Raw genomic sequence first — 113907 nt, 5'->3', positions numbered from 1 at the left:
CTAGACCATGAACCGTTGATTAGGGACAGTGGTTACAACAACCGTAGGATTGACCGTTATACGAAAAAACAATATTCTTATGTTTACGAAAGGCGTCAAGTTGACTTGATGGAGCACTTATGGGTGCTAAGAGACAATCACAGTCAATGAAGTCAAGTTTAATGCTTAGTTTTGAATTATGCTTTGTTTGTGTTTTGTAATGAATTATGCTTTATTTTGATGTATGCAATGTTTTAAAAAATAGTTATATTATTGAATGCTTTCTTTATTCAATAACAAAAATAATCAATACAACTAATTAAGAAATGGCAACTCTATTAATACAACCTATTAATACAACCTAATAGTTTTCATCATTTAACCAATCCGTGTTGCTAGGTCCATCGTACGGAAAAGCCTTATTCTCATAACATCCCTTCGTTCTTGCTTCCAAAATGACTTTGTTTCAGGGGACATATGGATCGTATCCATGGCCATGGTTTCTCGATTTTTCTTGTTCATGTCTTGTTTGTATGCATACTCCATTTCTCTTGCAAATGCTTCATATCTTGCCGTGTCAGCCTCATCTCTTTTCATGTCTCTCTCAATTCTTGTGTTGTTAATAGCAATTTGCTCCAAAAATTTTGCACAATCATTATTCGAAGTGCTCCCTCTCTTGGCCTTTGTCGCTTTCTCTCAATAGGCCTTGGCTCCCTTTGGATTGGTGAGTCTTGATTCATCGGGGAGTCTAACGGCGAATCCGATGCCGGTAAATCATGGAGCAACATCTCATTTAACACAATGGTCAGACATGTGAGAATAATTTTGAATCTCGAAAAATTATTCACAACCTCCTAACATTGGCGATTGTTGAAAGATTTTTTGCCTTGGCCAATGGCACCGAACCACATTTGTGCTTGCATAATCTATTAGGTAAACTACCAAATTGCCCCATGAACTTGTACATAAATATCAATTTACCCCATGATCTTTTTTTATAGTAAATTAAGGGCTCAAATTAAATTTTATTCTCAATGTTACACCTGCCGTCTAAATTATCAACATTTCATCTAATTTGCCGTTAAATATGAGGGCAAATTGGTCATTTCATATGTTAAAAATAATTAAATACTTTTAAATAAAATAAAATGACATAAAAAATGAAAAAAAATATTTTATTAACAAAAGGGTGGGACCCACCCACCTTACTCCTTTCACCTTTGCCTCTCCCCTTCTGCGTTCTCTCTTTCTGTACGACCCAAGACCCAAAATCCCTAACTGGGTTTCATAAGTTAAGAGTATTAGTGCACACCCAATTCTTAATAATTGTTACTTCTTTGCCGATTTGATTGGAGGACCCAGAAGCCTTTCTTTGTTTGGAGGGTATCAATGTGGATCTATGTTGGGCAAAATCTATTGGCTTAACATGGAGCACATGCCCAGATGACAGAGGCACCAGTATTTAACCAAACCCATCTCTTTTTACCTTCCAAAACTCCACTAGGATGCCCAGAAATGAGTTCAAGGTCGAAGGAGTAAGAAAGCTTGTCATTGTTGAAGAGATGCCGGGTGTGAGTTTTCGCTAAAGTTTTCTCTTTTCTTGGATAGAGTCTAACAGTATGTGAAAGGGTTTGGAAGTCATAGCAGAACTTGGTTGCTCTTCGAAGATCTCGGAGCCGCCATAGAAGTCTGATCCTACTCTTCAATTTGTTGGTGGGGCTGTGGTGATGGGTTCGTCTCTTTTTCTTTGATTACATTGTGAAGCTTTCGACTTTTTGACATGAGAGGAACCTGAGGGCAATTAAGCACCGAAAATCAAAGGCAATCGAACTGATTCTTCAGAGATTTGCAATAATGGTGGGGACGGGGATGATCTTGGGTCTGGGGGTGGGTTTTGAATGGGGAGGCTGCGACGGATGTGTGGAGTGGAAGGGCTCTCTTTTCTTAAAAAAAAGAAATATATTTTTAATGAGTTAACAAAAAATTTAATGAAATGTTGAGAAATTAGACGGCATGGGGGAAATTGAGAATAAATAAAATTTAATTCGAGTCCTTAATTTATTTTTTTAAAAGGTCAAGGAATAAATTGATAATTATGTACAAGTTTACGAGGCAATTCGGCAGTTTACCCTAATCTATAATAAAAAAAACAAATTGGAAATGCAAGAAAATATTTTTTAAAAAAATATGACATTAAATTTAATAAAACAGCGCTTACAAAAAATTGATCTTGTTGCCAAGATTTTCGCGGCTTTGAACATTGTCCCTTGCTTTACCAACGCATCTCTCCATTTTCCTAACTCTTCATTCAAAATTTTCCACCTACTAACCAAGGCCATTTCAGTACGAGGCGAACCCGATCTTTCACAAAATTCTCCACGAATTTTTCTCCACATATGAGAGAACTTCATCTCATTGCCCGTAATCGGAAAATGACTAACTTGGACCGGACCCAACACTCATACAACAAAACATTTTCCATGGTTGTCCACGAGCCTCCAACTTCGATGGAAGAAGTTATCTGTATTTTTACACAAATGAAATTTAGTAATAGAAAATTTAGTATGGAAAGTGAATAATATTGAAAGGAGAAGAATTTGTATAAAGATTTGGTGCGGAAAGTGAATAATATTGATAGGTATTTTATTTTGGGCCTTGCTCGGGTTGGTAGAGCCCAGCTCTTACCTGGGCAACATTTGGGCACTGGAAACGGGATCAACGGCCTAGGGGCCTCTTGGCCGGACTGGGAGAGAACGGTGGAAATGCTCTAAACAAGGGATAAATTAGCTCATGTTTCCATAACCGCCCCCCTCCTCCCCCCACCCAGCCACAAAATGTAACGACGACCTGTAACTAAAGTGGCAGTGACGTAATTAGGTGGGAAATGACTGGTCCTTATCTAAAGGAGGCCAACTTTACCAATGACCTTCCCGTTTCTCTCTCCAGACATTTCATCGTTTGGTTGCGTGCGGCTGTCCTTCTCTCTTCTCTTCTCTTCTCTTCGTGTTGCTTTCTCCCTCTCTCCCACCAAGAGGTTGAATATAAAACTGAAACCAACTGAATAGCAACCAACTGAGTAGCAATTTAGCAAAGCTCTTTGGATTCTAGAGATAAATAAACAAGGCAACAAGTGAGAAAGAAAGAAAAGACAGCAGAATGGCTCTGAGTTTCAATTCCATGATGACTTTCCCATCTCACAACCTCCTTTCTAAGTCCCACAATCTCCGATCTCCAAAAATCTTCATGGCTTCTACTCTTCACTCTTCCGCTAAGTGAGTTTCTTTCACATTTTTTTTCCATTCATTTGTATCTTCTGTTTCGTTTTTGCATGACTGCCTATGTTGTATTACGCCCCTTCGCAAAATGCAAATGGGTCTCATCAAGAATGAATTTTTAGCCATTCTGTTGATCTGGAGTTTTTGGTTTTGTGCCAATGCAGTTGAATTTGGGGTTAACTTTATAAACATTATGCGTTTATTTTTATACTCTTCTATTTCTTTTTTCTTTTTTTTCTCATGGTGTTTTTTGAAGTTTGGGCTTTGCCACTCATTCATTTTGTTTTCAATTCGAGAAATGTCATGTAGTTACTGAGGTCGGTGACTATTCAAATTATGTTACTCTTATGTTTTCTTCTCTCTTCATTTAGCTCTGCATGTTGCGTTATGCTCTATGTAGTCCACGGGTTTTTATTTTATTTTTAATTTTAGTAGTTTTAGTTGTAAGTTTTTTTTGTTTGATTTTTTATGCTTAGTGTTCAATTTTTGCTTGTGAAGCACATACAGTTTACTTATGTCGATGATTAAATCTTCTTCCCTTATATTTTTCTTTTAAAAAATTCCTTTATTTTATAATTGATATTGAATTAAATTTTGTTTTGATCTCGCTGGGGTTGTCCTAAAAGAGAAAAGAAAATTGCTAGTTAGGTTTTCTGTTTGTCCTTTTCAATATGAAGGTATGCGTTTCTTATTTAACTATGTCTCACATCTGTTGAGAGTTAGGTCTGAATTTTTTGTGTTTAATTCTTTCTTTTGGAACTAGGTCCCGTGGTTATTGTAAAACTCGGTTCCCCTGTGTCTTCATTTTTTTGCAGTTTGATGTTTTATATTTTCAAACATTTATTTATTTGTTTATGTGTTTGAGTAATTATATAGCCCTTTTCTTCATATTCTTTCATAGTGATTACACTTGTTTGACTAACATGAATCTAGTTGGACACTTGGTATTCTTTTCCAACTAAATTCAGCTTCTTTTGTTTGTTTAATGTTTAAGTCGATGCATTATTCTTGTTTGTCAATTGTTTACTACAATGTAGTCTCCTGATTGTATGGATTTCTGTGTACCTCTCTATCTCTCTCTATTCATTTTCCTGTCTAGGACTTGTGTTTGACAATTATCACATGCGCTTGAATAATGCGATATTGTTCAAGTTTGTTGCCCCCACTTTTCCACTTGTCAAATGTGGTAGTGCCGTATTTGCGGACATGTTTAATAGTATTTTGATTGACAGTTGTTTTACATCCGCGAAATCTACATTTGTCTGTCCTCATGTTTTCAATTATAGCTGTGGCACTGTCAGCAACAATTAAAGTTTCTTTTGTTCAGTTTTAGTTTTGAATTTGGTAGCTGCCTGTATCTTTGACTTCTCTGTTCTTTATTCAATTGTGGATCATGATTTGTCTTTTGTTTCTTCATGAGCAGACTTTGTGGTTTTTGTACTCCAATACAATTTTTTTTTCTCTCTCCCTCTCTCTCCCTAAACCATGAATAGTATAATATGTATATATTTGATGTATGTGGTTTCCTAGGTATGTTTATCGAATTATGATGTAATTGATAGAATACCCTTATAAGTTAGTTATTTGGGGAATTAGAAAGCTTACTTAATGTTTGTTAGATTTGTCATTTGAAGTATATCATTTTAAGATCTTTTTCTGCTTGTTATAGAGAGAGGGAAAATTTGAAGAAGTCTTTTTTGCCTCCACGTGAGGTACATGTTCAAGTGAAACATTCACTGCCTCCTCAACAGATTGAGATCTTCAAATCATTAGAAGATTGGGCTGATAAGAACATCTTGGTACACCTAAAGCCTGTTGAGAAATGCTGGCAACCACAAGATTTTCTTCCAATGCCTGAATCAGATGGATTCTTTGATCAAGTTAAGGAGTTGAGGGAAAGAGCAAAGGAAATTCCTGATGATTATTTTGTTGTGCTGGTTGGAGATATGATCACTGAAGAAGCCCTACCAACTTATCAGACAATGCTTAATACCTTGGATGGAGTTCGGGATGAGACTGGTGCAAGCCTTACTTCCTGGGCAATATGGACCAGGGCCTGGACTGCTGAAGAGAACAGGCATGGTGACCTTCTAAACAAGTATCTTTATCTCTCGGGACGAGTAGATATGAAACAAATTGAAAAGACAATTCAATATCTTATTGGATCAGGAATGGTGAGATATTTGTTTGTTTGTTTTTCGGTTTTAATTATTTCCTTGATGATGATATTTTTTTGAGTCAATGCTTAGGAATTTGATATAATAGGAAAGCTCAAGGATTTATATCAATCTTTGAGGAATCTAAGTGCCGGAGTAAGGTGCAATTTCCTTTTTATCTTCTGTAGTTGGTCCTAAGTATAACACAATAGGAAAATGAGTGAAATTTTTTTAACAGTAAATGTTCTTAAATTTGTTTTGTTGCAGTCTAGTCTTTGGTGGTTCCCCCAAATTATGAATTCCTTCATGTCAAAATATGGCATGCTTTAATTTGTGGTGATGATTATGATCAGTAACTTGGACAAACTATTGTACAAACTACTGTCTGATATTATCTTGTTTTTATTTCAGCCTTATTATATCCTGCTTTTCAATTTTGTGTACTTTGTAGGATCCTAAAACAGAAAACAATCCCTACCTTGGTTTCATATATACTTCATTTCAAGAGAGGGCAACATTCATCTCCCATGGGAACACAGCCAGGCAAGCCAAAGAGCACGGGGACCTGAAATTGGCTCAGATATGTGGTACCATTGCCTCAGATGAAAAACGCCATGAAACTGCCTATACAAAGATTGTGGAAAAGCTCTTTGAGATTGATCCAGATGGCACTGTCTTGGCTTTAGCTGACATGATGAAGAAAAAAATATCAATGCCAGCCCACTTGATGTACGATGGTCAAGATGATAATCTTTTCAAACATTTCTCAGCTGTTGCCCAGCGGCTTGAAGTGTATACTGCTAGGGATTATGCTGATATTTTGGAGTTTTTGGTTGGAAGATGGAACATAGAGAAGTTGACGGGTCTTTCGGGTGAGGGATGTAAAGCGCAGGATTTTGTGTGTAGATTGCCGCCCAGAATTAGAAGGTTGGAGGAGAGGGCTCAGGGAAAGGCCAAACAATCATCCACTGTTCCAATCAGCTGGCTTTTTGGTAGAGAAGTAAAGGTTTAAGTAACTAGAAGAGTATTTTCGTTTTTCCTTTGGAATGTGTTTCTTCTGTATGCCCTTTCTATGGAATGGTGTGCTTAAATACTCTCTTTCACAAGTAATTTGTTGTTACATTTGTCAATTAATTTTTTCCCAATTCCGTAATTACGAATGAAATTATTGTGGATGAGTTAATAGAAAGAAATAAATTAATTGAAGGTAAAAAGAAAATAGAACAAAACTTACATATAACAGATGAAGAAAGTACATTTTTCCCGATCCTCACAACAAACAACTGAATTGAATCATCGAGTCAACGAATTACACACCAAACAAAATGTATATAATTTGATTTAATCAATAGAATAGAATGAAACGAAAGCAGCAGATAGAGATGGATATAATAATTGATTGAATGAATATTTAGACTTGGAATGGCCATGGCCAGTCCTTCAAGTCCTCCTCTTGTTGCACCTTGGAACTCCTCATAGCAGGAGAAGCAGTAGTAGTGCCTTGGACAGAGGCATAGTACTTGAGGAAAAAGGCGAGGGTCAAGACCACCCACTCCAAGCAAAAGATGACGACACTGAGGCCTCCAGCCAATTTGAGTATCACAGCGCCGTCCTCATCCCTCACGTACGACCTCAGCTCCCCAAGAAAGTCACCCGTTCTCGTGAAGATGAGCACTGACACTGACCCCTGAAATATTGCTGTCAGCACTGTGGCCACCATATGGGCTCCATACCACTTGCCCGACGTCGTCCCCGCGGAGGCTGCCGCGCATCCAGATATGGCCCCCCCAATTGTGAATATGTGGAGGAGGATGAGGAAGAAGCCGCACACTGAGGGGAGCAGCCGCAGAGATAGCGTGAGGAAGATGCAGCTGGAGGCCGCGCCTAGCAAAATGTAGTTGCACAACAGGAACACCTTATGGGTGTGGTACTGGGAACCAGACCTTGCTCCTCCTGCGCCGTTGGAAATATTCATCGACAGACCACCCATTTTTATACTCTACTTGAGATCCTTACTTTCCTCTGCTTCAACTACTAAATTTACCTTTACTACTCTGCTGGGATTTGGAAGCTCTGATCAGAAATTAAAATGGTGGCTTTTGGAATTTGCAGGTATGTGTGAACCTGATTTTGAGAGAGAGAGAGAGAGAGAGAGAGAGAGAGAGAGAGAGAGAGAGAGAGAGAGAGGAATGTGATTCAGATTGTGGGTGAAGATACATGTATATATAGATATATAAATATGAAGGAGTGCAGTACTCAAAAGGGCAGCGAGGCCTTAGGCCTAACGGTCATTTTTCCTTTTGCTGTGAAGTGTGTGCTGTGTGAGGGTCAGAATATGACCGTTAGAGTTGGGACCCAACCCCAACCCCACATTAGCATATAAATAGCAAGCTGTTGTAACGGCTAGTTAATTAATTTTGCTTTTAGTAATTAATTAGGACAAGTCACCCACTCACAGTCCCAGTAGGAGGAGGAGGAGCGAGTGCTTTCCGTTTTCTTATTTCTTTTTCTTTTGGTTGGTGGCATACATTTGATTTTAAAAAAATTTGAATTTTGTTGGTGGCATACATTTGATTTAAGTTGAGGCCAATGCCCCAACCAAACGAACAAACTGAACAGGGCCTATTCACTAAATTAAAGCCCAAATCAAGTGAAAGACAAAAACAGCTTCACGCACGCTCCTCCCTATTACTATTAGATCTGATCTGGCCCAAACCAAGGTCTAAAATATCGAGAGTTTCGGAAATATTGGTGGTCCAAAAACACGGATATATCAATAGAAATATTGAGAAAATATCGATATCGATAAAAATTGAATAAAAATCACGGAAATTGTGAGAAAAACTTTGAAATTTTTATTGAAACTTTAGAGGATGTTTATTTAGTCAATTGTCTATTATTTTATCACAAAAAATGAAATAAAATGCATGTCATGGTGGGTTTGAATGATTTAAATTGATTATGTAGCGACCTAACAAGCACTGTATCTTTAGAAAATATGTAGTAATTGGTGAAAAAAAAATTAAACACACCATAATTTCTTAGTTATAATAATTTAATATATGCTTAACAAAAAAAACATAAAAATAAAATATATGAGTAACTTAGTACCACATAGAAAGAATTCATATTAAAGTTAAAACTTAGTATCACATAAAATGAACAATATTAAAACTCAATAGTGAATAATAATACAACTCCATAATATATAACCAAAAAAAAAAAAAACAACTCCATAATAAAATAATAAATAACATTAAACATATGCCTAAATTTATCCTTAGGGAATTTTTTTTATATGAAAATTTATCCTATATAATATTAGCTTGTAGAAATTTTAAAGACCATATAAATATTACACGTCGTAGCTTTATTAACAAACTCATCCACAACATGTTAAATAAGGCTCAGTAGGTGGATGGGAAAGAGAGGGGTTTGAATCCCCTTGTGTGCAAGAGCGCGATTTCTCAACAATTTTCATTTATTTTTCAATTTCATATCGCATATGTTGCCTAAATATTGCATGAGCGAGTAGGAAATTATCGCCTCTGACATTATCGCAATAATATTGACGATATTTAAGTGGATATGTGCTAAAATAGATCCCATTAAAAAAAAAATGATATATTTAAGACTGGCCAAACTCACACTCAAAAACAACCAACAACCTCCAAAGTGATGGAGTCGTTCTATGGTGAGGGTACAATATATGGGTCATAGATGTGGACCTTCATATTAGCCACATGATTCATCCAAATAGTAACTTCACTTAAATTTAATGAAATAATCATATGATTAATATGAAGGTCCACATGAGAAGTCCATATGTGACATCCTCATTATAGAATTTCGCCAAGGGGATGATAATTGTTGCTTTGCATAATGATAATTGATAATACATTTGCGTGCCATCGATCTAACAAGCTAATCAAACTAATCCATTATATATACTCTCTTTTTGTTCAATCTAATCAAAATAATCCAAGTTTATTTTTCTTGATGATGCAATAATGTTATATGTTTATTAATTAATAATATATATTTATATACAGTCCCCTTCTATTTAGGGATCTGTTAAATAATTTTATTTGAGGGACATCCTTTAAGGTACCCTACGAATTTTTTTTTTCAACGATCCAAACCATCCATTTTTTAAGTCTACATTCATAGATCATCCTTGCAAAAAATTAGACAAATCGGAAATCGTTTCGACATCCAATTGTATCATACAAAATCAATGAACACGGTGCTTCAATAAAGTACTAAAATTTCAATAACACAATGGCTTATTTATGTACATGCCCCCTGTGCTTTCAAACTTGTCTCATATTACCACCTAGGCTTTGAAACGTCTCAAAATACCCCCCACACTTTTAAAAACCGTCTCACGTTACCCATTCCATCAGTATTATAGACGTTCTGTTATGTGCTTTGGACCCCACTTCGTTTTAATCCTTAACATTGGAGAATAAGGGTTTTTTCAGCTTCAGAAAATGGGAAAGGGGGTATTTGGGTGAGAAGGGGAAATTTGGATGGAAAACCAAAAGAAGATGAGAGCAAAGAGAAAGATGATGACTCTGTAGAAGTTGAATATAAGATGTGGGAGAGCTGCAAGATTGAAAAGAAGGAATTCTCGTCGGAGAGGGAACAAGAGTAGGAATCCTTTGAAGAGGAAGTGGACTCAAAGGTTGGGGGTGGTGAGGATTAATGGAGTTACTTCAACCCAAAGCATTGATGATGGCAGAATCTTTCCATCAAAGCAGCAGCAGCAACAGAAGAAGAAGAAGCCTTTACTCTGCAAGTTTGGAAGTCTACTCAAGAAGAAGAGCACAAGCAACCATAAGTAGAGAGACCAGTTTTGCCCAACTTGTGCCCAACTATTTGTTCTTTGTAGTTTGTATCTTCAAGGCGAAGGATTAGGAATTGGGTATAGATTACAAGCTGCAGTAGCAGCAACCCAGCCCAAACAGTGATTTCTTCTCATGATTCTCCCGAAATTCGAACCCCACCTCAGATTTTGATAAGCCCTAGCCTTTTTCTCCAAATTTCCCCTTCTCACCCAAATACCCTCTTTCGCCTTTTCTGAAGCTGAAAAAACCCTTATTCTCCAATGTTAAGGATTAAGAAGAAGTGGGGCCCAAAACACGTAATGGAACGTCTATAATACTGACGGAATGGGTAATGTGAGACGGTTTTTAAAAGTGTGGGGGGAATTTTGAGATGTTTCCAAGCACATGTGGTAATCTGAGACAAGTTTGAAAGCACAGGGGGCATGTACATAAATAAGCCTAACACAATTAAGTGGTCAAACGATATTGGATTCAAGTGATTTTTTGTAAAGATGATCTTTGAATGATTATCTAAAATATAAACAGTTTGAATTAGTTAAATCAATGCAAAGTGGGTCCTACAATGGTGTCTCTCAAATAAACTAATTTGAGGGATCCCTCAATAGAAGGTCTCTGTGTATATATAATTTGGTTTCGGGTGCAAATTACAAATTACAATACAAGGGTTTGGATTGGACCTCAATTTGGTGGGTTTGGCGTGGAAATGTTTGGACCCAAACCGAAATCAACCAATGGCCTGGAAATGGAACCCAAGTCAGCTCATGCTGCCTGCCTCCGAACGCGGTCAAGTGTAGAACGAGCCCAGAGTTTTCCAATCAATCAGAGAGAGCAGAGCAGACAGAGGGTATTATTACACAATTACCACCACACGCACGCTCTCGGCTTGGTCCGTTAGTCAGAATCGCAGAGGCAGGCAGAACGATGTCGTTGCAGAACGGCTCGGAGAATCATCACCCTCACCCAGAAGAAGAAAAAGAAAAGGAGAAAGAACAGCAACGGCAGCAGCAATCGGGTGCGTGCAATCAAATTTTGGCAAAATTATTATGTCTTTGATTTGATTTGATGATGATTAGACCAAAAGCCCTGTTGTAACCTGTATAAATAAATAAATAAATAAATATATATATATATATATATATATATATATATTTATATATGTGTGTGTGTATGTAAAATGCAAGAAAGAAAAGGTTCTGGAAATTTGATTTTTGATATTTGATTCTTGCTTGCTTGCTTACAGGCTCGGAACAGAAAAGTTTGGGGATGGAAGGGCAGCCTGAAACGTTGAGTGAAGTAGGATGGTTCATTCTTGGTGAAAATCAACAACATGTTGGTCCATACGCATTTTCAGAGTTGCGTGGTGAGTTTGCTTGCCCTCCCTTTATATTAGAATGTAGATAGGATGAATGAATATCAATTTGGTTCCATCTATTGTCTGGAATTCACTTGATTACTATGTTATGTTGAATAAAGAAATTAAATTTCAGTTAATCTTATGCACGCTCTTTGCTCTTCCTTCCTAAAATTAAATTTACTGGCGCATTGTTTTGTTCTTCTGAATTTCAGCTCTACTGGTAATCTGATAGAGTACTCTTTCAGTTTCAGAACTATTGTTCCATCATCTCTATCATGTTCGATTTCACTTCTACTTTGCTTATTTACTTCGCCTGGACAGAGCATTTCTTAAATGGGTACCTCACCCACACTACACTTGTCTGGGCCCAAGGAAGAAGCGCATGGCAGTCACTGTCCTCAATTCCCGGTTTGATCACAGGAATATTGCGCCATGACGAAGAACCTCAGTTTTCAAACGCAGGTCAATTGAATGCTTCTCTCTTTTTCTTTTTTCTTTTTTCCTTTTGGGAATTGTGACTACCAGTCCCATGAATTATACAAGGTCTAACAATTTTGTTTCTCTTCTTCTCCAGTGCCCCCTTCTGATGATGACGACGACTTTGAGAAATGGCGGAAGCAGCTTGGTGAAGCAGAAGCAGATAGTGACAGACCTTTGACGCCACCAGAGGGTGAGGAAGAATTCACCGATGACGATGGGACTAAATACAAGTGGGATCGCGGTCTTAGGGCTTGGGTTCCTCAGGTTGGTTCATGGAGATATAATATGCCTTTGCTTTCATTTGTTCATGGTTTCTGCCAAGTTTTAGAGGTTTAGTTAATTTTTTTCAGTGGTTTTGTTAAAGGTTAATTGGAATTGATATACTTAGACACGTTAATTTATTTAAGTCACTTTTAATTCTTATTATGCCTCCAGATTCACAATCCCCTGTGAATATAAATGATTTCCTTTATCGAATCTTGAATCTTAACTCAACTTTAAGACATTCATTGCCATCTACATGTTACATGGGGAATGAATCATTAAATCAGATGGGGGTTATCATGACTGCACCTGCTCTCATGAGCTCTTCCATTAGATGGAATGTGTCAGATACGCATATGACCCAGTGCCCTGGTCAGAGAGTCGGCACAGTTCCTTGGTCAGAATAACTCCTAGCAAAGAGAGGCAAACTCTGACTTTCATACGAGCTTCATTTGACTGAATCTCTTATATCATAATTTGGTGATTTCATTCTTATAATATCTATCAGATGTTTGGATTGTGCAATAGATTTCATGTTACATTCACCAAAACATATGGGTATTTGTAGTTCTAGGCTCAAAGGTAGACAAGTACCCGAAATCCTGGTAAAATGTTCTCTCTTCTTCCAAATTTTATTGGTGTTGGGTTTTGTTTTCTTCCTATTCAAAATACGTTTGTGCACTCTTAGGCTGTACGAAACACAGCTTATTTCTTCTCCGAAAACAAATCTCTCACTTGGAGGGCCATAAGGATGCTTGTGACTCATAAAAATAACAGTATATCTATGGGTTTTTTCCCCGAGTCTCAAGTCAGATACATTGATAATTGGTAGGCTTTGACTACCATTCAGTTTTTCTTGCCAAAGTTGGTGCTCCACTTTATCTTCCTGGAGGAAGATAGGTGGTGAGATAGTGAAAATAGGCTGAATTGAAATTAACACGAGCAAGAGTAATAAGGATATCCACATTTTGCATCTAAAAGTGACATGCTTCTGTTTTATCTCTTTTCTTTGCTAGTATTTGCTATGTGGTTGAAGTCCTATCTTTATGTAAGTTTGGATATTTACATAATATTTTATGGAGAATAATTTGTTCATTAACCTAGTAAAGGAACACCATAATATGTTAACCTCGCAAGTAAATCAAATTGCTCATGTTTTGGCCCTCAGCCATCATAAGTTGTCTCACTTGTTTTTATTGAATGTATATTTGACTGATTTAATGCCTAATAGGATAGCACGTTTGGGGTAGAAGAGATGACTTTCTTGCAAGAAGAGGAAGTTTTTCCGGCTGTCAATTTTTCTGAGGTCTCTGCAGGGGAAGAGGTTAATGCACCTGGAAACGCTTCTGGTCCCTCTAAAGAGGAAGACGCTAACGGTAGCAGTGAGGTAGAAGAAGGAGATCAAAGTTCTAAGAGAAAATTGTCAGATAAGGAAGCTAACAAGAAGGTTTGCTCCTTTTATATTGTTCTTCTGCTTTTGTTGATGGTGTACCATTTATTGATTAAAGTCTATTATATCAAAGGCTATTGTTCTGATGGACTCTGATTGGATCCTATTAATAGATTAGTTATGCTAGTCTGGGCTTGAAATTTCTGTGTATAGAATTTATGAAGCAGTACTGGTTTACTCCCCTTCTGTCTTGTTTCGTTATATTTTGCAGGAAGCTAATAAACCTCCTGATAGTTGGTTTGAGTTAAAGGTTAATACACATGTTTATGTGACTGGATTGCCGGATGATGTAACGGTTGACGAAGTAAGTCACTGTCATTATTTCATCCTCACTATTTTTGTGGCACAATACTAATTTAGGGATATTTGGCAGGTGGTGGAGGTGTTTACCAAGTGTGGAATTATAAAGGAGGTAGGAATTTGTTACATGTTATAGACAATTTACTTTGCATGCCATGATTTCCCAATATTTGAGTATGGTTATGCTGTGCTATACATTGACAATATAGGTCATTAATTATTATCAATTTTTCCTTCCCGAGATGAGGGATAATAAAATAAACATTTGACTTTTTCTAGAATGGTGAGAACAAATAACTCATCTCATCATGTAGTTCTACTAAGCTTCCTTTTTTGTGTGTGGATACAGTTCATGTTGTTAATTTGTTGAGTACTACTGTTTTCGAAGATGGTTCAATGATGCTTAGAAGTGAGCTCATGATTGAGGAACTTTTTTTATAATGAAAACTTTGAAGATGCATAGTACTTATCAGAGACTGAACTGAAGAAGCTAATACTCCTTTTGTTTCCATAAATTTATCAAATTCTCAGAGTCTTGCTTAGAGTTATTGTTTGATTAATAGGGCTTTAACTAATACAACTGAGTACTGTTTGCCATGGTATACTGCAAAGTGACCTTGTTTTCCCATCATGAGACTGTGTGAAACATTATACTTTGTAATCCTTGTTGCACGTCTCCCACACTCTGTACTATGATATAATAATTATCTTCTCATACTGCGTATCTTATAAACATTCAGGATCCTGAAACAAAAAAGCCACGTGTGAAGCTGTATGTTGACAAAGAGACCGGAAAGAAAAAGGGAGATGCACTTGTTACATATCTGAAGGTAAGAATGTTTTTAATTGCTTTTGCTGTCTCCGTGATTGTAATATGTCATATATGGGTACTTAATTGTGTGTGTGTGTGTGTGTACTGTAGGAACCGTCGGTTGTTTTGGCTACCCAAATTTTGGATGGAACACCTCTACGTCCTGGTGGCAAGATTCTTATGTCGGTCACCCAAGCTAAGTTTCAGCAGAAAGGTAACTGTTGGGATCCAGACACTTCATACAAATGAGGGAACTACTTTAGAAACCTTATCTAAACAGTTTTATAAAAATTATAGCATGCCTTAGATTAGAGGCCAGTCGCCCCATCAAATTTAATAAATCAAATTTGCTGATAAACTAATTGTAGATATGGGTGAGATGTTAATGGTCATACACATGTATGTTTTTTCTCTATCAAATAAGGGGCCACGTAATTTACTATTTAAACTTTGGGCCTGGGAGAGGGGTCGTAAGCCCCTTAGCCTACTGAGGGTGCCTGTTAAGGTCTGTGTTTTTTAATTTATGAGCTGCCGTTATGTATGCAGGGGATAAATTTGTTGCCAAACAAGCAGACAACAAGAGGAAAAAGAAACTGAAGAAGGTGGAAGAGAAGATGCTTGGCTGGGGTAGGTTCTTATCTTATACGAGGCTTCTTGAAACAAATATATTTATTTCAGGAATGCAATATCTTATATAATATGCAGTCATGTTGAAATTATCTAATCTTGTTTCCATATGTAGTATGTATAGCTTCTACAGCTAGTTGTCTACAATATAGAGATTTGTCTACATCAATCGTTTTAGATTTCAAATTACCTTTTCTTCTGCTCGAGTTGTGTTCATTGTTTTAATCATAAGGAAATGTATTTGGATCATATGCGCATGCCTACACTTCACAAGTAGTTTCTGGTCGTTTTGGAGTTTTACAGTGAAGAATAGTGTGAATCTATGAATTGTATGTCTGTGGATCATATGCATATGCCATATTCATCACAAGCGGCTGGACATTTTCTATATTTGTTCATATGCAGTGTTTTCTATTTCAATTTTTATTATGGATGACCTTATTTGTTCTGAATAGTGAGATCACATTTTCTCCGTATGGAACAGGTGGCCGTGATGATGCAAAGGTGTCAATTGCCACTACTGTTATTCTTCGTTACATGTTCACTCCTGCTGAAATGAGGGTAGGTTCATATAACTAATTAACGAATTATACATCATTGGAAAACTTGTCTTTTCTCTGCGTAACAAGTCTTAATGGATCAATGTTTTGGTGCTGCTTACTTGCATGCACAACCTTTTCAGTATATGCCTTTTTACTACTTCATGTAGAGCTATTATGGACCTTATTGTCATTATAAATTTTCATGTACTCATATTTTCACAAATGAAATGGATGGTTCCTGTCTGAGCTTCTTATAGAAGGAGAAGGCTGTTTTGCCATTTACTGATCCTTGTCTGGTTGCTGAGTACCTTTCTCTTAATGTTTACAGGCAGATGAAAATTTATGTTCAGAATTAAAGGCAGATGTTGAGGAGGAATGTCTGAAGCTTGGTCCGGTGGACTCGGTGAAGGTAAGATAGCTTCTATGGAAATGTTGGGCATCTCTCTCTCTCTCTCTCTCTCTCTGTGAGCCTTTTAATTTAATGTCACAATTCCTATGGAGTTTTGTCTGGGGAGTTTGCAAGGATGTTTGATTTGAAGAATTGTATCCAGAATTTCTTCATGATATATGGGTGTGCATGCATATCTATGTATGTTCTTTGTTCTTTTCCTTTCCTAATTTCCTCAGGTTTCTGTTTTGTTTGTTTGTAGGTTTGCGAGAATCATCCCCAGGGAGTTGTTTTGGTCAGATTTAAGGATAGGAATGATGCTCAAAAGTGCATAGAGTTGATGAATGGAAGATGGTAATTGATATGCTGTGTTTAGTAATTTAAAATTGCTGCTATTGTAAGGTTGGGTCGAAATCACTAACCTACTACCTCACTGAATGGAGCTGCTCAGAACTTATTGCCTTTTTGTTCTGCATTTGATTATTACTATTCTGTCAATTTAGGTTTGGCGGCAGGCAGATACATGCAAGCGAGGATGATGGTTTAATTAACCATGCTTTGGTCCGTAATCTGGATGATGATACTGCACGGCTAGAGCAGTTTGGCACCGAACTCGAAGCTGAATGAGTTTATATGCTATAATATGTTATTCATACATCTTGATTAGTGCTCCTTGTAAAAAAATTCAGCAGCCGATGATCTTTTTAATTATTACTGTTGGTAGCGACTGTTACGTGGTTTTAAGAATTTGAGCAGGCCATATATGAAGAACCTTTAGTCGGATCTTGTAGGTTGAAATGTTCCTTTAGTGCTTAGAAAAAAGAAGCATTTTTGTAATCGTAAGTAATGTATATCCTGTCTGAGTACTTTGTTAGTAACCTGGATACCCTGTTGGTTGCCAATTTTCGTTGAAATTCTTGTTTCATTGTTCGGGTTCTATCTACCTCCCTCATGCACCGAAGCCCTAGATCGCCAGCCTTCAGAACGGGACCTAAGAGCAATTCCAGCAGCAAGGCTGGGGCGCGGGGTGGGGGGTGGTTTGGGCCAAAAAAGTGATTCCAGCAACAGAGGCTAGCCTGGGCAAAATGTGGACCCCAGCAAACTGGGCTGGCCCTCGGGGGAGGTTGGCTTGACTTGGAGCCCGAGGTTTGGATGACATCAGTGTGCTACAGTGCTGCTCATAGCCAGCAGCCACGTGGTGTCGTCTGGGCTCTCCGATTGGATTTTTTCCTCCAATTCAACGGCAGCGAATTTTTGTGCAATAAAATAATGAAAAAAATTTGAATTTTTTTATTTATAAAAAAACCCAAAAATTAATGAATTTTTTTTTCTATAAATACCAACCAATACTCTTCACTTTTAACACCAAATCCTCATATATTTTCGTCTCCTTCAACTATTATTCACTTTCGTTGACAAAAAAAAAAATATTATTCACTTTCTATTTAATATTTTTTTCACTTTCAAGTTTTATTTTTCCGAAATCTTATTCGAAATTTTTTTCCGATTATGAGATATGAATTTAATAATAAAGATTGACACGTACGAACCCAAAAATTTAATCCGAAAATATTATCCAAATTAATTATTTAAGTAAAAAAATATGTGAAAAAAACAAAAAAAATGAATACTATTTGCCCTTTGCTATGGCAATTGGTGGAAACACACATTGCTTTTTTTAAGGGCAGTCACTATTCATGTAAATAGTGGTTGCCCTAGCTCCCCCCTTTGCCATGCTCCCCCCTTGCCATGGCAAAGGGCAAACTGCTGGAAGTACTCTAAAACTTTCCTTTTAAAGCCTTGGGTGCGGTACGGGAACATCAAATTAAATGGTATTAATGTTTGTTGTTTTTTCTCTTTATACAAAGCGATATGGGAGAGAGGGACAATCAAATCTAGGATGCAAGGGTAAATGTTTTTAACTAATTGAGTTACAACTTGATTGTTTGTCTACATTGCAACTTTCAATTAAAGAAAAAAAACATTTAAGTCTAGGCTGGGTTGGCTGTATTCTACAGGCCCCTCCACATAAATACTTGTCCCAAACTTATAGGATTTAATTGTTCGGGCTTTGTGCCTTTATGTGGGCATTGTGCCTTTGGTGAGTTTTATGAATGTAGTCTTTTTTATTAGTATTTTTGTGTGACAAAGTTAGGAACAGGGACTCGGGGAGTGAAGAAACTTATACACACAGATATTGTGGGGGCTTGAACTCATGAGATCACTTGGGAGCACCCCAAAAATATGGGACAATCCAACTGACACACTCATTGGTTTTATGAATGTAGTTGGCTCTATTCCTTTTTGTGTTGCATTTAATTGAACTCATATTTTGAGTTCACTTTTGTGTAATTGGCTTTGGCCTTTTAATTAAAGAAACTTGATCCTGACAAAATAAAATAAAATTGAGTAATGATTTAATTGTTCTCTTGGGCATTTACTCGGGCAATGATGAAAATAGAAAGAGGACAAATGAATGCATTTTAAATTTTATTTTCTCCGTTTGAAATAAACTATTTTGGAAATTTAGTGTTTTTTAGTTTTATTTGTAATTTTCAAAATACATTTATTTTTTTTCAATTCAACTTGTTATAGTTTTAGTATTTTAAAATGATATAGTTTTTTTTTTTTGGTTCATGTGATTGATAACTTAGTCTATAATTGATTGCAGATGGAGTAACTTAACACCGTGTTTGGTGACTAGGACTGGATTGGACTATTTTAATTAAAATTGACAAGAATCCTAGTTGTTGTTTGGTGCGTTGGGATTGAACTTGTTAAAATGAATAAGAGTCCAACATATTGTGTTTTACAAGTCCCACATAGAGGGATGAAACTCATAAGGACTCGCTTGAACTCAACTCCAGTCCAATCCAAACCGGACCACAAAAGGTACTACCATACTAGGGATGAAAGACATTTCACCTATAAACAAATTGTATTGATACATCAAAAAATTTCCATTAATGAAAGATGTAAATCCATTGGAAAATCAAAAATACGCATGTATGATAAATTGATAAGTCGAGCATTCCCAACCCACCAAGTGAAACCAATGGTTTCGATGGGGCCCACTAAGAAACGCCATCCCATTTAACTCCTACAATTAAATTACTTGGCCAACAACCCACGAAAAGAGATGATTTTTCCTCAACGACGAGGAACATGTATTAAGGTGTACATGCGACTCGACGAGAAGGAAGAGCTCTTCTTAAAGTGGGTTTTTATGATCGGATAAAGAATATAAAATAAATAAATCAATCAAATCTGGAAGATTTGAGTGGGGTTGCTAGACCTAGAAATTTGATTACGTAGTTTTTTTTTTTTGCTTCTGAGCTTCGGCTCCCTTAGGCCATCTCCAATAGTGGAAAGGGCCAAATGTCAAATTTTGGCAATATAGTCTGGATGGAGCCCCCAGCGCATGTACAGGGCCATGCAAAATATCAATCCAGTCAATATCTTGGGTGGAATAGCAGTACACGTTTTTCCTGGACTGAAATTTGGTGGAGCCCACTCACACAACCCACTTCCCTATGTGCAAAGTTAATTTTGTGGACCCATTAGAGTTAAACTATTTTAAAACTATTTAATAAAGTTACAAACTCAAATTTTGAGTTCGGAGGGTTGGGGAAAAAAAACAGTTTGAATCTGGGCAAAACATGAATAGTTGTATTTTGAAGGGTGAAAATTTGGGTTTAGCCCCTTTAGCGTTGGATGGATATGGCCTTAAGCCATCTCCAACCAATGAGGCCAAACCTAAAATATCCCAAATTTTAGCCCATTTCCTCTCCCAACTCAAGAAAATCAATGGGCCAAACTTTAATCCAAATACCAATCAAGCTATTGCTTGGACTGGATTTTTTTTTTGGTGGAGCCCACGTAGGATGACGTAGCCCATGTGCAGTTGCAGACTTTGTCACGCACTTATGATGTCCAACGGCAACAATTCAAACATCCCTTATATATATATATATATTCCAATAGTAACCCAAATCAATGATTTAGATTAAATCCATACTATTTTAACGATAAAAAAAAAATCCAACGGTTGAAATTTAAATCCAACAGTCAAAATAATATTTTAAATTAATATAAATCAAATCCAACCCCAAAACTCACTCCAAACTCTATAAATACCCACTCATTTCTCAAATAATCCATCAAAATTTATATTTTTGGAATTTCAATTTTTTAAGGTTAAATTGTTCAAAAAAAATTAATTATGAAGTTATTTAAAAAGATTAAATGAAGAAAAGTTATTCATTTAAAAAAAATTAGACTTAAATAATTCTTAAACAATTTAATAAAGTTGCGGACTTAAAATTTGAGTTTGAAGGGTTGGGGGAAAAAACGGTTTGAGTCTAGGCAAATCCCAAATAGTTACTTTTTGGAGGGGGAAAATTTGGGTTCAGCCCCAAATGGGTTGGAGAAGGCCTTAGAACAAAACAAAAAAGTAAAAAGAATCAAATCTGTGAGTCGCCTAAAAATGAGGGGAGGAAAGTGAAACTTGAGTGAAAATATAGGGAGAAAAATAATTAAGCCTTTTTTTTAATGTAAAATAATAATAATAAGGGTTTTTAAATGTAGAGGTCCCTGAACTTTACCTTGAGTTGTGATTGGGTCCCTGAACTTTTTTTTGAGACAATTAGGTTATCCAACTTTCTCATCCGTTTCAATTGAGTCCTTCCGTCAATTTGGTTGTTAATTTGAGGGCTAAAACCGTCCATTTTAATTAAAATATTTAAAAATTTAAAAATTAAAGGAAAAAAACTGAAAAAGTGAAAGAAAAAAAATATTAAATTAAAATAATAAATAAATAAATAAACTTAAAAATAAAAAATCCAAATCCAAATCCCTCTCTCTCTCTTTCGCTCTGTCTCTCTTTCTCTCCCGCAAACCATTCCCCCTCCTCCTTATCCCACCACCTCAAAACCCAGATCCCAACCCAACCTGCAACCCACCCCCCATCTCCCAACTCGCAAAACCCACCCACAACCCCACCCCACCCCAAGATGCAAAGTGTTCGAATTTTTTTTTTCTTTTTCAATTTTTGAATTTGCAGAGAGAGAGAGAGAGAGAGAGAGAGATAGAGAGAGGATTTGGAAGGGTCTCAGGTGAGGCTGGGGTGGATCTCGAGTGGGGACGAGGGTGGTAGTACAGTGGCGTTAGGTTGGGGGTTTCTGAGTTTTGGGGTCACTGAAGGCTTTCTCTCTCGAAGTAGGGGTAGTGGCGGGTGTGGCTGCCTTTTTGGAAGAGAGATTCTTAAGGGAGCTTATCCTTCTATCTATTACTCTTACTCCACAACAGTAGAAGAGAAAAGAATCTTAAATTTGTTCTAGTCCTTTTAATTACTTACTCTTAAGTAAACCTTCTCTTTTTCCATTTCGCCTTTTCTTTATGGATTTGTATTGTAAACTTGTGAAGATGGAGGTGGGGTTGTTGAGGTTGATGATGGATGAAGAAGGTGGAGTTGGGGTCACGATGTATGAAGAACCCAAAAGGACCTTTTTACCCCCTCATTTTGACGGATAAATTGACAGAGTTAGACTGGAGGACTCAATTGGAACAATTTGTCGAGTTAACGAATGTAATTGTCTCAAAAAAAAAGTTCGGAGATCCAATTGCAACTCGAGACAAAGTTCAGGGACGTCTACAATTAAAAACCCTAAGTCCTAATAATTAAGCCTTTCTTTTATCAAAAACCTGTCAAATACCTGTCAAATTTAAATTAGGTTTTTTGATCTCTCACTCTCACTCTTTGAGTTACACATAAACCACACTGAGAGCTCCCCATAGCCGAGAGAAAGATGTGGAGGTCTGTTGTGACAGCAAGAGCTTCTCTTTCAACACAGGCGGCACAGAAGTTGTGTGCAACTCGAAACCATAAGGTGCTTTCCTCTAAAACCCTAACACTAATTGATCAATCTCCTCATTTTTCGACCAGATCGTCTTTCTGCCAAACCCTTAGGTTCCTTTCTCAGCTCTCAGAAAACCCTAGTGATTCTGATTCAGCTGAAGGACAACAGCTATCAGTGGACTTTGGTGAAAATGGTGATACACAGAGGGAAAATCTTACCCCTGGGAATGGGCCTGTTGGAGAGGAAAATGGTGATACTCAGATGAACATTTTTTCCCCTTCTGATGTAGAGTTGGGGGAAGTGGAAGAGGTTTATGAGATTGATTTGGAGCAGTTGGAGAGTTTATTGTCTCTTCTTCAGAGCAGCGCTGATGGGTGTCTTGAGTCTAGTTTTGATGGTTTAAATTTGAGTTTACATCCAGAGTTTGTGATTAAAGTAGTTGAAACCCCACTTGTTTTGGGTGAGAATTTGATTAGGTTTTTCAAGTGGGCGTTGAAGGAGAAACCCGAGTTTGGTGTCACTACGCACATACTGGATGCACTTGTTCGAGCGACATGTAGTGGCCTCGTTAGGAAGAGAGATGTGTATTCTTTGTGGGATTTAGTTATGGAGGTTGGTGAGAAGGAGAACAGTGTGATGCGTGTGCAAATTCTCAATGAATTGATATCTTCATTCTCAAAATTGGGTAAAGGGAAAGCTGCTTTGGAGGTGTTCAACAAGTTTGGTGATTTTGGATGTGTCCCAAATGCAGATACATATTACTTTACAATTGAAGCACTGTGTAGGCGTTCAATTTTTGGTTGGGCTCAGTCTGTTTGTGAGAAGATGCTTGATGCGGGAATCTTGCCTGATGGTGAGAAAGTTGGTAGGATCATATCCTGGTATTGCAAGGGTAAAAAAGCTAAAGATGCCCATGTGGTTTATTCCTCGGCAGCGAATGTGAAGAAGCAGTACCTGCCTCCCGCTTCGGTTTATTTTTTGATCAGTTCACTCTGTAGGGAGGCTGAAACCGTTAAATTAGCTCTAGATATGTTAGATGATTTTGCTGTTGAAGCACGGAAATATGCGATTAAGCCCTTTTCAGCTGTTGTTCGAGGTTTGTGTAGGATAAAAGATGTTGATGGGGCCAAAAAATTGCTTCTTGAGATGACAATAAAGGGCCCACCTCCAGGAAATGCAGTTTTCAATATGGTAATCAATGGCTATTGTAAGGCTGGGGATATGGGAGAAGCAATTGAGATGATGAATCTAATGAAGAGTAGGGGTTTGAAACCAGATGTGTATACTTACACTGTTATCACGAGTGGTTATACAAATGGAGGTCAGATGGAGGAGGCTTGTAAAATATTATCCGAAGCCAAAAACAAGCACCCCAAATTGAGTCCTGTGACTTACCATACACTCATCCGTGGGTATTGCAAACTGGAAGAGTTTGATAAGGGTTTAAAGTTGTTGCGCGAGATGAAAGATTCTGGGGTCCAACTGTTGTGTAGATACAGCTGCACCAAAATGGATTCAGTTGCATCCTCAACTTGTGATACTCGCAAGTGCACGAGCCGTTTGGTAGTATAGCGTATGTAAGTGCGAGGTTGATCCCACGAGGATTGGTGATTGAATGATTCAATTCATTTTCCCTACACAAAACAGAAATGAAAAAGAAGGGAAATAAATAAAACAAGGAAGAAAGAAAATAACAGTCGCAAGTTTGGGTCATCGCCTACTTGCGAAGTCCCATGAGGTAGAGGTGCTTAAAGCTCAGTTGGCGGCGGAGCGAAGTATGGTTGATGAGTGTCAGACTGCTATAAAAAGCTTGAAAAGGGAGAGGTCAAGGATAGTGGAGGTGAATCGACACCAGCTAGAAGTATTGCGGGACGAGAATAGAAACCTATCAAAGATGGTAGAGTTGTACTCTCGCGACATGCGAAAACAGCTGGAAGACCTAGACCGACCGGGTAAACGCAAGCAAGCAGATCGTGAGAGTAGTTACGCTCAAGCTAAGATTGCGATCTTTGGGAGCTCAAGTGGTGAGCCCCAAGAGGCTGTGCATGAAGCCCAGGAAGAGGACAGCCAGAGGGCCAAACTCAAAGCTCCAATGGTCGGGACACTGAGCACTGTGAAGAAATGACTTCTACTGCATTATTGATGTTTTTATTTTAATTTATTTTATTTTTTTGGTTGTTTTTGTCTTTATTTTGTTTTGGAAATAAAAGAGTAAATTTGCAGAAGGAAAAAGAAAACGGAAAAGAAAGCACACTTTCCAAACTTAAATCAAACGAAGACGACAAACGGAAATGGAAGCACAGTTCCCTAACTAAAATAAAATAAAGATGATAGCCGAAAGGGAAAGGCAAAAACACAAAGCTCTAGAAAATGAAAGTAACGGGCAAAACAATAAAACACCAGAAAATACGGAGGAAAAAAAAGAAAAGTAAAGTAAAGGTGCTCCCCCTTGAAGCGATTAGGTCGAGCATGCCCGGGAAATCCGAAATGGTGTTGGCTCTCTCTCATCAGCATATGTCTATTTAAACCACACCTCTGCAAGCAGATGATACCCAGCATTTCTTCCTGCAACTCAAGGAAAAACATCAAAAAATCCAGAAACAGAAAAAAAAATAGCATCCTCATACACTCACCTTGATGATCTCAACCTTGAGCTCTCACTTGCACCACCGAATGCCCAGACAAGGGCTCCTCCAAACCATGTCTTCCCAAACTCAACATATCATCACGGTACGGCCTCAAACTTTGCTGAGATAATACCAAACTTTTCTGAGGCAATGCCGAACAGAGCAGCGCTGCTGGGAGGCATGATTGGCAGCAAGCTCACACCGACAGATCATCTGCATGTGGCACAGAGGTCTGATAAGGCAGCGGTAGAGGAGTCCCACAATTTAACTGTGCTCCACGCGGTCTCCGCTACCAATTTGGGCATGCGATTACTTGCGAGGACAAGGGAGTGTGCCGCGATGAGCGAGGAAATAGCTTCCTTGAAGGCTATGGTGGCGGACTTGCAGAAGCGGCTCTACTGTGCCAATCAGCACGTGGAAGCACTGCAGAGAAAAAATGAGGACCATGTGGAGCTGCTGCAGATTCTACAAGTGCGAGAAAATAGAGGCAAGCCATGATGATGAAGAAGATGAAGAAGATGAAGAAGATGATGAAGATGTTGTTTTTTTTGTTTTTTTTTTTTTTTTGTTTGTTTGTTTGTTTTTTTTTTTTTTATGCAATGTTTGAAATAAAATGAAAAAAAGTTTTAACACTCAGAAATAAACTAACTAACCATACCACATAAATAAATAAATAAACTAACATAACAAAAAAAAAACAGAAACAAAACAAAAACAAAGACTCAACAGAAAAGAAAACAAAGAAAATAAAGAAAACTTAATTTAAAAACACACGAATATACAAGCAACTCACGGATGACCAGTTAAGGGCCTCAGAAAACACAGCCAGGGGATCCGGGAAGGTTGGAGGGGTCACAATGGTCCCGCTTAAAACCCAAACTTCTTAGACACCGAAGGTGTCGCCTAAAGAACTCCTAGACACTGTATTAACGGAAGTGCTCACTGGGGTTACCATAAGTCGGCTCATATGAAAAATCTTTTTTTTTTTTTTTAATTTTAAAATTTTTAAGATAAGAAATAAAAACAAATTAAGATAAAATGAAACAACAAACCATAAACGAAAATGAACTAAGTACTCTAAACAAACTCAAACAAACGATATAAATTATTGTACTAAAAGAAACAAACCAAGAAACCAAAGAAAAAAACAAACAGCACTTTCTATCACCCGTTTATCACCATTTGGACAGATTCGTTTCTATGTTTTTCAGCTTCGACCTCTGTTCAGTTTTTAGGCTATAACTTTCCAACCGTAAGTCTAAATTTTACGTTCTTTATATGGTTGGATTCAGCATAGAAAAACAAAGAACTCAAAGCGGACCAAAAGGCAAAAACAACTACGAAAATAAACAGAATTCAAAGAAGAGAAAGGATTGAAATGCTCCCCCTTGAAGCGATTAGGTCGAGCGTGATGCACTTGGAGGTCGCGACTTCTCCCATTGCTCCACACTTCCCATTCTTATGATTGAGGTTGCCATCTCTCTCCATTTTTATTAAGCTATCATAAATTGCTAAAACAAACACACAAACTTGAAATGGAATTAAAAGGATTAGGAAATAAAAACTAAAATGAAAAGAAAAATCAACACACATCCAATTCCATGCTTCAAAGCAACAAGCACCAATGGGTTGTGTAAGCTGGGACTTAAACCCAGTTCTCTTGCTTGTTGGGCAATTGTCCTTTTCTGTTGGACTACAAACACAACTTGTCCATTAACGTCATTAACTTTAAAACTTAAAATTGTCTAGAAAAATATGAAAATGAAAAATAAAAATAAAACAAGTAGGGAAAAGAAATAGAACCAAACTAAGTTGCCAATCCCCGGCAACGGCGCCAAAAACTTGTTGTGTAGATACAGCTGCACCAAAATGGATTCAGTTGCATCCTCAACTTGTGATACTCGCAAGTGCACGAGCCGTTTGGTAGTATAGCGTATGTAAGTGCGAGGTCGATCCCACGAGGATTGGTGATTGAATGATTCAATTCATTTTCCCTACACAAAACAGAAATGAAAAAGAAGGGAAATAAATAAAACAAGGAAGAAAGAAAATAACTAACTCAAGCAGATAAGTTCCCAAGTTCAATTAGATTAACGGATTGATTCTAGCTAATGTATGATTAAGCCATGGTGTGTGGTCATAACCTTGTGTTCCTAATTCCCTAATTTGATCATTTGTTGTCTAACCTAAAATTAAGCATTAGGAACCCATTAAGCATAGAAGAACAATTTAAACAACCAAGCATGTATCTAATCCCTGTTGTCGAATGTCCATACATACTCTTCCTATTCATAGTTCAATTCGAATTAAAGTATGGTGTCTACTCTTAATTCAAACCAAGATAGCTAACATGCAAGCCTAAATGGTGATCAATCATTCAAACTAGCATATTAACTTATAAGCATAATGAATAAGAACAAAAATCATAATTGAAACTTGGAAACTAATCAAACTTGAAACTAAAGAAAAGAATTTACATAACAATGAAAATTAAAGTAGAACTTGGAAAGACTTAAAGGAAAATTTCAGCACAAAGATCTCATTATAACAATTGAAAACTAGAAAGAGAAACTAAGAGAATTTGAGGGAGAGAAGGGAAGGGAGCTCTAGAGAAGTGTTTGAGAGCTCCCCCCCTTTGGGGTGTGTTTACAAGCTTGGGAAACCTCACTATATATAGGCCTAAGGAAGCTGAAAATCTGAATTAAGTATGGCTAATGCATACAACACTTGTTTTATAAAATCTGAAATGGTTGATGCACTTCACTAATGCATACAACACTTCCATTATAAAATCTGAAATTGTTGATGCACTTCACTAATAAATCCCACCAGCAGCCCTAGCTCATCTTCATGTCACCATGACCAAGCTTCCAACCAGAAATAATAGCTCATCCTGAGGTCAGCATGACCAGCAACTTCAAGGGCTTACGAATTGGGCTTCCCTTAAGCAAATTAAGACTTTAAGCACTCAAACTTGAAGTTCAGAATGTCTTCTTTTCAGCCATATATCATTTGGGCCAATCCAAGGTCGGAGGAGGAAGTTAAGGCCAAAACAAATTGCTAACTCATTTTGCGCGCTGATAAAATCCATCCTGAGCATGGCTCTGTGTTTGCTAGGTAACAGACTCCATATTTATCCAATGGGGCTGAATTTTGGATATGTTATATTACACACCCATTGGAACAACTTTCATGAAGAATGTGGCCTCATCCGAGCTATGTAGGTTGCTGAAACAAAGCTTGCAATATGACCTACGAAACTGGGCTGGCAGGGGACTGTAGCCAAAATTGAGTTTGTCTTTAAGCTCTTCATCCATTCATCCAAATTAGGCCCTAACATGCATGGATTGCATCATTTACTATCCAAAGCCCTCATTATTACCTAAAGCTCAATGAACTGAAAGATAAACACAAAAAGGATTAAAAGCACAAGTTTAACTCAAAAACATAACCAAATCATAAGCTAGAAGGGTACAAAATGATATGTAAATATGCACCGATCAAATACCCCCAAACCTAGATTTTGCTAGTCCTCGAGCAAAACAAAAGGAAAACAAAGATAAAAACAAACAAGAAGTTAACTAGACCACTTTCGTAGGTAACTCGATTGCATTGAGCATATGCAACAAGCCTTTACACCTCTAGGCATCCCTAGTAGGAGGAGTTGTGTCTCCTGAGGGTTTAACAGATACGATACCCACAAACGTTTTACTGACTCTGTAAAACAAGGTAATTAGAAAACTTAAAAGATTGTTAGTCCTTAAGCAAAATAAAAAACAAAAACAAAAAAATAATTACATTAACAAAAACAAAACAAAAAAACAAAACAAAACAAAACAAAACAAAACAAAATTACAAAAATAAAAAGAACTCAAAACAATCTTTCCGAACATTTTCTGAAGAGAAATGACTCATGCACATGACTCAAAAGTTTTAACAATAAAAGCTCAATTTTAAACATTATTCACAAAGCGGCAAAGTTCAAAACATAATATGCTCAAAGTGTGGTAGTGTGATAGCCAAATGCAACAAATTCCCCAATCTTAGTTTTCACACAATTTCAAAAATCATACAAAGCACAAGTCCAACTTCAAATCTCACCAAAGTTGTCCTCTCACAAATGAATCACTCGGAAGAGGGCTATAATGCAACACTCAGTTATAAACATGAGATTAGAGTTAAACCATAAAGACTTAACTCGAAATAGAAAGATGAAGAACTTGCATTAATATGATCTCAAGAAGGATGCCAAACACTTAAAAGTAGAAAAATGAATGCAATTCAACCACATGACATTTAAGATCAATTTAGGTCTTTAACATAGGTTGTAATGGGGCCAAGGGTGTAAGGTGAGTAAGAAATGAAAGGTATGGATAAAACAAAGTCCAAGGAACTCAAAATATAAGAGCATAAAACAATTGTTTACAAGACTTCGAATCATCACAATGAGAATTTATTTTTCTTTTACATGATCAAAACTCCTTATACCTTCATTTACATTGATTCACTCCTTTCCTGAACAACCACCAATTTATTTTGAAGGCCCAAAAATGAAACCCAAAAATGAAATTTCATTCAACCACCACTTAATCACAACTTTTCTCTTTTCTTTCACCAAATGTGTGATATATATATATTTTTTTTTTCTTTCGAAATGTAACACCCATTCCCTATGAGTTCCTTAGAAAGGTAAATATTTGTTTTTCGGGCTAAGGCGAGGAAATATAATTGGTAAATGAAAGAAAAGGTTTACATGTAGGCTCAAAATGGTTAACAATGGAAAATCATGCTTAAGCATGCATAAGGTTAGCTTGAAAGGCACAAACGATCCAAAGAGGGCCTTAATATCACTTCTTAAATGTCGTGAAGTCAAATTGCATAAGAATAAATGACTTTTAAGTGTTCAACCAAATCAATGAATAATGAGATCAAACAACAACTTAGATGACAAGAAATTAAGAGTATGTGTATATAACACTCATGAAATGAAGTACAAGGCTCAAAAGCTCACTTTATATGGTTGGTTATATAACTCTAAATTATGCTTTATACAATTCTTTACATCATGCAAATCCTTTAATTGGAGAATTATGAAACAAATGGCAAGTGCAAAGAAGGTTTTGAACATATCATGCTAGAACGATGCCAAATAATTTTTTTTTTTTTAAAATTAAAAAAAAAAAATAATAATAATAAAATGAAATCCAATTTTTATTTAAGTCATGCAAACATTTATCACAATCTCATCATAAGTGTTCCGAAAGTGACTCAAAACAAAATAAGACTCAAAATATAGAAAAAAGAAAGAAAAAAAACAAGCAAGAAATTAATTATTATTATTATTATTATTTTTTAAGAAAAACCAAATTTACTTGCTAAACTCCAATACCCCCAAACCTAGAAATGAACATTGTCCTCAATGTTTAAAAATTAGGAACAAGCAATGTCATAACAAGAAATGAAAGGTACTAAAGTAAATATAAACCACAAAAAAAAAAAAAAACACAAATAAAATAAAATAATTACAAAAGTAAAAATTACAAAACAAACAAACAAACAAACAAACAATCAAACAGAAAACCCTAAACAAACAAAACAGTAAGCCCTAAACAGACAGTCTTACGCAAACCAAAACCCAAACAATTGAAAGCCCAACCCACAAGAAAGTTAAGCCACCTTGAAACCTAACAACGGTGAAAACCCAACCCACAATAAAATCTGAAGCCCACACGTTTGTTATTATTTTTATTTTTATTTTTTTAATTTTTTTAAAAAATGTGCATTGGGAGCGCAAAGAGTGTGATTTCTGAAAGGGAAGAGCGTGGTCCCTGATGCCTTGGTTCCTGGGGAGTCACGGGTGAAAGGGGTGAGGGACGTGACAGCGTGCAGAGGCAGCAGTCACATCCCCCAAGCCAGAATTATTGGCTTCTTGGGTGAAGCGAGATGACTTTTTCACTAGAAGGTGGTGAAAGGTGAAAATGCAATTAAGGGGGTTGGGAAACGGGTGCGGCGACATATAGAGATAAGCGGTAAGGGCCGCACAGAACTCAGAACCGCAGCGGCTAGGGTTTAGCAGACTAAGTCTATAAAAAGTAAAAAGAAAGGGTAAAAAAACACAAACTCAGAAACACACAAAAGAGAAAAGAAAGAAAGAAGAAAAGAGAGTGAGAAATCAAATGGCCTCTAACTACCCATTTTCGTTGGATCTCAACCTAGCTCCACCGACTCAGACACGAGGCCAAGCAGCGGCACCAGTATGGATGCCCTACTTTGCTTCCGCACGGGGGCCTGTGACAGTAACTGACTCAATACTCCTGGACAACGATGTTGCCATTGGAGTGGGCAGAAATCTGGTGACTCCTAAAGGTATACGTGTTCTGGGGACAAGGGATGACAACCGGGTCGTGAGCGATGCCCTGGCACTGAGCGTGCAGAGTACGGCAACAGTCGCAAGTTTGGGTCATCGCCTACTTGCGAAGTCCCATGAGGTAGAGGTGCTTAAAGCTCAGTTGGCGGCGGAGCGAAGTATGGTTGATGAGTGTCAGACTGCTATAAAAAGCTTGAAAAGGGAGAGGTCAAGGATAGTGGAGGTGAATCGACACCAGCTAGAAGTATTGCGGGACGAGAATAGAAACCTATCAAAGATGGTAGAGTTGTACTCTCGCGACATGCGAAAACAGCTGGAAGACCTAGACCGACCGGGTAAACGCAAGCAAGCAGATCGTGAGAGTAGTTACGCTCAAGCTAAGATTGCGATCTTTGGGAGCTCAAGTGGTGAGCCCCAAGAGGCTGTGCATGAAGCCCAGGAAGAGGACAGCCAGAGGGCCAAACTCAAAGCTCCAATGGTCGGGACACTGAGCACTGTGAAGAAATGACTTCTACTGCATTATTGATGTTTTTATTTTAATTTATTTTATTTTTTTGGTTGTTTTTGTCTTTATTTTGTTTTGGAAATAAAAGAGTAAATTTGCAGAAGGAAAAAGAAAACGGAAAAGAAAGCACACTTTCCAAACTTAAATCAAACGAAGACGACAAACGGAAATGGAAGCACAGTTCCCTAACTAAAATAAAATAAAGATGATAGCCGAAAGGGAAAGGCAAAAACACAAAGCTCTAGAAAATGAAAGTAACGGGCAAAACAATAAAACACCAGAAAACACGGAGGAAAAAAAAGAAAAGTAAAGTAAAGGTGCTCCCCCTTGAAGCGATTAGGTCGAGCATGCCCGGGAAATCCGAAATGGTGTTGGCTCTCTCTCATCAGCATATGTCTATTTAAACCACACCTCTGCAAGCAGATGATACCCAGCATTTCTTCCTGCAACTCAAGGAAAAACATCAAAAAATCCAGAAACAGAAAAAAAAATGGCATCCTCATGCACTCACCTTGATGATCTCAACCTTGAGCTCTCACTTGCACCACCGAATGCCCAGACAAGGGCTCCTCCAAACCATGTCTTCCCAAACTCAACATATCATCACGGTACGGCCTCAAACTTTGCTGAGATAATACCAAACTTTTCTGAGGCAATGCCGAACAGAGCAGCGCTGCTGGGAGGCATGATTGGCAGCAAGCTCACACCGACAGATCATCTGCATGTGGCACAGAGGTCTGATAAGGCAGCGGTAGAGGAGTCCCACAATTTAACTGTGCTCCACGCGGTCTCCGCTACCAATTTGGGCATGCGATTACTTGCGAGGACAAGGGAGTGTGCCGCGATGAGCGAGGAAATAGCTTCCTTGAAGGCTATGGTGGCGGACTTGCAGAAGCGGCTCTACTGTGCCAATCAGCACGTGGAAGCACTGCAGAGAAAAAATGAGGACCATGTGGAGCTGCTGCAGATTCTACAAGTGCGAGAAAATAGAGGCAAGCCATGATGATGAAGAAGATGAAGAAGATGAAGAAGATGATGAAGATGTTGTTTTTTTTGTTTTTTTTTTTTTTTTGTTTGTTTGTTTGTTTTTTTTTTTTTTATGCAATGTTTGAAATAAAATGAAAAAAAGTTTTAACACTCAGAAATAAACTAACTAACCATACCACATAAATAAATAAATAAACTAACATAACAAAAAAAAAACAGAAACAAAACAAAAACAAAGACTCAACAGAAAAGAAAACAAAGAAAATAAAGAAAACTTAATTTAAAAACACACGAATATACAAGCAACTCACGGATGACCAGTTAAGGGCCTCAGAAAACACAGCCAGGGGATCCGGGAAGGTTGGAGGGGTCACAATGGTCCCGCTTAAAACCCAAACTTCTTAGACACCGAAGGTGTCGCCTAAAGAACTCCTAGACACTGTATTAACGGAAGTGCTCACTGGGGTTACCATAAGTCGGCTCATATGAAAAATCTTTTCTTTTTTTTTTAATTTTAAAATTTTTAAGATAAGAAATAAAAACAAATTAAGATAAAATGAAACAACAAACCATAAACGAAAATGAACTAAGTACTCTAAACAAACTCAAACAAACGATATAAATTATTGTACTAAAAGAAACAAACCAAGAAACCAAAGAAAAAAACAAACAGCACTTTCTATCACCCGTTTATCACCATTTGGACAGATTCGTTTCTATGTTTTTCAGCTTCGACCTCTGTTCAGTTTTTAGGCTATAACTTTCCAACCGTAAGTCTAAATTTTACGTTCTTTATATGGTTGGATTCAGCATAGAAAAACAAAGAACTCAAAGCGGACCAAAAGGCAAAAACAACTACGAAAATAAACAGAATTCAAAGAAGAGAAAGGATTGAAATGCTCCCCCTTGAAGCGATTAGGTCGAGCGTGATGCACTTGGAGGTCGCGACTTCTCCCATTGCTCCACACTTCCCATTCTTATGATTGAGGTTGCCATCTCTCTCCATTTTTATTAAGCTATCATAAATTGCTAAAACAAACACACAAACTTGAAATGGAATTAAAAGGATTAGGAAATAAAAACTAAAATGAAAAGAAAAATCAACACACATCCAATTCCATGCTTCAAAGCAACAAGCACCAATGGGTTGTGTAAGCTGGGACTTAAACCCAGTTCTCTTGCTTGTTGGGCAATTGTCCTTTTCTGTTGGACTACAAACACAACTTGTCCATTAACGTCATTAACTTTAAAACTTAAAATTGTCTAGAAAAATATGAAAATGAAAAATAAAAATAAAACAAGTAGGGAAAAGAAATAGAACCAAACTAAGTTGCCAATCCCCGGCAACGGCGCCAAAAACTTGTTGTGTAGATACAGCTGCACCAAAATGGATTCAGTTGCATCCTCAACTTGTGATACTCGCAAGTGCACGAGCCGTTTGGTAGTATAGCGTATGTAAGTGCGAGGTCGATCCCACGAGGATTGGTGATTGAATGATTCAATTCATTTTCCCTACACAAAACAGAAATGAAAAAGAAGGGAAATAAATAAAACAAGGAAGAAAGAAAATAACTAACTCAAGCAGATAAGTTCCCAAGTTCAATTAGATTAACGGATTGATTCTAGCTAATGTATGATTAAGCCATGGTGTGTGGTCATAACCTTGTGTTCCTAATTCCCTAATTTGATCATTTGTTGTCTAACCTAAAATTAAGCATTAGGAACCCATTAAGCATAGAAGAACAATTTAAACAACCAAGCATGTATCTAATCCCTGTTGTCGAATGTCCATACATACTCTTCCTATTCATAGTTCAATTCGAATTAAAGTATGGTGTCTACTCTTAATTCAAACCAAGATAGCTAACATGCAAGCCTAAATGGTGATCAATCATTCAAACTAGCATATTAACTTATAAGCATAATGAATAAGAACAAAAATCATAATTGAAACTTGGAAACTAATCAAACTTGAAACTAAAGAAAAGAATTTACATAACAATGAAAATTAAAGTAGAACTTGGAAAGACTTAAAGGAAAATTTCAGCACAAAGATCTCATTATAACAATTGAAAACTAGAAAGAGAAACTAAGAGAATTTGAGGGAGAGAAGGGAAGGGAGCTCTAGAGAAGTGTTTGAGAGCTCCCCCCCTTTGGGGTGTGTTTACAAGCTTGGGAAACCTCACTATATATAGGCCTAAGGAAGCTGAAAATCTGAATTAAGTATGGCTAATGCATACAACACTTGTTTTATAAAATCTGAAATGGTTGATGCACTTCACTAATGCATACAACACTTCCATTATAAAATCTGAAATTGTTGATGCACTTCACTAATAAATCCCACCAGCAGCCCTAGCTCATCTTCATGTCACCATGACCAAGCTTCCAACCAGAAATAATAGCTCATCCTGAGGTCAGCATGACCAGCAACTTCAAGGGCTTACGAATTGGGCTTCCCTTAATCAAATTAAGACTTTAAGCACTCAAACTTGAAGTTCAGAATGTCTTCTTTTCAGCCATATATCATTTGGGCCAATCCAAGGTCGGAGGAGGAAGTTAAGGCCAAAACAAATTGCTAACTCATTTTGCGCGCTGATAAAATCCATCCTGAGCATGGCTCTGTGTTTGCTAGGTAACAGACTCCATATTTATCCAATGGGGCTGAATTTTGGATATGTTATATTACACACCCATTGGAACAACTTTCATGAAGAATGTGGCCTCATCCGAGCTATGTAGGTTGCTGAAACAAAGCTTGCAATATGACCTACGAAACTGGGCTGGCAGGGGACTGTAGCCAAAATTGAGTTTGTCTTTAAGCTCTTCATCCATTCATCCAAATTAGGCCCTAACATGCATGGATTGCATCATTTACTATCCAAAGCCCTCATTATTACCTAAAGCTCAATGAACTGAAAGATAAACACAAAAAGGATTAAAAGCACAAGTTTAACTCAAAAACATAACCAAATCATAAGCTAGAAGGGTACAAAATGATATGTAAATATGCACCGATCACCAACCTAATGTTGATGAGTACAATAAGTTGATCCAATCTCTTTGCATCAAGGCCTTGGATTGGGAAACAACAGAAAAACTACTTGAAGAAATGAAGGATAATGGCTTGCATCTTAATGGGATTACACGGGGTCTTATAAAAGCTGTTAAGGAACTGAAGGAGGAGAAAATAGAGACTGAGAATGTAGTTGCAGAAGCCTAAAATGGTCATCTAGTTTTTGGTATGTGGATGTTATGATGAAGACGGGGAAATAAAGTGAAGCTTTGCTGTTTATTTAGTTCATGGTGATAGTTATGCATCTTGTCAATCATATACAAAAGGAAGATTGGTTTTTTTCAATCTTTTCTTGCCTTTTTCCCTTGGACTTGTATGCTACAACCTTCAGAGCTAAGCCAGAGGTATGCGCCTTAAAAGTCAGGACTGGGTCCTCTGCTTGCAACATGCAATTTTTGAAGCCTTAAATTTTCTTTTGGGGTGTGTCCATTTGCTACATCTTGATATCAGTGGGTTTTTAATATTTTAGCGTTTATCTTCCTTTTTTTTAATTTTTATACCTGTTAGTTTTTTGTTCCCTTTTTTAAAGAATATGATGTGATTTTTGTTCTTAAACACTATTTGAAGGTTAATATTACTTTCTAGGATGCGGTTAAAGCTCAGAGGCATTATTGGAGCTTTGGTATTTGTCCTGAATGAGGAAATTTTGTGAGTCAATAAGGTAAGAAATGATTTGAATTTTTTTAATAAACTCCGTGTTTCTTATAAAAAAAATGCAAAAGCGAAAAGCATTAGGGCCACGATTGCGTCGTTGATATTGATATTGCTTTGTAATTTTGAGACCGAGTTACATGAAAAAGAATTATGGGTATCCATTGAACAGATTATGTCTGGTTAGCTAGGAAATCTTATGGTATAAAAGAAGATCATTGTGTGAAGAAGGCGAATCAGTTCTTTGTCTTCTGATTAGTATATATATAATATACACACAGTGAGATTCTCTCTACAAGATGTTCAAGGACGGATTAGCAATAACGTGTCAATAACATAATTCATTGGGATGTATTTGTTGTTGGCATGCCATTGACTTGTTATTGGCGTGTTGTTGCCAATCTAAAGAAGGAGGGATGACATACATAGAGAGAAACCATATATACATTTAGTTTCCTAAATGGCGGATTAGATCTTTTGACTTCTGATTCAAGTTAGAAGAGTTGTACCAATATTTAAACCATTAGATGTGGCATTTATTTTGGTCTGATAAGTTTCAATTTTGGAATCTTGAATGTTAGGAAACTATATAGTACATAGAACAAACCACCCAACTACCTTTCTAAGAGTTTCTCAAGTAGCCTAGACTCGTGGTGACCTAGAAAACTTTTTCTGTGTTCTATTTTGACCTTATAAGTATTTGTACTTGCTTGCTGCACGCCCATTTCACCACTCATCCGGCGATAAGAATTTGTTTTGGATTGTTGAGATTTCTATATTAGTCCGTGTTGGTAAACTTGTTCTGTTGTGGATTTATTGTGTTTGGGATCCTAGCTAAATTTTGTTCCTAATTGAAGATTATAAAAGAGCAAAACCGTGTTCTTCTTCTTCAAAAGTTAAACTAGGGCCTCCAATCCTATCTCCCTTTCCAAAGTAGCTTAAGTTGAAAATTGTCCTACTCATGACATTACAGCGATTGGCTCTGAGTGCTTCTTGAAGGAATAGAATAGACCTCAAAACATTTGCAATGTCCCCTTCCCCTGCTGCTTTCCCACCTACACACAACCAGAGGATAAGAATTAAAATGTTGTATGGTCTCTTTCCTTTTTTAACCGTTTCAATACGAAGCAAACTCGGTTATTATGTAGAAATCTACTAGGAGTAGCTATCAAAGTTAAAGAGTTATGTTGGCACTAAAAACTGAATAGATGGAGATGAGTGCAACTTACAAGAGATGGACGATCGAGAGATCGATTGAATGTTGAATGCCGATTCTTCCTGTCCTTGGATGCTGATCCTGAAAAGAAAGAAGTCGAGACTCGTAAGGTCTATGGACCCGGTGTGGAACCAGCCTAAGACCCTCCGATGCCGAAGTAAGTTTGTTGTTTTAAGAGCTCTTGCTGTTGACCATATAGAAGTATAAAAGTCAAGCTGAAAAGTCTTACCCCTGTATTGTAGTGGAGGGGCCTATTTATAGAGGGCATTTAGTATGCTCTTAGTGCTCATTTTCGATGTGGGACTCGTGGGAGGGCCTTCTGAGGTCGACACGAGTCTTTAGATATTTTGGGCGGGTACTTCGAGGTTGATTCTCTACAATCGGTAAGGGATGCCGATTGTAGACGAGTTGGGCTCGTAATGGCTGCTCGCAGCTTTGAGACAATGCCATCGGTGGCCGATGCCGATTGTCCGAGGCCTTGGGTACTTGGGCGAGTTTATAAGATCCACGTGTCGTTATACGAGTGGAGGGTCAGATATGGTACAAACAAGTTAAGAGGATGTGTCCGTATATTGTAAGCATAGAAGGTGGACTCTGTTAAAAGATGGGCAGAGTTGCTTGCTCCTCTGAGTGCAGAAGCAGAGAGCTAGCTACTATCTGTGAACCATCTTATCAGTTTCAACTTTCACCTTCATTTAGTTGCTATGTTTCTTTACTGGATACTTTTTCACTCCCTCATGCAGCGTGTATAAAGATTGCTTAAGTTGGATTCCAACTACCTTAACAAATCCGAAGGAGAAAGTTTCTTTAGCCTACAGAGATCTAAGCTCGATTGAGTCATGTAATTGCATTTTATGAGTTTCTTCTTTCTTTGAACTTTTAAAAAATGATAAATTCCAATAAATTCCAAAATTGAAAAGAAAATGATTAGCCAAAAGCCCATGTAAGGTCAAGAAGACGACAAAGAATATGAAGACCTTGATTCAGTCCCAGTGATTCGTATCATTTGTAGGTGTATTTTTTGAACATTCTCCCATATGTCTGTCACGCTTTGAAGTTACATGGAATTTGGAATGAAACCAAAAATGAAACAAAATGCTTAATTTGAACTTGTACCATGTGACATGATGATACTTGTCTCATCAATTACTGATATATGTATATGTATCATAATAAATAAATACAGTGTAGGAGCTTGTAATTGAAGTCAAAAGACGGGGTAATTTCTATAAATTGGGATGAAATCACGCGTGTATTTCATAATTTGAAATAAAGGGATTTAGACATAATTGGGTGACGATACCATTTCAGACGATGAAATCTATTGCAGAAAGGCAGAATGGCATATGTATATCAAGAAGAAGAAGAAGCAGCATAAACAAATACCTTAAGGGCCCGTTTGCTAACTATTTCAATTTTAGTTTTTCATTTTCAATTTTTATGCTAGAGTACATAAGAAAAATAGGGAGAATGGAAGTGATAATGAAAGTGGAGATGAGATTGAGAGGGGAGGATGTGAGGGAGGAGTAACAAAAGTGAAAACAAAAACTAAAAAGTGAAATCTATTTGAAATTGTTTTCACTTTCAAGTTTTTGTTTTCACCTTTGTTACCTCTCCCTTCCCAAAAGTCACTTTTGGTCCTTGTAGTTTGGCACTTCAACCACTTTTAAGCCTATAGTTTCAATTCCATCAATTTTGTCATTGTAGTTTCATATTTGTAGCAATTCAAGGACATGTTAGTATTCCTGTCAATTTTTTTAACGATGCAAAGGGCAATTTCGTCAACCCAAAACCCTTGAGCGTAAAAGCATGTTTGAAATTCTCCCCATGTCATATTAGGGCTCGAAATTCAACCATTAATCCCAATTTTTTAAGAACCATAAACCCAAATGACCAATTTCAAGCCCTAATATGAAATTAGGGGAGTTTTAGACGAGCTTTTATGTTCAAGAATTTTGGGTTGATGAAATTACCCATTGCATCGTCAAAGAATTGACTGGAATACTAATTTGTCCTTGAATTACTACAAATATGAAACTACATGGTCAAAATTGACGGAATTGAAACTACAGGGTCAAAAGTGGTTGAAGTGCCAAACTAAAGGAACCAAAAGTGACTTTTAGCCTCCTCTTTCTCAATCTCATCCTCATTCTCATTCTCATTCTCACTCTCATTTTCCTCTATATTCTAGTTTTAAAAAAAACTAAAAATTAAAATTGAAATAATTATTAAATCGGCCCTAATGTTTTCTTTTCTTTGATTAGAAGGACGAGTGCGAAGATCGAGTGGGTGAGGTTCTGAGTTTTTGGAGCGTGTGTGGAATATATGAAGTTTGGAGGGGACAAAAGGTAGGTATTTAAGGAAAAGGGGAAGAAAAAGAGGATGTAACAGGTGTTGCTGCGTACGTACTGAAACGTTGTTATCTTTTCTTTCTCTATCATCTATCCTTTTTGTAATGGAACCATCTAATATAATTATTGGAAACCGTGTGGAGGGCAGATTCCAACAGGGGAAAGGGAAGCTGTAAATTGCAAAAATTGCAAGTCATAAAAAAATGATGCAGTAAAATTGTAAGAGGAATGTTAGCTGCTTTCCTTTGTTGTCTTTCCCTTCTTGCTTTCACCATTCAGTTCGTGTGTTTGTGTGTTTTTTATTTATTTATTAAAAAAGAGTATTAGTATTTTATTGATAAGAGGAACAAAACAAGTACAAAGCTATTATGGTGTCAAGTATGAATAAATCTTCTCCATGAACTAAACGTAACAACAAGTTTAATTGATTTAGGGAGAATCACGAACAACCCACAAAGTAATTAAAATATACGATCAAACAACCAAAAGCATGCCTACTTAAACCTACTATACAAATATGTCTCGCAATGGCAGAATCGACAAATCCATATAGAAAGCCGAAAGCTTAAAAGAAACAAAAAAGTATCATAAAGAAAAAATAAAAAACAGTAAACACCTAACGATCGCTACTCCACATCCTCCCGTACAACCCGAAAAGAGTCATAACGCCATAAAAGCTAAACTCATAGTGTAGTATCGGCTAAACCCAAACCCGACGCAACCCAATATCTTCCCAGCATTGTAGCTCCAAACCCATGTTGAAGGCTGATAACTGGAGCCAAATTCTTGTGTAGTGAAAAGACGACAACTATCAAGGCAATGACAACATTTCACGGTGGCTATTTCCACTCCACAAAACAAAATAACAAAGCAAAAAAAGGGGGGAAAGGGACCCAAGAAGAGGAGAGATGGTATAAGGAGAGGAGAGGGGAGGGGGAATGGAGGAAGGCTGCCAATCCCCAAAAGCAGTGGTGGATCCAGGATTCTTAAAATATGGAGTCATAGTGTAAATGTTTCGAATTTTCTTTTAAAACAAAAATAACATTGAAAAATTAAACAATAGCATTTTCATTCCTAATCAACTAATCAAAACACAAAACATGTATAAAAAAAACCTAAGCACAAGACCCTAATCAAATATAAAAAAAGCCCATAATAAAGTAATGAAAACACAAAGCCCTAATCAATTAATCAAAACACAAGCATTAATCAATTAATGAAAACTCAATTAATGAAAACACTATCAATAATAAATATTCATTTTGGGGGTTAATGAGGGGGGGTGAGTCTGGCTGGGCAAGTGAAAGGGGTGTTTGTACTAGTAGGGGTCGTTTGGTACGGCAGACTGTCATAGATTAGACTAAATCTTGGGACTGTCTTGGATTAGTTCGGATTGGCTTAAGCTGGATTAAGTACTGACCTACGTTTGGTGCAGTGTCGAACTAAAAAATAATTATTTTAATTAGAAATTTTAACCTAAAAATAAATAAATAAAAATAAATAAATAAAAATAAATATATATATTAATAAATATATATAACTTTTAAAAAAATGAAAATTATAAATATTGTTCAGTTTCTTTCAGCTCCCCCCTCTCTTTCATCTTATTCTTCTCCATTGTCTCTCTTATCCTCTTCTTATGTTTAATTTTCTCTTTATTTATTAATTCTATTTTTGAAATCATTTATGTTCCTATTCTGTTTTGCAATTGTCTTTTTGGATTTGCAGAGAGAAGTAGAGAAAAGAACTTGAGGAAGAGGGGCACATCAATGATGCAATGGGTTTGTGTGATGTTTTTTTCTTTGAATTTCAACTGGGTTATGGCTAATTGGGAATAATGATGTAGTGGCTATGAAGGATCTGGCGAATATCTGGGTTGTGGCTGGAGGAGAGAGAAAGCATCTATGGTGGGTGGGTCTGTTGGCTCTTGGTGGTTGCTGCGGGTTCGACGGGTCTGTTGGCTCTTGGCTACTTGGGTGCTCGGTGGTTGTGGCTGGTGTCTTGCGCTTGGGTGGAGAGGTGCGATAAGGAAAAGAATGCTAGCGAAGGGCTCGGGACTGTCTTGTCCTCCCTTTCCACGCAGGTCTCAATAGGAACACCTAAGGAGGTGTTTTTGGTGGGGCTAGTATTAACAGTCCCACTTAATACTAGAACCAAGTGAAAACAAACAAGGGATAAAAATTTGTCCAGTCCAATCCAAGCTAAGAAGGTGTAACAAACGGGCTTGTACAGTTGTAATATATGAACAAATTGATATAAAGATCAGCATATTTAAGACCTGCGTGAATGTGAAAAAAATGGGTGGGTTCTGTTCTTTGTTTTTTTAATTTTATTTTAAAGCTGGCTCAAAACAACGTTGTTTTGAAGCTAGGTCATTAAAAAAAAAAAATTGAATGCACCTAGACCAAAATGACGTCGTTTTGGCCAGGCGATTTAAAAATAAAAGACCTCGCGTGTGCTGTACGCAGCAGCAGAGTCGCAAGGTCTTTCAAACCTTTCATCAAACATCTGGTGGGCACCTTTGGGGTCGCACACCAGCCAGCCATAGGGTCATCTGAGATCTCCATAGCTACCTTTCCAGCTGACATGGGGTCACCTGCCCCTTATTGTCCCTCTGTGCGTTCGCCCCTGCCCAAAGGAGGTGGCAACTAGGGTTTCTTTCCTTAGAGTTTTCTCAAATAGGCTTTTTTTTAATTACTTTTTTTTTTCCATTTAGTTTGTGTCATGTATATTTTATTCATACATAAATTCATATATTTAATGTGTTACTTTATATTCAAATACATTATGTAAAATGAAATTGGGCATGTTTCCCATCTTTTCTTGAGAAACAAGTGTGCAATGCAAAATTGTGCTCAATTTCATATTTGGCAATTCCTCCAAGATCTCTTCTTTAGTTGGGGGAAGAATCCGCACGAATCGGATTTTTTGAGGAACATATCGAGAGAGAATTGGTTAGATAATGTGTGGTTGTTAAATAAGGATCGATTTTTTTAGCAAAATACGGATAAAATTTTGACAATGTGTGGTTGTTGAACAAATACACATTTTTTTGTTGTGAATTAGATATACGTGACACCCCAAAGAAAAGATATCTAACATTCCTCAAACACAATGGAGAGAGAGAATAGTCAAGGGCCAGCCAGACTCTGGAATAATACTGATCTGAGTAGTGATGATGCTTTGCTGTGCTGAGGATTAGTCATATCTCATATTCATGCTCTCTGCTTGCATGCCTGACTACGGTGAGAGAGAGAGAGAGAGAGAGTATAGCAAAGCTAAGCTAAGCTATATGCTAGTGTCGTGCTGGCACTATCCAATAAATGCAATGCAAAAGGGCGGGCCTTATTGAGTAGTAAATGGGGGATTTGTATGTGATCCCCTTGTGCCTGCCTTGTGGGGTAGTCCACTGCGCAGAGGGACAACACGAAAATAAATGCTAATATTACCCCCCAAAAAACACACACACACACCCACCCACGAGGAGACACTTTTATGGTTTCTTTGTTTCCATTTTATTCACTGATTATTTGCTTTGCCTCCACAACAACCACAAGACGTGCTTTGGTTGTGTCGGAACATCTCCTTTCAAACCTTATTGATATAAGAAAGAACTCAAGTTTTAAAAAGAAATACACAGACAATCAAACAATCAAACAAGAAAAGCAATCAAAATCCAAAATTAAAAAAGAGATATATGAACTCTTAATTGAAAGAGGAATGAATATATCATATATGATACGCGAATATGCAAGTATATATGTCCACATATACATATGTGTGTGGACATATATACTTGCATATTCGCGCATCTCTTCTTCAATGACAATGTTGCCCACTTGCTTAATACATGTACTCTGTACAGGGGCTTATATGCTTATGCATGATGAATGAATGAATGCATGTATGTATTAATTCGACATGCCATGCCATGCCATGCAATGAGAACATAGCATGCGTCAGCATTTGTAGTACCCTGCCTGATGGCTGATGGGTACGCGAGAGACACTGGCGAATGCATTTAAAAGCAAAGCGATCATTACACTAACGTCATCATTGTCATGCAAATAAATTTTTTTTTTTCATTTTGATTTGACTTTTGTTAGAGATTTGAATTGACCTTGTTTTGATTTTGAATTGAACGACCAACCAACCTAAGGAAGAAATTGGGATCCTCTTTCATTTTACACATACTGAGTAGTCTTACACTGACCACCTATCAAATTAAAGATAGACCAGCTAGCTGGTATGAGTGAATGTAAGTATCTCATCTCATCTGCTATTAACTTCGATTAAATTCATGTCTATCTCCCTCTCTGTCTCCTCCTCCTCCTACTTGCTCTCTCTCTCTCTCTCTCTCTCTCTCTCTCTCTCTCTCTCTCTCTTGTGCATCGGATTTTGAGTTTTTTTTTCATTAAAGTGACAGTAGTAAATGGTCATGACATCTTTTCTGGAATGGCCTTTCATGTTTCTGGCAGAGAGAGAGAAAAAAGGGTAACTCTTGAGGGTTGCCTTAATTTCTCATCCACCTATCAGCCAGTATTTTTGTCTTATTCCGTTGTCTTGTCCCTTTGTTCGGAAAATGCTTTATTTATACTTGACAGTGTCCACGACATTCAAACTAATTTAACCCATGCATTTACTATCTCTATATATTTCGAAAGGCAGTATGCTGGTTGCTGGTTGCTGGTTGCTGCTTAAATTATTCTTTTTGCTGCGTCTGTCCAAAGTTCCAAACAATCAGATTATAAATATATAAATTTTTTGAAAAAAGGAAGTCGCTAGCTGTTGCAAAATTTGTTGGAATGCAAGTGGTCATATCAATTATACTTGGAGCCTACAAATACCTTTGAGCAGTAGACCCAATTTCTGACAGAATTTTTCTTATAAGCTAATTGTAGAAATTCAAATGGTACGATCACCAAAGCTTCATGTACTGCACTCTGGCTCATTATATGTCAATTAATTCAACAACAAAAAAACAGTAAATGTGAATTGATTTATCAAATGTTGATGCATATCCATATTTTGTGTAATTAGGGGAAGGAAATCAACTAACTTTTTGTTATTTCTCTCCACTTTGTTAGAAGAAGAAGAGACCTTAATTAAGTTTTTTATTTTCTAACCCTGTATAAATATCTAATAAACAGTTAGGGTCATGTGGGTTAGCCCTCCCCCTTCCCGCCTTGCTTGGCACCCAAGATCGAAACCCCAAAGTTGTCTTTCCTCCCAATGTACCAAAAAAAAACCCTAACCAGGGAAGCAAATTTAATTAGAGTCCCGTCCTTCCTTGTGCATGTAAAATAACTATCTATAAAGAAAAATCACAACGATATATATAAAATATATGGGATGCTTTCGACTGCAAACATACTTTTTATTGTTGAGACAAGAGTGCAAAAGGGTAGAAACAAATCTAGACCCACCGTGCCAGCTGCCTAAGAGGACAAATCCGACCAACTGGTGGTGTTACTGTGAGAGTACTGCAAGATCAAGCACAGTTTTGTGGAAAAATTCTTTTCTCTTTTTTATTTTTATTTTTCGGTTTTTCTTGTTCTCCTTAGAAGAGTTAGGGTCGCAATATTGTGCATGAAAAGATATATAGTTGAGATATGTGTGAAACTAATTCAAAGAGGCATAAATGAACTAGATATAACTAATCAGAATAAACTGTAAACCCTCTCTCTCTCTCTCTCTCTCTCTCTCACACACACACACACACACACATACACATCACTGTTTCTTTTGGCTCTTGAAATCTCTCCAATTGTTCCTTGAGATTTGATACCTGCATTGCATATCAAACCAAATTGATAGGAAACGGTTACTAAATCATGAATTTGTGGAATTATGATTTACAAAGCAAAAAATAATTATACAATTCGCTAATTAGGATCAATCCCCCAGACCCAGAGAGAGAAATTTTTAATGAAAAAATGTTGTCATATTTTTACAATTGCATGAATTGAGATGGTCATACAACCGTGCGCAGTGTAAGGCATAATGCTTATTCCATAGAAAAATCTGAGAGTCAGGCAGGACACTGAGTGCTATATTACAATCCCAACCTCCAACTGTTGCGTTTATTCGTTTTCAGTAACAAGTTTATTTTTTCATGTTTATTATTTGTTAAAAAAGAAGAAGAAAGAATTGATACGAGTACTTTTTTTAGGCAGTCATTTTGGTCAACACTCAACAGTGGGATTTGTGTCTTGTTCCTTTTCTTTATAATTAAGTTGGAGTTTTTTCGGATGCGCTTACTATAATGCTATTAACTTGGATTATTTTATTGATAATTTTCATGTGAGAAACTTGAACTTGAGTATTTAAATTTTGCATACAAACCCTATACAATTAATATCATTGAAAACCTTATAACTAATTATGATCAGCAATTGGCCTGATTGGCAGATTTCAATGAAACCCTAATTGTACAAAATTGATCATACAGAACAGAACCAATTAACGCCACTTAATAGATATCTATTTTGTGGCCTCAAGTCAAGAGCGGAAATAACAACAAAAACAACGAAAAGAAGAAGGAGAAAAATGATCCATCGATGGATATGAAAATGAAAATGACAGACAACGCACATATAATTTGTAAATGTAATAGGGCATACCTTAATTAATTCGATGGAAGTTGTTGAAAGTAAGGAAATGATGGAGAAAATCCTAATTAAGAGGGATCAATGGTTCGGCGATCGTCGCCAGCAGCAGCCCTAGGTTGCTGGAACTGATGAGTGAGTTGGCCATGAATGCCACCCGCGGCGGCGGAGACGTTCATGGCCAAAAGGCTTGCATCGTAGCTGTTTCCGGCATCAAAACTCCTGATCATCATCTGTTGCTGATGTTGATGGTCTCGATCTCTAGGGAAAAACTGGTGGGGGTAGTGGTCTCGGCCTCCGCCGCCGCCTGAAATGAGATTGATTCCCATCCCCAAGTTGTTGTTGTTATTGTTGTGTAAGGCGGAGGAGGAGGACTGTAAATGAAGGGGGTGGTGGGTGTGGGCAGCGGCAGCAGCGGCGGCGGCGGCTATGAGACCGTGGCTGGCAGTGAGGCCGTGCTGCAGGTTCTGATATTTGGAGAGTTCGGATTTGGCACAGGTAAGATCCATCTGAAGCTGGCGGAGTTGGTGTTGGAGGAGAGAGATGACTCCAACGCAGCCGTAGACGGGATCGCGGAGGCGCATGTCAGCCTCGTAGGCAAGAGAGTTGACGGCGTCCTCACGCTGGTGGGGGTGCAACTCGTTAAGCAATTTGGTGACGTTGCTCGCCCCGAACACTTTGTGAACGTTTGCAAACTTCTGCGGCTGGTCCGGTGGGAAGTAGGGTGCAAATACACACTCTGGTTGGCACTTGCGTCGCAGGAATTTGCACGCCGCGCATGGCGAATTCGAAGACGACGACGACGATGATGCCATCATTCCACCTCTTCCTCCTCTGCAACGATTAATTAATTAATTAACTAATGAATGTCCCGGGCCTTATTAATATTGATTTTGAATTCTTGCACTCAAGAACAAATGAGTCTACTTTTGACAATAAAAAAGGAAGAAACGTACTTGTAGGAAAATAATTAAAGATTCTTGAATAGAACCAAGTAGAGAACAAGTATACACAAAGAAACAAATTTGGGTTAGGAGGACGAAATCCGAAATCTATGGCAGCCGCTTGGCCATAATGGCATAATTTGGATCAGGATACTAAAGGCAGCAACGATCAATCAAAGTTGGAATTTCTCTATGAATTACATTAATCAATTCTAAAAATAAAAAATAATAAAATCAAAGTTGGAAATAATCGAAATTTGCGCGAGTTCATCCGAAATTGGTATGGCGGAAGGAGAAAGTGAAAACAGAGTAAGAAAACATTGACATATGCCCTGCTGCAGGATCTGGTGCCAGCTATTCTTTCCTAATACTTTTTTTCTGAAAGAAAAAATCAAAACAAAATCTTTTTCGTTTTGACTCAAGTATAAGAGATCTGGCTTACTGCTGTAAAAGGCAAGTTAGATATAAAGAATTAATATACAGTGAGTAATGAGCATATATATACATGAATATCATACATATAACTAGTATTTTCTAGTGTAGTTCTAGTTACCCAGAAACCCTAAGCGGCAGCGGTGCAAGTATCTGTTGACTTGATGATGATAGCTATTAGCTAGAGAGAGGAGAGGGATGGAGGAGAGAAAAATAGATAATTTGCGGGCTGGGTCGTGGGTGGGTAGGGTTTTGATTTTGAACCTTGATGATGAGGAAGGAGAGGGAGGAAGCATAAAGTAGTTTGTATAATAATATTTAAATTAAAAAGAAAGGTGATTTACCCGTGGGTTTGAGCTTGAGAGATTGGATCTCGTGAAGGAAGGAGTTCAAGGAAAAAAGGGCTCTCTATCTATCTCACTGTTTTCGATGAAAGCTTTGGAAGCAGATCTTGCTTGACTTTCATACTAAAGATATAGATAGATAGATGTATTACTTCATTTTTCTGTCTCTGCAAAGATTTATTATATCAAACGGGACTACTTAGTTTTAATTAATTCAAGACTTTCTTGGGATGATAGTAATAATAATAAGCTTATCAAATAAATAAATAAATAATGTCTAAAAAAGCAAAAAGTAGTATTAAAAATGAAAAGGAAAAAACAAAGGCTGGCCATGGGATGGGTCCTCCTGGGAGCAAGAATGAAAAAAGAATAAGAATTAAGAGGAGTCTGACTCAATGACTCTCTCTCTGACTATGTGGGGGGAGGGGAGGAACTTTGATGAGAGAGAGCCACTTCTCTTGTATTCTTCTTCCTTTATATATATTGTCCTCAAAGTTTAGCAAAAAGAATAATCATACTATTTATGCTAGCTGAAATTTTAAAAGATGACAAATGGGAGGAGAGAGAGAGAGAGAGTACCTGTGGTGGCCTCAATTTCTTCGGTCAAACCTTTTTATTTTCTTGATGAAAGTTTTACTAGCTAGTAGACTTATGAATATGGAACATCAACACGAAGCCTTCGAAGTTACTATAACATATATATATAATTCTCATCTCTTGAATCTCCTCCACTGATGACTGATGGATGTTTATTTCTTCTTCTGTCTTCTTCTCTGTTTCAACTATCTGGTTTTTTCTTTTTCTGTTTTTCTTCTGAGCTGAGCTACTTTTGAGGAGAAGGAAGCGGTGGAGGATACCTATTTTATATATCTAAGAGGCTTCATGCAAATGTCGTCTTCTTTTTAATTTGGCACTCTTTCTCTTAGGGATGGCTTCTAATTGTTCGCCGGAAAAACAAATGGCACGGAATAAGCATATAAAGATGATGATCACACAAGGCAGTCCTAAGGCTAAGGAAATGACTCGTACATGACTTCACTACGTGCGTACCGTACGTTGAGGGAGAGAGAGAGATATAGTGGTGGGTGCGAGTGGGCGGTCGAATAGTGATAGAAAAAAGGCAATTTGGTTGAGGGCCTTGACCTTGACATTGAGGTTGAGGAGGGTATATTATCTCTATTAGAGATGTGGTACATAATGTGGTATGCTTATAACTAGCATTATTCATTTAATATATATAACATTAACTAATTAACTAATTAATTAAAGGGAAGGGAAGGATATTTATGATTTATCTCTCCCTCCCGATTCTGAAAAAAATCTTCTTATAACGGGGATGGTACTATTTTGTTATCCCCTATCAATAACACAATTACCTGTGGAAACATTATCTCATGTATCATTATATTATTAATTGGGAATAACAAAAACTGTTACCCTCATTGCATGAAAGTCTCTTCCCGACCTCCCATCCCATCTCATTTTAATTTCAGAAATTGGAGTCTGTGATGTGGGTAGTGACATGACCCATCTTCTCATCCCCAGTATGTACGGTAGCTACAAGTTGGAGTCTGGGACTACCCTTCCTTCCTATATGTCTAACATTCTAGTTTAATTGCAGATATTCAAATTAATAATTATTTCTTTTTTAAGTTGCAGTATTCAAATTACCCACTTTATCACCCTAATTGATACACAGATTTTAATGTTCAAAACATGTATATTGGTCAACGAAAGTATTCAATGCGGCTAAATCACTCACCCAATCAATTGCATCCTAGATTTTGTGTCTGTTTTGTTAAACGTTACGAAACAACAATAATGATGAAGAAAAACAAAACAAATAAATGAAAATGGATTTTTTCACTACAAAAGTTATATGTGTAAGACAATTTAGAATTTAGAAAGTTGATGATGAGCTTGGAATAGCCATGGCTTGGTCCAATTTGAATTTAAAGTGCAATTTTGTAAATATGCAGGATGCATGTTTAAATCATTTTGAGCTTTCCGCAAATAAAATAAACAAGATTTGAGTTTCAAATTTCCATTACCACTTGTACTTTTTTACTTGGAATAATATCATATCGCTTCTTCTGGCTAAAAAAACAAAGAAAACAAAATACATCCTCGCTTTGAAGTGGTGCTCTGGGATTCTCTGCTTCTTTCAGTCGCAATGTTACTTAAATTCCATCTTTTAATTAAAAGATTGAATAAAGCAAAAATACAAATAGGATTATAACTCAATTGCCAAAAGAAAAATGAAAGAAAGAAGCATATATATGTTCGTATACACGTACGTACCTTATGTTTGAGAGCTATATATATATATATATAAATATAATTAATGTAGTCTCTTAAATTAATTAGGCAGTGCCATGCCATGCAAAATTCTTCCAAAACCAGAGCTTTCACGAATGGGAAACCGTGAGTTGGGTTTTTTATGATCTTTTTCTTCATGATGACATTCACGAGTAACTGATTTTCTAGCATTCATCACTCTCTGCACCATTCTACTTCCCAAAACTTGGGTTCCGTTTCCTGTTTGAAATTGAATTCTTCCTTTTAGACTAGTAGTAGTAGCCTCCTCCTGCACCTCCACTACTTTCCGACCCCTAGAGACGCTTGGTGAGCATGATTGTCTCCTTGGTAATGGTTTTGCGGCAGGTTGATGATCATCAGCTGCTTTCTGTATCTGGTGCGTCGACGCGCTGGCTCGACCCCGTCCCCGTGTGGTGCTAGCAGATGTCGAGCGTTGTTCTGTCCTCAGATTAGGAGGAGGTTTTTCGTTACAAAAGCCAGCCGCAATTTGAGTCGACGATGACACAATGGAGACTCCACCTCTTCTAGTGCTTGTGCTACTACCTGTTGTTGGCTTTGCTTTTAAATATACCATTTTCACTCCTTCCTCCATGGCCCTGCTCGACGAAACCAAATCTGCAGCAGCTGCACCACTAGTACTACTACGGCTTCCATCTTTTTGGTCGATATTATTGGCCTTATTACTTTCATTGACCATATTATTATTATTATTATTTGCTGACCTTTTAAATCTTGTGAGGTCACCGTCAGACTCAACGGCTGCTTTCTGGTTGAGATGATGATTAACTACTGCTGGTACCGCTCTTGCTCTTGCTTTGCTACTGTTTTTTGTTTGGGCGTTAACGTTCGATGATACTGTGCTGCAACTTCGTCTTTGGCTTGGGATCATGACGGGGATTTTCTGTTTTGGCCTCCCATGGCCATTTCTTCGCTCAACTGCCTCTGAGTTGCAATTGCCACCTGCAAACTGGTTTAATGCTCTCGTTCAATTCCTTTCATTAGTTAATGCAAATAATGAATATATGACTCAGGATACGGGACCATATATACTAAGTATACGGTATACCAATCAATGAAAAGTATAATACACCCAAGATCGACCAAAAAGTATTAACATTATTTGTATAAGAGCCATCGGTCGGATGTTAATGGTAACCGCTAGGATTCTGTTGATAGTCAAGATTTCAAGGTTCTGTACTACATGACTGATACAGTCTAAAGGGAGAAGAAACTGTACATTCTGACTGGTTGGTGAAAAACCGGTGACCAGTCGACAGACCCATGATAGAGTGTTAGTACGAAATTTGTGTTGGCATTTCTTAGACACTAGCATAAACTCTAGCATAGGTTGTAAATGTGCTTTGATAGAGTCTAAGGACATAATTGACATTGGCAAGATTGATGCAACTTAGCAATCCTCAAAACACACACTTGTGGCTTGACACATGAAAGACATTTATTGATTCAAGGATAAGTGATGTCATTATCATGCACGTATATTAGGGGATTATTTTAAAGGATGATTCAATCACGTTGTATTAATTTACTATTTTAAAAAGTGAATTGAAGTTTATTTAGGAGTGTTTTCTTTTTAGGCAATTTTGGCCCAAATCAAATCAATTTGATTCTCCTACTTCTTGTTTTAACATCCCTTTGATTTTCTATTACTTTTTGGTTGCTTGGAAATCATGTTTCAATCTTATTTCAATATCAAGGAGTCAATATACCCTTAATAGTTGACTAGGCAAATAAAGATTCATTTGATATTGCGATTGATTAAAATCTTCCTTTCTTAAATATCTCCTTCCCTATTGGTTGGACTACATGTGACCAATCTTTAGAATAGAAAAGATACTTTCGTGATTTTCTGTCAAGCCCTAGAAATTGGATATTTGATTTTCAACGTGTTTTCTTTCTTGTAAAGAAAAAGTCTATAAAATAAGACCTTTGTCTTCTTTATGTTTTAAGAGCTTTCATGATCATATTTTCAATCCATAAACTTTGGAAAGCTGAGTTTTATTTGAGATAAATCATTAAGTGTTCCATGTTTACTTGCTGATTTATCACACTTTTATCATTCATATTGCATTCATTTGGATGTTCGGTGACTCATACAGCTGATAGCACCAAGACTGTTGTGGTGTTTTTCTAAGGTGAGTTTGAATCGATCGTGACCAGTATCAAATTCAACATAAGGAGAGTTGGAAGAACTCCGGCGAGCTTGAAGTAATCGTGACCAGTATTACGTTCAACATAGGGAGTGTCGAAAGATCACATAGTGACAAAAGTTGAGTTACAAAGAAGTCGGTAAACATTATCTAGAATGTGTCTAGGATAAGTGTGTGAGTTCTTCTTGTAATCATTGTTCTATAGTGGATTTGTTTTAGACTGAGGAGTCTCGTGGATTTTCCCAAGATGTGGGATTTTACCACGTAAAATAATTATCTGCGTGTTCCTTTATTTTATACTCTGCACTTTTTAGGATTGATAAGCCATATCAATTTTGCTACTAAAGTTTATTTTTATTTATTGATTATAATTTTAAATTGACCTATTCACCCTCCCGCTAGGCATTCTTAGTCATCCTATAGGTAATTACATAGAGTTCAAATTATGTATAATATTTGAATCGTGTGGGTTTGTCTTTTGATTTATTTGTTTTTGAAATTTGTTTGTCATGTTATAATGTAATTTCATAAACAAGATTAAAATTCTAGGTTAAGAGAACTAATATCTATCTCTCCATTGCTTTCTACAAAACAAAGCCACTATAAACCAATTTATGCAATATTGAGCGTTTTTGTTTATATATATATTGTGGTTAAGGTGGGCTACTTTGACTTTTTGAGGATAATATAGGATATAATTCCAAAGAACATTGCAGATATATATATATATATATATTTAGTATACATACCCGTGAAAGAGGCTGGAGGATTGGTATTTCCCTTTGAATGACGAGTTCGTGGCCATTTGTGTCCATTTCTAGAGATGGAAAAAGAGGAGTGGCGGGCGGTGTTTTCAACCTTGATGCATATACAAATGATTATTAGCTACTATTAGATAGCTCAGTAAACTTGCTAGTTTATAATTAGCATTTGTTTGGTAAATAAAACTTAAAAACTTTGGATTGTCTCCTTTCTCTCTTTAATTAATCAATTTGATAAGATCTCTTTATTTAAGAAACTAGAATAAAAAACAAAGTACCTAACTGTGAACACTAAAAAAATATGTATATAAACCCTTATTACCCTCCAAAAAATATGAACTATGAATTAAAATTATATGTTGACAACAATTAGGTGATGAGACAAGGGTAAGCGGGTAGGCAGTTTACCAATCATAATCGTTCTTGTCGTTTTCAGCAAGAAATTCAAATCCAGATCCTTTCTGGGCAGCTGCAGTTCTGTAGAGCTGATAATTTCCTGCGGTTGGATAGATATATATGATCAAGAAGCAGCAGCTATAGTGAATAAATCAAACACAAAATTGAAGATATATATTGCGTCAGTATGAGGTGAAGAAATAAATTTAGGGCATTTAGAAAATTAAGGTGCAGCAAGCAATTAATAATAATATTATTAGAGTATGATGATAAAAGAGGTAAATAAATAATAAGAGTATATATACCAGTGGGCTCAAACTCATCAGAAACAGGTTGGAGGAGGCTGAGAATATTTCGTTCTTTTTGGCGTTTGTGCAACTCCTGGAATAGAATAAGATCTTCATGATCTCTGTCCTTGTTCCGTCCGCTGATCAATGGCATCCCGGGGACTCTCTTGCTACCAGTACCCCTTGCATTTGTAGCAGCAGCAGCAGCACCATCACCATCACCATTAATATTGTTCATCATAGACATATACGTATGGCCGGCGGGTATTTTGCTCTTTGCTAATTAGGCTGATCAGTCAGGCTCTATATATAATATATTTATATATCTCAGAGCGATCCAGGAGGAGGCAAAACATATATAGAGTGGACTAGGACATAGGCAAAAGGAAGGATGAATTGCCACGTGGAAACTTAGCCGGCAGTTTCAAAGTCCAAGTCCACACAACGCGACGCAACCAAATTTGCTTATTATTATTATTTAGAAATAGAAAAATGAGTAATGCTATTTGGACACACAATATTAACATACTTAGTTGACACATGCTGAACAGAAAACAAGGAGAAAATAAGAACAAATGATATATTGACACATCAGCGGGTGTCACTAAGTATGTCAATGTTGTGTGTCCAAATAGCATTACTCTAGAAAAATTATGATCTACCCACAGGACGGGACCAACACCTTTGAGTTGGGTTGGGTTGGGTTGAATTGGGCTGAGCCTAGTAAGCCTTTTACTATTCTGTTCGGCAGAAACACAATTGAAATTGATAATTGGTTTGGTTTCTACAATAACAATTAATTTGCTCGCAAAAAAGAAGCCAAGAAGAAAACTTAGACACATACATTTACTTACATACATGTTCAGTGCAGTTACTAGATAGATGGATGGGCAGGACAGGACAGGACAGCCAATAATTGAGATTATATTAGAGAAAAAATAAAAGCCAATTAAAAAAGTCAACGATTTAATTTGAGTTCCATATCCAATTATCCAACTAATTTTTAATATTATACGGCCTTCAATAAAATGTCTATGATTTGTATATTTAATAAGCTTTAAAAAAAAAAAAAAAAAAAACTACGCTCTTTTCTTTTCATAAAAGTTCTAGCTGATGGTCAAAGTGATGGAGGAGATGTGTAACTATTTTCCAACTTTGGTTTGACATTATAGATTCAGATTGGGGATACCAAAACTGAAATTTAACGACTGGTTAATTGACTCTATCCTCTTCTTTCTCTTTTTTTATCTCTCACGGCGGAGACGGACACTCTTCTTGTTAGTTGATTTTTTTTTTTTTTTGCAATCCTCTTGTTAGTTGATTGATGTTACTTGTTATTTGGCGTAGTAGTACTACTAGACATAGATATTCTCCAAGCTCCAATATCGGAGGTTGGCTTCAGGCTTCAGCCACCAACATCCACCAACATCCAACAGTCCACCAAACCAAAACAATCTGAATCAGAATTTCCTGATGGACGAAAACGACGACCTGTTATCGTCTCTGAGCCTCGGCAACCCACTGCCAAGACCAATCCAAGTAAACGAAAACCATGACCTCTTCACTCTGACTCCCAATGAATTGTTCCCGGACTCCTCATCCTCCTCATCGGGAGATGAGAACGACGCCGTTTCCCTCCACTCCACCTCCAAACGCCTCGACTACATGCTACAATTCCTCGACCGCAAGCTCTCCGACGGCAACAACAATAACACCAACAATAGTAATAATAATAATAAGAGCAGCAACGCCTCCCAGGGTCAGGGGCAGGGCCACCGCTCTTCGCTCCCGGAGTTCGTGGCCAAGGGCGGAGGGACTGGAATCTTCGAAGTCCCGGTTCGAGGGGCGGTCCACCCGAGCCGCCCGCCGAGGCTGGAAGTGAGGCCCCACCCACTGAGGGAGACTCAGATAGGGTGCTTCTTGCGGACGATGGCGACCACCGAGTCCCAATTGTGGGCGGGGACGGAGTGCGCCGTTAGGGTTTGGAATTTCAAGGATCTGTACTCGGCGGCAGGCCAAGGCGATTCAGGGGATGAGGAAACGGTGCCGTTTAGGGAGTCGGTGTGCACATCGGCCGTGATATGCTTGGTTAAAGATGAGGGGAATAGGGTGGTGTGGAGCGGGCATAGGGATGGTAGGATCAGGTGTTGGAAGATGGAATCGGCTACTATTACTCCTGCCAATCCGTTTAAGGAGGGCTTGTCTTGGCAGGCTCACAGAGGCCCCGTTCTTTCACTTGTCATCTCTTGTTATGGTATGGTAAATCTATCTACCACCAGTTTCACCTTCTTCAATATCAATACTATATACTTACATTGTTTGACTTTGACTTTGATCCAGGGGATCTGTGGTCGGGTTCAGAGGGTGGTGTCATCAAGATATGGCCATGGGAAGCTATTGAAAAAGCTCTCTCCCTAAGCACCGAAGAAAGGCACATGTCTTCTTTGTTGGTGGAGAGGTCTTACATTGAACCTTGGACCCAAGTTGCCGTTAATGGTTTCACTAACATATTAACTTCAGATGTTCGCTACTTATTATCTGATCATTCTGGAGCAAAGGTGTGGAGTGCTGGTTTTCTCTCATTCGCATTGTGGTACGTCTGCCCTTTCAATATCTAAGTTTCGAGGATAACAGGCTAGCTACCATTGCCGCAGCTGCCGCTACATGTATTTTTGTGTTTTTTTTTCCCTCATAAAACTAACTGATTTGAATTCAGCCATCTTTATGGGTTTTGCATAATGTGAGGGAGTTTTATATTAGCATATGGTTTTTAAAGATTTTGTTTATGAAATGATGGTATGTAACAATAACGTTTTGGATTGCCTATGCCATTGAATTTACAACCCCCCTGTCCCCTCTAAAGCCAGTGTGGTTCGTACTTCATGGTCTTGCCATATGTGTATGAGTACTTTTAGTCCTGATTAACAATGTGGTTTATACCGTTCTCATCGACTCATCTATGAGTATTTTCATTTTTATAGAGTAAGATGTAGACCTGTGCAGATTTAAGTGAAGGTAGACTGATGTCATGGATTTAAGTTATGCTAGTAGTTTTCATATGACAGGGATGCTCGTACAAGGGAGTTGCTGAAAGTGTTCAGCACAGATGGTCAGATTGAAAATCGAGTCGACATTCCATCAGCACAGGACCTCTCAGTGGAATATGTTTCTGGATCAAAAAAAGACAAAACACAAAGTTCTTTTGGTTTCTTTCAGCGATCACGTAATGCTATAATGGGAGCAGCAGATGCTGTTCGTCGAGTTGCAGTGAAGGGTGCCTTTGGAGATGATAATCGAAGAACTGAAGCAATGGTAATTGCAGTGGATGGAATGATTTGGACTGGGTGTACAAGTGGCCTACTTGTACAGTGGGATAGAAATGGCAATCGTATACAAGATTACCACTATCATTCTTCTGCTGTTCATTGCTTTTGTACATTTGGGCTACGTATATGGGTGGGTTATGCGAGTGGGACTGTCAATGTTTTGGACCTTGAGGGTAATCTGGTCGGAGGATGGGTAGCTCACAGCAGTCCTGTTATAAAAATGGCTGCAGGAGCTGGCTTTATATTTACCTTGGCTAATCATGGCGGTATATGTGGATGGAATATTACATCCCCAGGACCTCTTGACAGTATATTGCGCTCAGAATTAGCTGGCAAAGAATTTCTATATACAAGGATAGAAAGCTTGAAAATATTGACTGGTACATGGAATGTTGGACAAGGAAGAGCATCCCATGACTCACTTATATCCTGGCTGGGCTCTGTGGCTTCTACTGTTGGGGTTATTGTTGTCGGATTGCAAGAAGTTGAAATGGGCGCTGGTTTTCTTGCTATGTCTGCAGCCAAAGAAACTGTGAGTTTTTTGTTTTTGTTTTTTAAAATTAATTTTTTAATGTATTTCTTGCTGGTAAGTTGATATAATTGCTGCCTGGTACTTAAGGAGAAAAGTTTGATACAAGAAAATTTTGAACTACGTAAAAAAGAAAAAGGAATGTCCCTCACTTCAGCAGTTACTGTGGTCCACAATGATGCCCGGAACCTCATTCTATAAAGGTGGCATCTCCCTAGTCTTATCTTTTAAAATTCTGTCATTCCTTTCTAACCACCCAAAACACAGCCAACACAACATTTCCATAGAACTTTTTCCCTAAAACTTCATCTAGAAGTGTAATGATTCTCAATCAACAATGATACAAAAGAGAATGGAAAATCCAACTCACTCTTGGTATTCCAAAGAGTGTATGTTATGTTATAACCTAAAGCGTGGAAACACTTATTTTAAACACTTACACTTTTTTTTGGGAGCCTGTGAAACTTGTAGCCTTTGGCTTCCAAAAAAGATATATCTTTTTTCCCTCCAAACTGTTTTTTGTTTTTGTTTTTGAAGAGACAAGCTATTATAATTCAAGAAACTATATAAAAAGAGTGGATAAGCGCATCACCCCAAATGCCATGTTTTGTTTAGAGACATGGGCCACTGTTGAAGTGCCTGTGGGACAGCATTCTGTATCTTCTACCAAGCAACAGGTCACATATAAGGTTTTGGCTTTTTAATAAGGTGTGTGAGTCTACCTTGCCCGAATAGGATATCTTTACTTAACCGCAATCTTTTTTTGAATGAAAGCAATGAACGATAGTAACTTGATATTTGCTCACATGTTAGTCCCATCATATGTAGAATTAACTGGATCACCTCTTCATCCTGGTTATCTTTCATCTGTAGGTAGGTCTTGAGGGGAGCTCTGTTGGGCAGTGGTGGCTGGAAATGATTGGAAAAACGTTGGATGAAGGATCGACATTTGAACGTGTTGGTTCCAGGCAGTTGGCAGGATTGCTCATTGCTGTGTGGTGAGTGTCTTTATTGGGAATCTCCTGAATGTGTTGGTTGCTTACTTTCTTTATTAATAATAGTGTTTGTATTATCCTTTTTTGTATGGGTTTTACCTTTTTGAGTCTCTCATTATGGCTTTTCAATTTTTGTCTTTCAGGGTGAGAAACAATATTAGGACTCATGTTGGGGATATCGATGCTGCAGCAGTGCCATGTGGTTTTGGGCGTGCCATTGGTAACAAGGCAAGGCTGCTTGTGTTATGTAGATTTTGTACTGTATGATAGTTAGAAATTGAGTTTGTGTAGCAATCATTCAGGTAAAAGTTACTGAAAAAACGAAGGGGAAAAAGAAAAAGAAAGATGAAATATATTAAGATAAGGATCATGTTTAGTGTTTTGTGTGTGGGCGAATTGTAATAACTGTTGGCCCAGTAGCTATTTTGAGGTCAAAGTTCTTTTTGGTCGAATTAGATCAAAGCTACAATATCTGGTGGAAAATTAGCATTAATATTGGTTATACATGACATATGAGATTTAATATTTTTCCTGCATATCCTATCAAAAAGTTTTTATTTTACTTTAAAAATAGTAATATTCATTATTCATTTAGGTGAACATTATATATTAATCTGCTTATAGAGGGTGGAAGCATTGATATTCTGGTTCTAATCTAAGTATTGCTATAGATTGGGAGATGCTTGGATTTCCTAAATGTTTTAATAGTCATTTAAGGGGTCTCAGTTTATGGACGGAGAGGAATAGGATTCTTGAGAACAAATCGGAGGAGGTGGGCTTCTAGTGGGATAAAGATCATTTCTGGGCATATCTGTGGGCTTCGGTATTTCTGAGTTTGTCAGAAAACCTTTCTTCTTGGATTAGAAGGCGTGGTTACTAGATTGCTTTCTTTCTAGCCATACATATTGATTATTTTTGACTTGATAGGTGGACTGCTTTGTTCACCTTCATTCTACTGAATTACATTTTCATTGATAAATTTACTCTGTTTCTATGGAAAGAAAAATTATTTAGGTGGTCTCTGTCTCCCTTGTCTGTAAATAAACGTTGCATATTGGTATTGCATACACACTAGTACACTGATACTTTGGTTCATAATAATGGTATGCTGTACTTTTCATTTGATTATTCCTAATATTAATGTGGCTAAAATTCGTTCTAACAGGGAGCTGTTGGTTTGAGGATTAGAATGTATGGTCGGATAATGTGCTTTGTTAATTGTCACTTTGCTGCACATTTAGAAGCTGTTAATCGTCGCAATGCAGACTTCGATCATGTATATCGAACAATGAACTTCTGCCGACCTAACTTTCTCAATTGTGTGGCTGGTACATCACTGTTCCTTTCTTCTATTGTTCCCTTGCCTTCTCAATGTATTTATTTTGGTTTGTTTATAGATCTGGCTTGCCATTGGTCGTTTCTATTGCAGCTAGTACTTCATCTGCAGTACAAATTCTTCGTGGCACACATGTATGTGTATACTACAATTGGTATAAGCACCTTTTTGGTTTTTAAGTTACTTGTTACAGGAAGAATTTTCTTTCACCAATTTTGATAAACATTGCTGCCACTTCAGGCTATTGGTAACAATTCTGCTGAAGCGATGCCTGAGTTATCTGAAGCAGACCTGGTCATATTTCTCGGCGATTTTAACTATCGGCTAGATGGTATATCTTATGATGAAGCTAGAGATTTTGTTTCTCAAAGATGTTTTGATTGGCTCAGAGAAAGGGATCAACTCCGAGTGGAAATGGAAGCTGGAAATGTCTTCCAAGGAATGCGTGAGGCCGATATTACGTTTCCTCCCACGTACAAGTTTGAAAGGCATCAAGCTGGTTTAGCAGGTACAGTTTACTGTAGCACACATGATTTATAAATCGATTGCTTTAGCTGGATAACAAAAAGGAAAAAAGAAAGAAGGATCGGTTGAAGATTCTTTGCTGAATGCTGAGTAAGCTGTGCAGGTCCTTTAGCAGTAATTAGCTATAACTTTTGTGCTGGTTGGTTTGTCATGATTCAGTGACAGTGTTTCTGTTTATCGAACTTCTATACCATTTTTTTTTTTATTGCACTCAACCTTTTGGAAATTTATGCTTCCCTAAGATTTTAAATAAAAAGAGAAGACACCTTTTTCCTAGTGTCAGGCATTGACGTTGCTTTCTTCTGAGCAGTAGACTTGTGTAAATTGTCTTCTTATAGGATATGATTCTGGTGAGAAGAAGCGCATTCCAGCTTGGTGCGATAGAATCCTGTACCGTGATAGCCGCTCAGCGTCAGTGTCAGAGTGCAGCTTAGAATGTCCTGTAGTGTCTTCAATATCACAGTAAGTTTTCCTACTGCGAAACATTTGGCCATTTAAAGAAGGGATCAAATAATACATATATGGACCTATTGGATACAAAATAAAACAGAAATCTTAAGGCCAGATTAGATCTCATCTCCTATGCAGTTCATGCTCATGAACATTCACGATGGATTTGATTTTTAGCAGTTTGAGGCATATCTTTATTGGAAATAAATTTGTTTTATAAAATATACATAGTTCATGAGGTTGAGTGGCAGCTAAATCTTTGATGGATCAGTGAATGCATCAGACTGGAATGTGTTTCAAGTCTTACAAAACATGCATTGTTTGAATTATGGGTGGGCATTATGTACGTATCTGTTATAGTATTCAAGTGTGCACCCACCTTTGAGTGTTATCTCCTTTTCTTTCATTGGTTTATTTTTGTTATTCCTACATGTTATCTTATATTTAATAGGTATGAGGCCTGCATGGATGTGACTGACAGTGATCACAAGCCTGTCCGCTGCATTTTTACTGTTGATATTGCTCGAGTTGATGAGTCAATAAGAAGACAAGAGCTTGGAGAAATCCTTAAATCAAATGAGAAAATCAAATTTATGGCTGAAGAAATATGCAAGATTCCAGAAACTATTGTCAGTACAAACAACATAATCCTTCAAAACCAGGACACATCCATTTTGCGTATTACAAATAAATGTGGCAAAAAAGATGCTTTTTTTGAAATAATTTGTGAAGGACAGTCTATCATTAAGGAGGATGGGCACGCATCAGATCATTGTCCTAGAGGTTCCTTTGGCTTTCCACGGTGGCTTGAGGTAACTTCCAATGCTTTGGAACAACATACACACTTTCCGTTACAACAGTTTTTTTGGGGGGCCAATTCCATTACAGTAATTGAGTGTTTTTTGGTTGTGGAGGGTGTTAGGGAAGACAGTAGTTTTGCAGTGAAAGTTGTTTGTACATGTTTTTGAATAACAATAAAAATTTAGGACAAGTAAAGAATGCATGCATTGGAGCTATTAGAAATGAGTTGGCAGATGCAGTGCATTTTCTATCCCATGTAATATGTAGATGTCAAAGTGATGTGCTGCCACTAGAAAGATAATTAGACCACACAAAATTCTGTATGCATTTTCTGAGGAAGTTGGGCTTCTATGCAGAGAATAGGACTAATGGATGTTAACATCAGAGCCACACCAATGTTCAAAACTTGTAGATTATATAGAGCCACACCAATATTCGAAACTTGTAGATTATTTGGCTATTGTCTAATGAGTTCCTTCTGGGCATAAGCATGTTTCACTGCTATTTGCAAGTTAAGAGATACATTTACCAAAAACATTGTGGGCAATATGGAAATTCTTATGATTTTCAAATTATAACATGCATGCTCTTGTGAATATTCAGTAGATCACGGATCCTTGATTATGTGATTTTCTGTTACAAAATTAAATTGTTTTCCATTTGGATGAGGATGTAACTTGGTGTCTTGGTCCTTCTCACATTTCATTGAAATTAATATATTGTAATCTTGAATTTTCGACAAAAAATAATTAGTTGCGATTTTGAACCAGGTCACTCCTTCAGCTGGCATTATCAGACCAGATCATATAGCTGAGGTATCTGTTCATCATGAGGAACACCAAACCCTAGAAGAGTTTGTTGATGGTGTCCCACAAAACTGGTGGTGTGAAGACACCAAAGACAAGGAAGTGATATTGGTGGTTAAGGTGCATGGCAGTTATTCTACTGACACAAGACATCATCGTGTCTGTGTGCGCCACTGCTGTTCAGCCAAGACAAACCAAATGGTCCCCCCCGAGCACAGGGCTAGACAAACCCAAGGGACTGTTCTTCACCGGTCTGACTTTCAACACCTTAGCAGTTCCTGTGATGTGGTTGACCACCTGTGGAGTTTGCGTAGTCCTTAAAGCAGCACACCAAAACCAGCATTGTGATGGGAAGAACATGGTTTTATGTGGCCAATTCTACAAGCATTTTGCTGTAAAGATGCGAGAAACATTGTTGCTTTTCTAGGGGTTAACAAAATTTAATTGGTGTCCGTAGAATTGTGGTTGAGTTTAAGTGATGTCAATTGTTTCGCCTGTTAAGCCAAGCCAAGTATGAGTTCAACTGATAATATCTGGGATGCTTTCCAAATTTTCAGTGTACAGGTAAATACAAAAGCAGATAGGAGGGTTGTGTTTTGCCCTTTTCTATTTAGTGGTGAATTCAGTGAGAAAGTAAATTCTGGTTGGCTCTTGTTGTTTTCCCGGTTTTTTGTTTGAATTGATTGTTTCTCTAGTCTAACTTCTGATGTTGGTTGGATGCTAAATTAAATGGTTGGAACAATCCCATACACCGACACCAACAACCAACACCGACGCATGAATAATACGTTTATTTGTTTGTTACTTACCATTGAATCGTGGAAATTGCACTTGTATGTTGGCTTTTTGATCCCTTGGTAGGTGGGCGGGGCAATGCCTAATATTTCTCATCTCAAAATTGTCCTGCGAATGCGAATCACATAAAATGTGTATGAACAAATATAAATATTTTATAAAGGTGTTTGCATTTTCTTGTTTTTGTTTCATTCATTCATTTCATTCTCTTTCATCCCTCCCAGCCAGCTCCCTCCTACACACTTTTTTTAAGGGAAAATAGGCGGTTTGCACTCGGCTCCAATGCTTTTTTCAACAATGCCCTCTTTTTCAAACTCATTCAAAAACACCATCTATAAAAGCTCCATATTGGCCACGTATTGCTTGTTTATTGCATGTATATTGATTGTCAGTTATATAATTGGGAGTATGGAGTTTTTGTATTGCCTCTATATTGCCGTCGTATCACCTTTATTTCCAAGTCTTTCTTGGAAATAAAATTATATAGTTGGGAGTATGGAGTTTTTGTATTGCCTTCTTATTGTTGTCGTATTGGTTTCTTATTGTCTTTGTATTGCTTTCTTATTATTTTCGTGTTGCCTTTGTATTGCTATTCTATTTTCGTTGTATCACCTTTTTTTTTCAAGTGTGTCTTGGAAATTTTTTGCTAGGTTTCAGACAAATAAATGTTTCTGTTTCAAACAAAAATTTAAAGTTCATCAATGTCAATCCACCCATTTCAAGAACAAATATTAGAAATTGGGTTTGCAAATCTGTCGGTTGAGATTCGCCTTCAATTGGGTTTGCAATTTTCGAGATTTAGGCTTCAAGCTTCAGTTGCAAAAGGTAGAAATATTTTTGAGGGAATTAGGGCTAGAAACCAATAAAACCCCAAGATCCATAAAGAGGAGAGATGATATGCAGAATTGGGGTTTCATCTCATCTTGAAGCTTCAAACTAACTCACTTTATATTCTTTTGTGCCTTCACTTCATCTTTGAATATAGAAAGGAGATGCAGAAGAGGTAATTCCACCAACTACGTGGTGTAGTCGGAACATGCAAAAATTATACGAGAAAGAGACCACAAACAGCGGAGAAGAAAAGAAAAATAAGCGAATGAGAATCGACAAAAAAGAAAAAAGAAAAAGAAAAAAAGGCAATGCGCTTCTAATAGGGAGCTTTTACAGAGGGTGTTTTTGAATGAGTTTCGAAAAGAGGGCATTATTGAATAAAGCATAGGAGCCGGGAGCAAAGCGGTCTATTTCCCACTTTTGTAAGGGTATAATGTGATGTGAGTAAGGGCTCGTTTGGGAATGATTATGGAAATGTCAATAATCATTTTCATGAAGAATCACTTCTCCATATAATCACTAATGGTGTGTTCACTAATGGTGTGGTTGGGTGTGGGTGGCTTCGTTGTTCTACTCCTATTCTGGATCTACTTTGTCCGGGGATTGCCTCTGTGTTTCGGTGGCTTGGGTGGTTTCCCTTATGGCCGCCGCTGTTGGTTTATTGTTTCCGTTGTTGTGTCGCTGGCCATTTTTTTGCTATGTTTGTTTCCTTTGCAGATTTGAGATTTGATTCATGCTGGAAAACTATTTTAGATATGTGATTTGGTGGCAAACAGGGTGACCAAGCGTACTGTGCGATTCTCTTCAGCCTTTTGTGCTGCTTTTGTTTTCAACCTGTTTGTGGTGTTGATCAATATTCTCTTCTAGTTTTTACTTGTAAGAGCCTCTAGTGCTTGATATGCATTTTCTCTTCCTACCAATGGCGGCTATTTCACAGCACCTTCCCTTCACCACCATCTTCAGCGTCTCCTCTCCTTGGTGACTCTTATGCAATTAGGGTTGCTTTTAAAGTGCTTATGTCACTTATTGCTTGGATTATGGTATCGCTCTTTGTAGCTTTGGTGGCTTGTCCACCACCATTTTCTGTCTCGAGCATTGGTTACTAGTTTCTCTTTGGTGGGTGTGGGCTTGTGTTGATTATGTTGCTGTTTGGTTATGGGTGGTGTGGCATTTCCTTGTTCTGTATTCACTGCCTTCTGTGTGCACTTTGCTTTTCTGGGCTTTATGTCATCTTCAAGTTTTATGATGTAGTAGGTTTTATGCCTTCTTATGTTGCAGTTGGTCGAATTCCTTTGTGGAGCTCACTTTGTTGTAACCGGCTTTTGCCTTCTATCTAATAAAATTTGATTCCCACAAAAAAAAAAAAAAAAGGAATTGAAAAGTAAGTGAGGCCTACATAAAATTAGGAATTGAATTCCTGATTTTGGAGGAATTCAATTCTTGGGTGAGAGGTAGTATTCTAATTCATGAAGAACTAACCCATTATATCCTCACATAATTTTTAAAATTCCAAATTTGCCATCTACTTTAACCCAACAACGAGAACATTTTAGTAATTAGTATCACTCCTACCCCAATTCCATATGGTTTAGTAAACAACTTCAATAGAAATCGGGAATCTAAGGGCCTGTTCGTTTATGTTTTGAGAGCCCATTTTCATTTTGAGAGAACAAAAACAAACAAAAAACTTGTTCGGTGGGCAAAAACATAAAACACAGAGAACGTTTTAAGAAAACAAAAACAACTTCACGTCTACTTGTAGAAAACAAAAAAAAGCTGTTTTCATTCTCACAGGAAACAAACACTGAAAACACGCTGCTTCTCTCGCTCAATCTTCTCTCCCCATTCCCATCAGACCAAAATCAACGTTGCCAGCAGAGAACCACACGCAGAGCTTGAACCACCACCATCACCCAATCAAAATCACCACCACCCCATCGAACCAGATTGACATCACCACCACTCAATCGAACCCAATAGAATCTCTATGCAATTGAATTGAACCACCATCGTTGACAGAGAGAGGGTGCAGCATGAAGAGAATGTGGAAAAGAGGACCACAATTTACATGAATGAAACTGGAAGTTGGAAATTTCAGAGCCAAGAGCCAATATCTCTAAAACTAGAATTATCTCTAAAAATAAATAAATAGGATTATGGAAGCTGGAAATTTCAGAGCCAAGAGCTGGGTGTGCAGAGGAAATTAGAGGAAGAAGAAGGGTGCTGCTGGGTGGGGTTGGTCTGATTCTTCAATTTTGGAGAGAGAGAGAGAATGATAGAGGTATCTGGAGGGAGAGAGAGAGAGAGAGGGGAGTGATAGAATTGGGGTGGGTTTGCAGAGAGTGAAAGAGAAGGTTGGGTTGAGGTTTCATTTTAATTTTTTTTAAAGATAATTCTAGTTTTATACTTTAAAATTTTATTCTATTTTTTAAATGATATTCTTTTAGATGATTAAAAAAAATACTTTTAAAAAATAATATATGTACTAATTTTTTTTTTTGAAACTCACATATTGATTACATAATGTTGTATTAAAAAAAAAAAAAGGCATTTTAATTAAAGTTACATATTCATTGTTTTTGTCATTTTCACATATTACTGCCAGACGCGTTTTCACTATTTTTGTTCTTTGAAAACAGTTTTCAACTAAGCTACCAGACGCGTTTTTATTCTCTGAAAATGCATTTTCATTTTCTCGTTTTCATTCTATGAAAACATTCTCTGAAAATGCTCTCTAAAAACATTACCAGACGGGCCCTAACTCTCCTCAATTCATATGGTTTAGTAAACAACTTCGATAAGAATTCAGAATCTAATTCGCCTCAATCCAACTCCTCCTCAATTCAATTCCTCCTAATCCAATCACGGATTAGTAAACATGCCATAAAAGTGTTTATATAAAGAAAGTGATTCTAACCTATATAAAATCACTCTAAAACGAGCCTAGCCTAAGTAGACTTGACCCCCAAAAATTAAAAATAAGAATAAAAGTAAGTAGTAAAGCAGCAGCACGTGCAAAAGGGTAGTGGGTGGTAGGTGGTGGTAGGTGTCAATGTGTCATAATGCTGAGCGGTAACACTAGTAAGTGCTCTGTTGCTATCTAACCAAGTTTGTTTTTCTCCCGCACAAGATTATACTCGGTAGCAGTAGCAGTAGCAGCAGCAGCACCAGGAGTAGAAAGTGAATCAATCATTGTTTCTTTCAGTTTCGATTGTTTCGATTGATTTGATTTGATTTGATTGTGTCGTCGTGTCTCTGTAAATTGAAAATTGTTATGGAAGAAGAATGTCTAGTACAAGTAGAAGAGAACAAGCAAGTGATATTCAGGGGGTTCATAGAGGGAACTCCAAAGGAGACAGACTTGCAAGTGGTGGTTGGGAAGAAGATTGAGCTTAAAGCTCCTCCTAAAGGCTCTGGCGCTTTTCTGGTCAAGAATCTCTACCTCTCTTGTGACCCTTATATGAGGGGCCGCATGCGTGATTTCCACGACTCCTATCTCCCCCCATTCCTTCCTGGCCAGGCAGGTCTATTTTATTTGTAATTTTTTTTTTCATCTGGCACTTGATTGATAATGTATTCTGCATTGATGATCTTTGTCATTAATTCTTTTCTTGGTGTTTTCATTATGAATATGAAGCCACTCCAAGGATTTGGTGTCTCCAAAGTTGTGGATTCTGATAATCCCAATTTCAAGCCTGGCGACTTCATTTCAGGGATCACCGGATGGGAAGAATACAGCTTGATTCGCACAACTGAGCTGTCGAGAAAAATTAAGCCAAATGACATCCCTCTATCATACCATGTGGGTCTTCTTGGTATGTTAATCTTGTATGTATTATATATATATATATATATTTGAGAAATTGCAGTAAGTATTTTATGTTCATCCCTCTATCATACTTCTAATATTGGCCGTTGGATTGCATTCATTAAATATGTTGATAGTCTCTTGGATGCAATCCCTCTATGGTACTTCTAACTTTAAGTCCACAGTCTATGCATCGAAGTCTTGGGCTCCAATGTTTTCCCTTATTTAGTTTCGCTGTCTTGCCTATGTATATTTTGCACATAAAGTGGTACTCTTGTAGTCACTGAATCTTCACTTCGGACTGCAAATAATGACAGAAAGACTTTTAAGTTTTAATAGTTGAATGCTAATGTTAAAAACTGAGAGTTATATAATCTGACCATTCCTTTGTATGATACGGGAGAGAAGGTTGCACTTTCTACTTTACACCCTTCCGTGTATGTTCTCTTCAACATATTCTATTCTGGGAGTCCTGCTTGTGATTTTTAGGCAATTATGGCACATACGGATAATTGTGCGTTCAATCCCGTATGAGTATGAGAGAAATTTCTTGATGGTAAGGGAGAGCAGATCCGGTTTACTCATTATGTACACAGTTTCTAGGTTATATCCCTCTATTTGTATTTTCTTGGGAGATGAGCTTGTGATCTTTGGGCAATTGTAGCAAACATAATGATATCTTCAAGTTAGTAGCAAGGAGAGGAAGTGAGGATTCAAATCAACCCTGCTTAGACTAGGAGGAAAGAGGGGGAAAAAAAGAGACAACTGTGCAGTGTTTGGCTACTCTGCTTTTGTTAGATTAAAAAAAATTTGTTTAGTTTAAATTTAATTTTTCTCTGTTTAGTTCTTAAATCAGTGACCAAACTAGAATTTCTTCTATCAGGTATGCCAGGTTTCACTGCATATGCAGGATTCTATGAGGTCTGCTCCCCTAAGAAAGGGGAATCTGTTTTAGTTTCTGCTGCTTCAGGAGCCGTTGGGCAGCTTGTTGGCCAACTGGCTAAATTGCATGGGTGCTATGTAGTTGGAAGTTGTGGCTCAAGCCAAAAAGTAAGGTCTCATTTCTGTTGTTGTATTATTATACATTATTAGTATAGTACATATACTTATAAATCATTTTGCTTTTCTTTTGTTGATAATTTGAGAGAATATATTTGATGAAATAGCACTGACAAGCAATATAACTTAATTTGGACACGTTACTAGGTTGATCTTTTGAGGAATAAGCTTGGGTTTGATGAAGCGTTTAACTACAAGGAAGAGCCAGACCTGGGTGCAGCTTTGAAAAGGTAAGTGATGAGTTATGTTGAGAGTATATCCCACATGGCATGGGGAATGTAATGAGCCTCTCCATCAATTTCCAATTCAATTTATTATTATTATTTTTTGGTACCAGGTACTTTCCTCAAGGCATTGACATTTACTTTGATAATGTGGGAGGGGACATGCTTGATGCAGCACTTGTTAACATGAAAATTCATGGTCGAATTGCTGTTTGTGGAATGGTCTCTGAGAAAAACCTCTCTGATCCCCAGGGCATCCGCAACGTATACAATCTCATAACAAAGCGTATCAGGATGCAGGGATTCCTGCAAAGTGATTACATACACTTGTTCCCACGCTTCTTGGAACATGTCATTAGTTACTACAAGCAAGGTAAGATTGTTTACATCGAAGACATTAATGAAGGCTTGGAAAGTGCTCCATCTGCTTTTGTTGGGCTATTTTTGGGAGAGAATGTTGGTAAGCAAGTCATTTGTGTAGCCCATGAATGATTCTAGCCTATCAAAACAAAACATGTATTGAATATTATATTTTAATAAATAAGACATGACCAAGTTGAGGCAATTTACAGCCGGTATATAATTTATAACGTGTCATGAATATTTTAGTCTTTTTACCATAAGTGATGATGTGTTAGATGCATGTCCCATTTTTTCTGCTTAAGTTGTCTAAAATATTAATTAAATAATTAAATAATGTAATTACTTGTTAATATAAAAAAAAAATCAAAAATGGAAAAAAATTAATATTAACAAAATCTCTTCTTCTCCATCTCTCCCCCTCTGTCGTCCCCTCTCCTTCCCCTAACTTCACACCATAAGACCACAACCACCACCCAACCCAAAGCCACCCTCACCACCACCACTCCAACCTTACCCAACATTACCCACCCAGCAACCAACCCTTACCATCCTCCCACCACACAACTTCTCAAGACACCCTAACCTCTCTCTATGTTCCTCTCTCTTCTCCCAAGCCTAGCCCCAACATCCATATAGTCACCCACCCCGCCACGACCTCCTTCTTCCCTAGCCCCTTATTCTGAACTCGTCCCCTCTTTCCCAGCACAACCCATCAACCCAAACCCTTAGTCTACTCCTAAAAACATGACCTCCATCAACGACGACTGGATCTGGAAATTTCTTTGCTATCCAAATACCAAAACATGTATTTACTAATCTAGGCCAACTTGAATATCTCAATCTCTCCTTTAAGCCAACTCAGGGAGCTCTAGACTTGATCTTCAAAACAATTCCTTAAATTTTCAATCCCTATGGTGGGTATGGTGATTTAAATGGTAGGTTTTGATGTTTGGATATGTGGGTATGGTGGTGCTGGTGGTTTATATGGTGGAGGAATATAGGAGGTGGCAGTGGGGAGTAGGAGGGGTTGGTGTGCGGTGGTTGTTGGGAAAAGAGAGAGATGAAGAAGAAGATAATTTGTTGATATTAATTTTTCAATTTTTTAATTAAATAAGTAATTAAATTTTTTTATATAATTAATATTTTAGTCCACTTTAAACAAAAAAAAAAAGTGAAGTCTGCACATGACACATCATCACTTGTGAAAAAAAGACTAAAATAGACCTGCCACGTCGTCAAAATTGACAGAGTTATGAATGGAGATAACAGCAGGGGCAAAGTGGAACACAAAACCTTAGTCAAGGGAGTTAAGTGTGCCATTTTAACTTTTGGGGGGTAAAATGAGATTTGACCAAAGTTTCAAGGGGTACTACAATAAATAAGCCATAAATTTACGATGCCACAACTATTTCCATTCATGTATGTTGATGCTAAAAAATGTTTCAGCATTTTTGGGCCTAACTTAGTGACGTTTTGACCTTCGACACTTCCTGGGCTTCAGTAGAGTGATCAATCTACAAGACAATAAACGCCCGGTAAGCCATTTGGTACCGATGCGGTACAGGCCAAAGGCTATCCGATGCTTAATTTAGAATAAACATGGATTGATTAGTAATTTGGACAGAGTAATGTTGCAGTTACCTCATTTTTGGGACTTGTGCCCACTTTTATAGGTCTTGTGAGGTGTGCATCTTGAGTGAAACTTCAATGTGGGACTGTGGATAGTGTCTATGGTGGCTCCACGTGTTCCAGTGAGAAACGATAGATAAATGGGTCTTTTACGTTGTGTTCGGCAGTAAGAAAGTGTCGAACACTCCTCCTACTGATGATGCCTTATTTTCCACGTGTGATCTTTTCATTAGCCGATCAAATAGGGTATAAACAATGTATATCACTATTTTAAAGATAAAAAGGATATCCATAAATTTTTATAATTTCGTTTCCTTTATTAGGAGAAAAGAAAATGGTCTATCAACTATAATAACCATGCATGGGTTGCGTTGTCCACTCCAAGGTGAGTTTCCGGACCAAACTGCAGTTCATTTGCTTGCCACCCAACATCAGAATCCATTTTTACTTTAGTAAGTTATCTTTGACAAGGCAGAACATTAGAAAACAAAGAAACAAACCTATAATTTAAAGGAAACCAAATCATAAAATAAAAAACCACATCTATGGATCTAAGTAAACAATCTCTCCCAAAACCCAGCCAACAAAAAAACTCATACTCAAATCAAAGAATGAATCATAAATCACCGAAAAATTCCTAAACCATAACCATAAATGCATAGTGGAGGTCTCCCTCTTTTGGAAATGGACTAAGATGGAAAAACAGAGTTAGATTTCCCAAATTAGGGCAAATTGAAAGAAAAACGAAAACAATTAAAAGAGTACAGGTTTGGAGAGGAAGGAGGGAGATAACGAGAATATGCTTAAAAGTGGTGTCTTTTCAAATCAATTTCTATTGACATGGAGGGGCATTTTAGTCCAATCCTGCAGCCCCTCCCCAATCACTCCCACAACCACCCCAGCCCTTCATGTAGCTTTTCTTACCCTCTAGCTTTTGTTTTCAAGAATTTGGGTTCATGAGGAGAGGTTTTGAACAAAGCTAGGTGAAAAGTACCATCCACCTTAGAAAGCTTCAGAGAGAGAGAGAGGCTCCTCCTTCTCTCCTTCCCCATCGCCCTCTTCTGAGCAGTTGGTGGTTGTGCAGTCGCCCTTCGGGGCGACACCTCCACCATCTCTTGTGTGGCTTCTTTGCCACCCTCTGGTGTGGCTTTTCTTTCTCCTTTTTTGTCTATTTGTTCTGGTTTGCCCTTCCTATCTTGATTTTCCAGATGTAGGCCCAGATCTCCTCCACATCTCATTCTCCACTACTTTTCAGCCATTTCACCTTTCTCACCCTTTTTTCCTCTCATACACACCCCCATTAGTCCATTTCTCTCCCCCTCCCAAAAAACTCAAACCCTAAAATCCTCCTCTTTCCCCATAATTTTCTTGGATGGCTACTTGTTTGTTGCTGCTGCTTCTCCCATACAACCCATTCTCATATCTGAGATTATGTTATGGAGGTGTGGGCTTTGTAGTTTAATGGTCCATTTGGACCAATACCTCCTCCTAGATCACTTGAGCATGATGCATGTTGGTGGCTTGCTTTCCTAATCCCACGCTCTATAGATCTCCTTTGTTGGTTCCCTTGAACCTTCTTCTTCTGGCTACAGTGGCGACATATTAGGTGGCGGCAACTGCTTGTTTCTAGTGTTTTTGTATTGGGCTTTTATGCAACTCTCTATGGTAATGACATGTTCATTCCTTTGACCCAAAAAAAAAAAAGAGGTTTTGAACTATGCATAAAATTAGGGTTGGATTTTGATGAGAGAGAGAGAGAGAGAGAGAGAGAGAGAGAGAGAGAGAGAGAGAGAGAGAGAGAGAGAGAGAGAGATGGAAATGTGGTTGTGGAGGGAGGGGAGCGGGTTGGGTCGGGAGGAGATGAGGAATGGGAAAAGTTGGTTGTGGGGTGGTTGGGTAGGGTCTATAGGATTGGACCGAAATGCCTCTTCATGTGAACAGAAATTAGAGTAATTTGATAGAAATTGAGGATTGTCCTTGAATTACTTTAGAATTCAAACTACATGGATGCAATTGACCAAATTGAAACTATAAGGAGCTCAATGATAAAAATTGTAACTACAAGGACGAAAAATGACTTTTTACCTTTTATTTATTATGAAAATAGCTCTCATAAAACGTATTTTGGTTGGGAGCTGATTTTCTCCACTTATGCTCCCTTTTGCTTTTCAATGCTTTTTAATCAATTTTGTTATTTTTTTGTTCTTTCTCTTTCCCATTTGACCCTAACCCCACATTAAAGTTTTGATAACTAAAATTAAGAAAAGTTAACAGAAAATAACAACAGAGAATTTTAGACATGGTGGGCATCGGTGATTTGAGTGGAATGACAGAGTTTAGTAATTCTTCTAATTCTTAAGATATTATGCATGATACGTTTAATTTCTTACGTAATATAACTTTATTAGCAGTGTTTCTTACTAAGATATTATGCTTAATAAGCGTTTTTCCAGGTAATAGTGGAACTTTGGGTTGTCATATAAGAATGAGAAATTTCCTGAGAGTTTATGATCATGTTTTGTTTTTATTTTCGGGTTAGTTTATGTGTTGAGTAATGGGCAGTGACAGAGCCATTATGAGGTCTTGGAAGCCTTGGAAATGGCTCTAGAGGTCCTACAGGTTTGGCAACTCATGTTGTGATAGTTTAAGTCCTCTTTTGTATCTGTTACTGAAGTTGTGATTTTAGTTCAAGCTCTGGTATTGAGTATATGAGGATTTTGTTTAATCTAGTTACTCTTTCTTTGTTTTATGTTTATTTGTGGTTACTTTAGCCATCTTTATTACTGGTGATAGCTCACCTCATTCCTTAACCATGTGGTTGGGGGTTCGATCTCCGCCCATGGGAATGGAGCACATTTCGTGGCCAGCTGTTTACCTCCTTTGGAGAGCTCCCGCGGCGAAAGGGATTAGTCACTACTGTTGGCGGTGGACACCCTTGGATCTCATCCAAAAAAAAAAAGAAAAAAAAATACTGAAAATGGAGTGTAAGTTGAAAAATTAACTATAAAAAAAAAGAAAAAAATATAAAAGTAAAGTAAAAAGAAATTAATGAAAGAAATTAATGTAGAATAAAGGTCGAATAGAAAAAAAAGAAAAAAAAAAGAAAAAAAAGACATAAAAAGTAGGCTTTTTATCACAAATGGTCCTTCACGTTTATGAAATTATCACGAATGGTCCTTGAGGTTTTTTTGTGACACTAATAGTCCTTCACGTTTGGACTTTTTATCACAAATGGTCCATGCCGTCAGAAACTCTGTTAAGTGTATGAGGTGGAAGATAAGTGGAACCCACATGTCCAATCACAATCTCTAGCCAATAAAATGCTGCCAGCTGTCAATAATTTTTTATTTCCTTTCCCTCCCCTCTTCCCCTCTCCCTGTCGCACAATCCTCATCCTTGATTGTTTTTTTTTTTTGGTAATAGCAAGTGAGCAACCACTCCGAGTCGTAGACCTGAACGGATTTGACTCTCCCCAGGGGGTGTTTTTCACAAGGTGGGATTCGAACGCTGGACCTCACTGAAGCCAGCTAACATTCGCCCACTTGCAGGCCTAGCCAGGATATCCACTAGACCAAACCCCTTGGGTATCCTTGATTGTTTTTGTTCCCTTTGTTCTCGTCTGAACTTTCAACCTCCTCCCCCTTTAAATTCTCTCTCTCCTCCGTCCAGACCAAGCTCTTCTCCCTCCTCAGCAATACCTCTGCCACTCTTCTCTTTTTTTATGGAATACAAATTTGGGTTGTAAAACCCAAAGCATTTTGTAGCCCAAAAACAAAAACCCCAAGCTTAAAAGTAAAATACAAAATACTATCTGTCAAACTGTTGCTCCTGCATTTTGATTGTGTTGGCCATCCCTGTTTTTGGGGCTTTTGTTTGTAATTTCTTCTTTTCGTATAAATTTAAAAAAAAGTATCCCTTCCCCCAAATAGTTCTCTCCTCATATTTCTTATGTCTGTATTTTTTTTTGTTCAGTTTGATGGGTAATGATTCACTCTTGAAATTGGTTTTGTTTTTGTGGCTTTTGTCCCCATTCTCAATTAGCTGAGAGTTCACCTACCATTGAAATTTTACAATTTATCAGCCCTGTGAGTTGGAAGAGAGACTTAAGAATTGAGATTAGAAAGGGAGGGGAGTGTTGAGGTTTTGGACCAGAAAAAAAAAAACCGTGGGTTGCAGGCCAGGGATTTTTATTATTAAAAAATATTTTTTTTATTTATTTAATCCACATGTCACAATGTGATTGGACATGTGGGCTCCACTTATTTTCCACATCATACACTTAACAGAATTTCTGACGGCAGGGACCATTTGTGATAAAAAGTCCAAACGTGAAGGACTATTAGTGTCACAAAAAAACCTCAAGGACCATTCGTGATAATTTCGTAAACGTGAAGGACCATTTGTGATAAAAAGCCTAAAAAGTATTAAAAAGCAAAGAGAGTGTAATAACAGTTGAGTAAATTTCTATTGTTCTGATTAGCAATATATATATTTTTCCTAGTGTTCTGATTAGCATTTGTAAGATCTATCACCAAGGTGCACCAACCCACACCATAACATAAAAAAGTTCGAAAATCCGAGGGCGCTACCGAAGCCACTCTCTCTTCTATTCCACATCGAGACTCTTTCTTTCATAAACTCCTCGACTCGGTACGATCTCTGACTCAGTGGGCCAAACTCAGTCCTTGCAAATCCAACTCCAAGCTTTATACTTTTGTCTCTGCAACTACACAGCGTTGTTCTACTTAACCTAGGTTTCAAAGTTCCAACACCATCAATTTAGCTTCGCTTCGTCAACCAACCACTTAAAAGTTACAACATCTCTCTTCCACTCTTGAGAAAGGGGTCACGGTGATTCTGAAAATTTCTGGCCAATGGTTTCTTGGCGTTTTTGTTTTTTGTTTTTGAAGTGCTGGGCTGTATGAAAAAGGTGGAATAGAAGTTATGTTTTGTTAGGGTTTTGAGTTTGTCGTTAATTTGGGGATTTCCCTAAATCGTCACAATTCAGGTTCAGGCTACGATTGGAAGTTCTTGGGTTTTGTTCTTCAATTTGATAGACTGTTGTCTGAAATTTAGGGTTTCAATGGTGTGTCATGTAAATTTGTTGACTTTCAAGAGTTTTTCCTTGATTTGATGTTTTGGTATGGTGGAAGCTTAACTCTCCGCGGGCTCGTTAGTGGCTCGAAAATTTCGCGTTCACCCCAAGTTAACTTACTTTTTGGAAGATTGCTGTATGAAATCTAAGGTCTCTGTGGGGAATTAAGGTGTGAAAAATACGGGGAAATGTTTTATTCTCAGTTTATATTGGCGAAGAAAGGCCCGCTTGGAACGATATGGATAGCGGCACATTTGGAGCGCAAACTTCGAAAGAATCAGGTTGCCGACACCGATATTGGCGTCTCTGTAGGTAAATTCTGATACCATGTTTTTATGATTCGTTTCTCTAGAAAATATAGGAAAATAAAATCAGTAAATTTTAAGCTTAAATTGTGATACTGTGTTTTATTAGTGGAAAAATTGCCTAAAATCCAGAATAATTGGGGAAGGCTGAGTCAAGTTGAAAAGGAGAAACATTTGTTCATCTTTCCTGTAAGCTAAAAGAAACAGAAATACAAGTACCACAACAGTGAACAAGCAGTCCACCGAATGTACAGATAGAACCTATGCACAGCTGCCTATACAAAGATTACAAAATCGTTAACCCAGTGAAAATATAGTATCTTTAGTAATAGCCCAGAAAATTTGGAGGATGATAAAGCCCAGAATGATTCCTCCTACAATTATTGTTATTATTTTTAAAATCCTCATATTCTGTTCAATTTCTATCCAAAGCACCTCAAAGTAGCCAGCAAACTACATTCCATGAATTGCCATATTCCTTTCCCCCACCAAAAGCACAATGCTTCTCATATAACAATGAAATCCATGAATCTGGAGTCACCTGCAACAACTCTACTTCCCTAAACAGCTTATGCCAACGCAGTAAAGTAAAAGAGCAATGAAGAAAAATGTTGTCAATAATCTTGCTTTTTTTTCTTCCTTGCATATAATACACTGGGGGAATATAAACAAAAAAATACGCATTATTTTTTGCATAATGTCACAGGTATTTAGGCACTTTAACCTTACAAATCATGGGAATTAACTTTGCTGACATAAGACTTGCACATAAAAGACCCCAATGACTCAACTCAAGTTTCCAAAACCTTCTCTTTGATCTACAAGATTGTAAGGAGACATTTTTGGTAAAAGGGATCCCAATTTATATGAAATGTAAGATTTCAACCCATGGAAAAGAGAAACTACCATATATTTCCAAGGGATGCATTATGAGAATACCATAATCTATGAAGACGAGGAAATGATTTGCACAACTCAATATTAGGAAATATCAACTCATGCCCTCTGAAATGACTTTCCAATGACAACAACTCGGATTGTCTTTTCTTGTTGAATGAGAATTTTATAGTATTGGTGGTGGTAATATGGGGTTGTCTGGTGATGGGTATTATTTGGGCTATATGGTCAGAAAAAAATCAGCGTATCTTTGAAGATCTTAGGGGGATGGAAGCAGAGGGGGTTTGGGAGAAGGTCAAGCACTGGGCTTCTGTATTTCCTATATTTAGGAGTATAGCTCTATCCGACATTATTCTAGTTTGGAAAGCTGCAGCCGCCTGACGCACTCCCAAGTGGCAGATCCAGCATTCCTCCACCGATTTTGGTCATTTTAGACAAACTTGATGAATGATTAAAGTGTTCTTATCTGAACATTTCCTTCCTTTTCCTATGATTCTGTCCCCTGTGTTTTCTAGATCTGTCTATCTTTTTATATCTTTCTACTTTCTAAACTTGAATCTTGTTTTTCTCTTTAATTCCCCTGTTTCTCTAAATCCCCAATACTGGTTCTACAATCAGAACCCTTTCCCACAAGTGGTACAGCTCCTCCCCTGTCCATCCAAACGACCTAGAAGACAGCCATCACAGCACATCCTCCCAGCAACAATCCCCCTTATTTCCTCCAAAAAACCTAGCCCTCATTTCTTGCAAGAGTGAGGTACAATCTCACATTCACCAAATGATGTTTTTCTCCTTCTCCATAGCCTCCCACCAAAAATTTCTACTTAGTTTCTCCAACCTCTTTGCCACCTTACTTGGAGTTCTTAGGAGAGATAGATAATAAGCTGGAAGATTTCTGAAAACTGATTGAACTAATGTGGGCCTACCTCTTCCAGATAATTACACTCTTTTCACCCTTACAGTCTATTATACAATTTCTCCAAGAAAAAAAGAAAAGAAATTAGGAGGATGCAAATTTCCACCTAGGTTGTAGATTAGGTATGATAATTAATTTTATTACCTTGTAGATCCAATTGTGAAATATATAATATTTATTGCTCTAATTAAGTTTATTGAGCTACCTAACAGAGCATGGAACTTTTTTCTTTAAAGATTGTAGTTTCTATGTTCATAAGCTTTTTAATGCTTCCCACTCCCCAGTGGCCAGTGGATATTCTTTTTTGGAAGTCGATAATTTATTAAAAAATCGAGGGGGGCAGAAACCCATGTAGACAAGAAAAGTTTGGCATCAGCACCATGCTCCTGTTAATTCTTCTTTTGTTGTCAATATCCATTCAAAGAAAACTCTTTAGTTCCTTTTTAGGTAGTTCCAGTAGAGTCAATTGTTTGGCCAGGGATTATTCCTTAAACCCGTGATATCAGTTCTTTTTGTTGAGTTTCTAGATTTCTGAATACTTAACCCCCTGATTATTTTTTTGGGTTAGCACTTGGGGCTAATAGGTAGTATTATTTTATTTCCCAATCTCAGTAATATAAGTTTTTGCTCTGTTTTTATTATTGTTTCTTTTTGTCAAATTCATCTATCCACTTATCAATTTCCATGGTCTATCTTTCTATACAGATTCTATTCTTTTTCCAGAAGTTCCGATTGCTCTTCGGTTGTCCAGCCATCTTCTGCTTGGTGTGGTGAGGATATATTCTAGAAAGGTCAATTACCTGTTTGATGATTGCAGTGAGGCTTTGCTTAAGATAAAGCAAGCTTTTCGCTCCACTGCAGTTGATTTACCTCCAGAAGAATCTACTGCTCCATATCATTCCATCACCTTGCCTGAGACTTTTGATCTTGATGATTTTGAGCTACCAGATAATGAAATTTTTCAGGGGTTAGTATGTTCGATTTGTATAGAACGAACGCTTTAGGTGTTGAGTGCTGGATATTGTATTTGTTTATATATTAACATTCAGTTATCTTGCAGTAATTATGTTGATCATCATGTCAGTACAAGGGAGCAAATAACTCTCCAGGATACAATGGAGGGTGTGGTATACTCGACATCTCAGTTTGGATTGGACGGTTAGTACTCATTAATTCATAGTGATGACATGATGGTACATTGAATTAAATTTGATGGTTAGGATAAAACTTAACGGTGATTATGTACCAAGTAAACTTAAATTCCAATATTTCATGGTTTGTTTTCAGAGCGGTTTGGTGATGGCGATACTTCTCAAATTGGTCTGGACTTTGATGAGGTAATTTTTATTTTATTTTTGTAATTTAATAGAGTAGAGAGTTACCAGTTGCTTTTTTCCTTGCTCAGATGGAACTTGTCAATTTTTTTTCTCTTTATGCATGGTTCCTTCAATTCCTGTTGATGATGTGTACATATGGCTGGGCATTGCAATTACTCATTTGTTATTAGGGTTTGGCTAATTTATTGTTCTAGGGTTTGGGATTGCAGAAGAAAGGATTCATGGCTTGTATTTATATTCAACTCCCAAATGAGTTTTTCCCTATGAGAAATGTTGTTGTTGGATGAAGATTAAAGAATGGCTATATGTCCTACTGTGTCACTCACCGACTAAAAGTAAAGCATTCTCAAAATGCTTAAAGTTGGTAGGATTTGCTAGAGATGTGCAAGCTCTCATTTTTTCACATGGCTGTTGGGACAAAGTAAGAAGTGGGCCTGTGGGTTCTTAGTGGTTGGTATTTATGATAAAATATAAGTTATAATCGGTTCATAAAATTGAACGTGTCCAAAGTACTAGTGTCTTTTCTGAATAATCTTGGAATGATTTTCAATTCCTGGTTTCATCAATTTTCAATTTTATTTTATCTTTTTATCTTTTGGTGTTAATGTGTTGCTTACGCAAGAATCGGCCTAACTATTGTCTAATATTTGTTATTTACCTTGTTCCTGGTCGGTTGTTTTCTGTAGGTTGTGGGTAAGTTTTTGTGGATTACTGGTCCACATTGATTGTACTTCCTTTTTATACCTCTTAATATAATTGTTATGTTTGCCTACAATAGAAAAACTATTGTCTTATATTTATATATGTGTGTGTGTGTCGCTTGTAGATGTTCTAATTGTTTTTGAATGATTGAAAACAGGACCTATTCTTAGGCAAGGTTGCAGCTCAAGGGACTGATGGAATTTCAGGGTAACCTCTCTATATCTCTATGGTGTTAAACATGGGTTACTATTCTGATTCTCTCACACATTGTTTCACAATGAGGATTTTAGAAGTTAGAATTAGAACGACTCAACTTCTTTGGTTGATGGTTTAGACTCTTTGCATCTATAACACCTCTTTTCCAGTAAACAAAGAAGTGTTTCACCCATATTCTGTCTGACCACCATATCCTTGAACATAAGCTATTTATGAAAAAGTCATTACCATGGGTTTGGATAAGGTAATTGAAACTTGAAGGTGGCAACGAATGTTAAAATGATGTTAGGATTTGTAGATTTTTCCTGTTTAGCTCCATTTATCATTATCGAATTTAAGGGTAAAATTTGTAGTTGATCTGTTTGGAATCTGGATGCGTTAAACTGTAAATAGGAGTTTTAGCGGCGGTGGTGGTGATTTGTGATTTTAATTTGCAAGTGGGATGCATGTTTTTCCTGTCGCAAAGTTGCAGAACAAGACTATGAGTGGTCTGCCTGTTTTCTATTTTATGCTATACTTGGTTGTTTCGTTTCCGCAATGCTTTGACATTTTTTTTTTCATGTTGAAGAGGTTGTTACCTGTTAGGCTGTGGTTGGGTGGTATTTTTATTTATTATTTTTTTCTTCATCCATGGAATCACTTAGAACACTCTGAATTTTCTAATCTATCCTATTCATTTTCTATTATCACAGTGGTGATCTGCAGGCTTTGGTCCAATCTACAACACCTCCGGAAAAGCATGAAATTTATGAGGGGATACCTGGAACTTCAGAAACCATGCAAATGAATGGGATTGGAAACGAGGTTTATTAATACTACCCCAAAACACCCTTTTTTCTGTTTTGTCCTAATTTATTGTCGTTTCTTGTGTGTAAGCATGGTTCTATTCTATTCTTTCGTTGTTAAGGGGTGGAGGGAGGTGTGATTTATGTGCCAACCTGTATAATACAATCTTGCCTCAGTGATGAATATTTTTATCCCTTTGGAACAGAATGAAGTCCTAGCTGCAAGTACTGAAAATGTCACATATGCTCAGGCTCCATCAACTCCTGGACTATTTGAAGAGCCAAACCTGTCTGGTGTTCAGGAACCTATGGCGTGCAATGATCAGTTGGATTTGGAAGACCATAATTTATCAAACTTAGCAGCAATTCGCAGCCCAGAAAATATTTGTAGTGTGCCAGGTCCGCGTTGTGGGGATGATAGTACAATGGTTTTGAATGAGGAGAACGGCTACCAGTTGGGCGATATGGAGATCAAGCAAGCAAAGCCACATGAGCATGAGCAAATTAAACCCATTTCTCCAGTATTAGAATGTGCAAATGGGACAGTTGGCGCTTTGGATTGTCCAAACAGGGTGGAAGATATATATAATGGTATTGTAATAAACAATGAACCTGCTATGCTCTTCCTAGATCAAAAGGATGCACAAAGTGTAGAACCTGCAGTAGTTAGGTTGGATGAAACTGTTGCATCTCCTAGCTGCTCCCAGGTCACATATGAATTAGAGGACCCTGCTCGTAAGATTTGTTCAAATAGTTCCTGTGCGAGAGTGTCAGAGGATTATTTGGAGGACCAACAGACATCTTTAAAGCCTGAAATGCAGAATGACGTTGAAATTGCTAATAATATGGGAGAATCATGCACACTTAACATTAAAGATTCTTTAAATCCTGTTACTCATGAGGAGATGTCACTTGCTGAAGTGCCTGTACTCCGGGCATGCAACTCCGTCCCGAATCATCGTAATATGCTATCTCCTGCAAATATTTCAGAAATTCCTGGTAACTTACCTTTAGAGGTTGTTGGGCCAAGTTCTTTGGACAATGCAACATCTTTTGACAATCAATTTGAGAATTTGGATAGGTCTGCCACTTCTGACTTGCCTGCACCTGAAAAATTGCTCTCTGTACCAGAGGGGTTCACTTCGAAACCAAGTGATTTTCTAATGGAATCTACGCCTGACAAAGAAATCATAGGTGGGGATGTTGGTGATGATACTGGGATCAAACTCATCTCAGGGAAAAAACGTAGTTCCACAGAAAGTACTATGACAGTGCAGAGTTTAAATTCAGTTGAATCATTTGGAGAGGCCCGAGGAAAGAGAACTGCAGAATCCATCCCTGATGATGATGATTTATTGTCTTCTATTTTAGGTATCTAAATGGATCTTTCTTCATGCCTTCAGAATATTCTACATGCCAATTTGTGTTATGACCGGTCAAATGAGTTGATAGATCATTGTGACAACTTTCTTTCTCTTTTCCCTGGATCTTCATTTGGAAGAATATTCTTACGCTTATATGATTATGACTGAACTGTAATTCTTGTTGTTTCAGTTGGAAGACGATCTTCAGTTTTAAAAATGAAACCCACTCCACTTGCACCTGACATAATATGCGCAAAACGCTCCCGGATTGCTGTTCGCAGTACTGCCTCAAAGAGGAAAGTGCTAATGGATGATACAATGGTCTTGCATGGCGAGTATGTGACAGTTTCCATATATCTACATTGTTTGAATTCATATATCTCCCAACTAATTTTGACCAATCTCATCTTTGGTTCATAGACCATTCTGTTGTAATTTTATTTTATTTAACAGAACAAAAGTGTCTTATATTGAAGAATATTTGCTGCTTGTTTTAAGACCTCTATGATATAAAATGCCTTTACTACTAAGTTTGTATAAATTGAGTCTTTTATCCGTGTACGTCAATGCAATGTTGATCTCTTAATGATCTACTTGTTTCATGGTCTTAAGTCGTCAACATGACTTGACATAGAAGCCTATGGTTGGGCTCTTTGTCAACCAGCATGTTCCCATGGGAAATTTGACATTTTGTTCCTTAGAAGTATAGCGGCGGTATGTTTATCTTAGTAGAGTGCTTCTTGGCTGAGTGGTAGTTTTCCTTTAAATGCTCAGCGGGCTCTGAGATAAGATAATCATATTAAGCATCTTAATAGTATATGTTGTTGCATGCTAGATTCTCTCTCTCTCTTTAGACACTAACTACTTGCCTTCTGGTCTTCTGAAGTACAATACGCCAGCAGTTGACGAATACTGAAGACATACGTCGTGTGAGAAAGAAGGCTCCTTGTACTCGCCCAGAAATTTCAATGATTCAAAGACAATTTTTGGAAGATGATATTTTCACTGTACCTGTACTTACTGGTAAGTTGGTGATACCAGAGATTAATCTAATATGCACACATGTAATTAGACGTACACATATACAATCACTATGTATCACTTATTGGTTTATTTTGGGAGACTGGTAGCTCTATGAATGATTGCTGTTCTTGACAAATCTTTACAAGCCACCTGAATTAGTTTTGATGTCTAACAGGCATGTCAGTGGAACTAATATTTCTGCACACAGAAACATTTGATCTAAGTAGAACCAGGGTTTCTGAAAATGATCAAGACAGTGCTTCGGCGGAGTTACTGAAGGATGTAGAGGCTTATGCCAGGCTAAATGTAAGTAAAGAAATTGAACCCGTTAGAAGCACTGAACCTGTAAAAGTGACAGATGATCTGGAAGCACAACCTGCTGGTGTTCCTATTGAGAACAAAAACCAGGAGGCTGAAGATCATAATCGAAGATCTCAGGATACTGATGCTCAAGAGCAGGGGATTACTGACCTAGAAGAATTTAATACTTGCAAACATCAACCCTCCGGGGAGATAGCTGAAATGGAAATTGAAAAAGAGATTTTTGAAGTTGCTGATCCTGTTTTAGGAGATGTTAACAATGTGTCAACTGATGTTAATGTCCAGTCAAGGCTTATGGATAAAAAAACTGATGATGAAGATGCGTCACTGCAGATGGACGCATTATGCATGTCACCAGGTAAGAAGTTGGATGCTCAACCCATGGAGGTGGATGCAAGTATTCAGAAAGGAGCTGATGCTATTGATGCTTTTGAGCATACTGTTGAAATCAGAGCAGATATTCAGATAGGATTTTCTGATCTCACTGACAACATAAATGCTACGCTTGCAACTGTATCTCTTGAAACTGAAGAATGCAAAAACCTTAGTTTTTCAAATGATCAACCAGTGGAAGAAATTGGAAATAATGAGCAACATATGGGGAATGAAACTGAGGTCCTGGATGCAAACTTTGGTTGTGATGACAAGGACCCAAAGTCTAGTTGCATGCTTGGTGATAGAGACAACATTGCTCCCTTAAATGGTAAGGAAAGTCTAGGTTCTCCGGAGGCTGATCTACAGAGTGGCATTGAAGCAGAAGTCACCACAGAACACCCTGTAGAAGATTTTGGTGTGAGTTGCGAACATTATTTCTCTGAAATTCTGAAAGTTATTTTGCATGCCCACTTTGACAAGTATTTGCTGCATTCCCTTGCCATGCCAGGCAAAAAATAATTTCTCAGCCCTCTTTTTCATTTTATTGATTGCCATATTTCACTCCTGATTGCACAGGGGATTGCTTGATTTTATTATATGTTCAAAAATTGCATTCAGAGTTCTGCTTTTTTCTTAGTTTGATCTAAAGGCCCCTTTTATAAGTTTTATATGTGCTTTTAACTTCACTTTTTGGCTATATTGTGCAGCATTTTGAAGATGTAGTTTTGGGAAATGATACAGGTTAAGTTTCTCCTTCCTGCCTTGTTGATTTTTTCTCATTTATATCTTTCGGCCTGTCTTATTTCTACATTCCCTTCTCAGGACCTACTTTTATGAGGATTTTGTCTGCATGGACTATACACATAGCACACAAAACTATTTATGCATTATTATGATTGTACTCCTTGTACATTTTCGGCCCATTAAAGCTCCTTTGTCAACTCTATTGGACTAAAGCCTGGACTGGAAATAAATGCTACCGACCCACCTAGTGCCATGTTCTGTGCCTTACATATTTGTTGACTACATGCTTTTTTGTACTAGTGTTTCCACATTTATAATAAAAATACTCTTTTGCACTCACACTAATGTGCTGAGGTTCCTTTGAATAACACATTTTCATTCCTCTTTTCAGAATTTTTGAATGTAGATGATGATGATATAGTTGAAGATGTCGATGACATGCCTTGTGCTGAAGACACGCGTCTTCTTGAGAACAGTGGGTGGTCTTCCCGCACCAGGTGCGTGTGCTTCATATGGTCACTGCTAGGCTCAATGCATGCTGCTATTTTCGTTTTATTGCAAGTCAGTGGAGTTCTTTGCTGGTTTGCACGTATTTCCACTGAAGGTGGTACTGCAAGTTTGTGATTTGAAGCATTGCTACAATATGAAATAAATTGGATTTTTGTTTGAGTTAAGCCAGGGCTCCATACCTTGATTTAATGACTTTTAATAGGCAACTTCGGATATTTCCTTTCTGTCTGTCTGTCTGTCTGTCTGTCTGTCTCTAGCACTCTGAAGTCGTAGTTCCTAGATGATACATTTCTTTTTCCGAGAATGACTAGTGTATTTAAATTCAAAATTGATGAATGTTCTGTTGGGATATTTGATTTTGTCTATCGATATCATACATTGTGATATCACTTTTCTTTTATTAAAAACTAACTTGTGTTTTTCTTGTAGAGCCGTTGCCAAGTATCTCCAAACTTTATTCGATAAGGAAGCTGTTAACGGGAAAAGGGTTCTTGGCATGGATAGTCTGTTAAATGGTAAAACTCGTAAGGAAGCATCAAGGATGTTTTTTGAAACATTGGTAAGTCTTATAATCATCGTTATGTTCAGGTTTTCTTTTATCTTGGTAATCTCCTGTACTTTTGTCAGAGGATCAATTAGGATGTAAGTGTGTTTTGTAATATATCATTTATGTAGTACAATCTTGGGAACTCGATAAGCATGTACATGAAATTAGCAGAGCTAAAACAATACCTTTGAAGCTAGATTAGAGCAGCAATTATTATGACAATAGAATAGTTTTTCACTGCTATATGGGATCATTCAAGGATTGAAATTATAGTTTCTCTTGATAAATTCCTGAACTATTGGAATAGATGACATGTTTTATTGACAAGGTTTAAATAGAGCTTATGTGGATGTTTTTCTTGGTGTTTTTCTTGGTAACATAGAAATTGTTTGTCTTTTATATTGAAACTGGGATTGTCATAGTTGCAACACAAGGTCAAAGTTTTATGATCATGAGAAGCAGATGCAAGGGAGTATTGGATAATACTGTAGTTTAGAATCTATAAAAGACAGTAGAAATTGAAGTATTAGTAGTAGGGATTGGGCAAGCCTTTACTTTTCTGTAAAGAAATTAGAAAGGCTGATGATACTACAACTTTATTTTATTGTTTTATCTTTTATATAGGAATGATGGCACTTACTAACATTTGAACAGTTCATTAAGACAAAAATTGTGGTTCTGAAGCCAGAATAGCGCGTAGTATCATTAACCCGAAGATTGGTTACTTCTAGATTTCTATCCTAGGAGTATGAAGAGAAGATTTATTCCATGACAAAAGGAGGACAAGTATCAGCATACTCATCCATAAGCACCGATAATTAGTGGATGCAGATAAGACCTCAGCTTCTAGGCACTAGTGAGGAGGAAGCATTAATGAATTACCACAAGATGGTTTAGGAGGTCAATGCGTGACAATGAGAGATCTAAGATTGATGATGGGATGGATCTGAGGACAAGTTGATGTAGGTCAATAGGTGTTTTTGCAATTTTTCTTTATTTTAACCCTGGTTTGGTATAATTATATGTTCTTGTTCAAACTCTGTAAATGCTGAATAATCTGGTTTTCTCGTGGTTGTACTCACTGTTTTGCAGGTTCTTAAGACAAGGGATTACATCCATGTAGAACAGGCAAAGCCCTTTGACAACGTTAACATAAGGTCTCGAGTAAAGCTCATGAAATCAGACTTCTGATCTTACCTAGGGAAGGCAGATACTTGAAGAGGACTTTATAGTGTAGTCTGTATGATGCTCTACTGAGAATTGGGAATATTCTTTTCCTTCATTAGGTATTTTTCTTTATAAAAAAAAAAAAATTCTTTTTTTGTTATAAAAAAATTGATTCCTTTTCCCCTAGGCTAGGAATTAAGTTATCGTTTAGGTTGTGTAATTGGTAGTTTATCAGGGGGGGTTTAAGGAGGGACACGTGTATCATCTTGTTGATCGTGGCAACAAGGTTGTAATGTGGATCATATCTGTATGATGTATATATCTGTAAATTAGTATCATTTGCAATCGAAGATGCTAACTTTTAATATTCCAATAATGCAAGGGCTTTGATCTTTGCTATGTTGCACAAATGATGAGAGTAGAAACGGAATCATAAGATGGGAATATATTTTGAATTTAACGCTACATAAAATGTTTGTTTTCCTGGTGCTAATGACCATTTGCCACTTGACTGAAAAAAAAAAAAAAAGGTGGTCCATTTGCCCTAGTTTTCACTTTGTAGATATGAGTTAAAATGCCATGCTCTTCTTACCAGACTCTGACTTGGACGACACCCTCCATCATGATGCCAACTTCATGGTCAATTATTCCATGAAGGAACCTTACCCTTCAATGTCTTAGATAGTGTAGAATTATGCATGGGGTTGTATCTTTCTCTAAAATGGTGATACTTTGGTCCTTGGTCCCCTGGGGTGTATTATGACTGTAGGGTGGGTATGGTCGTGGGAGGAGGCGATCATACGAAACACGGTGGATATAGAGAGTAGCTGTGTGGGTGCGGCTCTGGCTGTCAATAGATGAGTAGATGAGCAGAGCTGGGGGGATTGGAGTGGCAGTGATAGATGAGTAGATAGGTGGGGGAATTGGTGGGGCGGGGGTAGACCTTTGTGTTCATAAGGTTGTGAACTAGACATTCTTATGACTATAACTCTGGTCATAAATTGTCAATGATAATACATTCAAATTCATTATGGAAGTCGGTAAGCCACATGAAAAAGGAGATAGAAGAGTTAGTCAACTCGATCATATGTTTCCAAGATGAATAAAGAACACAGACATATTCAGGGATAAAAAAGTCTTAGTACATACACTTCGGGGTGACTTACAAAAGCTCAAAACGAGTTCCAGAGGAGTCCATTGGTTTGAAACCAATTGAAGCAGCAAGCAGTTTAAGTTGGTACGTGAAAAGATAAAGTTCCTGGGCAGTCCCTCTCATGGATGGCAATTGTCAGCTAAATTTTCCATTATTGTTCCTTGCCATGTTTCCCTTCACCACCTTTAAAGAACCTCAAAAACCAGTAGGCTGAAGATTTTGGGTGCCTAGAGAGCTCATTCTTGTAGTCGATGTAAACTAAACCAAAACGCTTGGTATAGCCTTGAGCCCACTCAAAGTTATCCAGTAATGACCACGCAAAGTATCCCCTCACGTCTGCTCCATCCCTGTCCAGGAAAAATGTTACAGCATTGCTTTTTCTTGTTACCTTATAGGATTTCATAGTTCGCACACTGATGTTCACACAGTGGTAAAATATGAGTGCAAAATGAAAAAAAAAAATGAGTGCACACTCAAGATGAAGAAAACTTGATCAAGTGAAGCTATGTTGTGAGTTTTCAAATGTGTCATCTATGTCTAGTCTTTCTGATGCAGTAAATAGATCTTACAAGATCTTTGAGAGGAGAGAAACTCTCATGTAACGGGGATAACACTTTTTGAGAGATTCCTGGAAAAAATTACTAAGTCTGTCTCATTGTTATTATGTATTGGGAGTTTGTTTATTGGTTATTAATGTTCTATTGGGAGTCTAAAGAGTCTGTCTAGCTGTTATTAATGTTGCCTTGGGAACTAGTTGTTATTAATGTGGTATGGGAAAAAGGGGTCCTTCTGGAAAGGTCTAGGATAATTATTAAAGGGATCAGTCCTGTGGTCAGAGGACTCAACCTGGAATTTGTATGACTGGAGTAGTTCTCACTTAGCTGTACGGGCCTGTTTGGTACACCTTCTAGGCTTGGACTGGCTTGTACTAACTTTTTATCTCATGTTTGTTTTACTTGGTACTAATTTTAAGTGGGATTACTAGTACTGGTCCCACCAAAAACAACTCCTTAAGTGGTGTTACTGAAGCCCGTGTAGATAGGGGGGACAAATAGTCCCTTGTTATCGTCGAGCGCCTGCAACCGTTCCAAACCTCCCACCATCGCAGCCAGAATAAAAATAACTAGCAGAAAGAAGATGCATCTCATATTCTTGTATGTATAATATACATACCATCATGCTTCTTCATCAAATTTCTGGGAAACAACAAAAATATGACTAGAAACCTAACTCCAAGAACATTCAAACTTAGATCCATTCAAAACTCAGCCCCAAATCCAAAACTATAAAATTTGACTTCCATTCAAAACTCAGATGTTAAGAAAAACCACCATCTCAGCCATACGGTTCGATTGGCACCAATGGCAGACGACGAGGACTTCATAGCTCAGACTTAGGGTTGTAGGCGACAACAGCTTCGCGAGTTGAGGGAGAAAACAGAGAAGAAGGAGAAGACAAGTAAATGAGAGAAAAATTTCCAGCAAAAAAAAAGCACAGATAAAAAAAGACTAAGAATAAGAGGAGTAGGAGAGAGGATGGAGAAGACGGAGGAGGAAGACGAAGAAGAAAGAGATGCAGAGGGAAAAGAAAAGTTGAAAAAAAAAAAAAATAATAATTCTGCCCCTGTTTTTAAAATTTTTAAAAATAATAAAATTTAGTCCTAGTCCAAGCATACACACATGTAATCCAGCTTAAACCAAGCCAAGCCAATCCAAGACAGTCCCTAAGCAGAGTCCATGCCAAGACAGTCATGTGTAACAAACGAGGCTTAAGGGTTCAAGTCACACCTATTTGCTGGGCTACTTCATCTGTTTGGCTCTATGTCTATGCCCATTTACAGTTTCCACTAGAAAAATAGATAAGTTTACTGGTGAATTTAAATAGAGATTCGTGCCCTTTTCTACCAATTATATTGTTTTCTTGACATTTTGCATAGGGATTAGGTCCTCAAGGGAGGGAATTTCATAATATCCAAGGTTCTTCCATTAGTTACAAACCCGGCTTCCATTTGTGGAACATTTTCAATTTGATTGGATGACACCCGCGTGCGGGTGAGGAGGTCCAAGCCACCCAAGTCTCCTAGTAACCCATCTATGTAATAGAGCTTATTTGGGAGTGCTTTTGGAGCAGCGAAAAGCACTTTTAAATGGGTAAAAGCGCTTCTGTCTTTTAAAAATGGTGTTTGGCAAAAATTGCAAAAGCACTTTGGGTGAGATCCAAAAGCACTTGGAGTGGTTTTGGAAGAAGCACTTGAGAGGTGCTTCTTCTTAAAAGCGCTGCAGGACAAAAACACGAGAATCACTTGGCTCCCTTTAATGAAACTTTTAAAATGCCGAAAATACCCATATTTAATTTTCCTAAGTGCCAAAATACCCAATTTTTTTTTTCTCTCCTATTAAAACCAAAACACTACCCGTGAAGCCCAACAAACACCAAAACCTATCAGACGCCAAAACACCCCTAGAAACCTTTAAGCTTCTATTCCATCTCTCTCACACACACTCCTAACATAGTCTGCTTTGGTCGGCAATGAAGCTTCAGCCTCAACACCCTTTAGCAACACCCTTCTTCTTCTTTTGCCTTCACTTCTTGTTTCTATGTGTCTCTGAGAGAACCCACTTGAGCTTTTCACACAAACAGAGAAGTCGACCCTTTACAATTCACATCCACAAAGTCATAGCACACACCAACTCTCTAGATTTTTTGGACTTCATATTTCAGGGGAATTCCAAATATCACAAACTGTGAAGAAAAAACAATTGTACACATGCATATTTTCACAGCCTAACCCTATCTAGAAATTTGAATGAATCAAATGATTTTACTCTTTTCATTTTGAGGTATTTATAAGATGTACAAAGTATACAAAAAAGGTAAGTATACAAAGTCAACTATATTAAATAATAAACCCTAAACCTAATGTATCACGCCAACACTCACCCTCAAGTTGGTGCATAGATATTACACACGCCCAACTTGAATAGTGATGTATGGAAGTCTTTGCTAGAAACTGCAAGGGTCATCATGTCGGCTAGCTGGTCTGCTCTCTTGATGTGAGGCACAATAATTATGCCGTTCACAATATTATCCTTGATGAAATGTTTGTCAATCTTAATATGTTTGGTGTGTCATGTTGGATAGGAATATTACCAATTTTAATGGCTGCTGTATTATCACAATACAACACCTTTGGTTTCATAGGGCCAAATCCAAGTTCCTTCATTAGGATCTTCAACCAAATCAACTCTATCATAGCATGATGAAGGGCTCGATATTAAGCTTCTGCGCTAGACAAAGACACCACAATTTGTTTCTTGCTTCTCCCAAGTTACTAGATTGCCTCCTATGAATAACCAGATAAAGACTTCCTATCAAACTTATATCCTGCATAATCAGAGTCTATGTAACCCTCCATAATCAAGTTTCCATTCTTAGAGAACAAGATTCCTTTACCAAGAGATGACTTCAAATACTGAATTATACGGTCTACAACCTCCATATGCTGAATACTTGGGTTAGGCATGAACTGACTTACCACACTAATTGCATATGACAAATCATGTTTAGTGTGAGCCAAATATTTAATTTCCCAACCAGCCGTTGGTATCTCTCCTTGTTGGTACTTGGTCTGGATCAATTGTCAAATTGTGGTTCACCACTATTGGGGTGTCAACAGGTTCACATGCTAACTTGCCACTCTTGGCCATGAGATCTAGGCTGTATTTGCGTTGAGATAAAAATATCCCTTGCTTAGAACAAGATACTTCTATTCCTAAGAAATACTTGTGAGCTCCTAAATCCTTCATCTCGAACTCTTTAGCTAACTATGGAGTTCTTCAATCTCACGTGTATTGTTTAGTGTAACCACCATGTCATCCACATACACAATTAACATAGTAATCTTGTCACCACCACGCTTATGAACAGAATGTGGTCAACTTGAGATTGTTTGAACCCATAATCCTTCATAGATCGACTTAATCAGCCAAACCAAGCTCTTAGTGATTGTTTTAGATCACGAACAGAGTGTAGTCAACTTGAGATTGTTTGAACCCATAATCCTTCATAGATCGACTTAATCACCCAAACCAAGCTCTTAGTGATTGTTTTAGACTATGAAGTGCCTTAACTTACACACTTTTCCCTCCTTTGGTGCAAACCCTAAAGAAGGACCTTGTAGGTCTCCGTGTAAGGTGTTCTTAACGTCGAACTAGCGTAATGGCCAATCCAAGTTTGCGGCAAGGGGTAAGATTACCTAAATTGTGTTCATCTTGGCTACCAGAGCAAACATTTCCAAGTAGTCGACTCCATAAATTTGAGTATTAACCCTTTACCACAAGCCGTGCTTTGTACCTCTCAATTGATCCATATAGTTTATGCTTGACTGTAAACACCCATTTACGACCTACAGTCCTCTTCTCATCAGGAATATTAAGCATATCCCATGTACCATTTGCTTGGAGAGCCTTCATTTCCTTTACCATTGCAGATTTCCACTTTGAATCTTCTAGAGCTTCTCGAAAAGAGTTAGGAAGACACATAAGTCAAGTGAAGTGCAAAGGCTAGATGAGATTTAGAAAGACGATGATAGGACACAGTCAGAAATAGGGTAAACAAAATAGAGGAGAAAACAAAACGATATAGTTTATTCCTCACGCGGGATGTGCATCTCCGCTCTTGATCGTCACCAATTGGGTTCAAAGAAAGAGACTCGGAATTGTTAGGATTAACAGACAAAAGAGAAGGATTAGATGTTTGTACCTCAGATGGTGCTACTACAAACGCATGCTCACAGGAAGCCAATTGGCATAAAGGAGTGGTATCAAGAGAAGGGTTAGCTGCATAATCAACTTCATCAACTTCAGTAGATACAATATCAGTCGAAAATTTCTCTCTTTCGATACGTTTCGTAGACCATAGGAGCTGAAATAGAGGGATGAGGTTAGAGAACCTTGTAATTCTCATTTCCCTTTATAGCCGAAGGTGACTCCCCCTAAGGTTCAATGTCTGTTTGTAAATCTGCCCCACTCTGATTCAAGCCCAAAATCTCATCAACTAGTAACTCTGTCAAATAATCACTAAACTCCAAATGCACTAGATGCTCCCCATGAAGGGGAGAATTGGGGACATCCTGAGAAAAATAAGAAGTGTGTTCCTGAAACTCAACATCCATGCAGACAGTACTTGCTCATGGGAGGATGAAAACACTCGTAACCCTTTTGGGTAGAAGAGTAGCCCAAGAAAACACACTTGAGAGCCTGGGGATCCAATTTGTCAATGTGGATCGAGTGAATATGAACATAACAGACACATCCAAACACCTTAGGATCTAGGGAAAAGAGACTAGGGATCAAATGAAAGGTAAACAACATATGAAGTGAAGTTTGATAATCCAAGACACGAGAGGGCATCTGATTAATAAGAAAGGCAGCAACCATGATAGCATCGGTGTTGTTAGAGTGAGACCCATTGGGCAGACCCAAAAAACTTCAACATGGTATCGGAGCCAGGTTCGTACAAGCTAATGAAGCTTGTCACCAAGAAGGAGAAACAAGTCGGACTCTTAAAATTAAAATTAAAAAAAAGAAAAAAAGAAAAAAAAAAGGCCAACGACGCTTGAAAAGAGCCGACCTCTGAGTTTCAATTGCCGATGTGTGGATCTTCACGTGTGATTACACGTGAGGGGGAGTGTTGGAATCCCACATCGGTGGGGTGAAAGAAAACAAATGGGTTTAAATAGAATTACCTCACTCTAACTAATATCGAGGTAATTCTATTTAAACCCATTTGTTTTCTTTCACCCCACCGATGTGGGATTCCAACAGTAAGAATAGACATATTGGCAACAGAATTGGGTTTTGTGTTTAGGGTTAGAGGTAACAACACCAAAGTCAGTATACCCTTGATGAAGGTTTAGAAGGCTGCATCAACACAGAAGCAGGGTAAACAACCCTAGAGAGGTGTGGCGGCAGTAGAAATATGGAAGGAAAAATAGCGGCGACACAAGGGAAAAACCCTAGATATGTACAGCAGCAGTAGAGAGTTTTATGGTTTTTTTAGGATTTCAGATCGCAGTAGAGCCAATCAGATCGATTGCACCATCTAGAAATCTGAATGAATCGAATGATTTTATTCTTCTCATTCTGAGGTATTTATAAGATCTACAAAGTATAAAAAAAGTTAAGTATACAAAGTCAACTATATTAAATAATAAACCCTAAACCTAATAATAACGCCAACACCCTGTACATCAAGACAGATAATGCTGCCATGAACTCTGTCTGGTGATGGTAGAGCTGCTCCATGCAGTCTCTGAATGATATGCTAATGTATGGAATTTGTAAAGTCTGTTTTGTGTAGGACCTATACTACAATTTGACTGAACAATTAGTGCACCCACCATTACAAAGAAAGAATATGATAAAATGGACAAAATGAAGTCGACCTACCTTATTGCATTGGCAACTGATGAAAGGTATCTCTTAAAGTAACTAACTCTCAGTTTGTCATCTAGCATTTCATGAAGTGGGGAAGTGTCATCTTCATCATCCATACCTGTAATAGGGTTCGGAAAAAGAAAATTAAAAAAATCATAACGTAGAATAAGTGCAAACTCCTATGGTTTGTACCAACTTCTGACAAGGGTGCATTAAGTCATTTTCCAGATCAATAATCAGGAGTATTTTAATTATGACTTCATCTCCTGATTATATTTCGTTTATACAATAAGTAAATGCAGAAGGACAATATTAGCCAATCGTTAACCAAACAGGGACTGAATGTACTCCTTGGCTCCCAAGTGAGATTAAACTACAATTTAAATTCCAAATCAATTTTATTTTCCTAGGAAAGTCTCTCCATGCATACCATTCTCAGTAATATATATTGCTGGATTATTGTATCTCTGTGCTATGTAATTCAGAACTTTATGGATGCCCCAAGGAACAACATAAAGCCATTCTGATGCTGCCTGCAACACAAAATCTTTCAGAAGACTGGAAGCACCCTATAAGGCACATGTGTGCAGCACAGTAAGTGGAATGTGTGTGTATGAGAGAGTTCATACCTTCTCACCAATAGCCTCACCATCTTCCCATTCAGCTGATGATAAAGAGAGAACATTAAACAAGGATCGAGAAATTTTTTTGCTTTGAATATGAATGATGTGGTAGTTACAGAATTTTACCAATTCTCTCCATCTCTTGTGATTTATAAAAATTACCATCATCGGAGCTATCTCTTACATGAGCAATAAATCTTGATGTATAGTGATTCAGACCAACAAAGTCTAATGAGTTCTCAAGCAATTCCTTATCTTTCTCTGAGAATATGGGAAGCCGATCTCCAAGTCTTTCACGCATAGCTTTGGGGTATTCTCCATAATATATTGGATCTAAGAACCTGCTTTGGAATTAGTTGAGATGGATTCTAAACAATACTACAGGAGAGAAAACCATTTGATTTCATCTAACAAACTGCCTGGGTGGGCGGTGGGCAGAGCTGAACTCAAAGAAAGGTACTGAGAAAAACCCAGTTCAGTGAGAATTTTTTGCCTTTGAAAATGCTAAACTCATTTGACACCCATTCAACAGTGCGGCCCATCTGCTGTTTCATATGTTTCAGCATAGCTATTATATCTTACAAGGATTTAACCAGAATGTATATTTCAATATGATTTACTTCTAACCAAAAGCAGCAAGACAGCTATGTTACATTTCAAGTTGATGGGAATCCTAGGATAATCGGTATGAGTAGCATGATATATGAAAATGATGGATATGCTCAGTAGTTCTAAAGCTTCGAACACTGGAATTTTTTTTTCCTGGTCATTTATCACGGGCCTAGTCTCTCGGATTGAATAACTCACACTGACCAATGTAGGAAATATGGAAGATGGTTCTCCAAGTGATTAAAAAACAACATAAGTTCTTGAATGTACTTTCACCTTAGGGATGATTTAATCAAGCACATTAGTGTGTTGGTAATTTCAACATAGAAGATACTAAATTTTTTGTTAACAGTAGTTCTGTGACCAAATAGTAAATAATTAGGGAATAAGTAATTACCATCCAAGCTGAAAATCTAGGCGCCTAGCTGCAGCAATTTTGTCTTCAATTTTGTCTGAATTAGCCTCAGCCCATTCACAGTCGACGGTCAAGCCCACTTGTCCCCCTTGTTTGTCCTGAAAGGACAAAAAATAGCAGCAAGAGTAAGAACAAAATATTATAATTGGGGTGTGAAGTGGGGAAATGGCCACTGAAATACTTGGGGCTACCACTTGTTGGTAACCCATGGGAAAACTGTTTTTGGGATCCAGTAGTGGAATAGATGGAGAAAAGGCTGGAAGGAAGCTTTCCTTTCATGGGGAGGAAGGCTTACTTAATTCAATCTGCATTTAGCAGTTTACCCATTTATTACCTCTCGCTTATAGATTTCCATGAAAAATGGCAAAGAGGTTTGAGAATCAGTGAGGAACTTCTTGTGAGAAGGTTTCGAGGAAGGAAAAAGTGCATTTGATCAAGTGAGAAGTAGTGTTTAGAATCAAAGAGAAGAGAGGCTTAGGGGTGGGTGATTGGTGAGAAGAAATATGGGCTTACTTGGGAAATGGTGATATGGTTATTAAGTGCTGCTAACATGACAGTGGTTGTGATTCCAAGAGTGTGGTCAGTGGTTCGAGGTGTGTGCTGTCCATGGGATTCTTTATACATCCCATATCCTTGTCTTTTGGTCTTTCATAATGCTCCCATTGCTACAATGTGCCTAAATTCTTCTCCAATTAGTTGGGATTTTGGTTTGTGCAAAAACTTAAATGACTTGTGAAGGAAGTTGAGGTTCCACCCCAAAACCAATTGGCAATGGGAGGAGTAGCCCAACTCCTTATAAGCCCTTGCTAGGTTTCTCAACTTTCCAATGTGGGATATTCTTCACATTTTCACAACTTGAAATGGAGGAGCTTCTACGAAAATATCACATTAAGTTTCATCTAATCCCCACAGAAGGTGCTGGAAGTGGAGTCATCCTGGTTTTTCTCATGAGTCCCCACAGAAGGTGCTGCAAGGAAAAAAGTAAGTTCTGGGTAAAAGGAATGGTGCACGCAGGATTTCTTACTAGAATTAGGAAATCAGTTTTCCTTTGGTATCCTCAGTAATTTAGGATTAGGAAAGTAATCCAAAGTGATTTAGGATTAGGAAGGTAAGTTCTCTTTCCTTATTCTAAAAGGTTTTAGGAATCCTACCTATTCTCTATAAATAGGCTTGTTCGGAGTTCTGTTTTTGCAAGTAAGAAACACACAAGGGGTAGAGAGCCAGAAACAGTGATAGAGATATCTAAAGCTAGAGTTTGGGGATTAGCATAGGAATTTCAATAAGTTCTTGTAATCAAATTTTCTTCTCAAGTATGCTTTTTTACCTTTATGCTTTCCCATATGATGTCAATTCTACTTTAGAGTATATTTTGAAACTCATAAACGAATTATTTCAATTTCAGGTAAATGTATAAGCACTTCCTCCTAACAGAACATACCATCAACCCCGGCCCCCCTCCCCCACCCTGGAAAAAATATTGGCATATATAATCATTTCAAAATCTCAGGTAAGTCAGTTAAAGAAGAGTTACACACTGTTTCTTCAGTTCTTTAGCCGACTTCATGCACTTTCCCATAAGGTTCCACCTTCTCGTGATCCAAAGAATTAGTATATCAAGAACGGATTTACAACTCATACATTAGGAGGTTTATGCAAGGAGACACTAAAATTGACATTTCTCCTTGAACAGAAAAAAGATATATTAGTGAAATTCTTCTTCACAATCTAATCTTACACAAAAGGAAGCTACATAATTACTGAAATGCTGACTGATATATCAGTTTCCTTGTTAACAACATCTGGCCTATAATAAATTAAGTGATGAAGTCAATGACAAACCAGGACCTTCTTCAATAATAAAAAAAGTAACAAGGAGAAAGACACCATTATCTGTCATCTGGTCAAAGTATGAAAATCTCCAAGCGAAAGAGACCAAAAAAAGTAATTGAACAGTATACCTTATACTTGCTTCGGTATATGGAAACAGCTGCAGCATGGGCCAACAGTTGGTGGTGTGCAACCAAATATGGTTCTGTTGATGAACATTCATGTCTTCCAGGAGCAAATATCCCAATACCATAACCATTAACGGCAGTCTGAAGAGGCTCATTAATTGTAATCCAGTCCTTTACTCTATCACCAAAACTTGCAAAGCAAGTGTCAGCGTAGACTGAGAAGTAGTCTCTGCATTTTCACAAAATCTGATTGACTACGAGGACACTGTTTAACAATGACATAAATGTTTATAGAAAATTACTATAATTTCTATTTTCCTTGAAAGTAACGAAGGTTTTTATTGTGAACCAATTTTTGATTTCCCCTGTTGCTATTATTGATGCAGGCAAACTGCTGTATGATGATTTTCAGATTGCTACAACTTGTAGCCCATAACAGAACCTTTCAAATTAGCCATAAGACCCTGAATTTTCTTGCTGCCCAGAGTATTATAACCGAGTGTTTTTGTCTCCTCTTCTCTTGGCACTACCCTCTCAAATGATTAAGTCATTCTTTCTACGTGGTGCATCTTTCTTTTGTTTTTTTGATAAGAAGCATAAGATTTATTACGAGAAAACATAAGGAATACAAGAATCATGGGGACAAGTAGTCCATAAAACACCTAATACAGCAGAAGAAACACAAAAGCCCAATGAGAAAACCTAAACCAACAGACAGAGCACCATGCCAGAAAGCCCGCAGTACAAAACTCCCAACCAATCAAGAATAATCACACTAAAAGGAATATTCTTATTGGCACATCTATTGATCTTCATTGAATATAGTAACCACATTAGTCCTTTCTCTCTCATTTTATCCCCAACAGGTGCCACCTAACCTTCTTGCATATGAGTTAGTTACTATAAGCCACGTCATCTTCGCTTTTGGGATTCTTTTGACCCTCAATTTTCTGCACATCCACACTTGTATTTCTTCTTTTGTTATAATTGTATTCTCTCAGTACTCAGTTTTATACCCATTTTGATTGAATTTTTCTCCATGGACTCTAATTTTTAGCATTCACCCCTGCTCTGGTTTATCCAATCAAAGAAATATCATCTGCAAATAGCACACACCATAAAGCCTCATCCTAAAATTTAGTCACCCTGATATAAACACTAATCAGAAACTTGCTTTTCTCTCATGCAGTACAATAGTGATACAAAGACAATGCAGGGTTGGCCAAAAGAAAGAGCAATGCAGGGTTGGTCAATAAAAGTAACTCATCATTTTAGATATAGATTGAGCTCCAAAAGGTAGAGACCTATTTTCGCTTCTAGTGGATTGATTCATAATATTGTAAGCTTGATATACATTGTTGACCCATTCCTAACGACTTAGGATTCTGGGGCTAGTGGTCTGTCTAACATGGGACTAGAGTTTGGTTTGCAAGAGGTACTGAGTTCGATCTCCTTTCTCCACTTCATTGTTGGTTTGTAAGGTGGAGGGTGGAAATCCACCTATCTCTCTCTCTCTCTCTCTCTCTCTCTCTCTCTCTCTCTCTCTCTCTCTCAACATATTTCTAGCTCTCTACTTGTAGGATGGGGCTGCACATGGAGGGTGCATGCTTGATATATATATATCCTCAGTAGTCCATATTGTTCAAAGAGCATTCACCCAAAACTAGGATTAAAATTCTAGACATACACTCACTCAGAGGGAGATGAAAATACTTCAAAATGTATATAAGTTTGGAAATATTTACAAATGAAATGTAGCAAACTATTTCCTTCACAAGATCTTTAATTTCTATACGTTTGCAATTTTGACAAATGAAATGTAGCAAACTAATTTTTTCACAAGATTTTTTTACATAAAAACAACATGAGAAACTTATTTGATATCAAGGTATTGTCAAAAATAAAATAAAATAAAATAGATGATTAAATGATACATTACTTACACAATTTTCTTATTCAACCACCCTCCCATATTCTCATGAAGGTACAAGGGTAGATCCCAATGGTACAGTGTTACATAAGGCTGGATACCTGCAAGAACAAACTGTTGAATATGGTTCATCGATGCAACTAGAAGGAAATGAATGTAAGCAAATTCATACCCTTTTCAAGGAGATTGTTAATGATATTGTTATAGTAAGAAATCCCTTCTTCATTGGCTTTGGTTCCCAAACCATCTGCCAAAAAAAAAAAAAAAAAAAAAAAACCGAACCATAAGAAATATACAGTCATCATCAAAATTAAGCTGAGCCAAGAGAGAAAATGGAACATGCACATACAGTTAAAAAACTTTTTGAAGTCCCTGTCTGAATTCTGTGCTTGGGTATATCCACTTAGAACATGTCACATTGTAATCTCAAAATGTTTTTACCACTTTAAATAGACAACTCAGAAAACATTTTCCACAACTATCCTTCAGTTGTCTTGAAGAATCAATTATCAAATTGTCGTCAAAACATAATTGCAACATTGTCCATTCAAGCTTTCCAAATTGGTGACAGATCACTTCAATCTAGAAATTGTTTTAGACATGTCAATTTGTTGAGTATTTATTATATCCTATATACGCTAAGAAGAAGCAATCATACAAGTCGCCATTCAAGTCACATGCATTACTATATTTAAATCTAGAGATGACTTCCCCAGAGGCAGGATGTCAAGAAGAGTCAAATGACCAGATAAATGCTATTGTAAGAAGGAAATAATAGTGACAAAGTAATTCTTTTAAACATAAAACCATACAGAATCTAATTTGATTATATCCTACTCTTTTTACCATTAGAAAGAACTCCATGAAAGATACCAAAGGGTAGCATACCAGGGAATATTCGCGACCATGATATGGAAAAGCGATAAGCATCAAATCCCAACTTGGCAATGAGTTCAACATCTTCCTGTATAGCATTAAATGGTTTATGATTCATGTTAAATGAATGGCATGAATTGAAATCCCAACTTGCATAACTACATGATCAGAATGAAGGAATGGGTAAGTGTAAAGAATCTGATCATGTTATTCTAAGCCATTCCAAAAGGAAAAGACTACTAACAGACTAGGCCATAACCAAATGGATACATCTGTACTAATTCTTCCCCATCAACATAAATATGGAGAAAAGACATTGAAAACTTTGCAAATACTAACAGTTTTGGGAAGATAGCATTGATCTAGTGCAAAAAGACCAAAAAGAAAAAAAAAAAGATTTGACCATGGCTAAAATTATTATTACTAACCTTATACCGATGATATTGATCCACTGCAACGTCACCATTGCTTCCATCAATGATTGTCCCTAATGAATCCAGACAAACATAATAAATTTCATAACCAAAAACAGTATCAGATTTGACAATGTCAAGCAAAATTCTGGTCCTAGAAGATATTATCATAAGCTTGATGAAGAAAAGGTACCTTTTGAGTGAGAAAAGGCATCCCAAATACTAGGACCCCTACCGCCCTTGTTGCAGGCACCCTCAACCTACAAATAAACAAGAAGAAGAGAAAATTTCTTGAACTCTGAGCCTTTTGGAAGTATAAAATACAAGGTAATGCATTAGATTACTGAAAGGCACAAAAGGGAACAATGAATAGAAAAATAGAAGAAAAAAAACACTCTGTTATCAGTTATTTTCTTTTTTGTAAAATATGCTTGAAAATAGCCTGATACATTGTTATAATTGACATCTCTATCAAACGTGCAAACTTTCTTCTTAAAATTTACAATAAGGAAACTAACAAAGTACATCATTATGAAACCAAGTTGATATGAAAGCACATTATCAACATTAATAAGCAACTAGAAATATTTTCTTTACATTTATTTATTAGACAATACAGGAATGGGCCGAGGAGGGTAATTCAGATGCAGTAGATGCCGTTTGTCAAGGCCAAAGAAATTGTGTTGGACTGTACCAAATATGGAGTGTTGTGATAACTTTTCTCTTAATTTCTTCTGTTTTATTATTCGAGTACATAAGACAACAAAAATGTTTTTGCATTGAAGAAGCGTAAAATTCATCAGCCAAACCGTTGCATTAAAAAGTGACAAAACCCAAACATGTATAATTTTAGAACAAGAAAAGAATCTCAAGAACATGCAACAAGAACTGAAGATGGCCAAATTTGTAATTATAAAGAATAAAATATAAAATTAAAACTATTCATTGACCAATTTCCGGAAAGAACTCAAATGTATCAGAATCAGTAGCTAACAGAAGGAACCCGGAAAAGAAAATAACTCCTCTGTTCTACAACAATTTTATGAAAAGAAAAGTGGTCAATACAATAGAATACAGAAAAGCGGAGTTCACCCTTTTGGTCTAGTAGTATTCCCTATTTTGAATCCTCTCCCAAAAAAAAAAAAAAAAAAAAAAAACCCTATACGTACGCAATGTAGAAGGAAATAAGTCCCAGATCATACTTCGTAACAAATGAATTTAATCAATTAAAACTGAAGTGCAGCTAACCTGATATGCAGAAGTGGCAACACCAAAGACGAATTTGGGAGGGAAGTCACTGCGAGAGACTTCATCAGCTTCTTCATATTCCTTCAAGAAGTCCTTCTTGGCCATTCCTACTTGTGGTTGCCAACAAATAAGGAAAGCACTTGCTTTATAGTGGGTCTGAGTCTGTTCTCTCTGAAAAGTTTGGTGAATCACACCCGGACCGAATAGAAGGCAAAAAATTATTGTTGTTCCCTATAAAGTTTGGTGAAGAGGATGATGGTTGCAAGGGCACTTGTTGTGAGTATGTCATTGGTAGATTGGCCCTTCCTTGATTTATATCACTTACCACATAAGATAAAAACCACAAACAACATATATTACTTTGCAGATCTTTTCTACCATTTTGAATCCTCAATCTCTAATTTGAATCACGATATTTTTTCCAATCAAATTGTCCACTTCTAGCACTTGTATCAGCCAACCCTAGCTCACTGTACGGACTGGGTTAGCTGAACCGGTAAAATCTTGTTTTTGCAGATCTTTTCTACCCTTTTGAATCCTCAATCTCTAATTTTAATCCTGATATTTTTCCCAATCAAATTGACCACTACTAGCACTTGTATCAGCCAACCCTAACTCACTGTACGGACTGGGTTAGCTGAACCGGTTCAGTCTTTTTTTTGTAGATCTTTTCTACCCATTTGAATCCTCATTATCTAATTTGAATCCTGATATTTTTTCCAATCAAATTGATCACTACTAGCACTTGTATAAGCCAACCCTAGCACACTGTACGGACTGGGTTAGCTGAACTGGTTCAGTCTTATTTTTGCAGATCTTTTCTACCCTTTTGAATCCTCAATCTCTAATTTGAATTCTCATCTTTTTTCCAATGAAATTGACCACACGTAGCCATTGAATCGGCCAACCCTAGCACATTGTATGGACTGTATTAGTTGAACCGGTTCAGTTTCGGTTTTCTAGATCTTTTCTACCCTTTTGAATCCTCAATCTCTATTTTGAATCCTGATATTTTTTCCAATCAAATTGACCACTTCTAGCACTTGTATCAGCGAACCCGAGGTCACTGTACGGACTGAGTTAGCTGAAACGGTTCAGTCCTGTTTTTGCAGATCCTTTCTACCCATTTGAATCCTCAATCTCTAATTTGAATCCTGATATTGTTTCCAATCAAATTGACAACTTCCAGCACCTGTATCAGCCAACCCTAGCTCACTGTACGGATTGGGTTAGCTGAACCGGTTCAGTCTTGTTTTTGCAGATCTTTTCTACCCATTTGAATCCTCATTCTCTAAAACGAATCATGATATTTTTTCCAATCAAATTGACCACTACTAGCACTTGTATCAGCTAACCCTAACTCACTGTACGGGCTAGGTCAGCTGAACCGGTTCAGTCTTGTTTTTGCAGATCTTTTCTGCCCTGTTGAATCCTCAATCTCTAATTTGAATTCTCATCTTTTTTCCAATCAAATTGACCACTCGTAGCCGTTGGATCCGCCAACCTTAGCACACTGTACGGACGGGGTTTGATGAACTGGATCAGTTTTGTTTTTGTAGATCTTTTCTACCCTTTTGAATCCTCAATCTCTAATTTGAATTCTCATCTTTTTTTCAATCAAATTGACCTCTCGTAGCCCTTGAATCGGCCAACCCTAGTGCACTGTACGGACTGGGTGAGTTGACAGGTTCAGTTTTGTTTTTGCAGACCTTTTCTACCCTTTTGAATCCTCAATCTCTAATTTGAATCCTGATATTTTTTTCCAATTAAATTGACCACCTCTAGCACTTGTATCAGCCAACCCTAGCTCACTGTACTGACTGGGTTAGCTGAACCGGTTCAATCTTGTTTTTGCAGAATTTTTTTACCCATTTGAATCCTCATTCCCTAATTTGGATCCTGTTATTTTTTCCAATCAAATTGACCACTACTAGCACTTGTATCAGCCAACCCTAGGTCACTGTACGGATTAGGTTAGCTGAACCGGTTTAGTCTTGTTTTTGCAGATCTTTTCTACCCTTTTGAATCCTCAATCTGTAATTTGAATTCTCATCTTTTTTCCAATCACATTGACTACTCGTAGCCTTTGAATTGGCCAACCCTAGCACACTGTACGAACTGGGTGAGCTGAACTGGTTTGGTTTTGTTTTTGCAGATCTTTTCTACCCTTTTGAATCCTCAATCTCTAATTTGAATCACAATATTTTTTCCAATCAAATTGTCCACTTCTAGCACTTGTATCAGCCAACCCTAGCTCACTGTACAGACGAGGTTAGCTGAACCGGTTCAATCTTGTTCTTGTAGATCTTTTCTACCGTTTTTGAATCCTCAATCTCTAATTTTAATCCTGATATTTTTTCCAATCAAATTGACCTCTCGTAGCCTTTGAATCGGCCAACCCTAGCGCACTATAAGGACTGGGTTAGCTGAAACAGTTCAGTCTTGTTTTATCAGATCCTTTCTACCAATTTGAATCCTCAATCTCTAATTTGAATTCTAATATTGTTTCCAATCAAATTGACCACTTCCAGCACCTGTATCAGCCAACCCTAGCTCGCTGTACGGACTGGGTTAGCTGAACCGGTTCAGTCTTGTTTTTGTATATCTTTTCTACGCATTTGAATCCTCAATCTATAATTTGAATCCTGATATTTGTTCGAATCAAATTGGCCACAAATAGCACTTGTATCAGCCAACCCTACCTCACTGTACGGGCTGGGTTGGTCGAACCGTTTCAGTCTTATTTTTGCAGATCTTTCCCACCCTTTTCAATCCTCAATCTCTAATTTGAATCCTGACATTTTTTAGAATCAAATTGATTTCTCGTAGCCTTTGAATCGGCAGACCCTAGCGCACTGTACGGATTGGGTTAGCAGAATTGGTTCAGTTTTGTTTTGGAAGATCTTTTTTACCCTTTTGAATTCTTAATCTCTAATTTGAATTCTCATCTTTTTTCCAATCAAATTGACCTCTCGTAGCCTTTGAATCGGCCAACCCTAGCGCACTGTATGGATTGGGTTAGCTGAACCGTTTCTGGTTTGTTTTTGTAGATAGTTTCTACCATTTTGAATCCTCAATATCTAATTCGAAAATTGATATTTTTTCGAATCAAATTGACCACTTCTAGTACTTGTATCAGCCAACCCTAGCTCACTGTACGGAGTGGGTTAGCTGAACCGGTTCAGTCTTGTTTTTTAGATCTTTTCTACCCTTTTGAATCCTCAATCTCTAATTTAAATTCTCATCTTTTTTCCAATCAAATTGACATCTCGTAGCCCTTGGATCGGCCAACCATAGCGCACTGTACGGATTGGGTAAGCAGAACCGGTTCTGTTTAGTTTTTGCAGATCTTTTCTACCCTTTTGAATCCTCAGTATCTAATTTGAATCCTGATATTGTTCCCAATCAAATTGACCACTTATAGCGCTTATATCAGCCAACCCTAGCTCACTGTACGGACTGGGTTAGTTGAACCTGTTCAGTCTTGTTTTTGCAGATCTTTTCTGCCCATTCGAATCCTCATTCTCTAATACGAATCCTGATATTTTTTCCAATCAAATTGACCACTACTAGCACTTGTATCAGCCAACCCTAGCTCACTGTACGGACTAGGTTAGCTGAACCGGTTCAGTATTGTTTTTGCAGATCTTTTCTTCCCTTTTGATTCCTCAATCTCTAATTTGAATTCTCATCTTTTTTCCAATCACATTGACTACTCGTAGCCCTTGAATTGGCCAGCCCTAGCGCACTGTACGAACTGGGTGAGCTGAACAGGTTTAGTTTTGTCTTCGCAGAACTTTTCTACCATTTTGAATCCTCAATCTGAAATTTGAATCCTTATATTTTTTCCAATCAAATTGACCACTTCTAGCACTTGTATCAACCAACCCAAGCTCACTGTACGGACTGGGTTAGCTGAACCAGTTCAGTCTTGGTTTTGCACATCTTTTCAACTCATTTGAATAATCCATATCTAATTTGAATCCTGATATTTTTTCCAATCAAATTGACCACTACTAGCACTTGTATCAACCAACCCTAGCTCAATATACGGACTGGGTTTGCTGAACCGGTTCAGTCTTGTTTTTGTAGATCTTTTCTACCCATTTGAATCCTCATTCTCTAATACGAATCCAGATATTTGTTCCAATCATATTGACCACTACTAGAACTTGTATCAGCCAACCCTAGCTCACTATACGGACTGGGTTTGTTGAACCGGTTCAGTCTTGTTTTTGTATATCTTTTCTACCCATTTGAATCCTCAATCTATAATTTGAATCCTGATATTTGTTCGAATCAAATTGGCCACTAATAGCACTTGTATCAGCCAACCCTAGCTCACTGTACGGACTGGGTTAGCTGAATCGATTCAGTCTTGTTTTAGCAGATCTTTTCCACCCATTTGAATCCTGAATCTATAATTTGAATCCTGATATTTGTTCGAATCAAATTGGCCACTAATAGCACTTGTATTAGCCAACCCTAGCTCACTGTACGGACTGGGTTTGTTGAACCGGTTCAGTCTTGTTTTTGTATATCTTTTCTACCCATTTGAATCCTCAATCTATAATTTGAATCCTGATATTTGTTCGAATCAAATTGGCCACTAATAGCACTTGTATCAGCCAACCCTAGCTCACTGTACGGACTGGGTTAGCTGAATCGATTCAGTCTTGTTTTAGCAGATCTTTTCCACCCATTTGAATCCTGAATCTATAATTTGAATCCTGATATTTGTTCGAATCAAATTGGCCACTAATAGCACTTGTATTAGCCAACCCTAGCTCACTGTACGGACTGGGTTTGTTGAACCGGTTCAGTCTTGTTTTTGTATATCTTTTCTACCCATTTGAATCCTCAATCTATAATTTGAATCCTGATATTTGTTCGAATCAAATTGGCCACTAATAGCACTTGTATCAGCCAACCCTAGCTCACTGTACGGACTGGGTTAACTGAATCGATTCAGTCTTGTTTTAGCAGATCTTTTCCACCCATTTGAATCCTGAATCTATAATTTGAATCCTGATATTTGTTCGAATCAAATTGGCCACTAATAGCACTTGTATTAGCCAACCCTAGCTCACTGTACGGACTGGGTTAGCTGAATCGTTTCAGTCTCGTTTTTGCAGATCTTTTGTACCCATTTGAATCCTCAATCTCTAATTTGAATCCAGATATTTGTTCCAATCATATTGACCACTACTAGAACTTGTATCAGCCAACCCTAGCTCACTATACGGACTGGGTTTGTTGAACCGGTTCAGTCTTGTTTTTGTATATCTTTTCTACCCATTTGAATCCTCAATCTATAATTTGAATCCTGATATTTGTTCGAATCAAATTGGCCACTAATAGCACTTGTATCAGCCAACCCTAGCTCACTGTACGGACTGGGTTAGCTGAATCGATTCAGTTTTGTTTTAGCAGATCTTTTCCACCCATTTGAATCCTGAATCTATAATTTGAATCCTGATATTTGTTCGAATCAAATTGGCCACTAATAGCACTTGTATTAGCCAACCCTAGCTCACTGTACGGACTGGGTTAGCTGAATCGTTTCAGTCTCGTTTTTGCAGATCTTTTCTGCCCATTTGAATCATCACTCTCTTATACGAATCCTGATATTTTTTCCAATCAAATTGACCACTACTAGCACTTGTATCAGCCAACCCAAGCTCACTGTACGGACTGGGTTAGCTGAACTGGTTCAGTCTCATTTTTGCAGATCTTTTCGGCCCTTTTGAATCCTCAATCTCTAATTTGAATTCTCATCTTTTTTCCAATCAAATTGACCACTCATAGCCTTTGAATCGGCCAACCCTAGCACAATGTACGGACTGTATTAGCTGAACCGGTTCAGTTTCGGTTTTCTAGATCTTTTCTACCCTTTTGAATCCCCAATCTCTAATTTGAATCCTGATATTTTTTCCCATCAAATTGACCACTTCTAGCACTTGTATCAACCAAGCCTAGCTCTCTGTACGTATTGGGTTAGCTAAACCGGTGCAGTTTAGTTCTTGCAGATCTTTTCTATGCTTTTGAATCCTCAATCTCTACTTTGAATTCTCATCTTTTTTCCAATTAAATTCACCACTAGCGCACTGTACGGATTGGGTTAGCTGAACCGTTTCAGTTTTGTTTTCGTAGATCTTTTCGACCCGTTTGAATCCTCAATCTCTAATTTGAATCATTATATTTTTTGCAATCAAATTGACCACTTCTAACACTTGTATCAACCAACCCTAGCTCACTGTACGGGCTGGGTTGGTCGAACCGTTTCAGTATTATTTTTGCAGATCTTTCCCACCCTTTTCAATCCTCAATCTCTAATTTGAATCCTGACATTTTTTAGAATCAAATTGATTTCTCGTAGCCTTTGAATCGGCAGACCCTAGCGCACTGAACGGATTGGGTTAGCCGAACCGGTTCAGTTTTGTTTTGGTAGATCTTTTTTACCCTTTTGAATTCTTAATCTCTAATTTGAATTCTCATCTTTTTTCCAATCAAATTGACCTCTCGTAGCCTTTGAATCGGCCAACCCTAGCGCACTGTATGGATTGGGTTAGCTGAACCGTTTCAGTTTTGTTTTTGTAGATCGTTTCTTCCATTTTGAATCCTCAATCTCTAATTTGAATATTGATATTTTTTCCAATCAAATTGACCACTACTAGCACTTGTATCAGCCAACCCTAGCTCAATGTACGGACTAGGTTAGCTAAACCGGTTCAATATTGTTTTTGCAGATCTTTTCTCCCCTTTTGAATCCTCAATCTCTAATTTGAATTCTCATCTTTTTTCCAATCACATTGACTACTCGTAGCCCTTGAATTGGCCAGCCCTAGCGCACTGTACGGACTGGGTGAACTGAACAGGTTTAGTTTTGTTTTCGCAGAACTTTTCTACCATTTTGAATCCTCAATCTGAAATTTGAATCCTCATATTTTTTCCAATCAAATTGACCACTTCTAGCACTTGTATCATCCAACCCAAGCTCACTGTACGGACAGGGTTAGCTGAACCGGTTCAGTCTTGTTTTAGAAGATCTTTTCTACCCATTTGAATCCTCATTCTCTAAAACGAATCCCGATATTTTTTTCAATCAAATTGACCACTACTAGCACTTGTATCAGCCAACCCTAACTCACTGTATGAACTAGGTCAGCTGAACTGGTTCAGTCTTGTTTTTGCAGATCTTTTCTACCCTTTTGAATCCTCAATCTCTAATTTGAATCCTAATATTGTTTCCAATCAAATTTACCACTTCTAGCACCTGTATCAGCCAAATCAAGCTCACTGTACGGACTGGTTTAGCTGAACCGGTTCAGTCTTGTTTTTGCAGATCTTTTCTACCCATTTGAATCCTCAATCTCTAATTTGAATCCTGATATTTTTTCCAATCAAATTGACCACTACTAGCACTTGTATCAGCCAACCCTACCTCACTGTACGGACTGGGTTTGCTGAACCGGTTCAGTATTGTTTTTGTATATCTTTTCTACCCATTTGAATCCCCATTCTCTAATACGAATCCTGACATTTGTTCCAATCAAATTGACCACTACAAGCACTTGTATCAGCAAACCCTAGCTCACAGTACGGACTGGGTTTGCTGAACCGGTTCAGTCTTGTTTTAGCAGATCTTTTCCACCCATTTGAATCCTCAATCTCTAATTTGAATCCTGATATTGTTTCCAATCAAATTTACCACTTCTAGCACCTGTATCAGCCAACCCTAGCTCACTGTACGGACTAGGTTAGCTGAAACGGTTCAGTCTTGGTTTTGCAGATCTTTTCTACGCTTTTGAATCCTCAATCTCTAATTTGAAATCTCATCTTTTTTTCCAATCACATTGACTACTCGTAGCCTTTGAATTTGCCAATCCAAGCGCACTGTACAGATTGGGTGAGCTGAACTGGTTTAGTTTAGTTTTTGCAATTCTTTTCAAACCTTTTGAATCTTCAATCTCAAATTTGAATCATGACATTTTTTCCAATCAAATTGACCACTTCTAGCACTTGCATCATCCAACCCTAGCTCACGGTACGGACTGGGTTAGCTGAACCGGTTCAGTCTTGTTTTTGCAGATCTTTTCAACCATTTTGAATCCTCAAGCTCTAATCGGAATTCCCACCTTTTTTCCAATCAAATTGACCTTTCGTAGCCCTTGGATCGGCCAACCCTAACGCACTGTACAGACTAGGTTAGCTGAACCGGTTCAGTTTTGTTTTTGCAGATCTTTTCTACCCATTTGAATCCTCAATCTCTAATTTGAATCATGATATTTTTTCCAATCAAATTGACCACTACTAGCACTTGTATCAGCCAACCCTAGCTCACTGTACGGACTAGGTTAGCTGAACCGGTTCAGTATTGTTTTTGCAGATCTTTTCTTCCCTTTTGAATCCTCAATCTATAATTTGAATTCTCATCTTTTTTCGAATCACATTGACTACTCGTAGCCCTTGAATTGGCCAGCCCTAGCGCACTGTACGGACTGGGTGAGATGAACAGGTTTAGTTTTGTTTTCGCAGAACTTTTCTACCATTTTGAATCCTCAATCTGAAATTTGAATCCTCATATTTTTTCCAATCAAATTGACCACTTCTAGCACTTGTATCATCCAACCCAAGCTCACTGTACGGACTGGGTTAGCTTAACCGGTTCAGTCTTGGTTTTGCAGATCTTTTCTACCCATTTGAATCATCCATATCTAATTTGAATCTTGATATTTTTTCCAATCAAATTGACCACAACTAGCACTTGTATCAACCAACCCTAGCTCAATATACGGATTGGGTTTGCTGAACCGGTTCAGTCTTGTTTTTGTAGATCTTTTCTACCCATTTGAATCCTCATTCTCTAATACGAATCCTGATATTTGTTCCAATCAAATTGATCACTACTAGAACTTGTATCAGCAAACCCTAGCTCACTATACGGACTGGGTTGCTGAACCGGTTCAGTCTTATTTTTGTATATCTTTTCTACCCATTTGAATCCTCAATCTATAATTTGAATCCAGATATTTGTTCGAATCAAATTGGCCACCAATTGCACTTGTGTCAGCCAACCCTAGCTCACTGTACGGACTGGGTTAGCTGAATCGTTTCAGTCTCGTTTTTGCAGATCTTTTGTACCCATTTCATTCCTCAATCTTTAATTTGAATCCCGATATTGTTTCCAATCAAATTGATCACTTCTAGCACTTGTATCAGCCAACCCCAGCTCACTGTACGAACTGGGTAAGCTGAACCGGTTCAGTCTTGTTTTTTCAGATCTTTTCTGCCCATTTGAATAATCACTCTCCTATACGAATCCTGATATTTTTTCCAATCAAATTGACCACTACTAGCACTTGTATCAGCCAACCCTAGCTCACTGTACGGACTAGGTTAGCTGAACCGGTTCAGTCTTGTTTTTGCAGATCTTTTCTACCCTTTTGAATCCTCAATCTCTAATTTGAATTCTCATATTTTTTCCAATCAAATTGACCTCTCGTAGCCCTTGGATCCGCCAAACCTAGCGCACTGTACGTACGTGGTTTGCTGAACCGGTTCGGTTTTGTTTTTGTTGATCTTTTCTACCCTTTTGAATCCTCAATCTCTAATTTGAATCCTGATATTGTTTCCAATCAAATTGACCACTTCTAGCACTTGTATCAGCCAAACCTAACTCCTTGTACGGACTGGGTTAGCTGAACCGGTTCAGTCTTGTTTTAGAAGATCTTTTCTACCCATTTGAATCCTCATTCTCTAAAACGAATCCCGATATTTTTTTCAATCAAATTGACCACTACTAGCACTTGTGTCAGCCAACCCTAACTCACTGTATGGACTAGGTCAGCTAAACCGGTTCAGTCTTGTTTTTGCAGATCTTTTCTAACCTTTTGAATCCTCAATCTCTAATTTGAATCCTAATATTGTTTCCAATCAAATTTACCACTTCTAGCACCTGTATCAGCCAAACCAAGCTCACTGTACGGACTGGTTTAGCTGAAGCGGTTCAGTCTTGTTTTTGCAGATCTTTTCTACCCATTTGAATCCTCAATCTCTAATTTGAATCCTGATATTTTTTCCAATGAAATTGA

At 37.6% G+C, this 113907-nt stretch overlaps 10 protein-coding genes across 16 annotated transcripts; 6 read left to right on the top strand and 4 right to left on the bottom strand.

The window, feature by feature from the left end:
* Positions 1–2778: 2778 nt before the first annotated feature.
* Positions 2779–6563, top strand: LOC110768220 (stearoyl-[acyl-carrier-protein] 9-desaturase, chloroplastic-like). The gene is made up of 3 exons (XM_021971921.2): positions 2779–3251; positions 4924–5428; positions 5862–6563. The coding sequence occupies exons 1-3, from the start codon at positions 3136–3138 to the stop codon at positions 6420–6422; spliced, it is 1182 nt and encodes a 393-aa protein (XP_021827613.2). The 5' UTR covers positions 2779–3135; the 3' UTR covers positions 6423–6563.
* A 55-nt stretch (positions 6564–6618) lies between these two features.
* On the bottom strand, positions 6619–7594 carry LOC110768221 (uncharacterized). Its single transcript, XM_021971922.2, has one exon. It carries the CDS (start codon positions 7398–7400, stop codon positions 6822–6824), a length of 579 nt encoding a protein of 192 aa, XP_021827614.1. The 5' UTR covers positions 7401–7594; the 3' UTR covers positions 6619–6821.
* A 3398-nt stretch (positions 7595–10992) lies between these two features.
* On the top strand, positions 10993–17401 carry ELF9 (RNA binding (RRM/RBD/RNP motifs) family protein). Of its 2 annotated transcripts, none has more exons than XM_088255610.1 (14): positions 10993–11272; positions 11501–11620; positions 11860–12076; positions 12189–12358; positions 13590–13805; positions 14020–14112; positions 14182–14220; positions 14849–14938; positions 15031–15133; positions 15466–15546; positions 16031–16107; positions 16417–16497; positions 16739–16830; positions 16980–17401. In XM_088255610.1, the coding sequence occupies exons 2-14, from the start codon at positions 11588–11590 to the stop codon at positions 17101–17103; spliced, it is 1416 nt and encodes a 471-aa protein (XP_088111736.1). In that variant the 5' UTR covers positions 10993–11272; positions 11501–11587; the 3' UTR covers positions 17104–17401. The 2 variants fall into 2 exon arrangements, with proteins under 2 accessions (XP_088111736.1, XP_088111735.1); XM_088255609.1 differs by having other exon boundaries at positions 10998–11272; positions 11936–12076.
* A 4882-nt stretch (positions 17402–22283) lies between these two features.
* LOC110768228 (small ribosomal subunit protein mS80 (rPPR6)-like) lies at positions 22284–36043 on the top strand. Of its 2 annotated transcripts, XM_088254182.1 has the most exons (3): positions 22284–22364; positions 22458–23812; positions 35842–36043. In XM_088254182.1, exons 1-3 carry the CDS (start codon positions 22284–22286, stop codon positions 36041–36043), a joined length of 1638 nt encoding a protein of 545 aa, XP_088110308.1. The 2 variants fall into 2 exon arrangements, with proteins under 2 accessions (XP_088110308.1, XP_088110307.1); XM_088254181.1 differs by having other exon boundaries at positions 22284–23812.
* Positions 36044–45731: 9688 nt separating this feature from the next.
* On the bottom strand, positions 45732–49273 carry AS2 (Lateral organ boundaries (LOB) domain family protein). 4 transcript variants are annotated; one of them, XR_015836322.1, is made up of 4 exons: positions 49022–49273; positions 48443–48609; positions 46738–47556; positions 45732–45902 (listed from the first exon to the last, which is right to left on the bottom strand). XR_015836322.1 is itself a non-coding variant. In XM_088254179.1 (3 exons), exon 3 carries the CDS (start codon positions 47538–47540, stop codon positions 46794–46796), a length of 747 nt encoding a protein of 248 aa, XP_088110305.1. In that variant the 5' UTR covers positions 47541–47556; positions 48443–48609; positions 49022–49273; the 3' UTR covers positions 46477–46793. The 4 variants fall into 4 exon arrangements, 1 of the variants encoding a protein (XP_088110305.1); XR_015836323.1 differs by lacking the exon at positions 48443–48609; XR_015836324.1 differs by lacking the exons at positions 48443–48609; positions 49022–49273 and adding an exon at positions 48220–48434.
* A 1345-nt stretch (positions 49274–50618) lies between these two features.
* LOC148293433 (uncharacterized) lies at positions 50619–54658 on the bottom strand. Its single transcript, XM_088255607.1, has 4 exons — positions 54392–54658; positions 54099–54186; positions 53679–53787; positions 50619–51728 (listed from the first exon to the last, which is right to left on the bottom strand). Exons 1-4 carry the CDS (start codon positions 54618–54620, stop codon positions 50802–50804), a joined length of 1353 nt encoding a protein of 450 aa, XP_088111733.1. The 5' UTR covers positions 54621–54658; the 3' UTR covers positions 50619–50801.
* An 847-nt stretch (positions 54659–55505) lies between these two features.
* Positions 55506–63793, top strand: FRA3 (Endonuclease/exonuclease/phosphatase family protein). Its single transcript, XM_021971923.2, has 11 exons — positions 55506–56627; positions 56714–56966; positions 57439–58231; positions 59102–59226; positions 59367–59451; positions 60389–60551; positions 60653–60693; positions 60800–61067; positions 61423–61546; positions 61986–62346; positions 63106–63793. The coding sequence occupies exons 1-11, from the start codon at positions 55847–55849 to the stop codon at positions 63460–63462; spliced, it is 3351 nt and encodes a 1116-aa protein (XP_021827615.2). The 5' UTR covers positions 55506–55846; the 3' UTR covers positions 63463–63793.
* A 4057-nt stretch (positions 63794–67850) lies between these two features.
* LOC110768230 (2-alkenal reductase (NADP(+)-dependent)) lies at positions 67851–70441 on the top strand. The gene is made up of 5 exons (XM_088255546.1): positions 67851–68287; positions 68405–68582; positions 69459–69625; positions 69782–69864; positions 69972–70441. Exons 1-5 carry the CDS (start codon positions 68042–68044, stop codon positions 70348–70350), a joined length of 1053 nt encoding a protein of 350 aa, XP_088111672.1. The 5' UTR covers positions 67851–68041; the 3' UTR covers positions 70351–70441.
* Positions 70442–76360: 5919 nt separating this feature from the next.
* SYN4 (sister chromatid cohesion 1 protein 4) lies at positions 76361–88564 on the top strand. 2 transcript variants are annotated; one of them, XM_088254894.1, is made up of 14 exons: positions 76361–77257; positions 79769–80030; positions 80124–80221; positions 80351–80400; positions 81260–81309; positions 82011–82122; positions 82310–83474; positions 83658–83802; positions 84354–84490; positions 84666–85603; positions 85894–85927; positions 86322–86427; positions 86870–86999; positions 88080–88564. In XM_088254894.1, the coding sequence occupies exons 1-14, from the start codon at positions 77134–77136 to the stop codon at positions 88176–88178; spliced, it is 3450 nt and encodes a 1149-aa protein (XP_088111020.1). In that variant the 5' UTR covers positions 76361–77133; the 3' UTR covers positions 88179–88564. The 2 variants fall into 2 exon arrangements, with proteins under 2 accessions (XP_088111020.1, XP_088111022.1); XM_088254896.1 differs by lacking the exon at positions 88080–88564 and adding an exon at positions 87719–87977.
* A 647-nt stretch (positions 88565–89211) lies between these two features.
* On the bottom strand, positions 89212–104089 carry BGLU42 (beta glucosidase 42). Its single transcript, XM_088254897.1, has 13 exons — positions 103814–104089; positions 102759–102825; positions 102581–102639; positions 102165–102240; positions 101449–101523; positions 101290–101377; positions 99350–99575; positions 97374–97489; positions 96494–96708; positions 96374–96408; positions 96175–96277; positions 95757–95862; positions 89212–89654 (listed from the first exon to the last, which is right to left on the bottom strand). Exons 1-13 carry the CDS (start codon positions 103916–103918, stop codon positions 89459–89461), a joined length of 1467 nt encoding a protein of 488 aa, XP_088111023.1. The 5' UTR covers positions 103919–104089; the 3' UTR covers positions 89212–89458.
* Positions 104090–113907: the final 9818 nt, after the last annotated feature.

This window comes from Prunus avium, chromosome 6 (assembly GCF_965620075.1).
Source record: "Prunus avium chromosome 6, drPruAviu1.hap1.1, whole genome shotgun sequence".
In the NCBI taxonomy this organism is placed as follows: Eukaryota; Viridiplantae; Streptophyta; class Magnoliopsida; order Rosales; family Rosaceae; genus Prunus; species Prunus avium.
The sequence above is the reverse complement of the archived record's forward strand: the minus strand, read 5'-3'. Positions and strand labels throughout refer to the sequence as shown.

What these genes read in the sequence shown, in the direction of transcription:
- LOC110768220 (XM_021971921.2), top strand. Translation starts at nt 3,136, where the DNA reads ATGGCTCTGAGTTTCAATTCCATGATGACTTTCCCATCTCACAACCTC. An exon ending in ACTCTTCACTCTTCCGCTAA is followed by an intron (nt 3,252 to 4,923) that starts GTGAGTTTCTTT and finishes TGCTTGTTATAG; the next exon opens with AGAGAGGGAAAATTTGAAGA. An exon ending in ATCTTATTGGATCAGGAATG is followed by an intron (nt 5,429 to 5,861) that starts GTGAGATATTTG and finishes TGTACTTTGTAG; the next exon opens with GATCCTAAAACAGAAAACAA.
- LOC110768221 (XM_021971922.2), bottom strand. Translation starts at nt 7,400, where the DNA reads ATGGGTGGTCTGTCGATGAATATTTCCAACGGCGCAGGAGGAGCAAGG.
- ELF9 (XM_088255609.1), top strand. Translation starts at nt 11,182, where the DNA reads ATGTCGTTGCAGAACGGCTCGGAGAATCATCACCCTCACCCAGAAGAA. An exon ending in ACCTCAGTTTTCAAACGCAG is followed by an intron (nt 12,077 to 12,188) that starts GTCAATTGAATG and finishes CTTCTTCTCCAG; the next exon opens with TGCCCCCTTCTGATGATGAC. An exon ending in AGTGTGGAATTATAAAGGAG is followed by an intron (nt 14,221 to 14,848) that starts GTAGGAATTTGT and finishes ATAAACATTCAG; the next exon opens with GATCCTGAAACAAAAAAGCC.
- LOC110768228 (XM_088254181.1), top strand. Translation starts at nt 22,284, where the DNA reads ATGTGGAGGTCTGTTGTGACAGCAAGAGCTTCTCTTTCAACACAGGCG. An exon ending in GAGATGAAAGATTCTGGGGT is followed by an intron (nt 23,813 to 35,841) that starts CCAACTGTTGTG and finishes ATGCACCGATCA; the next exon opens with CCAACCTAATGTTGATGAGT.
- AS2 (XM_088254179.1), bottom strand. Translation starts at nt 47,540, where the DNA reads ATGATGGCATCATCGTCGTCGTCGTCTTCGAATTCGCCATGCGCGGCG.
- LOC148293433 (XM_088255607.1), bottom strand. Translation starts at nt 54,620, where the DNA reads ATGTCTATGATGAACAATATTAATGGTGATGGTGATGGTGCTGCTGCT. An exon ending in TGATGAGTTTGAGCCCACTG is followed by an intron (nt 54,187 to 54,391) that starts GTATATATACTC and finishes ATCCAACCGCAG; the next exon opens with GAAATTATCAGCTCTACAGA. An exon ending in TCCTCCAGCCTCTTTCACGG is followed by an intron (nt 51,729 to 53,678) that starts GTATGTATACTA and finishes GCATTAAACCAG; the next exon opens with TTTGCAGGTGGCAATTGCAA.
- FRA3 (XM_021971923.2), top strand. Translation starts at nt 55,847, where the DNA reads ATGGACGAAAACGACGACCTGTTATCGTCTCTGAGCCTCGGCAACCCA. An exon ending in GGCGTGCCATTGGTAACAAG is followed by an intron (nt 59,452 to 60,388) that starts GCAAGGCTGCTT and finishes TCGTTCTAACAG; the next exon opens with GGAGCTGTTGGTTTGAGGAT. An exon ending in GTAGTGTCTTCAATATCACA is followed by an intron (nt 61,547 to 61,985) that starts GTAAGTTTTCCT and finishes TATATTTAATAG; the next exon opens with GTATGAGGCCTGCATGGATG.
- LOC110768230 (XM_088255546.1), top strand. Translation starts at nt 68,042, where the DNA reads ATGGAAGAAGAATGTCTAGTACAAGTAGAAGAGAACAAGCAAGTGATA. An exon ending in GTTGTGGCTCAAGCCAAAAA is followed by an intron (nt 69,626 to 69,781) that starts GTAAGGTCTCAT and finishes ACACGTTACTAG; the next exon opens with GTTGATCTTTTGAGGAATAA. An exon ending in CTGGGTGCAGCTTTGAAAAG is followed by an intron (nt 69,865 to 69,971) that starts GTAAGTGATGAG and finishes TTTTGGTACCAG; the next exon opens with GTACTTTCCTCAAGGCATTG.
- SYN4 (XM_088254894.1), top strand. Translation starts at nt 77,134, where the DNA reads ATGTTTTATTCTCAGTTTATATTGGCGAAGAAAGGCCCGCTTGGAACG. An exon ending in GATAATGAAATTTTTCAGGG is followed by an intron (nt 80,031 to 80,123) that starts GTTAGTATGTTC and finishes GTTATCTTGCAG; the next exon opens with TAATTATGTTGATCATCATG. An exon ending in ATCTCAGTTTGGATTGGACG is followed by an intron (nt 80,222 to 80,350) that starts GTTAGTACTCAT and finishes GTTTGTTTTCAG; the next exon opens with AGCGGTTTGGTGATGGCGAT.
- BGLU42 (XM_088254897.1), bottom strand. Translation starts at nt 103,918, where the DNA reads ATGGCCAAGAAGGACTTCTTGAAGGAATATGAAGAAGCTGATGAAGTC. An exon ending in ACAAGAGATGGAGAGAATTG is followed by an intron (nt 96,409 to 96,493) that starts GTAAAATTCTGT and finishes CTTTATCATCAG; the next exon opens with CTGAATGGGAAGATGGTGAG. An exon ending in GTGAGGCTATTGGTGAGAAG is followed by an intron (nt 96,278 to 96,373) that starts GTATGAACTCTC and finishes TTTGTGTTGCAG; the next exon opens with GCAGCATCAGAATGGCTTTA.